General features: G+C 51.1%; 3 protein-coding genes and 1 non-coding gene across 13 annotated transcripts; 2 read left to right on the top strand and 2 right to left on the bottom strand.

The window, feature by feature from the left end:
* The first annotated feature begins 9,648 nt into the window (after positions 1–9,648).
* On the top strand, positions 9,649–29,887 carry PPP2CA (protein phosphatase 2 catalytic subunit alpha). 2 transcript variants are annotated; one of them, XM_004586408.4, is made up of 7 exons: positions 9,649–10,233; positions 22,424–22,633; positions 24,933–25,106; positions 26,248–26,337; positions 26,819–26,980; positions 27,783–27,901; positions 28,637–29,887. In XM_004586408.4, the coding sequence occupies exons 1-7, from the start codon at positions 10,132–10,134 to the stop codon at positions 28,707–28,709; spliced, it is 930 nt and encodes a 309-aa protein (XP_004586465.1). In that variant the 5' UTR covers positions 9,649–10,131; the 3' UTR covers positions 28,710–29,887. The 2 variants fall into 2 exon arrangements, with proteins under 2 accessions (XP_004586465.1, XP_058533297.1); XM_058677314.1 differs by lacking the exon at positions 9,649–10,233 and adding an exon at positions 10,468–10,488.
* A 727-nt stretch (positions 29,888–30,614) lies between these two features.
* On the bottom strand, positions 30,615–30,756 carry LOC118760157 (U4 spliceosomal RNA). The gene has a single exon (XR_009247242.1). It is a non-coding gene; the product is annotated as a U4 spliceosomal RNA (small nuclear RNA).
* Positions 30,757–42,336: 11,580 nt separating this feature from the next.
* SKP1 (S-phase kinase associated protein 1) lies at positions 42,337–59,432 on the top strand. The gene is made up of 6 exons (XM_004586407.3): positions 42,337–42,492; positions 44,855–44,951; positions 51,752–51,825; positions 55,802–55,945; positions 57,864–58,004; positions 58,562–59,432. Exons 2-6 carry the CDS (start codon positions 44,855–44,857, stop codon positions 58,595–58,597), a joined length of 492 nt encoding a protein of 163 aa, XP_004586464.1. The 5' UTR covers positions 42,337–42,492; the 3' UTR covers positions 58,598–59,432.
* Positions 59,433–64,940: 5,508 nt separating this feature from the next.
* On the bottom strand, positions 64,941–91,587 carry TCF7 (transcription factor 7). 9 transcript variants are annotated; one of them, XM_058677522.1, is made up of 12 exons: positions 91,145–91,585; positions 90,984–91,050; positions 90,451–90,584; positions 73,945–74,056; positions 73,039–73,129; positions 71,305–71,397; positions 69,760–69,879; positions 69,251–69,428; positions 69,055–69,162; positions 68,638–68,686; positions 67,570–67,642; positions 64,941–66,506 (listed from the first exon to the last, which is right to left on the bottom strand). In XM_058677522.1, the coding sequence occupies exons 1-12, from the start codon at positions 91,391–91,393 to the stop codon at positions 66,209–66,211; spliced, it is 1,572 nt and encodes a 523-aa protein (XP_058533505.1). In that variant the 5' UTR covers positions 91,394–91,585; the 3' UTR covers positions 64,941–66,208. The 9 variants fall into 9 exon arrangements, with proteins under 9 accessions (XP_058533505.1, XP_058533506.1, XP_058533507.1 ...); XM_058677523.1 differs by having other exon boundaries at positions 69,251–69,413; positions 91,145–91,582; XM_058677524.1 differs by lacking the exon at positions 71,305–71,397.
* Between the last annotated feature and the right edge of the window lie 48,443 nt (positions 91,588–140,030).

A 140,030-nucleotide genomic window follows, 5' to 3' on the forward strand; every position in this document is an offset into this window, starting at 1 on the left:
GCAGGTGCAGGGTCCCAAAGCTTTGGGCCATCCTCAACTGCTTTCCCAGGCCACAAGCAGGGAGTTGGATGGGAAGTGGGGCTGCGGGATTAGAACTGACACCCATATGGGATCCTGGCATGTGCAAGGTGAAAACTTTAGCCATTAGGCTACCATGTTGGGCCCAAATATTGTTTCCTAATAGTGTATAAATATATGGAGAAATTTTTTATATCACTTGAATATAACAAATTATATAATATGTAGCCATGTTTTGTATTTCTCCTAAGTATGTACACATACATACACACATACCCAGGAGTGTTGTATTTCAAAATGGTACTATTTCTTGATGTGATGATTGCTTCTTTTTTTACCTTGTATTAGTTCATATTTTTTCTATAGTAAACATTCTTTTATCATCAGAAATCATTTTATTATACAAAAGGTATCAATAATAATACCTAATGTTTATGGAATACTTTAGCACTGAGTATTCTATATGAGTTGATTGATTTAAAGCTTTAAAATGACCTTGTGAGGGCATCAGTCTAGCCTAGCAATTAAGAAATAAGTTAAGGTCATGGTCAAGAGCTCACATCCTATAGTGGAGTGCTTGAGTCTGATTCCCAGCTCTCCGTGCAGATTTCAGCTTTCTGCTAATACCTTACAAGGCAGTCTCCCTGACAGTCCCTGCCACAGACCTCAGAGGTCTAGATTGAGTTCCCAGCTCTCGGCTCTGGCCTGGCCCAAACTCAGCCAGTGGATGGGCGCTCTCTTCCTGCCTGTGTGACTCTTTACCTTTCAAATAAGTCTAGAAAAATTTTTAAATCAACCCTGTGAAAATAATACCACTGTAATACCTACCACCACCACCACCATGGTCCAAATGAAGAGCTTGAGGTTTAGGAGTTGATAACAGGTATGAGCACACAGAGAGATCAGAAATCAGCTTCAAATGAGACTTCCCACAGGATGGTCGTGTGTGTGTGTGTGTGTGTGTGTTTGTAGGGGGATGATGGATGGTTACAGCGGAGGAGAGGTCTCCCTGAGAGAGGTCAGGGGACTGAGCAGGCCTAATACAGAACCTGAAACCACTCAGAGAAAGTGGCCCCTCAGGATCTGAGCCAGAGCCCACCCAAGGTCGTCAAGCAGCGAACAGGCAAGACAGGCAGGGGAGCCAGCGTGCTGCAGCCCCCACCTCCACCCTCCCAGGGAAAAGGAGACTCTGGTGCCTTTAGCACCAGTTGGAGGGCAGGGGTATTTTTCACTCCTTGCTCCGGCCGGCTCTGCCTCACACCAGCCATTTCCAGATAGACTTTCCAAACCTTGGGTGGAGTTCTAGGGATGGTCGGAGCCAGGGATTTCTGGCGGTCTCTTGTCATCACTCACGCTTTAAATATAAGCTGTGGTGACACCCAGGCACCAGAGATAAAATGCCACTCTCAGGCCTGGCAGGCAGGATCCAGTAGCCAGTTTGGACAAGATTGTGGAAAACAGACTCAGGGGGAAAAAATCCCTTGGCCTCAGCCCCTGCACATGCGAGATGGAGACAGTGACACCTGAGCATTGGATGGTAAACAAACTCAGGCAGTGCAGCCTCTGCCACCTTCAGAACACCGAGTTGAAAGGCCATGGAAAAGGGAATGCTTTCAGCTTAGTTCTCACCTTACCCAAGGAAGTGCAAACATTTCCTTGGCTTTCCCAAGCAACCCAGGCCCTTCTGCACCTGCTGAAGGACATGTTCGTGGGACCACACATTGCCTACTGGGACTCTTCCCTCTCAGGGGTTCCAGTTTCCATTACCACTCCCCAATCCCTGTGTCTGCCACACAGTGGAAGCTATCCCTCTGCTTTAAAAAAATTTTTTTGAATATGCATCTTGACACACATGTAAACATGTGCCACATGAAACTGAAGAAATCTGAGTAATGTAGGTGAATTGAATTAATATTAACATTTAAATTGTGGTTATGTATTACAGTACAGTACTGTAGGATATTACCACTGGGAATTGAGATCTTTGGTTCACTCCCCAAATGGCCTCAATGGCCAGAACTGGGATGATCTGAAGTCAAGATCCAGGGCTTTTTCTGGGTCTCCCATGTGGGTGCAGGGTCCCAAGGACCTGGGCCATTTACCACTGCTTTCCTAGGTCATTAGCAGGGAACTGTATCAGAAGTGGAGCATCTGGGACTTGAACAATTGCCAAAATGGTAAGCTACATCACAGGCAGAGGCTTAGCCTGCTATGCCGTGGCACCAGTTCCTGTATGCGGGGGATAGCCATGCATTCTGAGTGTCCACAGTGAAGCTAAAAGGTGCCCAGGGTTTATAGCAGCAGGCTGGTCGGATGATGGAACAATAAGAAAGAAAGGGAAGAAAAAAAACACACACCCACTCAGGAGAAAACAAAGTACAATTCATGGCAGAGGCAGAGACAGTGAGGGGAAGGGGAAATGGTATGCTTAGGGAATGATGAATTGATGGAGTAGGCACGGTGACAAAATGAAGTCTACATCCTCTTTTCCTGACAACTGCTGGGCTCTGGAACTGTCAGCTGGCCAAATGGTTCAGGTCTTCCTTTGAAGAAATTGCTTGTATCTGATGTCCCAGGCCTTCCAGTAGTTAAGGGTTTGGGCACTGAAGCCATACCATATGTATGAATCCCAGACCCTCTCCTTGACTTCTCTGTGTCACCTCATGCAAGGCACTTGGTCCCTTAGTGCCTCGGCTGCATCCCCTGTAAAACAAGAATCGTAACAGTACCTACCTCATGAGCAGTGAGGAATACGTGAGTTAGCACATATAAGACTCTTGGACAAGTGCCTGGCTTATACCCAATGTGCTTAATAAATGCTGACCTTGGGCCCGGCGGCGTGGCCTAGCGGCTAAAGTCCTCGCCTTGAAAGCCCCGGGATCCCATATGGGCGCCGGTTCTAGTCCCGGCAGCCCCACTTCCCATCCAGCTCCCTGCTTGTGGCCTGGGAAAGCAGGAGAGGACGGCCCAATGCATTGGGACACTGCACCCGCGTGGGAGACCCGGAAGAGGTTCCAGGTTCTCGGCTTCGGATCGGCGCGCACCGGCCCGTTGTGGCTCACTTGGGGAGTGAATCATCGGACGGAAGATCTTCCTCTCTGTCTCTCCTCCTCTGTGTATATCTGGCTGTAATAAAATGAATAAATCTTTAAAAAAAATAAATAAATGCTAACCTTTATCCTGTTACCTGGCAGAGGCTTTCTGTTCCTCCACAGACAGTCACAACAGATTGCTCTCCTTCCTCTACAACCTGATCATTCATTTGTAAGCACTAAATAACCCGTTAGTTTTCTCTTCTCTGCATATATACACTGCTGTCTTCTGTTTGGGGACCCAACTCCTTGACCTTACCCTGGGATTGGGTTGTAAAAATTAGAGGCTCTGTTTGTGGTATACTAGGTTAAGCCACCTCCTGCGATGACAGCATCCCATATGGGCAATGGTTTGAATCTCTACTGCTCCACTTCCAATCTGGCTCCCTGCTAATACACCTGGGAAGGCATCAGAAGATGGCCCAAGTGCTTGAGCCCTTGTATGCATGTGGGAAACCTGGAAGAAGCTCCTGGCCTCTGGCTGTGGCCTGGCCCAACCCTAGCTGTTGAGGCCATTTAGGGAGTGAACCAACAGATGGAAATATACTCTCTCTCTTACTCTCTCTCTCTAACTCTGCCTTTCAAATAAATCTTCTTTTTTAAACTGAACACAGAAGTACCTGGCAATTGAGGAAAATTCCCGCGTGGTGTTTCCTGTCGGCTCAAAGCCCACAAATTTCCATAAGCATGGAGTTTCTTCCTCAGCATCAGACAGGAGAGCAATACAGGCCTAGATTGCTTTCTCTGCAACAGACTTTCACAGCCCTGTTTAGATGTCACTGTACTTGCAAATTCACCTGTGCTGTGGAATCAAGTTTCTAAATTTCATAGAGGGTTGAGCAGGAGCTCTGGGAACTGCTTGAGCTGCGAAATAAAGAACTAAATGTAAGCTGACTTTTCCCCAGGGCTCTGCAAAGAGATGGTGTTGGGGGAGTCTGTAGGGAACATTCTCTACAGGCTCCCAGGTAAGTCCCCTTCTATCTGCACTCTGCTCTGACAGGTACCGGCTTTTCTTGCTGCTTCCCCAGTCTCTGGGGTGGGTGGGAATTTGCTAATCTACTAAACACCCCTGGTAGAGAGAGACCTGGAGTCACCAGAGAAGGTTCTTCAGAGGGCATGGGGCCTGAATCCATCTTGAACCACAGGGAGGGCTCGTGGATATAAGGGAGCAATCCAGGGAGCAGCGCCATGGTGAGCCAAGGGTGAAGTGAGGCTGAAATGGGTGAAGGGCATGTGGTGTGGAACAGTGGGCTAGGTTTGGACCCTTCTATCATGTGGGAGACCTGGATTGAGTTCAGGCTCCTGGTATCAGCTTGGCCCCGTCCTGGCTGTTGGAGGGGCATTTGTGGAATGAACCAGCAGCTGAAAAATCTTCCTCTTCCTCTCTTTCCCTTTCCCCTCTGTTGCTCTGACTTTTAAGATGAAATGAGTAGAAGATTCAAAAAGTAGCACGGACTGTGTGGAGTGCAGCAGGAGTCTGGGGAGTAAGCGGCTGGCTGAGCTGAGACGAGCAGAGAAGCAAGAGAGAAGGCCACACAGAAACGTTTGCTGAGGAGGTGACAGGAAAGCTGAGGTTTTACAGCCAGGCAGGGGGTAGGCTGAATAATATTCCAGAGCACAGTGGAATATTTAGCAGAACTGTTGGCCACGTGTTCTCTGTGATTCTCCCTAGAGATGCCTTGTCATGTTGCCATATTCTGGACTTTTTTTTAAATTCTAAAAGCAGTATGTATTCATTACTGACAAATCAAATAAGCAAAAAGAAGAAAATACAAAACAACCCCTTTTTACCAAAAGAAACTACGATTAATATCACACCATGTGGTTTTTCTGAAGTTTCTCATAAGCATACATTTATAATACAAGTTTAGTGAATTTGTAGTTATCTACAATGTGTCTGGGTGAGTGGGTGGCATCAATTTTTAGAAACAGACAGAGAGACCTTCTATGTATTAGTTCACTCACAAAATGCCCACAACACCCAGGGCTTGGCCAGGCCAAAAGCAGCAGTCAGAAGGCCAGTGCAGGTCTCTCACAGGGGTCCGAGGGACTGGAGCCATCATTTGCAGCCTCCCATCTGGGTCATAGCAAGAAGCTAGAATTGGGAGCAGCGAAGGGACTTGAGCCCAGGTACTCACCTATGTGATGGGAACATTGCAAGTGATATCATAATCACTGAGCCAAAAGCCAGCCCCTATAATATATTCTGGTAAGATACTTTTTGTACTCAGTATATTCTGAATAATATCCTATGTCAATAAAAACATTTCTGTAATGGGATTTTTAATAGCTGGGGAATTGCTAAAGCTTACCCGGTCTCCCAGGGAGATGAACTTTGCCTTCCATTCCAGAGATTGTTTTTCCGCAACAGGAAAAAAAAAAAAGACCTTCCTTCTACAGTTGAGAATGCTAACTGGATATGGACAAACCCAAGGGACAGTTATCTGCCTTTTTTCTTTTTTCTTTAGCTAAACTGCAGTAGCTGGGCTAAAAGGCTATATTATGAGCCTTGTACAATGGCTCAATTGGCTAATCCTCCACCTGCAAGCACCAGGATCCCATATGGGTGCTGATTTATGGTCCAGCTGCTCTACTTCCCATCCAGCTCCCCGCTTGTGGCCTGGGGAAGCAGTGGAGGATGGCTCCAGTCTTTGGGACCCTGCACCTGCATGGGGGACCCGGAAGAGGCTCCTAGTTCCTGGCTTTGAATCAGTTCAGCTCTGCTCATTGTAGCTATTTGGGGAGTTAACCAGCAGATGAAAGGTCTTTTTGTGTCTCCTCTCTGTAAATCTGATCTGCCTTTCCAATGGAAATAAGTAAATCTTTAAAAAAGAGAAAAAAAAAAAAGGACTATTATGGGCCCGGCGCAATAGTGTAGTGGTTAAGGTCCTCGCCTTGCACTCCCAGGATCCCATATGGGCACCGGTTCTAATCCCGGCAGCCCCGCTTCCCATCCAGCTCCCTGCTTGTGACCTAGTGGCCAAAGTGCTCACTTTGCACACACAGGGGTCCCATATGGGTGCCAGTTTGTGTCCCGGTGGCCCCACTTCCCATCCAGCTCCCTGCTTTTGGCCTGGGAAAGCAGACGAGGACGGGCCAAAACTTTGGGACCCTGCACCTGCATGGGGAAGAGTTCCTGGCTTCGGATTGGCTCAGCGCCAGCCGCTGCAGCCGCTTGGGGAGTGAATCATAGGGCAGAAGATCTTCCTCTCTGTCTCTCCTGCTCTGTGTATCCGCCTAATAAAAAAATAAATAAATCTTTAAAAAATAATAAAAAATAAAAAAAGACTATTATATCTGTGGCAAAGTTCCTGGTTACTGAATGTTGGCCTCTTTAGAATTCCGGGTCCAGGTGAAAGGGCAACTTGAGCTGAGTCATTCTGAAAGCTGCAGTGTGGAGGAGCAGAGACAGGTCCCAGGCAATTGCCGCATGCCAGTTTATGCTAAGGGCGGAAATCTTCTGGTAGCTGGATAAAACAAGTTTTTTTGTTGTTGTTGTTAAAGGTTTATTTATATTTATTTACTTATTTGAAAGACAGAGTTACAGAAAGAGCAGGAACAGAGACAGACAGATCTTCCTTTCACTGGTTCACTCCCCAAATAGCTGCAATAGCCAAGGCTGGGCCAGACCAAAGCTAGGAGCCAGGAGCATCCTCGTAGTCTTCACATGGGTGTAAGTGCCCAAGCACTTGGGCCGTCTCTGCTGCTTTCCAGGTGCACTAACAGAGAGCTGGATCAGAAGTAGAGCAGTGCGGATTCAAACTGGTGCCCAAATAGGCTGCAGGTGTCACAAGGCAGCAGCTTTATCCACTACACTACAGCACCAGTCCTAACAGAAACAAGTTGGCTGGAACACAGCAGACTGTCCCTGAGAGAGCCACTAAGGTGCTGACTGCTTGGTCTGGGACACAGCACAACTAGGCACAGAGGGTCCAGGACTCTGTTGATATGCAGTGATTTCCACTTTATAGATGAGAAAACCGACTCACAAAATTTCAGAGAACCTGCCAAACTTCACATAGCTAGGACAGCTGCAGGTCCAGAATCAAACCCAGGTCCTGCTGAATCCAGACTTATTTCTTGATTACACTGCTCTACTTTCTCTGTCTCAGTAGGTGTAGCAATAACTAGAAGGAACAGCAATAACAAACCTAACTTGAGGCCAAGAGAACTGCTTGCAAACAGCAGCATTACATTCCTTCTTCGTGTTTAATCTCAGTTTTTATATCCTGGCTAAGAGTGCCTATTATAAAGCTATTGGCTCAAGGTTTTGCTTCTCCTACCCCGTCTCCCCCTGCCCCCCACCATCAGATGATTTTTATTTATAGCCATGTTTAAACATAACGGGCAACACTCAAGACGTGGTGTGTACTGAATCTGCCATCTGAACAAAGATTCTTTCCCCCAGCATGTTTGCGTTATTCACTCTGTGGGTTTTGCCAAGAAATTAAAAGGGCAATTTTTTTTCTTTTTTTAAAAAATCTGCTTTAACATTTTGTCTCAAATATCCCTCAGCTGTAGACTTGAGTCAGGTCAAATTAGTGAAGACCAGATTCATCAAACTGAATTCTTCCACCAGTTCTTTTCAGTTCTGCAGCTGAAGAACACTTTGTGGATTTCCTCTAAAGGAAAATGTGTTGTGATTAACTTAGCCCCTTACTGCTTATGATCATGGACGCTTTACTTGACTGAGTGCTAATAGGAGCTTCCTGGAATTCCTTCCTGAAGGAGTCATGGCATCTACTGCTTTGGCAGGAGGACATATAATTATAACTGACGGTGAGGAGCCAAGTAGTCTTGCGTCAAGAGAAAATAAGTCACACCTACATTCTTGCTGCCAGCAGGGAGCTCATGGCACTTCAGAAAAAAACCATCCATCATAAGCCCAGCACATGGTGGGTGTTCAGTGCTTGTTCATCTCCCCAGGTAACATCACCATCTCCTCTGCAGGTGAGGGGACCTGGGTAAAAAGAAATGACCATGACCCTGGTCCATAGCTTCTGAAGGGCGGCTGCATGAATGTAACTGACTTCTGCCCTCGGGAATAGAAGTTTTACATCCTGATCACTCTGAGCAAGTCCTTTTTCATTCTTGGAGTGCTTGCCTGCTTCTCACCTCTCTGTCAGACAGGGAGGGCACTATGGAGAAGAAAAAATAAGGTGGCACACTGGCATGGCTCTGCTGCTCCTGGACAGCCACTGATGCCGTTCCCCCTCCCCGTTTGTTCCACAAGGTCCTAGCTCTGTCTCCCCGTGTTCTTTGAGGACGCCATGTGCAAGTCTCAGTATTTGGGCTAGAGGACTTTGTGCAGTCTGGTATAGAGTGAGCCTGCGCAGAGCCTCAGGGAGAACTGCAAACAACGCACTTTTTCTTCTGGGCAGGTGTCTTCTAGTGGGTGGTACAGGAGAAGACACCATTACTATTTTCAGCCCCAAAGGGGCAAGCCAGTTGGTCTGACCAAGCAGGTTATCTTGGATGATGGATTTTCAGTTCTGCCACTGGCTGCTGGGGCCTGAGACAGTGATCCTCCCGGGTCTATCTAGCAAGGTTCCTATCTGGTATATTGGTGGTGGTGGGTCAGTCATCACCATGGCTATTCCAAACACTTTCAGGCTGCCCGTCTGGAAGAATACAGGAGCGGCATTCCTTACTTGTCTGGATGACCCCTCTCTGTGGCACCCAACTGGCCCTGCAAGGAGCCAGATCTTTCTGCAAATACAGGGACAATGGAAAGCAATAAGTTTGTTTTTTTTTTTTTTTTTTGCAAGCCCACAGGGATTTGGTCGGATGGCTGACGGGGTGGGAGGGGAGTTGTCTGAGCTTTTATTTAAGCGCTTGTGGGATCGGGGCTGCCTCTAGCAAGGCTCGCACCGGGTCAAGATGGGGGCGTGCCTGAGCCACTGGCTTCCCTCCACAAAGTAGGCCCGGGCGGGCTGGGTTCGGCCGGAAACCTACCTAAGCAGAAAGGTGCACGCACACCTGGCGCGGAAGGCGACGACAAACGGGGTCGAGGAGGTGGTCGCGCCTGACACAGATCCGGGGACAGGACAGATGCCTGTGCCGGAGGAGTCAGGTGCACAGCGCGACTCTCCCCGGCAAAAGCACCCTCCCCGCCTACCAGTGACCTAATTACTGGGTGCCAGCCGCGCCCAGAAGTGGGGGCGGTCACTCCAACCAGGCTGCCACTCCTGCCTCGAAAGATGCGAGAATTCCACTCAATCCCCGCACTGTTGTCCCGTGGAGAAGCCGTGGGGTCGTGACTCTTGTCTCTTTAACCGCGCTGCCAAGCGCCCTGTGAGGACCTGAGGGGTAGCGTCCCAAAGGCCTCCTCAAGGAAACACGTGTCAAGCAGCCTAGAGGACCCCTCCTCCCCCAGCACAAAAAGAAACCCGCCACCCCCAACACACACACACCCACCCGCGTCCCGGACTGCGCCTGCGCCGGCCCCGCGCCCGCGCCGGCCCCGCGCCCGCGCCTCTTGGGGCGGAGAACTCCGGGGTGAGCCCAGGCGCCGATGTGGGCACTGCGCATGCTCGGACCCGGGTCCTCTTCCCCACCCCCCTTCTCTCCTCAGCGGCCCCTTCTTTCGAAGAAACCACGCCCTAAAGGCGAAGGCCCCGCCGTTATCAGCCGGCTCCTTCGCGCCTGCGCTTTGTCCCCTCGTTTGCGCCCCGATTCCGGCCGTGCGCCCGACCAGGGTCCGCCGTGTGGCCGCGCCGCTCGCGTCCCGGTCTTCTTTTTCCCGGTCCGCGGCCCACCGCCTCCTGACGCCGCGTGACGTCACCACGCCGGGCAGCCGCCATTACAGAGCCGAGCTCCCGGAGCTAGGGCGAGCGGAGGAGGCGCAGCGGCCGGCGGCCGGAGCAGTGAGGGGGAGCGTCCGCGGCCGGTAGTGAGCGACCGCCAGCCGCCTAGGAAGTGCCGTCCCCGGGAGCCGGCGGGCGGCGTGTGCGTGTGGCCCGTGTGCGGGCGGCGGCGCGGGAGCAGCGCAGAGCGGCAGCCGGTCGGGGCGGGCGGCATCATGGACGAGAAGGTGTTCACCAAGGAGCTGGACCAGTGGATCGAGCAGCTGAACGAGTGCAAGCAGCTGTCCGAATCCCAGGTCAAGAGCCTCTGCGAGAAGGTGAGCGGGCTGCGGCCCGGCGGCGGCGGCGTCCGGGAGGAGGGTGCAACATGGCGGAGGCCGCCAGCCGGGGCCCCCGTCTCCCCGGCCGGCTCCCGGGCCTGGCCGGCCGCGGCTCCCGAGCGACCCTACGCCCCCTGCCTCCCGCGCACGGATTGGCCGATGTCGCCGCCTAAAATGGCGTCGTTCACCCGACGCCGGGCCTGGGGGAGCCCCTGTGATGAAGCTGGGGACGGCTGGGGTCCCGGGTGTGCGGTGCGTGATGGGGTGTTTCTCTGTCCCAGGCCTCATTCTGGGGGTGTGGGGAATTTGGGGGCCGCGCTTTCCGCTGCACCCCCAAAAGGCGCACTGTGGGGGATGTATCCCCCCCACCGAGCCTGCCTGAGGGGCCCAGCATGACCGGCACTTCGGGGGGCGTGGGGATTGTGTCGGACCCACCCAGGGTTTTTACTTCAGAAACCACTTGGGAGGGTGTCTGTAAGAATTTAAAAATAAGTCTCTAACCTAGTTTCTGCGAAGGTCATGGTGGTAGTTGGAGGGGGGACGAAGTAGAACTACTTTTTCGTAGTTGCAAGACATGGAGGATTCGGTGAGTCATACTACATAAGGAGCTTCTGGATTGGAAAGCCATTGTAACCTGTGATTTATGCGCTGACTCAAGTGGGGCAGTGTGGAAACCCTTCTCCAAGCTTAACATACTTGGCATTTGGCCATTTGTTTATAAAATGAGCAGCGTAAACGGGAAACAAGGCGAGTTTTGGTCCTCCTCCTTTGAAATAGTTACATGTTTGTCTGGGGCAGGGCTGGAAGGTGGTCGTGCCAACACTGTATTCCAGACATTGCACTTAATGTTTAAATCATTTCCCCTACACATGTTGAAAATGGAATGTTGTGGCCCACGGAATGAGATTAGACTTTGTGTTTTGTATTTCCACATTCTGTTTTGGTTTTCCCTGGGAGTTGGATAAACAGGTATCCATTAAGTGTGCCATCCCTTTTCATTCTTGTAAGTTGTCTGCGCTACACAAAACACTGATCTCCCGCTTTGAACGCTTTAATTGCGCTTTTTCCACAATTAGCACACAATCATCAGCTATTTACATTGTGTATTGGTGGAAGGAATTTTAAGAGAGCTGTTATGCTGGCTTGTTTGTGGGTAGGTGTGAAAATTGGGTTCCTGTGTTTAATCTCTTAAGACAAGAATTGTGTTGTGAAGCATTAGATTTTAGCTTAGATTTATTTATTCCCAATCCTGAAGAAAACTCTACTGGTGAGACAAGCAGATTATCTTAAAACCGAATGCTAATGTGTCCGGTGTGTTAAACTTCCTGTTTATTGTCATGGAGTCCCCTCAGATTGTGTGAGATTACCCTTTTGAAATGGGTATTTGACCAATTTGCCAAAGGTAGGATTGGGAGAAGAGAGTGTGTTTATTGGCATTCTCCAAAAGTAGAACAGAATCTAAGAGTTCTTTTCAGGAGATATTCCCCATTTATCCCAGTGTTCAGGTTGGCCCTATTCTGCTTGCTTCTACACTGTATATAACCCAGCCGACGTAGTCAGGAAATAGTGTTAGGCCCAACTGGGAGAAATGCTCTTGACAATGTTAGAGTTGAAGGCCTCATAAGAGTGAACATTTGGAACATAAAAGCGGCCAGCATGCTGGCTTGGCAAGGTAATCATCCACTTCCAAGCACCCATTTCTCATATGGGCACCAGTTCATGTCCTGGCTGTGCTTCACTTCCCATCCAGCTGTCCGATTTTGGCCAGGGAGAGCAGTGGAGGATGGCCCAAGGCTCCCATGTGGAAGACCTGTAAGAGCCCTCTGGCTTCAGATCACTCATCTCCAGCCATTGTGGCCATTTGGGTGAGTAAACCAGTGGGTAAAGACCCCTTTGTGTAAAACTGTTCCAGATGGCCTCCACAGCCAATGCTAGGACAGGTTAAAGTCAGGAGCTTCATCCAGGTCTCTGATGTGGGTGTCAGGACCCCCAAAACTGGCACCATGTTCTATTTTCCCAAGCCATTTGCAAGGCACAGGATCTGAAGTAGAGCAACTGGAACTCTTGAACTGGCATCCATTTTATTGGAAAGAGAGATCAGGTTTACAGAGAGAAGGAAAGACACAGAAAAGAGGTCTTCTATCTGCTGGTTCACTCCTCCAATGACTGCAATAGCTGGAGCTGAGCCAGCCTGAAGCCAGGAGCCCAGAGCCTCTTTCTGGTCTCTGATCCAGGTACCTGGTCCCAAAGCTTCAGGCCGTCTGCTACTGCTTTCCCAGGCCACAACTAGGGAGCTGAAGGGAAGCTGTGGTTTAAAGTGTGCATGATTTTTAGTTTGGTGTTTTCAAGTCTTACTAAATATGTGGAGAGTATTGTTTGGTAGATCTTTCTCCAAAGGAGTTGTGTACCCAGACATGTTTTTTGCAGTTGCTATGCAAGTGCTTGAAATGGGTAGTATTTGTGTGTATGTGTTTGGCTCATTTCCATGGAATTAATTTGGAATTGTGGGCCCGGTGCCGTGGCCTAGCAGCTAAAGTCCTCGGCTTGAATGCACCAGGATCCCATATGGGCACCGGTTCTAATCCCGGCAGCCCCACTTCCCATCCAGCTCCCTGCTTGTGGCCTGGGAAAGGAGTTGAGGACGGCCCAAAGCTTTGGGACCCTGCACCTGCGTGGGAGATCCGGAAGAAGTTCCTGGTTCCCGGCTTCAAATTGGCGCAGCACCAGCCGTTGCGTTGCGCTCACTTGGGGAGTGAATCATCGGACGGAAGATCTTCCTCTCTGTCTCTCCTCCTCTCTGTATATCTGACTTTGTAATAAAAATAAATAAATCTTTTTTAAAAATTTCGAATTGTGAGGACAGGTAGGGGATGCATGTTAAGAAAATTGTACTTTCATCATACTTTTTTCACAGCTGTTGTGCTTAATGGTTAGAAAGCAAAAGTTCTGCACGCACCAGAATTCCAGATGGGCACTGGTTCTAATCCCAACAGCCCCACTTCCCACTTCAGATCAGCACAGCTCCAACCATTGTGGCCACTTGAGTGAATCATCGGATGGAAGATTTGGGGCGGGGGCTGTGGGGGGGAGCAAAGGCTCAGAAAAGTAAAGGACTGCAGATGGTATAGGTTTGTGGATAGCAGTCCCAGTGTTCTGTCGCTTCTGAGAGCCTTTCATTTGGAGGTATAGTGTTGTGATAGGCAAAGCAGTGGGTGTTGTGATGCAGGGAGGGGTCAAGCCCCATTGCCTGTTCCTCTGTGCCGGCATTCCAGATGGTAATACTAGTGCAAGGCCGGGCTACTCTGCTTTCCATCCAGCTTCCTGCTGATAACCGGGCAAATCAGAAAGCAGTGGAGCACCCACGTCCTGGCCCAGTGCTGGCCATTGAGGCCACTCGTAAAGTAAACCAGTGAATGGAACATCTGTTTATTTCTCTCCCTTGTTGTTTCTTCTTTCAAATTAGTACATTTTTTTTTAAAGATTTATTTTTATTGCAAAGTCACATATACAGAAAGGAAGAAAGAGAGGAAAATTTTCTGTCCGCTGATTTATTCCCCAACACAGCGACCAGAGCTGAGCCGATCTGAAGCCAAGAACCAGGAGCTTCTTGCAGATCTCCCACACGGGTGCAGGGTCCCAAGACTTTGGGCCATCCTCGACTGCTTTCCCAGGCCACAAGCAGGGAGCTGGATGGGAAGTGGGGCAGCAGGGACATGAACTGACACCCATATGGGATTCTGGTGCCTGCAAGGCAAGGACTTAAGCCACTGAGCTACCACACCGGGCCCAGATAAATCTTTTTTTTTTTTTAGACAAGACGGATAAGATTGATCCAACTGAATTGTAGGATAAGTACTGTAAGACGAAGTGTCTTTCTTACTGTTTTTTTGAAAACTTCCTTTTCATGTCTTACACTGTTATTTCACTTTGTTCTGGAAATGGTCATTATTCTTCAGCTTTAGACCCAGCTAACTACATTTGTTCCTAAAATGAAATTGGTGAGTTGAAAAATCCTGGATAATTTTCTGTGTATTCTAAGATGGTATAAATCATGATCCAGAGACTGCGCTCTAAAAAATTTTATTAGGGTATAACTGACTTGTGTATTTTTAGCCGCATCATTTCCAGTCCTGTGTGTGTGTCAGTGTCAAGATCTGCCAGCCATGGGCAGTGCTGCAGTTTTAGGGTAACTTAATAAGAAAACAGAAAAAATGAACAGTCTGTTCATCTGGAAGTGAGGCAGCTGGGACTGGAACCAGTGGCCATAATGTGATGCTGGTGATGCAGGTGGCCCCTTCATCTGCCAGGCCATGGTGCGAGCCTCAGAAAGAAATATTTTTTTATAGAAAGTCTGTCAGGAGAAGGTGAATCTCATGCTGTACAAAGGGGAAGGTGTTTGTTTTAAATGGCTTTCTGCTTCTGGAGCAGAGGTAACAGGCTAGGCTCAAAAGGGAGAGCTCTCTAGCTGCTAATCAATGTCTGGAATTTAGAGTCTGAAAGATAGTTAAACCACAGTCAGCTAGTAGTTGTTTGCTTTCTTCACACTGCAGTTACTGCTTGGTAATGGTGTGTTGTTGTAGGTTGTGGTTGCAGTGAATACACAGAGTGGGGCAGAGCTGTCTTATCTGAATCCTGGTGTTTTCTAAACCACATGTGGTGGCTGGACATTGGCTTCTGGCCTCCCCATTTTCTGCACAGTGCACATCTTACACCTCAGGTGAGAGTGCTCAAAGGTTTCAAGCCTTTGTTCTAGGCTGCCTCTAGGAGTCAGACTGAGTAAGTTGTTGTTCTGAGGGCATGTAAAGTGGTTCACAAAGATTCTAAACTGTTAGTGATTCTGTTAGTGAGAATGATACTGTTTTTGAAAATCATTCAACCACTGTTAAGCCCTTATTGTATTTTTTCACTAGTTATGTAAATAGCAATATCTCATTGTGTGAAGATTTGTAAGTTTGGTTTTTGCTGTAATTGCTAGTTTTGGGTAAGTCAGGAGGTTGACCTCATAATTGTCCCAAGGTAGGGAGTATTGTGGAATATCTGCTGGGGAGACTGAGTAACTTCTCTGTTTGCCATCCTCTATAAACCAGCAGTAATGTCCTCTCTCTCTGTTGGCTGGCTTTGGCTTAAGTAGAGTTTTAGTGTAGGAAGGAGCTTTACAAACCATCTAGACTTAAGCCCGGTGGAACAGCCTAGTGGCTAAATCCTCACCTTGCATGCACTGGGATCCCATATGAGCACTGGTTTGTGTCCTGGCTGCTTTACTTCCCACCCAGCTCCCTACTTGTGGCCTGGGAAGGGAGTAGAGGATGACCCAGATCCTTGAAATCCTGCACCTATGGGGAGACGTGAAGGAAGCTCCTGGCTCCGGGCTTCAGATCAACTGAGCTCCTGCCATGGTGGCAACTTAGAATGAACCAGAGGATGAAAGCTCTTTCTCACCCTGACTGTGTAAATCTGATCTGCCTTTCCAATTAAAAAAAAATCTTTTTTAAAAATGAACTCAGGATCCCGGCACGGTAAAATTGTGGCCAAAGTCTTTGCCTTGATCGCGCCAGGATCCTATATGGGCGCCAGTTTTAATCCCGGCAGCTTCACTTCCCATCCAGCTCCCTGCTTGTGGCCTGGGAAAGCAGTCAAAGATGGCCCAAAAAGTCTTGGAACCCTGCACCTGCGTGGTAGACTGGAAGAGGTTCCTGGCTCCTGGCTTCGGATCGGCGCAGCACCGGTCATTGCGGTCACATGGGGAATGAATTTTTGGATGGAAGATCTTCATCTTCCTCTCTATATATCTGACTTTGTAATAAAAGTTATAAATTAATCTAAAAAAAATGTTCCCAGTGCAGTATCCTAGTGCCTAAAAAAAGTCCTCACCTTGCATACTCTGGGATCCCACATGAGTGCTGGTTCATGTCCCGACTGCCCCGCTTACCTTTTAGCTCCCTGCTCGTGGCCTGGGAAAGCAGTAGAAGAGGGGCCAAAAGCTTGGGACCCTGTATTTGCATGGGAGACCCGGAAGAAGCTCCTGGATTCTGGCTTCGGACCGGCTCAGCTGCAGCCATTGTGCCACTTGAGAAGTGAATCAGCAGACAGAAATCTTCATCTCTTTCTCTCCTCCTCTCTGTATATCTGACTTTCCAATAAAAATAAATAAATCTTTTTTTAAGAATTAACTTATTAGGGCCAGTGCTGTGGCAGAGCCAGATTAACCGTCTGCCTGCAGTGCCAACACCCCAAAGGAGCACTACTTTTTTGAGTTCTGGCTGCTTCACTTTTTTTTTTTTTTTTAAGATTTTATTCATTTTATTACAAAGTCAGATATACAGAGAGGAGAGACAGAAAGGAAGATCTTCCGTCCGGTGACCCACTCCCCAAGTGAGCTTCAGCGGACCGATGCTGCGCCGGTGCGAAGCCGGGAAACAGGAACCTCCTCCAGGTCTCCCACGCGGGTGCAGTGTCCCAATGCAGTGGGCCGTCCTCGACTGCCTTCCCAGGCCACAAGCAGGAAGCTGGATGGGAAGTGGAGCTGCCGGGATAAGAACCGGCACCCATATGGGATCCCGGGGCGTTCAAGCTGAGGACTTCAGCCGCTTGGCCACGCTGCCGGGCCCTGTTTCACTTTCCATCTAACCTCCCTGCTGATATCCTGGGAAAGACATGATGGACAGCCCAAGAGCTTAGACCTTTGTTCCCATATGGAGGACACTGAGGAAGCTCCTGGCTTTGGCCGGGCTCATCCCCAACTGTTGTGGACATTTAGGGGAAATCAGCAGATAAAAAGCTTTAGTCTCTCCTTCCCTCTGACTGCAGAGTTAGAGGTCAAGTCTGATACTTCACTCCCCAGATGACTTCAGTGGTGGCTTACCTTGCTGTGCCACACTGGAAATATTTAATGCATGTGCTTGTATAGGTTGTTTGATAGTTATAGATTAAGCTCAGTTTCTAGCAAGTGAGACAGAAAGCTTAAAAGAAAACCAATTATCCCTTTTGGTCTGAAGCAAAGGTGGAAAATAGCAAAGCAACAAAATATTTTAATACAACTTTAGAATATCCTTCATTCCTGATAGTTTCTTGCAGCTACGTCCCAGGTCTTAAATATGAATAGAAAAAATTTTAATTACAGTCATACAGGTGTTAATGAAAATTGAAATGCTTCATGAAGTACTAGAGGTATCTATTCAGTATAATTAATATGTAAGACAGTAGTGTGGAGAAGGTTTGGTAGTTGAATATAATTAACTCAAGAGTCATTTGCTTTCAGGGCTAGTAATAGATCCTGTCTTATTATATACCCTTCCCTCTTAGCTGTATACAGAAAATGACATGTTAAAGAAATCTTACCTTTTATCTTACATAGGAGAGGCAGAAAGATCTTCCATCCACTGGCTCACAGCCCAAATGGCTACAACAGTTGGAGCTGAACTGAGCTGATTCGAAGCCAGGAGCTTCTTCCAGATCTCCCACAGGGGTTTAGGGTCCCAAGATTTTGAGCTATCCACCACTGCTTTCCCAGGGCACAAGCAGGGAGCTGGATGGGAAGTGGGGCAGCCGGGATTAGGACTGGCACCCATATGGGATCCCGGCACGTTCAAGGCAAGGACTTTAGCCACTAGGTTACCGTGCTGGGCCCAACATTTTTGTTAATAAAATATAATTTGGTTGACTTGATTAATTGTTCTTTGGACCTGTGGAATTTGGTGAGAAAGCTTTGTGCAACAACTTCTGATTTTAGAAGTTAACATCGTTCCCTTAAAACAGGTATTTGGGTGCCTCATCCGTATTAGTGTGTCTGGTTGGAGTCCTCCAGCAGATGCTGGCCCTGTCAGCTGGGCTCCTGTGTTATGCTGTCTGTGTCCCTGCCTTTAAAGTAGTGACAAGGAGTCTTTTCATGGTTAGTTTCTATTCCATGTTTTTAGGGCAGTCTGGTCCTATCGGCCTTTCACTATACAAATCCTGAACATGTCAGTCAGTGCACTTGATACGGAATGTGCTGTCAGGTAATGTGCATGCCTTTGTGTACAGAGACTCTGTACCCCCATTCCCTGCCCGCTGCGCCCAGGATGAAGGATTGTTCAGGTCTGTTTGATGCGTTGTGAGTGCTCTGAGATACATTCCTGAAAAGCAGGCTGCCGGAGGCCCTGCTTGGGGCTTAGCACATTAGGGCACTGCTTGGGACTCTGGCATCTTGTATGTAGGCCAGCTTGAATCCTGCATGCTCTGTGTGCTCTCCAATCCCCTGCTACCCCTTCCAACCCCAGGAGACCAGTGAAGGTCCGGCTCCTGGCTGCAGCTGGGCCCAGCTCCAGCCGTAACAGCCATTTTGGGAAATGAACCAGTGGATGAAGATCTTTCCTTCTCTCTGTAATTTGCATTTAAAATAAACATACATGAAAGAAAAACAGACTGCAGGCTTCTGAACAGTATTAACTCTAGCTTAAATGCTCAGAAGAATATTTGTGGGTTTTTCTTTATGGTTATTTATTTGGAAGGCAGAATTACAGATAGAGAAGAAAAGATAGATTTTCCATCTGCTGATTCACCTCCCAAATGGCCAGAAGTAGGCCAGTTCAAAGCTGGGAATCAAGGCTTCTTCCAGGTCTCCCCTTTGAGAGTGAGGGTGCTCCAGCACCTGGGCCATCGCAGGGCAGTAGTAGGGAGCAGGATCAGAAGTAGAACAGCAGGACTTGAACCTAGCACCCATGTGGAATGCTGGCACCACAGGTAGAGGCTTAGCTTGCTGTGCCACAACACTGGTCCTAGAAAATGTCACACTGTATATATAAAATATATACACAGTTTTAGAACACTATTGGTGGTTATTTTGCCCGAGGGAAGTGGATTGTGGAGGAGGACAAAGGAGATGTTCAGGTTTATCTATGCCAGAATGTCTTAGAAAGATGAAGTGAGATTTTTATTGTTTGTTTTTGTTTGGGGGTGGGGGTAAGTTGAGTTTTAAGAATACAGTGTTTGGGGCCTGGCGCGATAGTGTAGTGGTTAAAGTCCTCACTTTGAAAGCGCCCGGGATCCCATATGGTAGCCGGTTCTAATCCCAGCAGCCCTGCTTCCCATCCAGCTCCCTGCTTGTGGCTGGGAAAGCAGTCAAGAATGGCCCAAGGCCTTGGGACCCTGCACCTGCGTGGGAGATCCAAAAGAGCTCCTGGCTCCTGGCTTCAGACTGGCTCAGCTCCAGCTGTTGCAGCTCCTTGGAGAGTGAACCATCGAAGGAAGATTGCCTTTCTGTCCCTCTTCCTCTCTAGATCCACCTTTCCAGTAAAGATAAATCTGTAACAAAAGAAATAGTGTTTGGGCTCCATCATGATGGCTGTTTGGCTAAATCCTTGCTTTGTACGCACCAGGATCACATATGGGTGCCGGTTCATGTCCCAGCTACTCCATTTCCCATCCAACTCCTGCTTGTGGCCTGGGAAAACAGTGGAAGATGGCCCAAAGCCTTGGGACCCTGCCACCGCATGGGGGACCCAGAAGTTCCTGGCTTCAGATCAGCTAAGCTATGACCACTTGAGTGAAGTAGTGCGTGAAAGAGCTTTCTCACTCTCCTCTCTGTAAAACTGCCTTTCCAATAAAAAGAATATATATATATAGAGAGAGAGAGAGAAAGAGAGACACAGACAGGACAGACAGTCATTGGGATTTGCATAAATTGAAGTAAAAGCGTTAGCAATGTAAGCTTAATTTTTCTTTTATGATATAAATAATTTTTTGTAGGTATCAGTAAGAAACTTCAGGTAGTTCTGAATGGCAACTCTATTGTTCAAACACGTAGGTCCCCAGAGATGTGCTCAGAATATAAACTTAAGCAAGGATTAAATGTGAATGCTGCATTGGGACAGGATTTACCTGATGTGTGACTTTTTTTTTTTTAACATCATTGTCTTTTTAAAACTGGACACATTTCTTTGAAGTAGCATCTGTCATTCACAGCTGTTCCCATTAGTGTGTATCGCTAAGCTATTGTGTCAGGCCCATAAATAATTTTTTTTCTTAAAAGATTTATAAAGGGCCTGGTATAATAGCCTAGTGGCTTAAAGTCCCTGTCTTGCATGTGCTGGTATTCCATATGGGTACTGGTTTGTATCCCTGCTTGTGGCATGGCAGAATAGTAGAAGATGGCCCAAAGCCTTGGGACCCTGCACTCACGTGGGAAGAAACCCAGAAGCAGCTCCTGGCTTTCGATTGGCTCAGTTCCTGCCTTTGCGGCCATTTTGGGAGGGAACCAGCAGATGGAAAATCTTTCTCTGTCTCTCCTCTCTGTAAATCTTCCTTTCCTATAAGTAATAAATCTTTTTTCAAATATTTATTTTTGTTTGAAAACTTATCAAAGCCATAAGCAGGGAACTAGATGGGAAGTGGAGCAATTGAGACATGAACTAGCCATGCTGGAATGCCGATTCTGACAGGTGGATTATTCACCTGTTGAGCCACTGCGTTGGCTTGAAGTTCTTAAACTTGGTTGCAGCTAGGAAAACTTTTTTTAATAAAGATTTATTTTTATTGTAAAGTCAGGTATAGAGAGGAGGAGAGACAGAGAGGAAGCTCTTCATCCAATGGTTCACTCCCCAAATGACCACAAAGGCTGGAGCTGCGCCAGTGGGAAGCCAGGAGCCAGGAACTTCCTCTAGGTCTCCCACGTGGGTACAGGGTCCCAAGGCTTTGGCACTTTTTCTACTTTTTTCCCAAGCCTCAAACAGGGAGCTGGATGGGAATTGAGGCCACTGGTATTAGAACCAGCACCCATATGACATCCCAGCGTGTTCAAGGTGAGGACTTTAGCCACTAGACCATTGTGCCAGGCCAGGAAAACTTTTTAAAAGGATTTATTTATTTTTATGGAAAGGCAGATAGATTTACTTACAGAAGGAGAGACACAGAAAGCTCTTCTATCTGCTGGTTCACTCCCCAAATGGTACAACAGCCCAGAGTTGAGCCAATCTGAAGCCAGGAACTTCTGAGTCTCCCATGTGGGTGCAGGGTCCCGTGGCTTTAGGCCATCCTCGACTGCTTTCCCAGTCCATAAGCAGGGAGCTGGATGGGAAATGGAGCAGCCAGCTAGGACATGAACTGGCACCCATATGTGATCCCAGCATTTGCAGGGTGATGATTTAGCCAGTTAAGCCGTTATGCCAGGCTTGCAGCTAGGAGAATTTTTTAAAATATTTGGATCCCCTGCTGAGATTATAACTTACTTGTTTCCAGTGTTCCATGGTTGCATAAATCCAGTCCTTGTCATCCTTGCTTGTCTATTGAAATAGAGTGAGGAACTAGCCCTGCAGTGGTCTCTATTACAATTCATTTTGGCAATTTATTTAAGGTTTTTCCTTCCCTAATTAACTTCTCACATTCCTTTTTAACCTTTGCCAACTGCACTTCTTGCTGGTCTTTCTCCCGTTGCAGGGGATAGGATGCCTCCTGTTCGCTGTTATCTCCAGGGGCTAGCACAGGTCCTAACAGTACATTGGAGTTTTTGGACTAAGTGTTTAGTAAAAGAAGCACAAGTGTTTATTTTGATCACTGAATTAATATAACAAAAGAGTTTGTGTGTCTTGGTATAGAGATACAAAAATAGGAGCAGAAAAAAATTGCTCAAAAATGTTAAAAATCAAACTGCTAAGTGAATTTTTTTTTTAAGATGTATTTGTTGATTCATTTGAAAAACAGAAGAATGCGGTATGGGAGTGGTGAGATCTTAAACTGACTCCTCCCCAAATGGCTGACCTCAAGAACCTGAAACTTCACTTGGGTCTCCCATGTGGGTGATAGTGTCCCAAGCACTTGGGCTAGGGCCATCTGCTGCTGTCCTTCCAAGCATTTTAGCAGAGACCTGGGTTGCAAGAGCAGATGGAACTTGAACTGGCTCTTCACCTTGGAGTGTTCGTGCGTCAGCAGTGGTTCCTAGTGAACTTGGCTAGATGGCAAGTTGATAGGTTTGAGCACTGCTGTCACATAGAAGTGCGCTGTGCATCCTGGTAGCGTGTGTTTTGCTGGTTATCAGATATGAGGCAGCCAGTAGAATGAAGTCTGGTCCTATCTAGTTTTATTTTTATGAGGTCATAAATTCTCGCAATTTTATCTTAAATTGAGCTTGCCTCTTGAGCTGCAGTAAGTATAATTCATTGTATCTTTGTTAATCCCATTATATACTAAGTGTATTACTTTATTGTTCTCTCTGTAGGCTAAAGAAATTCTCACAAAGGAATCCAACGTGCAAGAGGTTCGATGTCCAGTCACTGTCTGTGGAGATGTGCACGGACAATTTCACGACCTAATGGAACTGTTTAGAATTGGTGGCAAATCACCAGATACAAATTATTTGTTTATGGGAGATTATGTTGACAGAGGATATTATTCTGTTGAAACAGTTACACTGCTTGTAGCTCTTAAGGTAATAACTTTAGGTTATGTTTGTTTATTTCCAACTGGGTGAGAGTTCTCTTGAATGTTCTTTGTTTCCAGTAATTTATGTATTTTTTCTATTGTCTGCTAAATTTTAGAGCAGATTTCTAGCAAAAATTTTTATATTGAGGAATGCAGATAATTCAGGTTTTAGGTTTATAGTGGTCTACATTCCAAGCAAGGGGAAGGGACACAACGGACAAAGGAGATTGTTTGGACAATGTTAGAACACTGGCAAAATAGAAATTTAGTTCAGATATAGAGAGGATAGTGTAATTGCATCCCTAGTTACTTTTGAAATGTTATAAAGGTGCAAATGAACCAATGTCAGAATACTATTTTCTAACAAATGTTGGGATTACAGGAATAAATTGAAGAGTAAAACATGTTTATGAAGGTAAATGACAGCATTATCTTTAATATAAAACTATCCAAAAATTATGGTTTATTGAAGTGGAATAGTATTAGAAAAGCAGTGTGACAGGTTGCAGCATAAACTACTGTTAGGTAATTAATACTGGACTTATGAAAGTGTTGGGCACAATTCTGAAGACTTTTGTGTTACAGTGCATCTGTAAAATGAAGGTGTTGGACTGGGCAGTAGAAGTGTGCATTTTAGTGCTCAGAGGAGGGAATTTGCTACCTTTGAGAATTTGCACGCAGCAATATAATGGACTCAGTTGTGTCCCCTCAGAATTCCTGTGTAGAATTTCAGCCTGTGTTACTTAGCTCAGTCAGTAGGTGACTATTTGGAGTTCCACAGAGGTGCTAAAGGTAGAATGAAGTCATGTGCAGGGACTTTAATCCACAGTAAATATCGGTGGCCTGGTAAGAGACAGGACACCAAAGGAAGAGGATGAGAAAACAGATGGAGAAGTATGTGTAAATCAGAGACCAGGGTCTTCAGAGGAAACCAACTCTGCTAACACCCGGATTTGGGGCTTCTGCTTCCAGAACTGTGAGGAACTAGGTTTCTACTGGTGAAGCTGTCTGCTCTGTGGTGTTTTGTTGCTGCAGCCCTAGCATACAATAGTGGGGAAAGTGCTCCTTTGCACTAGTGATGCTGGGACACATGGATCAAAGTGAATTGCAGACCTGAAAGCAAACACTATGGTTATGTTGATTCTGGAATTAAACAACAAAATCTTGCTGGCCTTGGGTTAGACAGACTTCTTAGATAGTTAGCTGAAGCATAAGCCATAAAACATTGAAAAGTTGGGTTTCATAAAAATTAAGGGATTTTGTCATTGGAAAAATATAACTGTTCTAAATTTTTAAAAAGAATTTCTTAATATAGTTGATAATTTACAAATGAGAAATACTTGAATAGATTTCACCCCATCAGATACATGAGTGGTCAGTAAACACATGAAAATGTATGCAGCATTGTTAGTCATCAGGAAGATGCAGATTAAAGTCACAATGAGATGGCATTTCACATGGCTGGCACCATCAAGTGTTGATGAGGATGCAGAGAGTTGAGTATCCAGTTCATTGCTAGTGAAATGGTGAAATGGTCTAGCCACTTGGAATGACAGTTTGTCAGAAAGTTAAGCCTGTACCTGCTAAGCAAATTACTTCCCTAAAAGTTTAAGAGAAATGAAAGCATGTTTACTAAAAGAAAAATTCCTACCAACCAAAAAGCAAAATAAAATGAAAACGGAAAATATCAGAGAAGAATTGGTCACCAGTTCATCCTACTGGTAAATACAGAATCTGGGTAGCCATACTGTGGAAGGGAAAGAAACTACTGAGCCATGTGCTGCAACACAGATGAACCACAAGCATATTCTAAGTTGTATTGAGTGCAGAAGACTGTATTTAAAAACAAATTATTCCAGTTTTGTGAGATTTCTAGAGAAGAGTTTTCTGAGAGACTGAATTCTCTGGATGCTAGGAACATGGGCGTGGGGAGTGAGAGAGCACACAGACAGGAGGAAATCCTGGGGTGATAGAAAGGTTCCAAAACTGTTTGTGATGAATGCTTTATAACTGTATATACTAGAGACATCTGAGCTGGGAAGAAAATGAATTCTGAGTGTAAAGTTGGTAGTGTTGGTGATAGAGGGAATTTGATTTTGCTTGGTATTTGGCAAATACCTCTTAAGCTTAAACGTTTAAACTTGTTTCTGGAACTGTGATTTCCGTTTGCAGTAATGGGTGTATGTGTGTAATTTTTTTTTTTCTCCAACAAAATCAGTATTCTGGGATTCCCTGCAGAAGGTTTTCTGAGTTGTCCCTTGGTTTTTGAAAACTGTCTGATGCCCCATCTGTCCCCTTCGGTTCAGGTTCGTTACCGTGAACGCATCACCATTCTTCGAGGGAATCATGAGAGCAGACAGATCACACAAGTCTATGGTTTCTATGATGAATGTTTACGAAAATATGGAAATGCAAATGTTTGGAAATACTTCACAGATCTTTTTGACTATCTTCCTCTCACTGCCTTGGTGGATGGGCAGGTATGTGCTTTTTAAAAAAATTTTTTGTTTGTTTTTTTGAAATGTATTTATTTGAAAGACGGAGTTAGAGAAAGCTTCCATCCTCTGGTTCACTCCCCAGGTGGCTGTAACAGCCAAGACAGGGGCTTCACCCACTTCTCCCACTTAGGCACAGGTGCTTGGGGCATCTCCCTCTGGTTCTCCACTTCCGTTAATAGGGAGCTGGATTGAAAATGGAACAGCATGAACACAAACCAGTGCCCATATGGAATGACAGCATTTGAAGTGGTGGGTTAACTTTTTGTGCCACAATGCTGACTTCAAAATCATGTTACTGTTGGTTTTGACCATCTATTTTTGGGGCTGGCGCTGTGGCATAGTGGGTTAAGCTGCCACCTGTAGGGCCAGCATCCCGTGCAGGTGCTGGTTCAAATCCAACTGCTCTCCACTTGACAGTACAGCACCTTGCTAATTCGCCTGAGAAAACAGCAGACCCTAGCTGTTTACTTTGGGAAATGAAGCAGCAGATGGAAGATATTTTTCTCAGTCTGTGACTCTACCTTTCAGATGGATAAAATCTTTTAAGAAAAAAAGAATCTGCTTTTGTAATATTTAGATGCCAATGACTTTTGTCTCTTCCCCTTTGGGATTTTTATGGCAGAGCTAGTTATTTATTTTCACTTTATTTGAAAGGTAGAGAGAAATCTATCTACTTGTTCACTCCCCAAATACCTGCAACACACAAGGCTGGGTCAAGCCAAAAACAGGAACCTGAAATACCGTTCAGAAATCCACATTGGGTGGAAGACACTCGAGTACTAGAGCCATCATCTGCTTCCTTCCCAGGATGTACGTTAACAGAGGAGCTAGGCCTTGGAGCAGGTGCTCTCTGGCCTGCAGCTTCCCACCTGGCGAGTTGAGGGCTGCATCACCTCCCTGCCTGCAGAAGCTCCTTTGGAGGATAGCCTGGGTGCAGCAGAGGTGGTTTATCTGGAAGGAGGAGTATGTTCTCACTGGTTTAGAGTGGGCTGGGGCAAAGAGGAGCTCTGCAGACCGAAACCTCACTCAAGGCTGTGGGATGGGGACTGCTGCCTGCAGCTTAGTCGAGCAAAGTCAAAGTTCCTTTTAGGTGAGACCAACATTTTAATCCATTCTTTTCCAGATCTTCTGTCTGCATGGGGGCCTCTCACCATCTATAGATACACTGGATCACATCAGAGCACTTGATCGCTTACAGGAAGTTCCCCATGAGGTATGACTAGCATCTGGTCATCTTTTCTTAAGAGGATTCTGGCTGAGCTCATTGTGTGTCCTCTGTCACCTGGTTCTCGAGAACAGCAACCTGAGTTATGTGCACACTTGTCAGCCCTGTGTTCAAGAAGCTGATGCAATCACGACAGTCATGGAATTGGACTCATTAGGAACTTGTCTCTGCACAGCCTTTGCCTTAGCCACTTGTCTGTACTGCCTGACACTGACATTTGCATAAGGTAGACGATTCAATAGTTAGGGCATGTTGATCGCTTTTGGGATACATTGGTCAGCTGTGTCTCAAAGACTTCTGGAAAGTGTCTTATTCAGCATATACAGTAACTGCAAGATCTTTTGCCACACTTTTGGTAAAGCTGCTCAGAGAAGAGTAATCTAGTATAGGATCCAAGCTCTGATGAATCACTCGGGTCATTTGTTAAGCATTTTTGTAAAGGTGTTTCTAACTGGAGCTTGCTTCTTAGGGTCCAATGTGTGACTTGCTGTGGTCAGATCCAGACGACCGTGGTGGCTGGGGTATATCTCCTCGAGGAGCTGGTTATACCTTTGGGCAAGATATTTCTGAGACATTTAACCATGCCAATGGCCTCACATTGGTGTCTAGAGCTCATCAGCTGGTGATGGAGGTGAGTTCTGTTCTTTGAAGCATGATTTGCTTTTTATTGAACTTAAGGGTAGGTAATGGTACTAGGGCATTTTATAGATGAATCCTGTGAGTGGGAAATGGCATGTGCTCTTTCTGACAAGTTTTGTTGTTGTAACCTGACTTTTCAGTAGATTCACACTAGAATTCAAAATCTCAGGCCTTTAACAGAATGAGTCGCAGAGTTAGCATGTCTCTTTTACAGACTGGGAACTGCTTAGAATTTAAGGAAACTGAGGGGTATATAATTTTAGGATCTGTCCATTTTAACTTTATAGAAGGGAAGAAATAAAAGGTGTTTCTAGTGGTCCTTTGCTTGGTACAGTGACAAATGGTGTGAAAGGAATCAGGACAAACAGGCCAAGGTTCTTGGCATAGAACATAAACAGGCTTTTTTTTTTTTTTTTTTAAAGATCGATTTACTTGAGATTTTTCATCTGCTGGTTCACTCCCCAAATGACTGCAGTAGCCAGACCTGAGCTGACCTAAAGTCAGGAGCCTCTTTCAAATCTTCCACGTGGGTGCAGGGGCCCAAGCACTTGGCCATTCTCTGCTACTTTCCCAGTTCCTTAGCAGGGAGCTGGATCAGAAATGTAGCAGCCAGGACTTGAACCAACACTCACTTAGAATGCTCACATCACAATGAGCAACTTGACATGCTACGCCACAACACTGACTGCTTCTTAGGACTTGAGGACATCGATTTCCTTTTTTCTCTTCTGAGTGGAGTCCCATTTGGTTCTATAAATGAAAGAATAATGTATGTATTTTCTTTTTCCTTTTAGGGCTATAACTGGTGCCATGACCGGAACGTAGTAACAATTTTCAGTGCTCCAAACTATTGTTACCGCTGTGGTAACCAAGCTGCCATCATGGAACTTGATGACACTCTCAAATACTCTTTGTAAGTCTTTTCTCCTGATGTCCCAGCACCCTCACTGAATGTTGGGCTTCACTGGGAAACTGAAGGGTTTGAGCACTCCAATTAAACCAGATTCCCGCTTGAGACTTTTTTTGGGACCTGTGCTATGTTGAAACATAACTAGAAACTGATCTGTCATTTGCCCACCATTATATGGATTGCTGGGATTTTAACTTTTGAGCGTATGTGTTTCTTACTGTGTTAGTGAAGTATAACCTATGAACAAGACAAGATTGCACTGTAAGTGCTTTAAAAATGTGTTTAGTAGGAAACGATCTTAGAAGGAACCTTAACCTCTGGCTGAAGATACCTCGGTTCTTTTGAAGGGAATGCAGCTAGAAGACCCTCTGACTTTGATCCAGTACAGCAAAGTTCCTTTTTTTTTTTTTAAAGATTTAAAGACCCTCTTCCGGGTCTCCCCCTTGGGTGCGAAGTCTGAAGGCTTTAGACCCCTCCACTGCTTTTCCAGGCCATAGGCAGGTAACTGGATGGGAAGTTGAGCAGCCAGGAAATTAACCAGCACCCATAGGGATGCCAGCAGGTGCAAGGGGAGAATTTAGCCACTAAACCATTGTGCCGGGCTGGAGAGTTTCTTAAATTAGAACAAAGTGAAATGGAATAGGAAAATAAGTATAACATTGAAAGAGACACTGTTGATTTTGGTTGCCAGTACCTGCATGTCTTGAAATGTAAACAAGGAAATTTCTTGTTTTTCAGCTTGCAGTTTGACCCAGCACCTCGTAGAGGCGAGCCACATGTTACTCGTCGCACCCCAGACTACTTCCTGTAATGAAATTTTAAACTTGTACAGTATTGCCATGAACCATATATGACCTAATGGAAACGGGAAGAGCAACAGTAACTCCAGAGTGTCAGAGAAATAGTTAACATTCAAAAAAAACTTGTTTTCACACGGACCAAAAGATGTGCCATATAAAAATGCAAAGCCTCTGTCATCAACTGCCGTACCCACTTAGAGTGAACCCGCTCATTGCATGCTGAAGCGACATTGTTGGTCAAGAAACCAGTTCCTGGCATAGCGCTATTTGTAGTTACTTTTGCTTTCTCTGAGAGACTGCAGATAATCAGATGTAAACATTAACACCTCGTGAATACAATAACTTCATTTAGCTATAGCTTTACTCAGCATGACTGTAGATAAGGATAGCAGCAAACAATCATTGGAGCTTAATGAACATTTTTTAAAAAAAATAAGTACCAAGGCCTCCCTCTACTTGTGAGTTTTGAAATTGTTTTGTTTCTTTTCAGGGATACCATTTAATTTAATTGTCTGGTTTGTCTGCTCTCAGTTTATTCTGTCTCAGCTCTCAGCCCTGTGTTCTTTGTTGTTGTCAGAATCTGGTGAGTTGTTTTGGATGGAACTGTCCCCTCCCCCACCCCTCCTGTAAGATGATGTTACTGCACAAGAGCACTGCAGTGTTTTTTCATAATAAACTTGTGAACTAAGAACTGAGAAAGCCAGATTTTAATTGTATCAATGGGCAAGACTGGTGCTGTTTATTTGAAGAGATAATTGATAAGTTTGTAAAATTCTAGGTACAGAAAAGTGAAAGGCCACTGCATTATGTCTCTGGTAACTCCTTCATATTCTTAAGATTAACTTGAGGCTTTTATTTCTATTCCATATAACACAACTTGTCTGATGTGTTCTTTGTGGGTTGTTGCTGTATGTTAACTAGTCTGTAAGAGAGGAAATGTGCGCTGCCTTAGTAAGACACATTCATGAAACCATATAACTTGTTTCTGTTCTGAAATAGAGCTTAACGAACGAAGGGTTTGTCTGCGCAGTGCAGTTTCTGGTTATGAATATATTGCTGTATGTATTACATGAACTCAAATGGTTGGCGGACTGGTACATTTTAAAAATATTTGTACATTATTTGTTGACTCATGTGATCTTAGAGTTAAATTTGTCTCAGAAAAGAAAGAAAGCTGTTAAAGTACTAACTTGTGTTAAGTTCTTTGAAGTGGTGTTAGTGCAACTGCATAGAAGATTATTGTTGGGTTGTGGCTTAGTGTTAATGCACGTTCCCTGTAAGAGTGGCATTCCCAGCAACAGTGCTCAGCATTTCAATGAGTTTGTCCTCTTTCATCCTTTGGATAGGATTAGAGGTTAAATTAAGATTGGATATTTTAAACTCCCAGGTTAAACTTCTGAATACTTAAGCATTACTCGAATGAGTGTAGTAAATAAAAATTTCCTTGATTTGTATTCTGTGTGGAATTTGGCCCAACAGAGAGATGTCAGCACTTCTGTTTTCTGAGGTGCTGGTGGGACACACACACACACAAATTCAAGGTGGGGGAGGTATGTGTAATGGAGATCCATTCCTTTACTTATTTACTTTGTCATTTTGTTCTTTTTCTGAGCAAATAGCTTACCTTTGTGCAGTAGTGATCTTGACACCGTTTGGCTGCTTCTTAGGTGCTGTGATTCAAATATTGATTAAAGGATTTCTGTCTTAGCAGTGAGATGCATATATACCGTCAAGCACAAATGTGCTGACATTAACCTTGCAGTTAGCAGATCAGAGGTTTGTATAAGAGCTGCCTAGGTTTCAGAATGATGACTGAAGTCTGACATAGTTATCCACTGGTAGAGAATGGGCCTTGACTGTCTCCACTGGAAAGTGTTAGGCTCCTGCCCACTTAGGAAATGGGTAGGAAAAGTCTGGTTCCTAAGTGATTTCCCCTGCATATCTGTTATCCTTGTTGGATGAAAATCACTAAATTGACTGGGTGATACTGTTTTCAATTAACAATAGTCGTGCCTCAGATAAACCTCATTGGCTAAGATACTGCCACTGTGCAAAGCTGGATGATACTGTTGATTTCTCTGCTAGTAACACTTTAGGATTTTCCTGAAAAACCTTGAGAAATCTTGTTACTCTATAAATAAACATTGGTCAAGACTTGGAGCAGACTACTTCAGACCTCAAAATGAAAATATTTGCAAGGCATAGTTACAGTCAGAGAGAGGGAAAGCTAGATCATGCATCTTGTGGTTCAGTCCACAGACTTCTGTGACAGCCAGGCAGAAGCCAGGAGCTTCTTCCACGTCTGCGAAATGAGTATGGCAGCCCAAGTACTTGAGCCATCCCTTGCTGCCTTTCAGGTGCTTTAGCAGGGAGCTGCATGGGCAGTGCAGTAGTAGGGATGGGAGCCAGTGTGCACGTGGGATGCTAGTGTTGCAGGGGGCAGTTTAATTCATGGTTGCCACAATGTTCACTCCAGTGGTGGCAGTTGTTTTTTTAAGGTTTGTTTATTTTTATTACAAAGTCAGATACACAGAGAGGGGGAAAGACAGAGGGGAAGATCTTCCGTCCAATGATTCACTCCCCAAGTGACTGCAAAGGCAGGAACTGCGCCAATTTGAAGCCAGGAGCCTCCTACAGGTCTCCCACATGGGTGCCGAGTCCTGGGCCATCCTTGACTGCTTTCCCAGGTCACAAGCAGGGAGCTGGATGGGAACTTGGGATGCTGGGATTAGAACCAACACCTGTATGGGATCCCGGCACATTCAAGGCAAGGGTCCTAGCCACTGGGCCACCGCACCAGGCCCGGTAGTTATTTTTTAAATAGACGATATTGGGTTATTTTCAGAGATGTAACTTAATAAGGAAACAATTTTTCCTTATGTGATTCTCAACTTCAGTGCCTATGAAGATAAGTATGGTCAACATTCTTTGGAGGAGGGCTCAGGCATAGATAGGTTGGTGTGTTTTTGTTTGTTTCCCAAGTGATTCTAACATCTTAGGGACTTAACCTCACTGCTGTTGTGCAACCATGATAATGGGTAATGGTGTAAGATTTGCTAGAACATTTAGATGTACACATGGCTCTGTTACAGTAGTGAATGCTACCTGTGCTATTCCTGGCTTTGTGTTCTAGAAATGGATTTAGTATCAGACTTGTTTGCTTTAAGATAGAGTCTCTTCCCATGTGCCAAAGCTATCTTAATCTTGTCTCAGGTTATTTAATATGTTTCAGCCTTTGCAAGCTTTTTTGGGCATGAATGTTCATCATGATAGTTACAGTTTATGTGTTAAGACTAAGTACATTTTATTTATTTTTATTTGAAAATTTTTCAAAAAGTTTATGTGGAAATGGATTTTAAGAAATGAGGTTTTTGGGTGCAAAATGGCTTGAAATCCATGCTTAATTATTTCATGGTATAAGATTTCCACAAACTGAAAATCCATATGGGAGTAGTGGTGCTCACAAAAAATTGAGATCTTGCTAAAATAGCAATTTGGGTTTGCAGGCATTGATGACTTGTAAAAAGGTTAGCTTTTGTCAGCTGGTGTATAAATTTGAGATAAGGAAAGTGTAGATGTTTGGATTTGAAAGTCAAATATGTAAAGATTGAATAGCTATGAGTGGAACAGAAAGTAATAGTTGGCTTGTTGTCACTGTGAAGTATGGGCCAGAACTCTCTCCCAAGATATGAGAATTAATTAATGAGTGAATCCAGGGAAAGACTGCACCCTGTTATAACAACTAGCCCTTGTGGTTAAAGATGAAGTGTAAGTGTTTATTTTCAACAGGCCTGGGAGAAGTAGCTGGACTCATTGATAGTTTTGCCTGCCTGTAATGATGCTAACGCAGCCATCGATTGCCTGTCCGTTATTTTTCCCCTAATATTTGTACAGCTCCCAAGAGGTGAGCTCAACCACCCATACTTCACTGGAATCCAATTTTTGTAAGAACATCAGGAAGCCTATAAGTCAAAAGTCTAATTCAAGCTGGTGGGAGTGCCCGGGACTGTTGAAGGCTCCACATTCAGCCTGACAAGTGAGAAGTGGGCTGTTTTGATGATGCTTTAGTAATAGAACTTCTTGGGCAGGGGAGCGAGCAGGGCCGGGGCTGATGATCAGATATTTGTAGGCCTCATGAAGAGTGGGCCTTACTGAGGTCAGGGCTGAATGTATAGAAAAAGGATAGGAAGTGTATATAACAAATAGGAGCCAAGATTTGGGGAGTGGCAGTGAGGCATCCCAGAAAGGGCAGGTGCTGCAAGACCTGCTAATGGTGTAACCCTTGAATTACCCTCTGCTTTGGATTTCTTTAAAATCTTACTGATGATTTTGGGTCTTGGATTTATCAAGTTTTGCTGGATCCTGGGGAGAGTACTCCTGTTGCAGACATCAGAAGTCGGGGTCTGTAAAGTCGGGCCAAGAATGTGAATAGAAGATTTTTTGGGGGTTTGTTTTATTGTCTCAACACAGTGTAGAATGGCAGGGAATGTTCTGCTCCAGTATCCTGACCCCAAAATTCCCTACTTCCCAGAAGCTGTCTGATTTTCTTGCTTTTGCTGGCAGTCTTAGCCACAGCCACTGATATTTGAAGAGGTTGGGCAAGAGGTTCTGGGGCTTAGGGCTAGAGGCTGTGACCTGTGAGTGTGACTGACCTGTATGTCAGAGCCACATGTGTGGCAGGCCTTTGGGGAAGTGAAGTGAGGGAGGCCTCCACAGAGGGCCTTTGGCTTACTGGCTCAACTCTGGTATTGTGGTTCCTGTGTTTTCTGAGTTCATGGACTGCCCCCCCCACCCCCAACCCCCGCGTCTCAATGGCATCTGTTTCAGCCAGATGGACTGCCTTGGCCACTACAGTTCTCCAGTTGGAAGAGTTTTCCCAGAGGACCTGAGTTGATGGATAACCTTAAGGAAAATCCATGGATTCTTTAAGGAGCTAATATATGGAGCTGCACACCCTGATCCCCTCCTGACAATTCATGCAGTGGAATCATTCCTCTATTTCATCACGGGCTTCTGCACAAAACTGCTGGGATCCAGGTGGCTATTGAGGCTGACAGGCATAGTCAGGAATGAAATTGCATGCCAGCTCTTTGTCACCTGGCATTTTCCCACCCATGTCCCAGTTGCGTGAGCTAGAAATTGAAAGTGCAGAGTAGCTGGGAGTCTTCCCTCTGATAGGGGTGCCTGCATCCTGAGATGCGGCTTCATTTGCTCCTCCACAGTACCCTCTCTGGTCCTTTTAAATACAAGCAACACCAGTGAGTAGAAAAGTATGCTGGGTCTTGAAGCAATTAGAAGTTAAACAGGGAGGCAGTATGTGTGGACCCAGCCCAGAGCAGCCTGGTTTGCCTAGGACTTGAGTGTTTCCTGGGAGTCCGAGATTTCAGTTCCCAAACTAGAATGATTGGTCACCATCAGTGGGCAGTGCCCATCAGGTGCAGGCCTAGGAAGAGCCTTTCCACCCTCATGAGCTGTACAGAAGCCAGGTCCTTGCTTGATGGTCAGCTGGGATCCTGGAGTGGTGGCTGGTAACAGGATGCATATGAATCTCATGGCTGGAGACTAGCTTGCTGGGTCAGCAGGAAGCAGCCTTTGCACTGAGTCTGACATGCCATGCCTTGTGCTGCATGCTCCTGTCTCAAGACCCCAGGCATTTAAAGTTGACAAAGGACAGTGTGGGTCTGAGATCAGAGGTAGTAAAAACTGGCGAAGAAGAAAAAAGGCAAGGATGTAGGAGTTGTGAGGCTCCAACAGCAGGGCTTAGAGAAATGTCCATGGGGTCAGGAAGCCACACCCAGACACCTGCTGAGCCCAGTGGTTGGATAGCACTGGAATGGCTGTTGGGGAGATGGGGAGAGGTGCGCGGGCATCACAGGTGCACATGATTGGGTGATGATGGAGAGTTTGGGACCATTATTTCCTGCAGGACCACCCACTGTCCTGTGGTGCCTGGCAAGGCAGCAGAGCAGTGCAGGGAAATTTTTGGGTCATATCAGCTCTTCTGGGATCTTCCTTCACTATTTTTCTGTGTTAGCCGAGATTCTTAAAAGGAATGGCAGCCTCTGAAAGGGCCAACAAGGAAACGGGTTGAAACACTCAGCAACTGCTCAGCATTCTCTCTGTGCCAGCTGTTAGGCACAAAGAATAAATACACCGTGCATAAGACCCAATTCCCTTACGGAACTTTCTCATGACATACGAAAGTCAGATTAGGAGTAACGTTCTCTGAAGAAGCCAAATGCAAGAGGATCGAAGCAGTCCTTGGTTGCCATAGTGTGCGTGTACTGTTGTGTGTATTACCACACAGCTCAAATTTGTGAATGATTTTTCTGGCTGATGTGGTAGCTTTAGATTTTTCTGTTTGCTTGTTTGTTTTTAACGATTCGAAAGACAGGAATGAATTTCCCATTTGCTGGTTCACTTTGCAGGTTCCTTAACAGCCACAGCAGGGCCAGTCAGTATAGATTTACATGCTAACATGGGTGGTGGGGCCCCAGCCACCCAAACCATCACTTCCTGCCTGCCAGGGGTGCATCCCATCTGGAAGCTGGAACCAGGAATGACCAGCATTTGAACCTGCTCAGTCCAGTACCACATGTGGACATGCCAGCCACTACTTTGAACACTGTCACAAGCCTACACTGTTAGGGTGGCTTTTAAATTTAACTAGAATTCACTGTCCTGTTGGGTCTAGCCACATGGTTGGTGGCCCCTGGTGAAGAATCCTGGAGCTGATGAGCAACCATCTCTCACCACTCAGCTATTTATCACATGATGACAGCCGCTTGTTCTGAAAGAGCAAACGGAAGTGTGGTTTGCAGAACGACTCTGACCAAAGCCCAGTAACATCCCTGCAGATCTGCCTTCAGCCGCTGGTCCAGAAGAGGGACCTTTGTTAAGGGAAGTTGCAGAATGGGAGCCTGTGGCTGTCCAGCCTGAGCTCAGTCCTCTGGCCAGCACTCGTGGCTTGCACCTGAGCTGAAAAATGGACACAGCGGTGCTGGTGTGGACTTGTACAGCTGCCAAGGAGGCTGTGGTGGCTGCCAGAGTCCCCTTTCTGAAGATTTCTTTCTCAGGCTTCAATAGTACTGATTCACACAGCCTCTTCTCAGATTGCTGACACCTACCCTGTACCTCGCCTTTGAGTCCTGCAAAGCACAATTAGTGTTTGTTCTGTCATCACATCCACTTACCTTTCTGCAGCTGCCCCTGTCATCTTGACTGCCTTCATTGGATTCTCCCCAGCAGCAAAGACACAGGGCTCTATGTTTTCAATCATTTGACCTCCAGGTCACTGTAAGTGCTTGCCCAACCTCTGCCCCCCCATGTTTTCTGATCTGTTTGAACTGCCAAGTATCAAGGGGGGAAAGACAGACCTGTCTCCATCTGCTGGGCCAGGCCCAAACCATGAGCCTGGAATTCCATTATGGTGTCTCACCTGGGTGACAGGCTTAAGCACTTGATCCATCCCATCTTCTGTTTCCTCATATTAGCAGGGAGCTAGATCGGAACTGGGGCAGCTGGGACTTGAACCAGCCAAAGAGACTCTTGGGGACTACTCCATGATGCCCTAGGTGTACACTGTGAGGATTCCCTTCTGTCTGTCTGCTGGGCCTGCATTCCAGAGTTGTGGAGAAGCCTGGCCACATGGCCCCATGACACACAGGAATTCCTGGCTCGTGGCCACACAAGCTGGTGCCTGGCCTTGCAGGATGAGCTTGGGGCATGCCTGGCCTCACTGCAGCAGTGTCACCCCCGGCCTGGTCACAAAGATGTTCTGACACTGGAGTCCTGCCTGGAGTTGCAGATACATCACTTTACTGGCTGGCTCCAGATGACAAGTTGGTGTCAGGGTCTCCTGTGAGTCCAAAGGAACAGAGAGGTTGGGGGTGGGGACTGAGCCAGAGGCTAAGTGTCATGTCTTCCATTGTTTTCTCCTCTGAAAGGAGCCCTCTGCTGCACTCTGCTGCCCTGTGACTGCCTGCTTAACTCTTCTGCCAGGGCTTAACTGAACCCTCAGTTTCAGAAGGACAAGGTGGCCCAGCAGGCTGGACACTCCTTCCAGGGCCACCCTGTCAGTGGGGGCTCAAGCTGTGCTGGTGACTGGCTTCTGACGGCCAGACCAAGATTCTAATGAGAAAAAAGGCAACCTGTCAAAAGTGCCCAGCAAGAGGGCCAGCTCAGCAGGGCAAGCTTGGAAAACGCATCCTTAGGATGGCCATGGCCTCTGGCGCCATCTGCTGGCCAGAGCCAACCTGGTGATTATTCTTGGTCAGTCCTGTCCTCCCCATTGCCTGGGCCAAAAATGGTGCCTCTCTGGGTGCTCAAGGTTACTCCTGTATTCCTGCTATCTTTTCCACTTGTCTAGGGTGAGAGTTCTGGGGGTTCAGACTTGTCTATGGTGAGTTTAGATCCCACCTCCTTTTCTGCTGTTTGGCCTTGGAATCTTAGAAATAACAGTAACATCCTTGTGTGGTTGGGAAATGACGAGGCTATAGGGAAGAGCTTACCTCTGCTGTCTCATTGCTATGCACTCCTTGTCCCCATTGTGGCATCGCAAGACAGTCTGACACAGCTGGAGTTGTGGATCTCATGCTGTGGGGTGCACATGTGGGACAAGATGCTCTCTCTTCTGCGACTTAGGTGCAGACTGTGTGTTCTGCCTCAAGCTTCCAATAGCGTCTTCCTGAGAGTGGTGCTTGGTCCCCACAGCCCCCGGTGGAAACTTTACATTGATCAGCGGCAAATAGTAAGTGCCCTTACTATGGCTTTGCTCCAAGACTGGACTCCTGGGTGGGCAGGGGCCTTGCAGGAATCCTCTAGCTTCCCACTTCCCCCAATATCTTGCAAAGTCCACGAGCTTGGCTGGGCAGCCACATGAGGAGAGACTATACCCTATAATGCCAGCTCCTTGGCTTCTCTGGATACATTCACCCGTGAACCCACCAATGACTCAAGATATAAAAGTCTATCATCCCAGAAAGTTGTTCATCTGTCAGGTACCTTATTTTGTCTTTTCTCACTCTATACTAATTTTTTGTCTGAAGCTATCATTGTGGCATAGCAAGTAAAGCCACCGCCTGTGACACTGGCATCCTATATGGGTGCCAGTCCAGATCCCAGCTGCTACACTTCCAGTCCAGCTCCCCGCTGAAGTACCTGGGAAGGCAAGAGATAAATGGGCCCCTGTTCCCATGTGGGAGGTCTGGATGAAGTTTTGGCTGCTGACTGCAGTTAAGCCCAGCTCCAGCTATTGCAGCCATTTGGAGAGTGAACCAGTGGCTGAAAAAAAATCTGTTCTGTAGCTGAGCCTTTCAAATAAATGTTGAATGAATAGCTTTTGCCTGTTTTATTGGTCTTCATTTAAATTGGCTTATATAGCAAATACTCTTGTTTGATCCTGTTATATGAATATACAACAGTTTATTTCATTTTATAGGTGATGGATTTGTTACTTCTAAAATTTGCCTGTTAGGAATAAAGCTGCTATAAACATTCTTTTTGGGGATTGGTGCTGTGGCGTATCGCATTAAGCTGCTGTCTGCAGCGCCAGCATTCCATGTGGATGCTGTTTCAAGTCCCAGCTGTTCAATTTCCAGTCCAGCATCCTGAAATGCATCTGTGAAAACAGCAGAAGGTAGCCCCACTGCTAGAGCCCCTACACTCACATGGGAGACCCAGCCGGAGCTCCTGGCTGTTAGCTATGAGCCAGAGCAGCTCTGGCCTGTTGTGGCCATTTGAGGACTGAACCAATGGATTGGAAATTCTGTGTGTGAGTGTGTGTGTGTGTGTGTGTGTGTGTGTGTGATTCTGCCTTTCAAAAAAATAAATTTTAGGGAAGAAAACGGTCTGGCGTTGTGACACACCAGGCTAAATTACCTCCTGCAGTGCTAGCATCCTATATGGGTGCTGGCTAGTGTCCTGGCTGCTCCACTTCTGATCCAGCTCCCTGTCTAAGGCCTGGGAGGGTAGCAGAGGATGGCCCGGGTGCTTGGGCCCCTGCATCCATGTGGAAGAACCTAGAGGAAGCTCCTAGCTTCAGCCTAGTCCAGCCCTGGCTGTTGGGGCCATTTGGGGAGTGAACTGGTACATGGAAGATCTGAATTTCTGTCTCCTCTTGCTCTAAAACTCTGCCTTTCAAATAAATAAATCTTTCAAAGAGAAACAAAAGCCTTACCCATTGACCAAGGCAGAGATTGTCTCCATGCCCAGCGGTCCCAGACCTGTCTAGGGGTCCGAATTTCTTTGCCAGCATTTGAGGATTTGGGAGAGGATCCCTCTCAGAGACCTAAAGTGGTAGCTCCTACAGCACCCTCTGGCACAGCTCTCCCCCACCCCCAAATCTCTTGAGCACAAAGGGTTTTCATGATACAATGTCTAGGGAGATGGAAATAAAAATGATACTTCAGCTTGCTGTGGTCACCCTGCCACAGCCCCTACCCTTGCACCCACATGTACATTCACACATTCTGAGGGGACTCAGGTAGGCAGGTGGGTGAGGAACCAGTGGGCACATGTGTCATTCACTGTGCTCCGCAGTCCCAGATCTGGGACCTGTTTGAAGGGAGGACATGAGGCAAGGTGGGGGTGTGCTAGGAAATGTGGCGCTGAACACATGTCTGAGCAGTCCTACCCGCTCCCTGCTGGCAACACCATAGTGCATCATGTTAATCCTATGCCTATGGTGCTAACGTCCCATATGGGCACCAATTCTAGTCCCCCCACTTTTTTTTTTAATATTTATTTTTATTACAAAGTCAGATATACAGAGAGGAGGAGAGACAGACAGGAAGATCTTCCGTCTGATGATTCACTCCCCAAGTGAGTGCAACGGCCAGTGCTGCGCCGATCCGAAGCTGGGAACCAGGAACCTCTTCCAGGTCTCCCACGCGGGGGCAGGGTCCCAAAGCTTTGGGCCGTCCTCGACTGCTTTCCCAGGCCACAAGCAGGGAGCTGGATGGGAAGTGGAGCTTCCAGGATTAGAACCGGCACCCATATGGGATCCTGGCGTGTTCAAGGTGAGGACTTCAGCTGGTAGGCCATGGTGCCGGGCCCATCCCCCCACTTCTGATCCAGCTCTCATCTGTGTCCTGGGAAAGCAAAAGAGGATGGCCCAAGCCCTTGGGCCCTGTACACACAAAGGAGACCTGGACAAAGGTCCTAGCTCATGGTTTGGAGTCAGCTCAGCTCTGGTTTTTGCAGCCATCTGAGGAGTGAGCCTATAGATGGAAGATGCCTTGTTCCCATTCCCTCTGTGATTTTGCCTTTCAAATAAAACTAATAAAATTCTGAAAATATCTAACACATTCCCCTGAGTCAACATCCAAAGGCAGAGGGGAGTATGAACTGAAAAATCATGACCTATCTCCTGAGGCCTCCAACTTCCTGTTTATCTTTCCTGAGGGAATAAATGCATACAAGCAAATGGAATCTCCCTTTTTAAAGCAAGCACTCCTCTGCAATTCTAATGTGAGGGTTCTCAGGTGATTGGAAAAACATCCACCTTCTTTATGCTGGGCCCTGTGCCAGGTGCTGGGCTAGCCGTCACCCAGCACTGCCCAGTCCTGCTCATCCAGCACTGTCCCTTATCCATCCCCCAGCCTGCTAAGATCTATTGATTTCTTTATTTAAAGAGAGAGAAATATCTTCCATTGCTAGTTTATTCCCGGAGGCGATAACAGTGAGGCTGGGGCCAATGTGAACCTTTCTTGGGCGGCAGAGGCCCAACCATCTGGGCCATCTTTCTCTGCCTTCCCAGGTGCATTGGGAAAGTTAGTGGGATGGGAAGCAAACAGCCAGGACTTGAATCAGATATAGGCCCCACAAGCTACAGCTTAAAACTGCACCACAATGCCCAGCAGGTGTTTTTTAAGGTGCCACCCTGAACACCCCCTGGGGTGGTGGGGAAGGGACCAGGCCCAGGAGACCTGTGGAGGACAAGGCTGGGCTGTGGAGCCAACACAGGAGGTGCAGGAGGCCTTTCATCTGCCATCATCGGCAGAGGCACCTGGCAGACATCGGACACTGCGGCTGGTAGATAAAGACCTGGTAACCCAAGGAGCTGCCTGGCCTCCTTGCCCAGACCTATCTCCGGGGAGCTTGGGCTCCGGTTTCCTTCGGGGGGCCTGGGGTGGAAACGGCTTTTGTCTTCCTGGTGTCAGGGATCCCATCACGTGCCTGTGGCTGGCTGAGCCTGGCGCCTCAGCCTCCTGGCAGGGGGCGGGTCATGTTTCTCAGGCAGGGCAGGTAGGGCCAGGCAGTTGCACAATCCCGCAGCAGGGTGGGGGCAGGCATGGGACTCTCAGATGACTGCTGCCTTCGCTTGAGCTGGGTCATGGGTCCAAGGCCTTCTGAGAGCACTTCACACATGGCTTTGTCCTGCCTGGGCCCTGGCTGTCTGGTTCAGGCCCAATTTCCAGTCACATTCACACACAGGAGCTCCATGCATGTTTTTACAAGAACCAGGGGCTCACTGCTAGACGGTGGCTATTTTTGGCTAGGGGACTTTTTCATCAGGTAATATATTTTTTAAGATTTTTTTAAAAAGGTTTTATTATTATTGGAAAGTCGGATATACAGAGAGGAGGAGAGACAGAGAGGAAGATCTTCCATCCGATGTTTCACTCCCCAAGTGAGCCGCAACGGGCCGGTACGCGCCGATCCGATGCCGGGAACCAGGAACCTCTTCCGCCTCTCCCACGCGGGGGCAGGGTCCCAAAGCTTTGGGCCGTCCTCGACTGCTCTCCCAGGCCACAAGCAGGGAGCTGGATGGGAAGTGGAGCTGCCGGGATTAGAACCGACACCCATATGTGATCCCGGCACGTTCAAGGCGAGGACTTTGGCCGCTAGGCCATCGTGCCAGGTCCAGGTAATACGGTTTTAAGAGCACCCAATTGTGGAAGAATCTCCAAAGCCTGGGTTACTATTTTTTAACTAAGCCATTGGGATGTTCCACAGTGGGAACAAAACAAAACAAAACAGCATGATTCTTCCTCAAGGGGGTGGTGAACATGAACTATGGATGGCGGGCAGAGTGAAGCCTCCGCCTTTGACACGGTGCATCGAGCACCAGGTTCAGCTGAGGCCCTTCTGCGCCATCTTCCTGCTACCTTTAACCTCTGGGGGCAGTAGGTGCTGGTCACCCCTACAAGGGGAGACCCGGAGGCTTCAGCCTGGCCCAGCCCTGGCTGTTGGGGCCGTTTAGGGAGTGAGGCAGGGGTGGACGCTCGCTCTCTCCTTTTCCCTCAGTTCTCTTTGAAATACTTGGAAACAAAGGTTTCAAAGGGACGGGCAGTCCAGGCTGGATCAGTTGACTCTGCTTCGGTGGCGCGCTCTCGCGCCTCATCGGGCCCGCGCAAGCTGAGAGAAAACCTCCCTGTCGCAGGGCCGACACACCCACACCCCGTTTTGTTGTCGCCAGGCGTCTCAGGATTGGGTCCTTCACGCAGCTTCGGACAGCCTCTGCCTGAAAGACCCTGCCAGGTGGCCAGGGAGCCCCCGCCGGTGTCCGGGGCCGGCTTTCCAGAGAGGGTCCGAGCCGAACTTCCGAGGCGGGGTAGGGCGGCCGCCCCTCCCTCGGCTTCCTCGCCTCTTTGCGGCCTGCACTCAGGCGGTCTCGGCGGCCAGCCCTGCCGGCTGTGTGACGCCCGGGCCCAGGGTCCTCAGCGCCCGCGCACGCGCCTATAAAGGCCACCACCGCGCGCCGCCGCTCGAGCGGTCTTGTCCTCCGCCTTCCTTTCCGTGTGGTGCCGCCGCCTGTCCCTCAGGCCGCCGTGTCCACAAGCTCGAAACACCGTGAGTAGGCGGCTGCGCGGAGGGCGGGAAGGGGGCCGTGGAGGCGGCGGCGTCGCGGGCCGCTCCCTCGGGCCCGCTGGACTCCGGTGTCGGGCTCTCCGGGCCACCTCCACAAGGCCTCTCCCCGGCCTGGTGTGCCTGCGCGGGGCCGGGCTGCCAGGCCTCTCCGTCGGCCTGGCTCCGGGCTGCCGGGGCCGCTGGGCTGTGAGGTCCCGGAGTGCCGACCCTGCGCTCGGCGTCTCTAGCTGCCCGGGGTGCGCCAACCGGGGCTGTTCGTGGGAAGACTTTTTCTGCATTGTTTTGCCACTGCGTGCAGTCGCTGAAAGAACTATTTTCATAGCAGATGGCGTCGTCATAAGTGGTTTGACTTCTAGGGGCCCTAACTCTTGTAAATAAAAGAAAAAACAGCTCGCGGTGCCTGGGTTTTAAAGGGAAAGGAAGTCCACCTGCTTCGGTTCACCGTTGATGGAGACTTCACGGGTATTGGGGGACATGGCTTTTTTTCATTAGAGCTTCCCAGGAGATTGTTGTGTTTGTGTTATAGAACAATGCAGTCTCCTCCACCCCTGTGGTCTAAAAAAATATGGCAGAGTTTCGGGTCACTTAAAAACCCAGCGGTTTTTTTTTTTTTTTTTTTTTGGCCTGGTTATAATTTGATAGACTCGATTTAGTTAACCAGCCACGATATACATGTACAGAAATCTAAAGAATTGAAAAAAAAATGGTTTTGAAGCTTGTCGAGTCAAAGTGCTGTGCATTATTTAAAAATTTTCACTGAATGCTGATCTAACGCTGAAAGTTCTCTTTGAACGGGGAGGTTGGATTACAGATTGGCTCCTTGCTGCTTAATGAGATCTCGGCTGCCTTCAGGGTCACCTAATATGGACTGGACTGTGACTAAGCACATCATGTCATTGGTCAGGGATTCTGAGGGAAATATGAAATGGTTGTTCTGCTTTAATCTGATCACTTGGCCTTGTTAAGACTCCGGGTTCTGTAACATCAGCTCTCTGGACCCTCAGCACAACAGAAACGTCAGGGGTTACGTGGCACTGTGTTTCTGGGGGGATACCTCTGTTGTTTTGTTCTTGGGAGGGCTGCTGTATTGTTGGGGAGCCTCGAGCTGCTCCCCCGGCAGGGAGCTGGAAAGTGTAATCCAATGCTCTCCCGCCATGGGTGCTTGCAGCAAGCCGGATATTCCAGTGTGTGATTGGGAAACAGGGCCCTGCCTTCTGCTTGCTGCTTCTAATCGCTGGTCTGCTTGGGAGATGGGAATAGTTGTCTTAGAAAAAGCTGAATGACTATTTTAAGTTGTGTAATGAGGTCTTGAGTCTTTAAGTCCAAAATGAGTGTGATGATGTCTTAAATGCCAACCTTGATGTTCGTTAAAATTGATGCTATTTTTTAATATAACACACCCAGAAAGTCTTGGAGATATTTTATTTTGGCAAGTAGTGACATCATTGGATTATAAATGCTTTCAGAGCTTTGAAAGGGTATCAGTGAAATTGAAGAGAACTGAGTTTTTAGTACGTGTGCTGCCGAAGCGAGCACACAGCTTTTTTTTTTTACAGTGAAGTGTTTACCTTAATCCTAACCAATCTTTGAAGGAATCTGAAGATGATAAGACTTACAGAGAGCAATTCTTACATTTTTGCCAGAGTGTTTGCCAGGTCCTTTGAGTTAATTGCTTATTTTTATGTAAGAGATTTCCTTCTCCATGACTCAGTTTAATTAATACATTTTTGGACCAAGCAATCCCCTGTTTTGGGAATTTTATCAGATCTCGGCCTTGAACACCTAGTCAATCAGTAATGAAGGATATGAAGGCGTCTGAAATTTAAACCCTTAATTTTATGATGAAGAAGCTGTATTGACATCTGTTTATCTAAGTCTCTCTCTGTTGCACAGACGTAAGTGAACAAATGTAGTTTTAGTCTTTGTTTCTGAGTACATATTTCTGGTTGATCTTACTGTAGGAGAAACAGTTACCTTCCGTAATTTTTGGGCTGACCTTCCACCACGTTTGCAGGTGGTTAAATGTGGTAAGTTAACTAGTCATATGGAATAGTTGCGATTCAGTGGGAGCAGAAAGGCAGGAAGCATACAAATGCATTTTACTTTAGACATATTTTGCATCCAAAGGATAGCACTTAATAAAGGTTACATATGTAAGCTCAGTAGGACAGGATTTGTTTCTTAGCAGTTAAACTTTGGAGATAATTTGTAGAATTACTTGTAAGGCAGTCAAATTACATGAAAGTCCTGGATTTTTTGGTCAGTAACTTAGAGGCTTCTGACTGTAGCTGATGACATGTCAGGTATGTGCCATATTTCTCAAATTTTTTAATGCGCTTTTTAGATGCCTTCAATTAAGTTGCAGAGTTCTGATGGAGAGATTTTTGAAGTTGATGTGGAAATTGCCAAGCAGTCTGTAACTATCAAGACCATGTTGGAAGGTAAGTTGGTAGGTTTGTTGGAGGAGCTTGGTGGGAGTGAGCAGGAAAAAGTATGTAAATAGTGATGCTTTGAATATTAAGAGTATGAAGGGTAAAGTTTACAGTTACAAAGTATGAATTGCATTGTTCTGAATCAGATCATCTTTTCTGCGTTATTTGGATTAGCAAGATTGTTTCTTTATTAAATTAAATGGATAAAAACAATAGGTGAGGGCCCGGTGTGGTAGCCTAATAGCTGAAGTTCTTGCCTTGCATGTGACAGGATCCCATAGGGGTGCTGGTTAGTATCCTGATGACCCTGTTTCCTTTACAGCTCCCTGCCCTGCTTGTGGCCTGAGAAGGCAGTAAGGATGGCCCAAGCCTTGGAACCCTGTGCCCGCATGGTGGACCTGGAAGAGGCTCCTGGCTCCTGGATTCAGATTGGTTCGGCTCAATTCAGCTCAGCTCTGGCCTTTGCAGCCACTTAGGGAGTGAATTAGCAGACGGAAGATCTTTCTTTCTCTCTCTGTATATCTGACTTTCCAATAAAAAAAATAAGTAAATCTTTTTTATTAATTGGCCAACACATACTGAAATGACTTCCAAGCCTCATACTTGAAAGAGCTATTTGAAACATTTTTTAAATCAATTTTTATTTGAAATGCAGATTTTACAGAAAAAGAGACAGGGAGGTCTTTTATCTGCTGATTCACTCCCCAAATGGCCACAATGGCTGGAGCTGAGCTGATGCAAAGCCAGGAGCTAGAGGCTTCTTCTGAGTCTTTCATGTGGGTCCTGGTTCCCAGGGCTTGGGCCATCCTCAACTGCTTTCCCAGGCCACAAGCAGGGAGCTGGATGGGAAGTGGAGCAGGTGGACAGAACTGGCATCCATATGGGATGCCGATGCTCCAAGGGAGAGAATTAGCTTGTATGCCATTCTGCTAGCTCCTGTTTGGAATTCTTGACAGCAATGCAAGCCTCTGGAAAAGGCACTGCCTTGCTGTGTGATCACCAGTCAGGGACACGGAGCGAAGAGCATCCTGCACAGCTTTCCCAGCTTACTCTTTGCCGGAAAAGGAGTAAGCTCTGAAGGGTAAGCTGTATAGATAAATACACATGTATTTTATTTTAGTAACCTTTCTCATTTGTTTTATTTCTCTAAAATTGCTGCAAAGTGTATGGGCAGCCCAACAAAGTAAAGGAAAAAAAAAGTCCTAAAAATTTGGAAAATCACTAGCTAACATGCATCACTCTTGTTGGAGTGGTCATTAATGGTGTATGCAGACCTGCAGTTCAATGTCTAGAATCAAAAAAAAAAAAACAAAAAAAAAAACTGAGTAGTAAGAATGCTCTTGGGTACTTAAATATCAGAGATGTTTAAGTAGGGAATGGCTGTGACTTAGAAATGCTTAAATGAGGGGAAGGGTATGGGCCAAGCAGTAACCGTGTTGGTTAAAACGATGGTGGAGTGTGATCTTTGGAATAGTGTATGAACAAAAGGGGGACCAGATGCAGAGCAAGGTGGACGGCTGCAGAGTCCAGTCCGCACATGCAGTCATGTGCTGAGTGACACCGTGGGAGCATCCTGCCTGGTGTTACTCCCGAGATGACAGTGTGTGGCATCAGTGAAGTGATACGTCACATACAGTGTGATCAGGATGTTTGAGATAAAGTATGCTGGATGTGCTTTGATAAAGTGAAAATCAAGTTTGTAGTGGGGATTCTGATAATATATTTGTATAGTAAAAAATGAGTTTTCTTGCAAAGATCTGTACCACGCTGTTGATTTGTGTGGCTCTTGGTCCTAAAAAGACTGCTGAAGGTAGATTTGCCTTCCCTGATGAATTATGGGAATACAGCTGTGGAAGAACGTAAGGGTTAGGGCCAGGTTGTTAAGAATAGAAAAGTTGGATCTGGTGCAGTAGCCTAGCGGCTGAAGTGCGTGTCTTACACATGCCGGGATCCCATATGGACGGCGGTTCTAATCCTGGCAGCTCTGCTTCCCATCCAGTTCCCTTCTTGTATTGCTTCCAAGAAGCATTTGCCAGTCTTAACAGAGGGCTCGCTGAAGGTTCTTCATTCCATAGTTGATCAGGCAGTGAGTGCACTGGTAGGAAACAGGAGATGAATTTTTTTTCCCAGTATAGCTTTTGCAGGTAGGGGTGAATGACTTTATCTTCCCCACCAGTAGCTTATATGAGAGTCTAGCCCTTTGAATATTAGTCTTTCTTGACTCTGCAACGTAGTGCTTTCCCTGTTTTGCATTTTGCAGTATCTTTGGCTCTTAGTTTTACGTTACAGTGAGAAGTGAAAATCTTGACATGCATACTTGTGGATGGCTAATTTGTTCAGGTTCAGAATGTGCTATCAGGATCCAGATGTCTTCCAGAAGTCCTTAAAACTACATAGTTTTTTGTTTGTTTGTTTTTTAATTGGAAAGTCAGATATACAGAGAAGAGGAGAGACAGATCTTCTGTCCGATGATTTCACTCTCCAAAAGACTACAACAGCCGGTGCTGAGCCAATCTGGAGCCAGGAGCCTCTTCCAGGTCTCCCACACGGGTGCAGGGTCCTGGTCCTATGGCTTTGGGCCGTTCTTGGCTGCTTTCCCAGACCCCAAGCAGGGAGCTGGATGGGAAGTGGGGCTGCTGGGATTAGAACCGGCGCCCGTATGGGATCCTGGCCTGTGCAAGGCAAGGACTTTAGCCGCTCGGCTACGGTGCCAGGACTGAAATTACATAGTTTAAAAGACTTGCTACTTGTGCGTTTAGTCCAAAGGCAAAACATTTTGCATAGTTAGTCTTAAATGCTGGAGAGAGGTAGTCTTTTACATCCATAATGATCTTAGTAAATTGTTTATAGACTCACTTTTATTTGGAAGGTCAGTTTTATGGAGAGACAGATCTTACTTCAGCTAGTTCACTCCCCAAAAGAGCAATGACCAGAGCTGAGCCAGTGGGCTAGTTTACTACACCACAGTGCTGGTCCCTTGTGGTTTACTGTAAGCTGAAATGGGAATAGGGGACATGCGTGGAAGGGGGAGGGGAGGATGACTCGGTGAATCCAGCCATGTAGAAAAAGATGTGCTCTGGTCTGTACCCATCCATTAGAGGTGCTTGTTGAGCTCGGTGAGCTCTGTCATTAGTTACCTTGTCTGTTTTCAGTTCTTTCCTCGCTTGTTGAGAGCATTTGATGCTCGATCATTCTCTTCTTCACCTGGTTTCCATTGTATTTTTTCTTTTTTGTATTTCAAGATTTATGTGTTTTATTTGAAAGACAGTTACAGAAGGAGAGAGGGTAAGGAGAAGAGAGCTCAGTCTTTGATCTGCTGGTCAACTCCCCCAAGTGGTCAGAAGGGCCAGGCTGGGCCAGGTATCAGAAATTCCATCCAGCTCTCACATGTGAGTGCAGGGGGCTAAGGCCTTGGGCCATCTTCTGCTGTTCCAGGCACATCAGCAGAAGGTTGGATCAGAGGTGGAGCAGCAGGTCTCAGACCAGTGTAGAAATGCTGCTTTTTGACGTTGGTATCGCAGGTGGTGGCTTAACTCACTGCCCCAGAAGTGCCATCTGTTGTTGGATTTCACTCAGTAAGCCTTGTTTTTCATCTTTCAAACCTGCCATTCCTTAGGGCTTATTCTTTGGGTCTCTGTACTGTATCTGTATTCAGCTCACTGGTCACATTTTCACATTTTATCAACTTTGTACAGCAGTTCCCAGACTAAGTTTTGATGTCTCTTCATTTTTTAACTTCCTATGTAGAACCACCGTTGGATGTGTGATGAATATACCACATTAGAGCTCTTGCTCCCCTCTGCTAAAAACAGCACTTCTGGAAGACTTTGCGTTATCAGTGACAGTTCCAGTGCTAGCTCCATCCCTTTCACATCATAAACTTATATTCCCTGACTCCTTTCATGTTACATAATGCTTCTGTTTGGTTTGTAAGTTGTTGACTATTAAAACACATGCAGAATTTTACCATTTTTTATTTCCTTGTTGGCTACCAACCTTGTGCAATCACTTTTGTGTTAGGAGTGTTGGCTGCATACTTGGTGATCTAGCGCCTGTTACTTGCTCTTCCCCTTTACTCTGCCTTACATTGTTAGTGCTGCTGGACTGGACGAGATATGCCTGCACATTCCATCTTCTCAACAGGGTACCAAGTGCAGTTTTAAAAATCGTTTCCTTTTTTTTTTTTTTTTAACATGTATTTTTATTTGCAGGGCAGTTTTACAGACAGAGAAGGTTTTCCACCCACTGATTGTACTTCCCAAATGGCTGCAATGGCCAGAAGTAAGCTGTTCTGAAGCCAGGAGCTTCCTCCAGGCCTCCCATGTGGGTGCAGAGGCTCAAGGGCACTCACCATCCTCTGTGGCTTCCCAGGTTCCATGCAAGAAGCTAGATGGGAAGTGGAACAGCTGGGACACAAACTGGTGCCGATATGGGATGCCAGCACAGCAGGTGAAGGATCAACATGTTGTGCTGTTGTGCTAGTCCCTCGGCAATTCAAAATTATTTAATTTAAAATTGTGTACACAGTGTAGCATAGCGTGTACAACTGGTGCCTGCAGTGCTGCCATCCCATATGGGTACTGGTTCAAGTCTCTGCTGCTGCACTTCCTATTCTGCTCCCTGCTAATGCACCTGAGAAACTAGTGGAGTTAGCCCGAGTGCTTGGGCCCTTCCAGCTACATTGGAGGCAAGAAGAAGCTCCTCCCTTTGGACTGGCCCACCTCCAACTGTTGCAGCCATCTGGAGAGAGAACCAGTGGATGAAGATATTCCTCTCTGTCTCTTTACCTTTCAGATAAGTAAGTCTTTAAAACTGGCAGCGATTGCTCCATCCTGTGTCTGTTGTTGACTGCAGTGTGTGGAAGAGTACCTGATGTATATAGAGACTGGACTCAGCAGTGGCCATGTCTGCATCATGGATAACAGCCAATTGAGAATCTAAAAATTAGACCTTTGTAACAGAGAAGCTTGGCAAGTCAGTGTTAGGGATAATATGTATGTGATAAATGGCCTGAAAGTTGAAATGTTGAATGTAAGTCCCTCAACCCATGTTCTCTTCAATTTTAGTAGGTAGAGAGCTTCTGATGTATCTGTCTGAAGATGTTTGAAATAAACACATAAACACAGTCCTACTCTTATTTACAGAACATCTGTCTTTGTATACATGCCTTTAAAAAATTTTTTTTAATTTTGGAGGCTGTGGTGACATACCAGGCCAACATACCATATGGGTGCTATTTCAAGCACCAGCTGCTCCAATTCGGATCAGCACCCTGCTAACAGTGGCCTGGGAAACCAGCAGAAGACAGCTTGAGTGCTTGGACACTGAATTTTTTTTTGTGTGTGTGAAGATTTATTTATTTTTATTGCAAAATCAGATATACAAGGAGGAGAAGATACAGAAAGATCTTCGTCATATGATTCACTCCCCTAGCAACCACAACAGCCGGAGCGGCGCAGATCTGGAGCCAGGAGCCAGGAGCTTCATCCAGGTGTCTCACACTGCTTTCCCAGGCCACAAGCAGGGAGCAGAAGAGGCTCCTGGCTTCAGATCAACCCTGCTGTGGCCATTGTGACCATTTGGGGAGTGAAACAGCGGATGGAAAACCTCTCTCTGTAACTCAAGTAAAGCAACGGGGTTTTTTGTTGTTGTTGTTGTTTTTTAATAGCACTCTTATTAAACTGTTTTTGAGATCATACCAGTGTTAACAAAATAGCCTATCTTGTTTTTGTTTGGGATAACTTTTGTTGCTTTCCTTTTCTAAATGTATTCTTTCAAAAGAAAATCGTGTGAAAAACGATTGTGTGAACAGTGCAGAGTCAGCTTCAGAATTTTTTTCCTGGGTGGATGCCCCACTGTTTAAACTCAAATATAATTACGGTTGGTTTTTTGTTTTTTGTTTTTTCCCTCACCGTATGGGGTGAGGTTGGGCATGTTCAGGCTGGTATAGCCATAGACCGGAACTGTATGTTTATATATTTGCACAGCTTTCGTAGTTGAGGGTGTTTCATGGATCTGTTGTTGGGAACCAGAAACCAAATGCATATAAGACAACTGTTTTTAGTAAAGTATATTTTCTTTTTTTTTTTTTAAGATTTATTTATTTTCATTAGGCAGATGTACAGATAGGAGGGAAGACAGAAAGATCTTTCATCCGATGGTTCACTCCCCAAGGGCTGCATTGGCTGGAGCTGAGCCAGTTCAAAGCCAGGAACCCAGAGCTTCCTCCAGGTCTCCCAAGTGGGTGCAGTGTCCCAAGGCTTTAGGTCGTCCTCGACTGTTTTCCCAGGTCACAGGCAGGGAACTAGATGGGAAGGAATTAGGATCAGCGCCCATTTGGGATCCTGGCACTTTCAAGGTGAGAACTTTAGTTGCTAGGCCATCGCGCCAGACGCACCTCCCTTTTTTTTTTTTTAAGAATTATTTTTATTGGTAAGTCAGAATTAAACCTCTTGCATCCGCTCCTTTTGTTTCTCAAGTGGCCACAGTGGCCAGAGCTGAGCCAATCCGAAGCCAGGAGCTGCTTTTGGGTCTCCCATGTGGGTGCAGGGTCCCAAGGCTTTGGGCCGTCCTGAACTGCTTTTCCAGGCCATAAGCAGGGAGCTAGAATGAAAGTGAAGCAGCTGAGACACGAACTGGCACACCCATATGGGATCTTGTAGCATGTAAGGCAGGGACTTTGGCCACTAGGCTACTGTGCCAAACCCAGTAAGATACTTTTGTACAACATGTTGCAAGTTGTTTGAGGCATACTCTGGTTACAGTATTAAAGGAGTTAGAAAGTAATGGCACCTCTCTTGTTTTCTCAGATTTGGGAATGGATGATGAAGGAGATGATGACCCAGTTCCTCTACCAAATGTTAATGCAGCAATATTAAAAAAGGTAAGGTCTTTCAAGAGTTTAATATTTATAGTTGAGGTCATTTAAACATTTGAATGAACTTAGCTTTTGGTTAAATCCTTTTACATGCTTGCATTCTTTCTGTTCTATATATAGCATATAATCCTGATCAGGTGGGAAAAGTAGGTAATATATTTTAGACCAGAAATTCCTGAATAAATTGAAGACACATTTGACTTCATTCTGGTATGCATTTTATTGGGATATCTATGTTTACCTTTCTGTTTGTATATGTACACACTTGAGCTCATGTCACTGAACTATTTGGCTTGAAAATGTATTAATTGAATATGAATAATTCAGGAATGTTAGAATTTACTGGTTAAAATGTTTTTAAAGATTTGTTTTATATTGGAAGAGAGATATATAGAGAGAAAGATCTTCCATCCACTGGTTCACTCCCCAAGGACTGCAATGGCTGGAGCTGAGCCAACCCAAAGCCAGGAGGCAGGAGCTTCTTCCATGTCTCCTGTTCGGATGCAGTGTCCCAAGGCTTTGGGCCGTCCTTGACTACATTCCCAGGCCACAGGCCAGGAGCTGGGTGGGAAGTAAGGCTGCCGGGATTAAAACTGGCACCCATATGGGATCCTGGCACATGCAAGGCTACCACGTTGGGCACCACAAGTGATGTTTTAATTGTGAAGTCAAACAGCAGTCCCTTAACTTTTGTTTAAAGATTGATTTTTTATTTGAAATGCAGAGTTACAAAGCTTTTCTATCTGCTAGTTCACTCCCCAAATGGCCACAACAGCAGGAGTTGGGCCAGTCTGAAGCCAGGACCCAGGAACTTGTTCCTGATCTTCCATGTGGTACAGGGTCCCATGGACTTAGGAAACCTTTTCCAGGTGCAGTAGCAGGCAACTGAATTAGAATTGAAAGTGGAAGAGCCAGGGTATGAACCAGCACTCATGTGGGGTGCCAGTGCCACAGGCAGAGGCTAGAATATTATACCATGGCACTGGACTCCTAAGTGGTGTCCTGTGAAGTCAAACAATGGCTTTTTTTTTAAGGATTTATTACTCTTGCTTGTATGGAAGAGTTACAGAGAGAGGTCTTCTGTTTGTCAAGCTGTGACAGCTGAAACCAGGCCAGTCCGAAGCTAGGAGTCGGAGCTTCTGGTGCCAGGGTCCCCAGGACTCGAGTCATCTTCTGTCGCTTTCCTAGGCCATCAGTGGGGAGCTAGATAGGAAGTGGAGCAACTGGAACTAGAACTGGTGGCCAAATGGGATGTTAGTGCTACAGGCGGATTAAACCAACATTGTTGCACTGGCCCTGACTTTTCTTATTGCAAAACATTTTTAAAGTTTTGTTTTGTTTTCATTCTATGTGAAAGGGCATGGCAGGTGAGAGTATCCAATAGAGAAGATGATTTTTTCTAAAGGTTTTTTTTATTTGAAAGGCATAGTTTCAGGCCTGGTGCAATGGCTGAATGGCTAAATCCTCACCTTGCAAACCTGGGGATCCCCGTATGGCCACTGATTCATGACTGCCCCACTTCTATTCAGCTCCCTGCTTATCACCTAGGAAAGCATTAGAGGATGTTTTCTAAGCTTTGGAATCCTGTGTGGGAATGGATGGGAGACTAGCAAGAAACTCCTGGTGCCTGGCTTTGGATTAGCTTTGCTCTGGCTGATGCAGCCATTAAGGGAGTGAACCAGCACATGGAAGCTCTTTTTGTATCTCCTTCTCTCCATTAATTGATCTGCTTTTCCAATAATAACAAATATATATTTGGGGAGAAAAAAAAAGGCAAGAGCCTCAGGCAGAGGGAGCCTCAGGCAGAGGGAGGCTGGAAAAAAGATGAATATATAGCTTCTATCTGCTGGCTTGGTCCCCATATGTGTGTATCTTCCAGGTCTGGGTCAGATTGAACCAGAACCTCCCAAACTCAATGCAGGTCTCCCACATGGATGGTTGGGGACCCAAGTATCTAAGCTGTCACCTGCTGTCTAGTAGGATGCAATGTAGCAGGAAGCTAGGTCAGAAGTGAAGGAGCCAGGAATCAAACCAAGCACTCCATTGTGGGGGGCTTGACTCGTATGCCACAGTGCCTTTCTTGGAAGGAAGTTACTGCTTTGGGAGCTGATCGTAGGAGCTGATGATAAGCACACTGCACATCCTGACTTGCTGTGGGATTGTTTCTCCTCACGTGCTCTGCTGTTGCCATCCTCTGACCTCATCAGTTGGTTGAACCAGTTGAGATCATCTCATCTTCAATTTTGAAATTCCAAAGCTTGAGCCAGAATTAGCCACAATTTTTATAAGTAAGTAGCTGATAGACAGACACCTAAATGACATCCTGATTAGAGAATTTGCGTCTCTGCCACTCATGTAGGAGACCAGAATGGAGTTCCTGGCCCTGCCTTCACCCCGGCTCAGTCCTGGCTGTTGAAGCCATTTGCAGAGTGAACCAGGAGATGCAAGGTCTTTGTCTCTCCCTCTCTCTCGGATGCTTTCTTTGTCTTTCAGATCAGTTGATCGACTAATTTAAAACAAAAACCCCAGTGTGGCTGTGGCAGCCGCTGTCCCTTTTTTTTTTTTTTTTTTTTTTATTGGAAAGTCAGATATGCAGAGAGGAAGATCATCCGTCTGTTGATTTACTCCCCAAGCGCTGCAAAGGTCAGAGCTGCGCCCATCCAGAGCCTGGAGCCGCCTCTGGGTCTCCCATGTGGCTGCAGGGTCCCAAGGCTTTGGGCCATCCTTAACTGCTTTCCCAGGCCACAATCAGGGAGCTGGATGGGATTGGGTCCACCAGGACATGAATTGGCGCCTATATGGAATGCCAGCAGTTGCAAGGCGAGAACTTAACTGTTAGGCTTACCGCACCAGACTCAGCTTTTTTCTTAAACACATGCACATATTTGCACATTCTAGATAACTGTCAGAATTTTCAGAGAGGTTAGTACCAGTTTATACTGTGAGTATGAGTACTGTATACTGTTGCAAACAATTAATACCATTGAGTTCTGAATTTGGATTATTTTGGTCTTTGGGAGTCGATAGTAGTGTGACTGGTGTTTTTATGTCTAATGAAGTTGAACATTCCCTAGTGTTTGGGTATTCAGATTTCTTTTGCTTATTAGCTATACTTGTCTTTAAAAACTTGATTTCTATGTAGGAGACGGTCAGTCATTTTGCTATGAGTTCATTCTTGTGTCCCAGGGCCCTAATGGAGGTACAATGAGGACTAGATCTTTGTTATTCATGGATAGTACCAATAACATTGATAAAAGGGACATTGACCATCTCAGATAATTATAAACAATCAGTTTCTTATGGATGATCAATTAATGAATTACATCACAAAGTCATTGTACAGAAGGTACGGGTAAGTATGAAGTGACAGAGTGAGCGGCAGCATGATGGACTTGGGAAAAATCATGAAAGACAGCTATTGTGAGACTGGAGGGGAGGGAACTTGGTTGAGGAGGAAGGGAGACCCCAGCAACCAACTAAACTGTCATAAAACTTGATTTCCATTTTATTTACAAGTCATATGTATATATGGAGATATGCCTTCTGGTTCACTTCCAAAGAGTTTGAGACAGCTGGGGCTCGGCCAGATGGGCCTGGGACTCTGTCTGTGGCTCCCTCATGTGTAGCAGGGGCCCGAGCACTTGGGCTGTGTTCTGCCGTATCCCTAGGTGCGTTAGCAGGGCATTGGCTGGGAAGCGGAGCTGTCGGCACTGGAGTTGGCAGTCTGATCCAGGAGGCTGGAGTCTCATGAGTTGGTTTCATCCCCTACCCCTCAGTGCATGGCGTGCATGGTTTCCTTTTGACTAATAAGACCTTGTACCATGTAGGATTATAAAGAGTTTTTGAGATCATTTTTGCTTTCATGCTTACCTATTAATTTTTGTCCTGGTTCTTATCCTGGTGTAGATGTAATGTTGCCCCAGTAGGGGAAAGAGTACTTTGTAATAAAATACTGCACAGGAATGAACTTTTGTTGTTGTAGGTCATTCAGTGGTGCACCCACCACAAGGATGACCCCCCTCCTCCTGAAGATGATGAGAACAAAGAAAAACGAACAGATGATATCCCTGTTTGGGACCAAGAATTTCTGAAAGTTGACCAAGGAACACTTTTTGAGCTTATTCTGGTATGTTTTTAATATGTAATATAGCTGTATTCCAGTCTTTATCATTTCTTCTAACTAAATTTGCTATATTCATTAATACTGACGTTTAAGGTTTTGAATTTCAATCTAATGTGTTATTTATTCATTTCAGTTCATTTTTAATAAAGGTTTATTTTGATTGGAAATTGAAAGACACAGGAGGTGTGACAGAGGAAGATCTTCTGTCTGTTAATTTATTTAAATCCATATGTTCGTATTTAACTTTAAATGTTACTGAGGTATCAGTTATTTCATAATGCTAACATCCTTGTAGATAACATTTATCTACCTATAAGCAAAACTTCCAAAAATGGAAGCAAAAATTAGTAAGCTTCAAAGGAGAAATAGGAAAATCTTCTATCACAGATTTCAGTACCTGTTTTTTTTTTTTTTTTTTTAATTTGTAGCCAGCACGGTAGAATAGCATGTAAAGCCACCACTTTTTTTTTCTATATTTATTTTTATCGGAAAGTCAGATATACAGAAAGGAGGAGAGTCAGAAAGGAAGATCCTTCCGTCCACTGATTCATTCCCCAAGTGACTGCAACTGCTGGAGCTGACGCAATCCAAAGCCAGGATCCTGGAGCCTCTTTCGAATCTCCCATGTGGGTACAGGGTCCCAAGGCTTTGGACTGTTCTCGACTGCTTTCCCAGGCCACATGCAGGGAGCTGGATGGGAAGTGGAGCTGCCAGGATTAGAACTGGCACTCATATGGGATCCTGGCAGATGCAAGGTGAAGACTTTAGCCCCTAGGCTAGCACGCCATACTCAGTACCTGTTTCTTAAGAATTAGAATACATAGGAAATCAGTAAGGCTATAGCGCACTTGAGTAACAGTATTGATGAACTTGTTTTAATGAACATATTGGCACATGTCTAATGACAGCCGAACATATCCAAGAGTGTATTCACATTATAGACCATGTTCTGGGCCATAAAACATACCATTTAAATGATACAAAATGTGTTCTCTCTCCTCAGTGGCATTAGAAGTCAATAGTAGAATGTCAGGATCATTGTACAAATTTTTGAAATTGGAAATTTTCACAGAAAAAAATTAAAAACTTAGTATTTTGTACCAGATGGAAGTAAACACATTAATGAATTGTGGAGTACAGCTAAAGGAATATTTAGAGCTGTTGATAGCATTTAACATCTGTTAGAAAGTTTGAAATGAGTTAAGCTTACACCTTAAGCCTCAGTTAAACTTCACCGGAAGAATTCAAGTATTGAAGACAAAACTTGCTAAAATAGACAACATAAACACATAAGAAGTTAATAGAGCAAAACATTCGCTTTTTACAGAGCCTTGGATAATTGTTTTTGCTGGGGCCTGGCATGTGGTGCTTGCATGCATGTACATATACATATACATATAGATATACATATACATATACATATCTCTGCATGCACACACGAAGTAGGTGAGGCTGTGGTCCAAGGATGGGCTAGTGTACCATGTAGTTAGCTTAAGGCGGCACAAAGATTCCACATTACAGCAAACAGCAGAAACAGTACATACAAAAATATCTAATTTTTCACAGAAAAGTTAGTGTGATTTATAATTGTCCCTTTCTGTCTGTGTGGGATTTGGTTCCAAATAACAAAGTGCTCTTGTTATATTGTCTTAATAAATGTATTGTAAACAGTTGTTTCTCTGTCAGGTTTGTGGAATAAGAAAGTAGGTGTTAGTGAAGATGCAGTTGTTTTTTCTCTAAATATATTTCTGTCCTCGGTTGGTTGAATCTGTGGATGTAGAGTTCACAGATAAGTAGGGCTAACTGTAGTCTTTGGATTTTTTAGAATCAATCAGCATTTTAAGCTGGTAAATTGTTAATAACTTCGGATATATTTCAAAACATTACATAAGGTTTAATGAAAACAACTCTCATCCTATAGGCTGCAAACTACTTAGACATCAAAGGTTTGCTTGATGTTACATGCAAGACTGTTGCCAACATGATCAAGGGAAAGACCCCTGAGGAGATCCGCAAGACCTTCAATATAAAGAACGACTTCACTGAAGAAGAAGAAGCCCAGGTAGGTAGCACACCGTCAACCCACACTGTGTCAGAGGCTGAGACCGCTGACCTGCAAGGCCGGCAGTGTGTGCAGCATGGAATCTGAGGCACTTGAGCAGCTATGCTTAGAAGACACTGCTCTTCTGAAAGCAACTTTAATCTTCAACAAAAGGTGCTCTTTTGCTTTCATCAGGTCATTAGTTTTAATACTTAGCACTTTAATGCATTCCATATGTATTTGATTTCAGGAAAGCAGGCCCTCTCTGTAAATGTATGCCAGGATACATCCAAGTAACTTAGTGAATGAGAAGTTTTGTGAGTGCATAGATCAGAATGATTTTGCTGACATGGCTACACACAGAAATTATGTGAATGATCTAAATGGACTTGCTGCCAGTAGGACAAAGTGACAAACTGGACATGCAGTCAGGGCATCAGAAAGTAAAGTATTAGCCTGGTGTTTCTTATTTTCCAGTTTGCTGTCCCAACTCACAGGCTGCTCAGCAGTCGGCAGTGTTCACACATCTTAGGAAAGAGTAATCAAGTAAGGTGCTTCCTTATATCTTTGTCTTCTAGGTACGCAAAGAGAACCAGTGGTGTGAAGAGAAGTGAAATGTTGTGCCTGACACTGTAACATTGTAAGGATTGTTCCAAATACTAGTTGCACTGCTCTGTTTATAATTGTTAATATTAGGCAAACAGTAGACAAATGCAGCAGCAAATCATTTGTTCTAGCAGAATATTGTCCTCACTGCATGTGTAGTTTGAGTACAGATTCCAAACCTGAGTTTCCTCTAGTATGATCGAAAGTTCCTGTTTTCTTTTCTCTGAACAACCGTGGGTTCTTGATAGAAAGTGACATTTTGGGCTTTCCCTCTTCTAAAGCCATTTCTGCCTAGTTTATTGTCAGTTAACTTGAGTGAACTTTTAAAAGTTAGCATTGTAAATAAAACAACTTTCAAGAAGTTTTCTGAAAAAGAATGAAGAAAATATCTTTATTCATGAGTTGGATACTGAAAAGAGGCTGTTTGCAGTCAGTGTTCTGAGTGGGGCTGTCAGGATGTCTCCCAGTTGTGTGGTCTGTCGGTGCCCCTGAGGCTGACTCAGCTGTATGGAGCTGGGCTCCCTCAGTTGCATCTGAGGACCTGCTCTTACTTTAATCCGCTCAGCTTTGAACATGTTGTCTCAGTCACTACCTGGTTTATGGGTTTTTTTTTGGGGGGGGGGGGATAGGGGTGTAACTAGTTTGTTAGCTTTTCAATTAAAAAAGACATTTAATTCAAGTGGTATGTCATCTTTTTATAATCTCTTCCCACGTGGGGAACACTCTTCACTCTACTTGCATGTCAAAAATAACATTTAACGTTAAAATATGTGGCAGAATCCAGAAAATGTCATTTATGAATGTGAGATAACTTTCAATAAAAGTAAGTTATGATAGACAGTATTTAGTTTGCTTTTGTGGACTTAAAATGTGTTTGGTCACTTAACATTAAATGGTTTAATGTTTGTGTATGTGTAACATGGAAAGACTGTTAGGCAGGGCATGTTGTAGCTCACTGAAGGCTGCTGAGGGACCCACCTGTAAGCTACTGATGGATTCCCTCTCCTAATTCCTGTGACTAAGGTTAACCAGAGATGGTGCCTCAGTTCTTAATACAGACTCTACTTCTGTTTTCATCTTCCTCCCTGCAGTAGAATAAATTGAAAACTTTTATGATATAAGATACTCTCAGACATTTTTATGGAATTTTTTTTTTTGCATTTCCTTCTTGTGTCCATCCCCCCTATTTTTCTTTTCATTTAATATTGTATTACATACAGCTTTATTGTATTCTGTTTATTTGCTATGAGCTGTTCACAGTAGTTGCCTTCACCTTTCGGTTGTCCCAAATTTACTTTAACAGAAAAGTTCATATATCAGAGTTCCCGTTCTGTTGTACCAAAGACAGCAAATTACATGTGTGGGTGAAAGCTGATCCTAAGCATGGTTTTTATCTTGGAGCTAAAAATGACCTTAAAGGTTGCTAAGTAAACTCATAGACTGTCTTTAGCTAAAGAGCCTAGCTTGTTTACTCTGTTGCATTTCTTTTTTAAGTAAAGTCAGCTAATTTTTTTAAAATAAATCTTTTATTGAAAAGTCAGTTACACAGAAAGGAGGAGAGAGAGGAAGATCTTCTGTCCGTTGATTCACTCCCCAAACATCCGCAACTGCTGGAGCTGTACTGATCCGAAGCCAGGAGCCTGGAGCCTCCAGGTACCCATGCAGGTGTAGGGTCCCAAGGCTTTGGGCCATCCTTGGCTGCTTTCCCAGGCCACAAGCAGGGAGCTGGATGGGAAGTGGGGCCACTGGGACACAAACTGGCACCCATATGGGATCCCTGTGTGTGCAAAGTGAGGACTTTGGCCGCTAGGGTACAGCCGGCCCTCTCTTGCATTTTATGAAAGTTTGCTGACTCTCGTGATCAGTTTTGTGGCTGATTGCCTCACTCTCCAAAAATAAGCTTGTTTTCCATTGGTCCTGTTTTGGTGTAGAACTGCCAGTTGCCATTACAAAAGTTCAATCTTAAATACTTTGGGCAGTATCATATTGCCCATGCACCAGTCTTCATGGAAAGCCCAGGATGTCTAATGTGTGCTCTGTTCAGTTTGTGAAGGAAGTATCTGCTTGTCACTGCCAACTCAGATTTGTGTGACCATCAAGAATTGTTAGAAATACTGGGATCTTGGGCCCAGCGTGGGAGCCTAGTGGCTAAAGTCCTTGCTTTGCACAGTGTGCTTTTGCACACTGGGATCCCATATAGATGCCAGTTCAAATCCCAGCGACGCTGCTTCCCATCCAGCTCCCTGCTTGTGGCCTGGGAAAAGCAGTTGAGGGTGACCCAAAGTCTTGGGACCCTGCATCCATGTGGTCCCCAACGGAGAGGAAGAAGGCTCCTGACTTCAGATTGGCACAGCTATGGCCATTGCGGCCACTTGGGGAGTAAATCAACGGATGAAAGGTCTTCCTCTCTGTATATCTGCCTTTCAAATAAAAATAAATAAATCTTTAAAAAAAAATACTAGGATCTTCAGAGAAGTTGAATGGACAGCATAGCTAATGCTTTTGTTGTATTCTTGGCTTTATGTACACTGTGGCTGTAGTCTTTAAATAAACCATAACATCTTTAATGTAAAAGTTAAGATCACTCATCAAAGAGAAAATAGGTCATTCATGGCCATTGTGTACCCACTAAGTCATGAGCGTGGATTAAGCCCTTTTCAAGTTGGCTGAAACATGTTTTTCCTAGTTTGCAGTGTTCTTGTATATATCTATCTACACTATTTTAACAGGTTTTGTAGGTTGTCACTTGGAGTGCACGGTCCTTTCCCATTATCCACAGCAGACAGACCTTAGTCTTTAGTGATGTCCCCACTCCTGCCCTCTGCTTTAAACCACTGTGGCATGAAGTCATTGTACCTGCCTTTGCCGTGGGCAAGTGTGAAACAGTAACTACCGTTTCACAGCACACCTGCAGTGTGCTTTCTGTTAGTAGTTGTGGAATACAGAGGCCACTTGAAGCACTGTGCTGTGCATTTCTGACAGGGAACTTAGTTGTCTTTGTGAAATACAGGTATGGTGTGTAAGGAAAATAAGTTTGGTTTTGTTTGAGAAACAAATTTTGCCCATCCACTGGTTGATACTCAGGAACTTGGTATGGATTCCCAGTGTGCCCATTACCTGTTGTCTCCCAGGATGCGCATTAGCACAATGCTGGAATGGGGAACAGAGCTCCAAGTTGACCCCTCGGGCATCTTAGCCTCTAAGCTAGATGCCTGTCCCCAAGAGTGGTTTTAGTGCATGAGAGGGGAGAAGTGATGATAGGTCCGGGCTTGGAAAGTGGTTACTGGTGATGAATTATTAATATATTCGGTAATTATTGGTATACATATGAGAGGAAAGGAAAACCTCTTGATAACCACAGGGCATAACTAAGAAGTGGTCTTTACTTTGCCAGCAGAGCAAGGGAGAGGAAGAAGGTGCCTGGCCAATGTGGGTGATTACTAGCTATGCCTGGAGATGTCTCTGCCTGCAGTAAGGTGCTTTTAGTGAGGAAGACTCCTTTGTGATAGTTTTTTGGCTTCTTACCTGTTGATTGTTGCACTTGTGATTTTTTTTTAAGACTTTTTTTTTTTTAATGGAAAATCAGATATACAGAAAGGAGAAGAGACAGGAATATCTCCCAAAGTGGCTGTAACAGACTGAGCTGAGCTGATACGAAGCTAGGAGCCAGAATCTAATGATTCTTCCACGTGGGTGCAGGGTCCCAAGGCTTTGGGCCATCCTTGGCTGCTTTCCCAGACCACAAGCTGGGAGCTGGATGGGAAGGGGAGCAGTCAGGACTCGAACCAGCGCCCGTATGGGATCCTAGTGTGTGCAAGGTGAAGACTTTAGCCATTAGGCTACTGCGCCCGGGCCTGTGCACTTGTGCTTTAAAAGTAAAACCAAGCTATGGTGTATGTTAGCCTGTTGATTGGCCCTATCACTGTCATGGGAGAAAGATGTGCCCCTTCACTTTGCAAGTGCTGGTGCAACTCATTAGCCCACCTCCGCACATCTAGCCTTGAAACAGAGTAGGTAAAAACAGCAGTTTTGTATGTGTCCAAGACATTCTTTTAAGAATTCAAGGAGCAAAAAAAAAAAAAAAAAAAAAAAAAATTCAAGGAGCTGAGTTAAAAAGATAACCCTGGGAGGATCTGAGATCTGGAACAAAGAAGCTAGTTTTGACAGTTTGTGTTGTGGGGTATTACCACAACCTAAAAATGGGGGTTTGCCTGAGTGGACAGCACTGTTTCAGAAACTTGAACTCATTGGGCCCTGAGGAACCCTTAGAAAGCTTTGAAGTTGGTGCTGGTGTGGTGGCATAGCTTACTAATCTTCCACCTGCATGTGCCAGAATCCAGTGTGAGTGCTGGATTGAGTCCCAATCTGACTCTGCCTGCTTGTGCCTGGGGATGGCACTAGGGGATGGTACAAGGCCATGGGCCCCTGTGTTACGGGGAAGACCTTGAGGAAGCTCCTGGTTCCAGGCTTTAGATCAGAGCATGGAAGCTCTTTCTCTCCTCGGAGTTTCAGACTAAAATAAATCTTAAAAACTTTGCAAAGACCTCTGAATCAAGTTGAAGAAGCCTAACTTTTGAAAAGTCAATTCAAATTTTTCATTTTGATGTATAGGCCAAACAAAACAAGTTTAAATAAATGTGGCCTTCTGCTCTTTGTCCTATTTTCCTGCCTTCTCTGGAACAGAATGTAGAAAAACAGTCCACTTGGCTTTGCTTTTGGGTTTCTTACCCAGGTTTTTGATATGCTAAACAGAACTGAGCTAGGCTGGGGCTCCACAACCAGAAGGAACTGAGACTTTGGGGGGGGTGGCCAGAGGGCGTGTTGTAAATTAGAAGGGAAAGGGCCAGCTGTAGCCTAGTGGCTAAAGTCCTCACCTTGCACATGCTGGGATCCCATATGGGTACCAGCTTGTGTTCTGGAGGCCCCACGTCCCATCCAGCTCTCTGCTTGTGGTCTGGGAAAGCAGTCAAGGACAACCCAAAGCCTTGGGACCCTACACCCTCGTGGGAGACCTAGAAGAAGCTCCTGGCTTCAGATCGGTTCAGCTCCGTCTGTTGCAGCTACTTGAGGAATGAATCAGCGGACAAAAGATATTCTTCTCTGTATATCTGAATTTCCAATTAAAGATGAAAAGGGAAGGCCCTGCTAAGGTGCTCCTGCACTGAGAGCCCTAGGCACACAGCAGGGAGCAGCACAAGGTGGAGGCTCAGGAGCTGGATTTTAGCAAGTCTGCCACTTGTGCAGGAGCATGGAAGGGGGACCAGGTGGTCCCATCCTGACTCTCAGGTCAATTCGGAGCTGTCCATGAAAGGAACCACTCTGATATTTGAAGTTGAGTTTGGGGTTGCAATCTCAACCCCATGTAGCCCCACAGGAATGCACCACTGTGATTTGAGATTTGAATCTCCTTTGTGAGAAAGGAAGGGGTTGGGTTATTTTTCCTTAGGCCCGGTTTCATTATTACAAAGTTGCCCAAGGCCTTTGGAACTCCCTCTATCCCCAAGACACACAGAGGGTACATTGTTCAGGTACCCTGTGTACTGTAAATGAGATGTCATATCAGATGCAGCCGCCCAGTCTTGCATGAGCCCTGGGGAGAATGTAGTTTTTAGAAGCAAACAGGCCAGTAGCCAGAGGAAAATTCTTTAAAATGGGACAGATGTCCAGACAATGGTGTGAGTACTCTCCCAGGAAGCAGCCAGCCTGGGATTAAGACTCAAGTGACCTACTTTAAATAGATACTACTCTGGAAGACAACTTTGTTTATAAATGCTTGTAAACAAAATCCAAGATACTGACTCTAAATGAAATGAAAATTGCAGTGATGGTGGCCCACTGGCCATCTCCTGTCAAACTGACCTGAGGTGACCTTATGGTGCCACTTACATTCCTAATAGATCTCAAGATCAGCAGTTTACTTAACAGGTTGGAAGCTTACGCTTGGACTACACAGGTCTTAGAATGTTAGGGGAGGAATGGGAGCTATTAAACTATCCTTGAGTAAATGATGGTTATAGCAGCTTATGGAAGACTCCTGTTTGCTTGCTTTCCTGGGGACACATGTACTTGTAGAGTCTTTTCTCTGAGAATGCAGCCCCATGGTTGTGTATACCTGTTTCAGGTTGGGAGTTTCCAGTTCATTGAAACCCACATGAGAGTGGAGAGATGGGTCTGCGTTGTGGAGTCAGAAGGCTGGGGCCTTGAGAGCCTGGCTCTGATCTAGGGTGCAGGGCCCGGACCCCTTTAGAGGAGGTGAGGAGGGGATGAAGATTTTTGGCTGTGGAAAAGGGAGAGCATTATATTCTTGATATTAAACAGCTTATTTGTCAGGGTCAGGCTTTAAAAAACAAACCCAGTAAAAAGTTATCTTTATTCTCACATTAAAAAAGTCTTTCTGATGATGCATTAACAGTACAAAAATATTTTGGACATTACAGTGGTCCTTTTCCTCAAGACTTCGCAGCACTATACTAGGGAGTATGTTCTCTCTGGATTCTGAGAAACCAGTAGCTGAAGAACTCAAGGCTTTTCCTGAGGGATGTATGTGAATACAGACAGCCCCCTTTCTTTGGATTCAGGCTATGTACAGTGAGGAGGTGGCAACAAACAAGTTAAATTTAAAAAAAAAACGTGTTTTTTAAGGCTCAGGGTTGAAGCTTGGCTCAAAAGTGGGTTAAAGAAAGCCATAGTGAAAACCCATTTTTTATCACTAGGGGTTTTCTGGGCTCTTGCTTTGGTTGCAGTGGTCCTCCTCCTGTAACCCCACAGGGAAAGTGAGGCTGGCTGCATGCCAGAAGACAGGCTCTGGCTAGCAGGAGCTTTTGATTTGCCCCTCACAGCTGCCCAAGAGCTGGCTCATCTGATTGCAATGAGCTAAAAATGTTACTGTGACAAAGATGATTTTAAATGAGCTTTACACACCAGATTTGAGCCATGTCTTCGAGCTGCTAGTGACAGGCTTGGGGCCTTGGGCATCAGAGCTGCTCAGAATGGCAAGTTTCTTAGGAGACATTTCCAAGTAATTTGAACTCCTGCCAGATGCCCACACCAGCTACATTAGCTTGTTGGGGCAGTGTCAGGCTTTTCTGTTGGGAGGTTACAGGCCTAATTGTAACCATTTCATCCCTTCTTATAAGTTCCTGAGGACACAATAAGGAGGTTTCCTCTGGCCCAGCTCACCAGTTGCAGCTGGTTCTTCTGTAAACAGCTTTTCCATTTCCTTACGAGAGAAGTGTTGTCATGAGCTTTACAGTTGTGGCACTGCTCACATGCCATTTGATGAACCAGCTCCTTCTTGGTCCATGAAGTGTCTGGGATTGGAGAGGGTGTGGCGGGGGTCGAGGACATAGCTGTGCTCAGCCCAGCCCATCTACGACCTACAGCAGAAAAGCAGGGGGAGGCAGTAGGCATGTGGCTGGCACAGGCACAAGGCATGCCCTTCATGAGATGGCATTAATACAGAATAGGAATGCCACCATTTGGTGCAGTTAAGATTGGGCCTGGGTTCAGGTGAAAGTTGACCAGCTTCTGAAATCTTCAGGTATGGGACCCTATGACTCTGGTTGTGCTCCATGTGACTGAGCCATGTCGCTTCCTCTTGGGTGGGTCCCTGTGCAAGGTTAGGCTGCCTGTCTCTGAGATTCCTGTTGCTGTGCCTGTGTATTCTGCAGGGTGCTGCGGGAGGCCTGTGGGGGGCTGGGAGCTGGGAGGCTGCAAGCAGTAGAGATGCCTGGGGATGTAGGTGATGGCTCTGCAGGTCTAACAAGCAGTTCTGTGGGGAAGCGTGACAGCAGAAGGTATGATGGTGAGTCCTGGGGAGCTGGGGACACAGGGCAGCCTAGAGCACTGTCATCGGAAGGAACGGGGCTGGGGCAGCGGCCTTCTCCGGGTAAGTACCGAATGCATTTCTTTTTCCTCCTAGGAATAGTGAAGAGAGTTATCTGTAAACAGAGGGTGAATTCATAGTCATACACCACAACCAAAAAATGCTGTCCTTAAGCAGGCCCTGCTGCTTCCTTTCCCCGTGACTTGGGTCTTCAGTCTGGAACTGTTGGACTTGGCCCAGACTTAGGATGATAGGTGCAGTTCCCACAACAGCCACAAGGTTGCACAAGGACCCTTTGCAGCCAGGCCTGAGCCTTCTAGGGAGCCTCTCCTAGTCTGGGCCTTTGGGCTTTCGCTGCCTCTGTGTGTGTGGCTCAGATGCACACAAAGGGAAGGGGCTGCAGTGCCTATGGCTGCTTCAACAAATAATTCCAGTCTTCAGAGCTGGGCTAGCAGAAGAAATTTGTTTCTTGCTACTGCTGTTGCAGAGTTCTGTGGCCACAGGTTCTCCCCCCTCCCCCCCAAGTAGCATGGAATGGATGGGGAAGGGTGCCGTCTAAGGACAGGGCTGTCCCAAAGTTGGCATCTGCCTGTGCACACACCTTGAATCCCATTTGGCCCCTGGACAGGGAATGTGATGAGGCATACTAAAAGCCTAGGTAGGTAAGTGTTCTTGGGGCCAGTGTAACTTTAGCCACAGTACTGCCTGGCCCTGAATGAGCCAATTTGAATGTGGAAAGTAAACCTTTTAAACTCCCACAACTGTTACTATTAAGTGGTGGGATGTATAGGCTTGGTGGCACAGGTCCTGCTGGCTGAGACAGCTTGGGATGCTACTACTCTCCCGGACTCTCCGCAGCCTTCTGGTCTCAGTAGGTACATGGTATCAAGACAGATTTATGAAGTGCCAAGGGTCAGAGACTCAAGCCCTCAGTGTGGTGGGAGAGACAGGTAAGGACTTGGCTGGCACCATAGCCCCTTTGTTGTACCTGCCTTTCCTTCCCTTCCTTCCACCAGTTGTGTGCATGCTCACTCTGATGGGAGGTGCCAGGTGCCCTGATGTGGGCATGGCAGGGCTGGAGGAGAGAAGGCTCAGCAGACACACATAGGGAGGCAGCTTGAAGCAAAGGGAGAATGACGGTGGGGAGAAACCCACCTGCAAGGACCACACCAATCCGTCTGCTGGTGGAGGCCAAAGCGAGCACGGCATTTCTTAGGCGAGCCAGGGTCTGCTCACAGCCATGCCAGAGGGGCAGAGCAGGGCAGAGGGCGTGCAGGCAGCAGGGCAGAGCAGGGCCCAGAAAGAAGAGGTAACATCAGTGTTAGCCAATCACAGATATCCCACAGCCCCCATAGGCAGACTGGCACTCTGGGAGTGCCAGCCCTCGTGGGAGCCCTAGGGCTCAGAGCAAGGCATTAGGAAAGATGGGTGCCCAGCTGGACAGCAGAGGCAGGGAGAGGAATAGGGGATGGAGTGTTGGGGAAGGGGGTTTCCTCACAGGCTGGTTCCTCTCTGGCTTCTGGAGCCTCTTTAGCTGTGTTATCCACCCCTGCTGCACAATTTCTTGCTCATTTTACCCAGTTTTGGTTCATTCTTGCCAAAGTTCAACTGGCTGGTCCCACATTTCCTCAAAGGAAAAAGCGAAAGCTTAAGTTTATTCTGTGCACTTCTGAAGGGGGGGGAAAGGGCCTAGGCCTCGCCTTGCCCTGTGGTAGTACAAGCCTCCAGCTTCCCTGAGTGGGGTGACACAGCTGACAGAGTCCTGTGTGTACTCCAAATTAGCAGAGACTTTACCCTGGGAGGCAGGTGAAGTACAGGCTCCCTGGGTCCTCTACACAGAGCACTTTACACAGCCATGAAAACTGGCAGGCACTAGCCAGCAGGCTGCACAGAGTAATGGCCCTGGGCCTGAGGTCTGGTCCAGTCTCTTGTCTGGGCAGCGTGTCCCCAATTGCAGCCAGGTTTTGGCTAAGCAGTTATTTCCTCTGTAGCTTCTCCGGCAGGGAACACACCACCTGCTACATGAATCAGCTCCTTCAAATCTTCTCTAGCACTTAATATGGCTGTTCCTGCCATGGGAATTTGAACTGAGATGTTTGAGGCTTGCTTCTAGAGGGTCTTGGTCTCCAACTACTCTGCCTCTTCCCATGGGGTCAGAGCAGAACTGCTCTTAAAATGGGGATATGAAGAGGCGCCTCTGCTGCTGCTGGGGCCAGGCCTCACCTGTGGTGGATTCTTGGTGCTTTTCCCTCGACCGCCTCTTCTTCTTCCCCTGCCAAGAACAAAGGGAAGGTGCTCAGATGTGAGTGGCTGTGGCTGCTCGATCTCCAGCCAGCTGTCCAGCCTGACTGCTGCTAGGTTCTAGGCATGTAGAGCCCTGGTGCTTCTTAATGTAGCTATTATGCTTTTGGATGTACTCTCAGGGGCTCCCCCATCTGCTCTCCAGTAGCTCTTTGGCCCTGTCAGCATGGCCCAGATTACCACTGGGTGACAGTCCCAGTGTGAGTGCAGAACAGGATGTAAGCTTGCCTCTAGGAGCAGTTCCCCAGCCTGGCCTCTCCTGAGTTAGCAACAGGAGGCCTGTGGCCGAGTGCCTTGCAAGTTCCCCTGCCCACCCTTGCTGTGTTGTTGGCCACTCACATAGTTGTCCCTCGCCGACCAGCCGGGGTATAACTGCATGTGTAGCTGCCTTTCTTTGCGGGCCAGCTCATAGTACTTGGCCTGCTCTTCCCGCGACAGCGCGTGCCACTGCAACAGGAAGGCAACAGATGGCACGAGTCAGGGAGTCAGCACACTGCCCCGCCATCCCTGCCAACCCACCTGCCCGCAGCCTCACCCTGCGGCCCAGGATCTGGTTGATGGCAGCACTCTCCTTCAGTGTGCACTCTGCGATGACCTTCGCTCTCATCTCCTTCATGTACAACATAAACGCATTCAGGGGCTTCTTGATGGTTGGCTTCTTGGTTTCCTTCTCTACCTTGGATTCACCCTGGGTCTTCCTGGGGGACACACGCCTGACGTCATCATCCTCTTCTAATGTGGATCCAGTAAACAGTATCGTTTTACCAGCCCCCACATGGCTAAGCCAACAACTGTTCCTTACAGGCATACTACAGCCAAGGGGCAAAAGTGCATATAAGAATTTCCCATCTTACCGACCCCACCCCACCCTGCTGCTGAGCCCTCAATAACCATCATTAGCCAGAGCCACAGGTGGGCTTGCAAAGAGTCCCTCCACAAAGCCTTGGGCCTAGGGGGAAGCAGGTGTACCCCAGCTGACAGAAGGAACTGCTCACTTTCAGCCCACTTCCCTGCCCCTCCCCCATGGCCTGTATTTGCACTCACAGGCTGCGGTCATAGGGCTGCAGCTCCTGCTTGCCTGAGGGAGGCATGATGGCAGGGTGGGGGATGGCTGCTGGATGGCCAGGTACACCAGAGCCCAGCATCAGGGACGGATGGGAGAACCTGCAAGCAGGAGGAGAATTAGCCTTGAGCCAGGAGATTCAGGCCCAACCCTGGATACACACAGTGGCCACTGTACAGTACACAGACACAGGAGAGCAGAGACACCCCCCCACACACACACGCAGTGGCATTCTCCCAACCAACACATTGCAGACACTGCAAAAATGTACATTATTATGTCTTTCCATGTAGTTAAAGATTTTTTTTTTGAAAGGCAGGTTTACAGAGAAGACAGATCTTCCATCTGCTGGTTTACTTCCCACGTGGCTAGAGCCAGGCCAGTCCAACGCCAGAAGCCTAGAGCTGCTTCTATGTTGTTCACGTGAGTGTGTGGTCCCAGGGATTTGGACCATCCTGTTACTTCCTCAGGCATATTAGCAAGCAGTTGAGCTGAAAGTGGAACAGCTGGGACGAAAACCAGTGCCCATATGGAATGCTGGCACTGTGGGCAGAGGCTTAATCTGTGTCATGGTGCTGCCTTCTCCAGGGTGACTTTAAAATGGCTTAAGAAGGGACTAGTGTTGTGGCTTAGTGCATAAAACTGTCTGCAACACCAGCATCTTCTGTGGGCCCTGATTCATGTCCTAGTTGGTGTACTTCCTGTCCAGCTCCTATCAATGGCCTGGGAAAGCAGTGGTAAAGAGCTCAAGTGCTTAGGCTCCTGCCAGCCACAGGGAAGGCCTGGAAGAAGCTTCTGGCTTTGGCCTGGCCCAGCCGTGGTTATGGTGGCCATTTGTAAAGTGAACCAGCAGATAAAGGAGATCTCTCTCATTTCCTGTGGTTTTCAAATATATTTATATATATATATAAAAAAATCCTGAAATTCCCTTCCCACAAAAGCATACCCTACTGTCATTTCTAGCCCCATCTCCTCCCACTCCGAGCTAGCCCTACAGCAGCTGTCTCCTCTCTCTCCTCCCTCCGGCAGTGGTGCTCCCCAATCCTTCAGACTGCACTGGAGTCTTTGTGGGTTCCCCTATATCTGCTGGGACTGTGGTCATACTCTGTGGGAGTTCCAGCAGGGATCGAAATGGCTACCAGGTTCCCTGGGGCTGTATGCCTGGCACCAGGTCTATCATTGAGGGCTAAGTGTAAAGCCTGCACTCACACATCTCTCTTCACCTTCTGGGTATTTGGGGGAGGAACGCTCTGCCCCAGTGATACCACTTGCACACATACACATGGGAGATCCTGAGCAGGGAGCAGCTCTTAAGGCCAGAGGGTGGCGGGTGTCCGCAGCCAGGACAGACTGGGTGAAAGCCTCTGATACGCCTGTTAGCTTTGCTCTCAGATGCAGGGCTGCAGGACAGACGGACAGGTGGACAAACAGCTAACACAGGGCAAGCACTGACGTCGAATCAGCCTTGTGTGGGCAATGAAGCCTGGGCAACAGAAGCAGGAGCCTGGCTGCAAGAGGGGACTCACCTGGGGTAGGGGGCGCCAGGGGCTGCAGTGGGGGCAGGGAAGTGCTGCCTATATCCGCAGGAAGGGGACAGGGGGTAGAGAGGAGGGCTGGGCCTGTGGTTGGGAGAGACAGCTGTTAGCAGCCTGGCTCCTGGCAAGACCTGGGGAAGGACTTCCCACCTTGCTCTACCTGACCCACAGTCCTAGGTACATGCACCTCTGTCGGGCCTTCTCCAGTATTCTAAGCAACCGCCACCAGGGGGCACCTTGTGCTGGTGCTTAGGGATGGAAAGGGCAGCTGTCTCCTGGGATCCAGCTTAGCAGACCCTTTTTCTCTCCAGTCTGTGTCATTTCCTGGATGGTACAGTGCTGATGCTCTAGGTGTACGCATGCATACTTCAACTCTTGGTCCTTCAGCTGTCAATTAACTAGAGTATTTCTTTAAGCCAGGTGAACTTGAGCTGCAATTCCCGTATCAAAGCCACAGCTAACCAAACTAACTCCATTATGGAGCTGCTTGCCTGGGTTGCCCACTGGACAGACTATGCTCTAAGGCCAGGGTGAGAAACTGTTGGTTTTGGCAGTGCTCCAGTACCCAGAACCCCTGGCTTCCCTCCCTGAGCCAGAAGCCCCTCTGTGGAACCTTGAGTCATCAGCTGTAGCTTCAAGTCCGTTGGTGTCTGGGGCTTTGGTCTAAGGGATGCTTTGAAGAGACTGACCTGGCCACCTCTCTGTCTGGGCCCTGAGCCCTTGTTGCCCACTTGGACCCACTTGGGAGTTCAAAAGAGAATCCAGAAGTATGGATTGAACAGGGGTGAGGGTCCCAGTGCTCCAGGTCAGGCTCTTGGTGGGCCTCCCCTTCCCGGGAAACCAAGCTTTCCTGCTCTTAGGTGACTGACTGCCTTAGTCCAGGTCAGTGTCATTGATGACCTAAGGGCCAAGTTCCTGGTCAAAGCCTAACTCCTACTGAGGACAGGCTTCCGCACAGTTTGGGCTGCTGACCAAGCAACCTTCCCAGGTCCAGCCTTAGGAGACCCTCTCGGCAGGCTTACCAATACCACACAACCAAGAAGGGACACTGCCCCAGAGCCTGTGTTGAGGTACCAGCAACCCATATCAGTGTTGATTCCCATTTCTGTTAACTCTGCTTCTGACGCAGTTCCCTGCTAACAAACCTGGGAAGACTGGTGATGGCCTGAGTGTTTGGGACCCTGGCTCCCATATGGGAGACCCAGATGGAGAGTTTTAAACTCTTTGCTTCGGCAGGGCATTATAGCCATTTGGGGTAAAAGCAATGGATGGAAGATCTCTCCTTTCCCCTCCCTCCAAAATATATCTTTGAAAAGAAAAAATATAAAGTACACTGACCCCAAAGCAGTTCAGCCAAGGAAGGCACTGAGGCCATGTAAGCAGTGGCCTGTGCAGGCCCCTCCCTCTCATACCCACCCTTTCTCACATGCACATGGCTCTGGAAGTCCCATGGCAGCCCAGAGTTCTGACCAGGGGTTACAAGCAGGCCAAGGCTTTCAGACACTGAGGAAGAGTTCAGATGCAATAGCACTGGGATGGGACTGGTTAGCTACCCGTGGAGCACCTACAAGGGCTGCAGAGATCCCGGTGCACAGGCAGGCTGGTGACCTAACTGTTGGCCAGCCTCAGCATCTGCACTGGACACAAAGGGGAAGGGCAAAATGGAAGACTAAATACAGGTCCCCCCCAGCTGTGGTGTCCCTTCCCCGCCACACCCACACTTACCAGCTCACAGTATGTGGGAGCTGTCCCATGCTACCCGAGGTCAGCGAGTAGAAGCCAGAGAGGTCAGGGGTCTGCAGAGGCCTGGGAACTCCTGTGGTTGTGAGAGCAGGTGAGCAGTTAGTTTGTTCTATGGGGGCCTGTCGGCAGTGACTGTACCCGCTGGCTGCCACAGAGATGCTAGCCCCTTAAGCCAGAGGTTTATCCAGGACTTGGCTGGTGTCACAGCGGCCCTCTGATAGAAAACTGAGAACAGAGGAGTTGGGGGATTAGGACGCTGCTTGTCCAGGAGGCAGAGTTGGAGTCACTCAGGAGGGAGAGGCCTGGCCTTGATACTCCCTGGTCTACTGCTAGTATATAATTGGGATCTTGTTTTTTTTTTTGGGGGGGGTGTGGGAGTTGTGGGGGTTGCAGCCTGGATTTCTGAGTAGAGGCAGACCCCTCTCAGGTGCCTGGCCTGGACAATAAGGCACCACCCAACCCCCCAAGTTGAGTCAGCATGCTTCCCACAGCTGGCAATGGTGGATTTCAGAATGACGGCCTGAGGCTGCGATGAATCAGCCATGACAACCACGGTCCACTTTCTCCCTGTGGAGGGAGGGACTCTGGTTTACTGCCATCAGCAGCGTAGATGCCTGCTTCCACCCTGCTACTATGACTGTCCAGTGATCCAATTAGGCTTCTAGCTCAACCTGAAGCCTTCGTATTTTGGCCTGGTATCACCTTCCCCCACCATCTGGTGTCCTCCAGCCCTGGAGTCTTGTCTTAACAGCATTCTCTTGGGACCCTAGGTTTGCACAGCCCAGGTTCTCCTGTTATAGGATGGTCGCAACTGCCTGGTTGTAAGCCAGCTCTACATGCCAGCTCTACTCTAGTTTCACTGGGCCCCTCCCCATCCCAGACCCATACCTTGCTTCTGGCTGATGTCTGCAGGTGCAGACGTGGGGTGCGGGCTGCTGAAATGTTCGTAGAGAGGAGACAGCTGGGGGACACCATGAGGGGGCTGATTGGCTTTGTTGTGCTGAAAAGTGAGAAGGGGAGGGTGAACGTGGGAGTCTGGAGGGAAGGAGTCTCGGGGTGGTAGCTGTGCATACAGGCAGAACCCTAGGGAGCTGCCAAGGACCATGGGCCCCAAGCTGCCCAGGCACTCACATATCTGTTAGACAGTCTCCCTGTGTCTCTGGGCCCTCAGTTCTGCAATGTGCACCTGCTTGTACAGGGATCCTTCTGGGCCACCCAGACCCAGCTCCAGCAGCTTCTCTAAGCTCCAGGGGCTTGTCTCAGGGCCACCCTAGTTGCTTTAGGCCCGTGTTGGGTTGTTGACACACAGGGAAGGGTCCCCCACCCCCATACTTCCTGTCTCTTGAGCACTGCAGCACCCTTACTTTTCACACTAGCTGTGTGGCTGTCCTGAGATGACTCAGTCAGCACGCTGGGAAGGGGGTAGCCAACATGACCTGGACACAGGGAGTCATTGCCAGGGCCAGCACCCAGCTCTACACAGGCCAGATACCATCTATAACTCAGGACTTGGCTTCCCCTGGCCTCCTCCACACCTTGTTGATCATCGTAGCCAGACAGCCTCACAGCTCCTGTTTCCCATCCTGGTAATGAAGGAGTTCCTGAACCCTTCATTTCCAGGTCTGTGGAAGGCCTGAGTGACCCAGGTAAGGGAGCCTGCCACAGGTTCCTGGGCAGTGCAGGGTAAGGATAAGCTCCACCGTAGCCAGGGCAGAGGGCCCACAGGTGGGCACAGGCTCCCACCCCTTGTAGGACCAACAGCAGCCCAGGCTGGCCATCTTATCCCACATGCCTGTTGTGGCCTCTAAGCTGCACTCTTTCTCTCAGGTCTTGGGGATGGTGCTGCCACTGCCACCGGTCAGGCCCAGGCCCAGACCCAACTATCTGCACCAGGAATATCCTTGCATAACAGAACGAGGTGAGATTCACCCATGCTCAGACAGGAGTTAGTGTTCTGACAGACGCTTGGAAGGGGAGAGGCTATATGGACACATGTGGCACCTACCACATGCCAGGCACTGGACCGAGATCTCTGCAAGCCTGCCCATCAGTAACACGTCATGTCATTCCCTTTACAGAAACCCAACAGACCTGGCCTCTTGCTGCCTCCAGTTCTTCGCTCATTTTCTCTCCAGCCCAGCTGGTGTGCTGCCCCATGCCAGCTGGTCCCCAGTGGCTGCCACAATCTAGACCCCAAGGTCAGCACACAGCCTTCATTTTACCCAGCTACTGGGTGTCAAATGTCTCCTGCTTGGAACGGGTTCTGGGCTGGGATTCCAGAATCCTACACACACCTGTCTGTCCTCAGTGGCCCTGTTTCTGGTTTCCAGTCTCTCTCTCCCGTCCAGACTAGTTTTGAACATTTTTACCTGACAATTCCATGTTTCCACTTCCAGTCTCCACTTCTAGGAGCTCCACTTTCCAGATGCCTATTTACAAGATGTTCCCTACACGTAGCAGGTCCAAATCAGGACATCACTCTAGGTGTCCTGACCAGATGCTCCTCCCTGTCCCGCTCTTACTGGCAGTGCTGGCATTACAGTTACTCAGACTGGAAATCATGGACTCCTCCTAGACTCTGGTTTCTCTCATCCTACATCCTACTTGCCAGCAATTCCTTCAAAACAGACCTACAACCCAACCAGAGCTTCCTCCCTCCCCATTGTGCGCCTAATCAAGCGCCATGTCTTTTCCTCTGGATGACTGTGGCAGCCTCCTTCCTTGTGTCCTCAGCCACCTTCCACCCAGCAGCCATGTGAGTCGGGTCCTTTCTGTTCAGCTTTGAAGGTGTGAAGGTGCCGGAGACCTCACTGTGTCTGGCCCTGGGACTTGTAGCACTCTGGAAACAGGCCTGGCTCCATCCTTAGCTCTGTCCCTTCTACTTGTCCTTGCCATCTTGGCCTCCAGCAGCCTTCTGCACTCACTCCAAGGACTGCATCCTCAGCATGCCGTGACATGAAGCTGGAGGCCCATTGACCTGTGCACATGGGGTGCCGAGCCGTCCCAATCCCTTTCCCGGGCCTGAAGTTTCTCCCCTTGCAAAGTGGGGATGAAACTTTCAATCCTGCCAGCTTCAAAACCCCTAGGGGCCTACTTACCAGACAGGTTCCCAGGACATTGTTAGCCAGATGGCATCAGCCCTGACCAGGCCTCATGCCAGCCGAGAGCAGGCAGACAGCCTCAGGGTCCACTCGTCGCAAACACTGGACCCTAGCAGACATTCCCCCTAAGGGCACAGATGCCTCGAGCTGCAGACCAGCAGGTGGAACAAGCAGCCATCATAAGAACCAGGGCTTTTGGAGTCCAGCCTGAGCTCCTGCCATTCACTCTTGGTTCTGGCTTTCCCTCTCTGAGAACAAATTAGGTGTAGCTGGCCAAGGGGGGCAACTCCAAGCCCCTGGAAGCCTGGTCCAACGTGCCAGCTGTAGGAAGACACTACCCAGAATCTGCTGCAGGGCACAGGGGGGCTCCACAGCGGGTTTCTCAGTGAACCAGCCCTTCCTAGGGAGGGCCAATATCGACCAGAAGTCCTAGAGAGTCCTCCCACCTGAACAACGGCCAGCACTGACCCCCCTTGGCTGCCCCAAGCCTCGCCAGGTCACAGCACAGTGCAGGCGGGTCCAGGAACCCTCAGGGACAGCCGTCAGCTGTTGATCTGCTGTCTTCACCGAGGGGTGGGAGTTGCCTGGTAGGCATGGGCCCCTCCTGTCTACTACCAGCCTTCCCTGGGAAACTAGTGCAAAGCTTCATTAAACAGGAGGCTACAGCCAAACCACAGGAGAGTGCTGGTGGGCAGGGTGGGGCAGAAACCCCACAGGCAGCTGGAGGGCCTAGGCTCGGGAGGGCACTGAGGGCCTGGCCAATCCTTCCCACATTCATGTAAGCTGCCTCTTAGTGTCACTTGTCAGCCCAATCTTCTGTTTTTGATGGTGGGGTAGAACCATCTGGCAGAGGGCCCCTCCCTCCTGAGCCAGAAGAATGCCCCACTCCAGGGCCTTGGCACAAGGCTGTTCCAGGTCCAGGCTGCCCAGGCTGCTGGGTGAGGTTCCCTGGGGCCTGGCATGTTCCCACCCTCTTTCACCTGATGGTGCCTGTGCCCAGCCCCCAATGGAAGGAAGCACCAATGGCACCATCTCATGGCTTTCAGGTCTGAGAGCAGAGTTCCAGGGTTGGGCAGGCAGTAAGTGCACAAAGCATGGCAGAGGGCAGCAGCACGTGGCGAGTCAGCTGTCCAGACTCCTGCGCTAGGATGCCCTGGACCTCACTGCCTTACCCTACTTGGGGCTTGTGGCACCCAAGGCCAAGACTTGGTGCTCCTGCACTGCTTGTGTGCCACATTTTTGTTTGTGACTAGAAGGCCCCACCCTGGGTCAGCAGCTGGGGCCAGGTGGGAGGAGAGAAGGGGGTCTCCTGAGGTAGGTCTCCTTGGCTCTGACGTCTCCTGTCTCCTGTCCCCGCCCTGCCAAGTCCACCCCCACTTCCTGCAGTCGCAGGTGAAAAATAAACACAGGCGGCATTTTCCCTGCAGATCGCAGCGGTCTACGTGGAGGCTGTGAGAGCACCCAGGGCCCTTTCCCTGCCAGGGGAGAAAGCCCTCGCTTGTGACGGTTGACTCTAAAAACCTCCAACTGCTCAAGCCCCACAGCACTCTGCTGTTTCCTGTGGCCAGAAGCCTGAAGGACCGAAAAAGCCTCCCTGTGGCTGGAGATGATCCCCAGCGTGGGATCTGCAGGGCCTGGCTGCCGCCCCTCAGGGTGAGCTCCCATCATTCGTTGGGCAAGGAGAGCAGCTAAAGCATTGGCTAGACAGGTCAGCTCAGACACTGTCCCCACTAACAGAGAGGGAACCTGAGGCCCAGGGCCAGCCTGCTGGGAGTCTCTGAAAACTCTGCCAAGGCCCTGAGGTTACTGTGGACAGAATGGTAGGGAGCAGGTGTCGGGGGGATGCCCCTCTCTTAGGCTCAAGACTCTGCCTTCTCCAGCCTGGCCAGTGCTCCCCTCACCCTAGAAATGTCCGAGGGTTCAGCCACAGCCGCCTACTTGATGGTGACAGTTGGACATGCCCCCACAGTCCCAGGCAGGTCTCCCCTGCTCATGGCCACATCCAGGCCAACGCCAGTCTCTTCCGCTGCTGAGGTGCCAACTCTCAGCGCAAACACCTTTCCCCACTCATTCCCTGCCACGGGGCTATAACTTGGGGTCCCTCACACCCCATCTGGAGCAGAGACTGACTATAGACAGCAAGTCAGCTACTGCTGTGGCTAGTGTGCTGTTTGCCAAGTGCCCAGAGATCCCGATGCCTCACAGGACCATCTGCTTGAGCCAGACACGATCGTTATTTCCATGCCACATATGAAGAGCCAGGGCCACCTCCACTCACACAGGTCAGCACCGGACCCTTTATGGGCAATGCCAGCCAGCCCATGTCCTTGGCTTCCCCTCTTCCTTATTCCATGCCACCTGCTGTTCCTACTACCCAAAAACAATTCCCACATGCCAATCCCTGTCCCTCTGTGAGACCTCTTCCTGGAACCTTTCTTTGTCCTGCCCAGGCTGTGGCGCTGACCCCGTGGCACCAAAGTTGCCCATTGCCTTGTCTGAGTCCTCAGAGTTGGGTCTCAGCAACAAGGGGCTGGAAGCAGAGGGTCCCAGTGTGAGCTAAGGTCTCAGTAGCATGGCTGTGCCAGGGACAAGCTTCCTGACTGGAGCTGAGCATACAGTGAGGTGGGTCAAGGGATCGCCTGCATGGTGCCTGAGAACCCTGGTCTCCACCTCCTCTTCCTGCATGCTGTACTCTGTACACAGCCCCTTTAGGCTCCCTAGAGAGAGGTTCCAGTGTGGGAAGCATGGGGTAGGCCGAGCTCCCCTGTACAACACTGACGGTGGCCCTGCTCACAAGGAAGGACCCTTCCAGTTCTCCTTTATTTTTCTGCACTGCCAGAAGCCAGGCTTGTCCAACTCAGGTTTGTTTCAGGCCTAGGTCCTGAGCAGCCACTCTGGCCTTCGTCAGCTCCTAGAGTCCTCTCATGACTCCAGGCCTCTGCACACAGCACCATGGATGCAGACTTGCCAAGGCCAACTGGTGTGTGGTATGTTCCCCAAGGCTCAGGTCCCCGACAGTGAGCTGCTCACAAAGAAGGCTCATGTGCAGACACCATCTCTGCCGAGAGCTCCGGGAGGGCCAACACTGGAGGAGACCCCACTCTGGGGCCTGCTGCCCAGGACACAGTGCTCTCCAGAGGATGGTCCTTAAATTCCCCACTCACAGCATGCTGGGTGCCCCGTGCCAGACAAAACTGCAGGGCACAGAGCCTTGGCACCATGGCCACTGAACCGATGGGCTGGGGGCTGCCTGGGCCCACACCTTCTCCGACCAGGAGACTTCAGCCCTGCCTGCGGACACAGGCTGTTACCACGATTGCCAGAGCCCTGCCAGGTATGCATGGCCAGTGCAGCAGCGCCTGGCTTTGACATCAGATAACATGCTATCTGTCACAGCAGAGCTGAGGGCTGGAGCCCCTATATACAGCCTTGGCAAACCACAGGCCTGCTTGGGGCCCAGCCTGACCCCGAAGCACCCTCAGAGCTAGAAGGGCCCCACAGAGCTGAGTGGCCTGGGCCATGGCCTCCAGTGGTTTCTGTGAGGCATTCGTTTACTTGTATTTTCCTTCCTCCTCTTTGAAGTGAACGCCCCTCAGGACAGGATGTTTTCAGAGGAAAATACATGCTTCCGGGAACAACTGCAGCTGAGCTGCGAGTTGACACTGCTGACACACTTGGGACTGTGCAGCCTGCAGCTGGGCATCTCTCCACTCAGCCCCTTTGTGACGCTGCCCAACCGTGGCCTCGGGACCTGGCCTGGTTCTGGCAGTAGGAACTGGGAGGTGAGGCTGGGTGTGGGTGGGGTGGTGGTGGAAGACATGCAGAAAGCAGCTCTCCTGCTCTGCAGAGCCCGCCCAATGATATACCACACTGCCCAGCCGCCGTGTGCTGTGCATGAGATTTTGTGGCCAAGGAAAGTGATAGGCGAGGGTTCAGTGGCTACCTGAGGTCCCTGAGCAAGCAGTGCAGATCCAGGCATGCGTCTGGCCTGTCACCCTGCAGCCACAGGCCTCCTGGCCACACATCTGCTGCCAACACCTGCCCAGTAGCCTTGCTGGAAACCAGTGTGGCCGTGCCCAGTCCCAGGAGGAGACTTCAGAAAGCTCTTGTGAAAACAATCAAAGGTGAGCTGAGGTGCATTCAAAGTTAACAGGTTTTTCATAACGAGATTTTCAGGAAGTTTTCGAAGAGGTCCTGTACTTGCCTTGGTGATTTTGGCTCTCGATTGCAAATGACTAAAAGAAATCCAGGCTTCCTCCCTCGGACCTGGCCTGTGCTCTGCCCACACTCCTGTGTGAGAGGGAGGGGGCAACTGCAGGGTGGCTTTCCCCAGGCTGGTCTAGAAGGACAAGCGTCTGAGGCCAGGGGTGGAGCTGAGCGGGCTGCTAGCCAGCACTGGCCTGAGGGTGGCATAACAGCGAAGACAGCCAAGGGTCTCCTGAGTGCCTGTATCAGCAGCAGGGGACAGTTCTGTCCTGAGGCCATGGTCGGAGAGTCACTGGGGTCTGATGCCAGCTACCACCAGTGCAGGCCCTTGGGGTGCTGGCTTCAGTCTATTCAACGGGGAGACAGACAAGCAGCAGAGGAGCTGATGGGGGCTCCTGGCCCCACCTGGACAGCGCTCCTCCCTAGCCGCTGTGGTGACACTGGGACCCTGGGGCCCCTCAGGAGGGTAAGCCAGGAGCCTCACACAAAACCACACTAGACAGCTCTCACAGACACAGAGGGGAAGGGCAGGACAAAGACTTAACACGTGTTGCCTCGGGCTAGGTGGCATCGTGGGAAGGGCTGGGAACACAGTGAGACCTGGGTTCAAATTTGCAGGCAGTGCTTTGGAAGCACAAGTGTTCCTACACCTTGTGAGGAAGAACAAGAGACTGGTAATACTCTTTTTCTCTTTTTTTAAAAGATTTATTTTTATTGGAAAGTCAGATATACAGAAAGAGGAGAGACAGAAAGATCTCCTGTCCATTGATTTACTCTCCAAGTGGCCATAACGGCTGGAGCTGAGCTGATCTGAAGCCAGGAACAAGTCTCCCACCTGGATGCAGGGTCTCAAAGCTTTGGGCTGTCCTTGACAGCTTTCCCAGGCCACAAGCAGGGAGCTGGAGGGGAAGTGGGGCCACCAGGACAAAAACCAGCGCCCATATGGGATCCCGGTGCGCTGCAAGGCAAGGACTTTAGCCACTAGGCTACCATGCTGGACCCCTGGTATTGTAATATTCTCTTATACTTCAGGGCAAAATAAGAGGGGGAAAGAGGAAAAAAGCAAGCAAGTCCTCAAACAAAGACTTGTCAGGAAAGCCAGCTCTATGCCAGGTCACGGATACTGACTCTTGGCTTCCTCTGGCCTGCTGCCTGACTGCTCTCGAGCCAAATCCCGGGGCTCCCAGTTATCTTGCAGCCACCAGTGAGGGGGACAGGAGGCAGAGGTTAGAAGAAACCACCCTGAAAATGGCCATTGAGGAGCCAGTGCTGTGGCGAAGCTGTTTAGTCACCACTGCCTTGAGTCCCGAGTGCTCCGTTTCCCATCCAGTTTCCTGCTCATGTGCCTGGGAAGGCAGTGGGGAATGGCTCAGATATTTGCATCTCTGCCACTCATGTAGGAGACCAGAATGGAGTTCCTGGCCCTGCCTTTACCCCGGCTCAGTCCTGGCTGTTGAAGCCATTTGCAGAGTGAACCAGGAGATGCAAGGTCTTTGTCTCTCCCCCTCTCTGATGCTTTCTTTGCCTTTCAGATCAATTGATCGACGAATTTAAAACCAAAACCCCCAGTGTGGCTGTGGCAGCCGCTGTCCCATGGGCAGCAGCTGTGCCTTGGGACGCCCTTTGTGTAGGTCATTCCCTGTGACCCAGGGGAAACCATGCCAGTGAACCCTGGAACTCCAAAGAGGGCTCTTGGCTCCGAAAAGTCCAATAGGGCTGAACAAGGAGGGAGGTTGCCACGTGTGGACCATTCCTGACTCTCCTCCTGTCCCGCACAGAAGCTGGTTCCGCCCTGGGTGCCTCCTGCTCACACAATACCAACTCTCCTTCCTTCTGCCAGCCTGCCTGCTGCCTGCCTCCCAGCAGCGCAGCCCTGGCCCTGGGGCTCAGACCCTTCTAGAGTGAGGAGGTCACCTGCAGGAGAAGCAGCAAGAATGTCCCTCCTTGGGGCCAGGGGGATGCAGACCATCCAGCTCCCAGCCTGCAGACGAGGGGACTAGCCTCAGTCTTCTAGCTTGCACACCCCATCCCTGTGCATGCCAGACCCAATGGGGCCCAGGAGACCTGACTATGCAGCAACAGGCATTCTTTTTTTTTTCCCCCTTAAGATTTATTTTTATTGGAAAGTCAGAGGGAGGAGAGACAAAGGTCTTCCATTCACTGATTCACTTCCCAAGTGCCCATAACAGCCAGAATAGAGCTGAGCTGAGCTGATAAGAAGCCAGGAGCATCTTCTGGGAATGTCCCAAGGATTTGGGCTGTCCTTGACTGCTCTCCCAGGCCACAAGCAGGGAGTTAGATGAGAAGTGGAGCAGCTCAGATACAAACTGGCACCCATATGGGATCCCGACACATTCAAGGCAAGGATTTTAGCCACTAGGCTACTGCGCCGGGCCCAGGTACTGGCATTCTTAACCTCAGCCTCCACTGCCCCATCTGCAAATTTGGGGTAGCAAAATACCCATGGAAAGACCTGAATTCTGCAAGTAAAAGCCCCTGGCACACTGAGGCAGTTGTTGTGGCATGGGGGAATCAAGCTGCCACCAGAGACGCCTGTGTGCCATACCCTGGAGTCCTACCTCGGTCTAGCTCCCAGCTGCAGCCTGGGCAGCAGCAGAAGACACCACTACCCACGTGGGAGACCTAAGCTTCCAGCTCTGGCTTCAACCTGGTCCAGCTCCAGCTGTGGCAGGCCTTTGGTGAGTGAACCCATTAATGGGAAATCTCTTTTAAATAAATATTAATAAAATAAAGATACTGATAATCAGCGCTATGGCATAACAACCTAAGCTTTTGAGTGAAGTGCCAGCATCCCATAATGGGCATCAGTTCCTATTCCAGTTGCTTCTGATCCAGTTCCCTGCTTATGGCCTGGGAAAGTAGTGGAGGATGGCCAGTCCTTGGACCCCTGCACCCATACAGGAGACCCAGAGGAAGATCCTGGCTTCAGATTGGCTCAGCTCCAACCATTGTAGCCACTCGAGAAGTGAACCAGCAGATGGAAGATCTTTGTCTCTCTGTAACTTTGCCTTTCTCTTGGCACAGACCTGGCACGTGGGGAGCCCCCACTCAAGAGCTATTATCTCCGTTACTCTTCCACTAGTCATTTACTGAGTGCCTACTGTGTGCTGGGTCAGTTGCTGGGCTCTTACAGTCCAGGTGGGACAGGTATGGCCCAGCGTCCCCACAGGTCCTTTGCAGTCCTTGCAGGTCCAACCTGCCATCCCTGAGGTTCCTGCACCAATATGGCTGCCAGCCTTTGTGGCCTTGGTTCTCCCTCCCCGTATCATCTGTCCTAACACTCCATCAACTGGGACCGCCTTCCAGGCCGCACACTGCTTCAGAGCCAGCCAGCCAGCCCGAGGTGACTGCTGCAGCAGGCACACACTCCGCGGCCAGCCCCACCCAGGCCCTGGCTCCCACCGCCCTGGGCTGTCCTGAGGCTCTCGGCAGGCCGCCTGCACAGTCCCAGAGGGCCCACCCAGCCTCCGCCTGCCTGGCCACCAAGCCAGCCACAGAGCCATCTGATTTGAATGAAACTTCAAACTTAATGACTTTCATGCTGGTTATTTAAAACGCAATGTAATTTTCTTAAACACCCTATTATTTCCTTTGATAGCTACAAAGCTTCCCCCAATCCCATAAGTGTGTTTATTTTTAGGGAAAAGAGCGGTTTGCAGTTGGTCAGAGACGATACGGAGAGGGAACCCACAGAGAGTAGGGCAGAGAGTCAACCCTGGCAGCTCACAGGCCGAGGGCTGCCCTGCCCCTCGGCTCTCCCATCTACTACCCAAGGGTGGCCAGCCCCACCTCAGTGTCCTCATCTGTGAAAGGGTCCCTGGCTTCCTACAGCCAGGCCAGGCCCTAAGGAGCCTCCTCCCCAAAGCCCCGCCAGCCCCATTCACTCTGCCCTGGGCAGGCCGCAAGATCTGAAGCCCTCATCAGCACCAGCTGGAGAAGATATGTGCCCAGATAAAGTGGCCCCAGGCAGTGGCTGCCCACTCGAGCAGGGTGGGTAGTAGTGGCCCTGCCAGTTGGGGCTCCCTGCAGAGGGAGGTGGCTTGACGGTGGGTGTGCGTGCTGAGGTCAGCTGAGCCCTGCCACTGCAGCGTCCCCTGGGAGCGGCTATTTTTAGGAGCTAGGCTTTCATGTGGCAAATGCTGTGGAGCTGACAAAGCGTGGTAACGCAACGCAGACGGCGACGCAGCAGCCTGGGGGACTGGCCGTCTGCCACCAGGGCCAGGTCAGAGGTCGTCAGCAGCCCCCTTCCACTCCCATTTGTCCCCACTGTCTCCACACCCCTTCTTGGCTGCAGAGGAGGCAGGCTCCCTTGGCCACCCCAGGCAGGGGAACTGAGTCTCAGAGAAGCTAGCAGGTTTGTTGGAGTCACACAGGCAGGCAAGGAGAGATGGGGAAGAGGGCTTCCACATCACAGCCCCCTGAGCAAATTGTCTCCTAAGAGGGAGTGACTTTGTCACCAGTGGCACCCAGTGGTGCCAGAGCAGCCCTCACCGCGTGCCAGCCCCCAAAGCCCACAAGCACTGCTCCCTGGGGCCACTTCCTGCCCATTTGTCCCCGCGGCCTCTGCTGCACACACGGCACTGAGAAGCACACAGCGTGGGAGGCGGGCAACTCCCAGCCCTTGGAGAGACAGCTGGGAGCTGGCTGTTCCATGGGGTGGGGGTTGGGGGCGTTTAGGAGGAAGCTGACTTGGCAGCGCCTGTCCCTCTGATCTCCAGGGAGTTCTGGCTGGGAAGCCAGAGCCACTGACTGCAGAGCATGCCACTAAGCTGGCACAGCCCCGGCAGTCTCTGTGGGTGGGACGGGTGGGTTGCAAGGGCAGCCTCCCAGCCGGAGGAGTGGGCCAGTCACACCACCCCCAGTGCTGCCCCCTGGCCAGGGTCCCCAGCCAGTAAGGGCCACGCCCTCTACACGGTGTGGCCTGGCCACAGACTGCCTGCATGCTGAGGTGGATGCGGACCACACCTTTTTATGAGAGGGAGGCTGTTTCCCAGGTCCCAACCCCAAGCGTTGATGGGTCTCTGAGATGAGGCGGCAAATGCTTAGAGCTAACCTGGGCTCTGAGAGACCCTCCCTGGGGCCGCCGAACCTGCAGAACCACCAAGTCATCGACCCCTTAGCTAGCAGACTGCCAAGGCCCTGGAACGGGCAGAGGGCCACAGGTCCTGCAGAGGGACACTTGCCTGAGTGTCCCCTGCCTCCCCAGGCCAGCACACTTGTTCTCCCTGGTCTGCCCTTCCCTTGCTGCCCCTCCCAGTGTCTACCTCAAACCATCTGTAGGGTTGCATCACTTTGCCTGTCTACAAGGCCAACACACTATATCCAGGACCAGCAAAGCCGGGGCACCAATGTCATACACGGGGCCCTTGGCCCCTCCCCAGCCTCCCAACACTGCTCACAGACCCTGGTTTCAGGCTGCTCTTTCAGTGGCTGGGAATAAACTTCAGCCTTCTGTAAGTACTCTGTGTCCACTTACAGCCCTTTCCCACCCCCTGTGCATAGGTCCCTGTCCTAGGAAGCCTCTCCAGTGGCCCTCACTGGCCGGTCCTGCACCCCCACCCACCCTGCACCCAAGAACCAGGGGCCAATAGGAGCCCCAGCAGGAGTCCCTGGCCCTCCCCAGCACTGTGCGGACTACAGCATCCTCTCCTCCCGTCCCCTGTTGGACCAAGGGTTGGAGGTGCCTAGTGGTACTACCCGGGGGAGCTGGCCCAGGGCTGGAACAGCAGGGAGTGGCTAGGGCATTGTACTTGGACTAAGTGCTTTGCCTCCCAGCACTCCCTCCACCCCTCTTCCCCGCCAGAAGTTCCTGAGAATCCCACACAGGCTGTTATGCAGGAGAGGGGTCAGGGCCATGAGCTGCTACAGCACCTGTTTCCTCCAGCGGTGTGGGGCTTATACACAGCGGCAGGAAGCATCCACCACAAGGTGTGAGGGGGTGTGGCTGCATGGCCTGAGGACCGACCCCACCCGAGCTCTGCATGAATATAAACCAGCCACTCGCAGCCCCCCCCTTACAAGGAGAGGGGGACCATCCTCACCTACCCACCTTCAGCCCCTCATGTCCCATCCCTGAACAACTGAAGTGGGCAGAGCCGCCATGCACATCCCCGCCTGCTGGCTGGGAGCCTGGAGAAGCTGGGGTGGAATGCCAGGTTCCAGTCACCAACTGGGGTACCTTATGGTGTCCCCTTTCCCTGGCCCTCCCAGAGGAGTGGGTGGACTGCCCTGACCTGCAGGTGGAGCAGGAAGCCCAGCTCTAACAAGGGTCTACAGGATGGGCCTCAAAGGCGGGTGCTGGTGTGGGAGCCACCCTCAAAGCAGAGGGTCTTGTGGGGAGTGGAAAGGAGGGGCTGACGTCATGGGTGTCCAAGGTGGGAAAGAAACACGGCAAACTCCACATAAGCCAAGCAAAGACCAGGGCTTGGAACCCATGGTGAGGGGGCCACCAGGAAGCAAAATGCCACAACTCTTGGGGTCTGGGGACTGTCACTCTGGCTGGTGAGTGGTGAGTGACATGCACCAGGTCCGCATGCCCACTGATTAGGAGGAGCAGCTGCCCTGTGAGGGGCTCGGAGCTGCACCCCCACCTCAGGGACGCGTTTGCCAACACGGTGAGGGACGAGGTGGGAGCATGTGTGAGCGCAAGTACAGGAGTACAAGAGTGCAAGACCGTCTCCCCCTTTGTTCTTACACAAGTGCATCAACTCCCAAAACTCACACCAGGGACTTCTGGAATGGACTCTCCAGTTAATCGGGGTCTGGGAGTCTTTGCAGGGTAAGGCAGGGCAGCCTAAGGGCACAGACACGTAAGTTCTAGGCCCTAGGTTCCCTGCCACAAAGCAGACACAAGGTCCCCAAGGGGGGTGTGCGTGGGGAGACAAGACAGTGAGGAGCAGGGAAGAGCTGCTCCCACCTGCAGCACACCACACTGGCCTCTCCCTGGCACTTTCCTGGCATTGCTCACTGTTCACTCCTCTCTCCACATCTGGTGTATGTGGGGGGAGGGGTGCCATGCTACGCCAGCGAGCAGATGAAGCCTCCAGGGTTCACACTGATTTACACAGGCTGTCCTTGGTTTAAACATGGCCAGTGGGTCACAGAGCAGGGCAACCATTCCCCCAAGCACCCCAGCTGCACTGAGGGGTCTGGACTTTGCTTTAAGAGCAATGGGGAGTCACTGCAGACTGAGTCAGGTGACCAATGGGACTTCATGGATGTGGGCTAAGGTAGAGCTGAGGGTGGAGCAGAGGGACCCTGGAGAAGCCATGGCGGCCCCATGGGTGGGCATGGAGGCAGACATGCAGGATGGACATGGAGGGCAGCCCAGAGCCAGCCAGTGAGGCTCCAGGGTGCTGCTGCTGTGGCCACCAACTCTTCCCCCTCCAGGCCAGCAGCACCTTCAGCAATAGTCCTCCCCTAGCTGAAATAGGCTTTGGCTGATCTGTCCGTCTCCCGCACCCAGCTGGATGCCACTGGTTCTTGCTTGTTGGGGTGCCACACTCCCTCCTAATGGGTGTCCCCACCTTCAGGCTGGTGATCAACCAGGTGCCCTCGTCTGCCCTACGCAGTGGCCCCCACAGGTTGGTGTGTGTCACCTCCTCTTTCCAAGGCTCCCGGTTCCGGGCCCGAGAGTGGGGTTTACAGTGATTTCTTCATGAGATCCAAGCCTGCCCGGCACCACAAAGACCGTAGGGAGCGGGGGGTGAAAAACCTGGCCCCATGACCCTGCAGGAGCCCCTGTGGCCTCTTCACTGAGCAGTGTGCCCCTGGGGCTGCCCCGCTGAAGACCTCCACATAGGCAGGCTAGAACCATGCCGGGAGCAGGGGGCTGAGTACCCACTGCACTGTCAAGGGCTCCCTCACAACCTGAGCCACATGGGCTGCTATGTCTCGATGCTCAATCTGGAGGTTTGAGGCATGTTAGAAAGGGTGCGCAGCTGCCGCCAGCACCACCTCATTCCAGAATGCACCTGTTGCCCCTACAAGCAGTCCTGTACCTATCAAGGCCTGCTCCTTGAGCCCTCTTTGCACAGCCCTGGCCAGCACATGTCCACTTTGGGGATCCTTACATTTGTCATGAGACCAGCCAAGTGGTTGAGTGGTCTTGGGCCACAGCCTGCATGCAGCACCAGAGAAGGTGCTGGCGGGGACCACTGCCTAACAAGCAGACCAATGGGCTCAGGCTTCCAACAGCCTGTGCGTGCCTAGGGAGTGAGACCCTACTTACTCTGCTGCCCACGCAACACCCTGTCCGCAGGTCACAGGGCAGAGCCAACATGACACATGATGGCACCTGCTGGCCTTCCACACGCAGCTGACCAATACCAGTTGTGAATGAGCTCTGACCCACTTTCCCCTTAGAACACTTGTTTCAGAAGCAAATGCCAAAAAGCAGTCAGCTTTTCAGAAACCCATCTCCCTGCCCCGCGACAATTGGCCGAACACTGGGCACTCAGCCCGCTGCTTCTGGCAAGGTCTGAGCTTGCCTGTAGAGAGGTCTCCATGGTGTGGCCCATCCACTGAGGAGCAGGAGAGCCTCATGTGGGAGGTCCACCCCAGGCAGTTCTGTGGCCCATGTGGATACCCCCAGAAGGGTAAGGGGCCAGGTAGTGTGTTGGCCTCCCCTCCAAGACAGGACCTGATCTGCCGAGAGGAACCTGCCTACTCCCGACCCACAGGCTGGGCAGAGGGTGAGGAGCCCATTCCCTGGGCACAGGCTCCACATGCTCTGCTTGGCCAAACGTATCATTCCTGCAATGCATGCCCCCCTGCTTGCTGTTAGCAACCACCAGGGTTACTTCAGGGTCTCCAGCCTCCGAGGTTCACACCCATCTTCCTCGGCTGGTGTCACCCCTGCATCAGCTGGTCCCCAACCCCCAGGGCAGCTGCTGAGCACAGGTCTCAGAAGGTTAGGGCCAGAGCCTGTTCTTCTCTGGTCACAGGGCAACAGGGGGTGGGTGTGGGTACGGATCCTAACTGGCTGCACGGCAAAATGTCTGCCATGGCTTGAGAGAAAAAGACCCTGAGGTTAAACTAACCAAGCCTGGCCAGGCAAGCAGCGCTGTGGCCCCTAACTCCACCTCCTCCGTCCGTTCATGTCAACCACGGGACACCAAATGGCTCCCACCTGCCCAGCTGGCTGGATGGCCCCAGGCCAGGAACACCAGTGCCTGATGTCCAGCCAGGAGCTACCATGGCGATCCCAGGCCCTGGGACAGCCCTGCTGGCAGTGGGAGATGATGTCCACCACACCTCATGAGGACTGCACCCAGGTTGACTGAAATGCCCTCCCTCAGCCCAGAGCACACAGCACCCAGCCAGGACACTCAGGGCCAGCTGGCCCCAGCTCCTCACCCTGGAATCCGAGGGAGAAACCTGCACCTGCTGCCTCACCTTCCACTGTCGAGGGCAGCAAACGCTCTCAGAGCCACACTGCTCACCCTCCCACCACACAGGAGCCACTCCCAGCACACAGCTCCTGGAACCGTCACCTCCAAACATGCACCAGCTGAGGACAGCCTGCACTCCACCTGGGACGTATGTTAGGGCCAAGGACCTCAGTGAAAGTTTCTCATACCCCTCACTCCCCACACACACCTCCAGGGACACAAGGGCAAGGCCGGTGACCGTCACCACACTCTTCCACAGCAGCCTTCATTCACAAACTCCTTCGGCCAGTCCCATCCCAACAGCCCCAGCAAGCCTTCTCTGACTCGGCTCAGAGGCCCACTTCCCACACTGTGCCGTCTGTCTGTCGGGATCACTGGACCGGTAAGGACATGGCCCAGGGCAGCACGTTCCTCCTGCGTGGTGACTGGGGCGTTGTTCCCAGCCTCAGGGAGAAAGCCAACAGCAAAGGCCAGAACTCAGGAGCTTCTGCTCACAGGTGCTCTGCAAAGGTGGCCCCCTCCACCTCAGGGACAGGATCTGTGCCTGCTCCTGCAGCACCCCGAGGGTATGGTCAAGGGACCAAGTCCAGCACTCATGCCAGGCACAGGTCGTTCTCCTACCGAAGTGGGCAAGGCAGGAGCAGGCACGCACACTGGCTGCTGCGGTCACTTACCAGCGCAGGTTGCGGCTGCGGCTGCGGGTGCTGCCCGGCCCCCGGGGTGGCCGGGTAGTGCATGAGCAGGTTGAAGGCAGAGTAGACGCTCTCCTTGTACATGGTGCCGCCAGAGCACTCCGGGGCCTTCAGGCCTGGAAAAGTCACAGCTGCTCAGAACCCCCAACCCCACCCACGGTCCAGGACACCACAATCACCAGGGGGGCTTGAAGGAAGCAACAGGCCTTGCGGGAAAGGGGGTCCACTGCGTGCCCAGCTTGCTGCGTGGCTCCCCCACCCCACGCTCGCCCCTCGAGACGGGGCTGCAGCAGGTCACCTGGGCAGGAGGGGAGAGGCTGCGGCTGGGGTCTGTTTACTCCTATAAAGGTCAGGGCACCGGAAGTGACTCGAGCCCGCGGCGCCCGGGAAGCCCGCCCCCGCCCCACCGCCCCCTCCAACGGGGCGCTCCCCGCCCCCACCCCAGCCCCCTCCAGCCGCGGGCTCCGCTTCCACCGGCCCGGCCTGGGAGTGCGCAGCCAGCCCGAGACACTCACCGTCTTCCAGGGACTCGGTAAGTTTGTCCGCGAACAGGCTCTGTGGAGCGTGCTCGCGCCCGAGCGCCTGTAAAGAGAGCACAGAGGGGGAACGTGAGGGGCCGGACGCCCGAAGGACGGGGAGACGACACCCCGAGGGCGGCAACGCGGACGGTGCTCACCTCGGCTGCCGCGTCGGCCTCGCCGCGCGCCCCGGCGCCGGGCCCCGGACCCCCCGCGCCCTCGGACTCATTCACGAGCGACGACTTCAGCTCGGCCAGGTCGCGCTCGGGGCCCGCGGCGCTGTCGCGGCTCTTGTCCTGCTCCTCGCCCTCGTCCTGGAAGGCCAACAGCTCGTCGGGAGCGCCGAGGTCGTCGCCGCCGCCCGCGCCGCTGCCCGTGCCGCCGCTGCCCGCGTCCAGCTGCGGCATGGTGCGCTCCGAGGGGCGCGGGGTGCGGAGCCGGCCGGGGTGCGGTGGTGGTGGTGTGAGAGACGGCGAGCCCCCGCTCTGGACCTGCGAGCCCGGGACGCGGCGGGCTGAGCGCGCGGGCTTCTGCCTCCGCCTGGGCGGGCTGCGGGCGGCGGGCCGAGGGCGCGGGGCTGCGCGGTCGGCCCGGGAGCTGGCGGGTCCGCACATCAAAGGCGCCGCCGGGCCAGCGCCGGGGGCGGGGCGGGCGCCGGGGCGGGGCCTGCCGGGGAGGGGCCTTGCCGTCCTGCCGGCCCCGCTCCCGGGAGCCGCGGGGCGCGCCCACTGGGCATCGTCTTAAAGGGCTCGCCTCGCGGGGCAGCGTCCTGGGGCCACGGGGGCCGAGCCTCGAGTGCAGAGGGAACGCTCGCCCCGCACCCGTGCACTTCTGCCGCTGGGGCGCGGCTTTCCTCGGACCCTTGGAGAATTTGGAGGAGGGGCTTGGAACCGTGCCTGGATCTTGGGTCTTTGGGGTTAGGGGTCTAGCAGGGTTAGGACGCCCCTCATCCCACCACTTCTCGGCCGCATCCTTCATCTCTGTGTTCCAGTCTGGGACCTGCTTCCGGGTCTCCTGTCCAAGCGGCGCGAACGCCTGTTGCACACATCACACGTTTGTGTGATGTTCTTTAGCCATGTGGGGGCTGCAAGCCAAGCAGACAAGGAGGAAGGACCCTCGCCCCTTGCCGAGCCTCCAGCCAACTCTCGCAACCACGCTCAGCGCCCTGAACCTCTCAGGGCTTTGCGTGGTAGGGTTCCATGCAGGGCTCGAGGCCTGCAGGGATCCTCACCCCTCGACGCCTGCTCCAGGCTGCATCCTCCAGGCTGGCGCGGAGTGGGGGCACCTGCACGGCTTCCCCCGCGTCCGCGCCGGGCCTGCTCCGCGAGTTTGACCTCAGTCAACCGCACTTACACGCAGCATCCTCCAGCGGGTTTCTGGGCTGAATCCCTAATGGACGCTCCCAATTCTTTCTTTTCCAGAGCCATGGGGAATGGGGGAGGGGGGGCGTGGAGAGAAATATAGGGGAGGGGATGGTGCAGGGAAGGAGGCGGGGATTTGGGACGCCTTTGCTGCTGGGGCCCCACAGGACCCCTGGCAGCGGTGCAAAGCCAGGCCGGAAGACAGCCGCGCCGCCCCTCCGGGTCCAGGCCCAGCCCGGCTGGCTGCGGATCAAAGAGCAGGGGCCGGAGCTCCTCCGCGTTCAGATCCTATCTGCGCCCGCCCAGCGGGGTGCCTGGCCCCGCACCTCCGGCCCCGGATGCCCACTTTCCCTCCCTTCCCGGGTAGGGGAGGGGTTGAATTCTGGCGCTCAGCTTGGCCGAGCCCTGAAGGAAAGACCCTGTCCCGTAGCTGGGCCGCTCTTGGCCCTCCCCCAGGTGTGAGCCCGATGCGCCCAGGCCACCCCAGCTGCCAGGATGTGAGAGACCCCGGGTGGCCCCCAACGCCTAAAGCGCTTGGCTGAGCCTCCTGTGGGAGGGCTGAATGGGATCGCCGTTCTGCCTAAACCAGGGACTTTTGTGGGGTGGATTCCTCCGCTGGGTCGTGAGTGACTCCAGCTCAGCGCAGCCCCACCTCTCCCCCACTGTTCAGTAGCGCGCCAGCCTTGTGAGGTCCCGGGGACACAGGCCAACAGGGGTTGAAGTTGATGAGTGCTACTAAGTTTTTGTTTTCTTGATGAGGCTGAAGTTTGTCACTTGGGGGTGGCCTGACCCAGCTCCCTTATCAGGCAGCTATCGGCCAGGTTGAGGTGTGCCTGACTCTAAGAAGGGTCTTGACCCCCCTCACCCAGCAGAGGCCGAGGACCACCCTAATCGCCCCTCAGAGATGACAGCCTTTTTTTCCCCTAAACAATGTTGAGCATAGATTTTCTTTTTAAAAAGGTTCTTATTTGGAGTGAGGGGAAGCAATATTTTCCCACTGAAGCCATATCTTCCTTCTTCACTCTGGTACCCTCAAGTTTCTCCAGATATTTTGTAGTTCGGTGAAATCTCAAAGGCTGGGGACCGTTTCCTTGACTGGTCAGGCTCCCACTCCTTGGCCTATTTGTTGGAACCAGGGACAGGAGTGGGAAAGCAGAGAGAAGAGGGGTGTGGGGAGAAGTGCTGAGGGGAGGGACACAGGACAAGGGGAGGCGTCCTGCTCCCCAGGAGTCATGGCTGTTCTAAGAAGCAGCAGGTGCTCAGGCAAGGAGAACTCAGTGTGGCTTCTTAGAGGAGGTGGATCTCACCCAGAGGAGAAGGGGCCCCCTGCCTGGTCATCCTCACACTGGTCTCCTGTCCTATGTGATGCCTACGGTCCCAGGCCTCCTGACAAGGAGCCTCAGACACACTGCTACCCCACTCAGTTGTCACTCACCCCATGACAGGGGGACCATCCGCCCCAATCTGAAGCCCAGAAAGGTTGAGTAAGCCACGCGAGAACTCAGAGTGACAGTGAGGGTGTCATATGTGGAGACTCAGGCCAGTTTCTAGCTTTCTTTCTGGCCCAGTTCCACCTGCTGTGGGCATTTGGGAGGTGAGATTTGGGAATATCACAGCTACATAAAATGTCCAGAGAAATTTGAGGATGAGACAAGCAAAAAAAGTTTGTTTTGCCAAATAATGTCTCTATTATTTTGCCTTTTGAGTAAATCTTGCAAAAAGAAAGAAAATGGGATGTCAGACTTCCAAACCTAGTTGGTCAACATCTTGATTATACACGGAGACTGACATGCTCTAGCACCCCATGGTGACCCCCAGATTTCAGAGTCCAATCTCCTTGATGTTTCTGACAAATGCCCAAAGAATGAGCTGTCACTGCCAGAATCCTCGCCTTATGAGTGGCTCATGTTAACCTCACCTGGGGCCACAACGAGGATGGCTGGGATGGGGTGGGAAGGGGCGATTAGGGTGGTCCTCGGCCTCTGCTCGGTGAGGGGGCCAAGACCCTTCTTAGAGCCAGGCATACCTCAACCTGGCCGATGGCTGCCTGATGAGGGAGCTGGGTCAGACCCCACACAGGTGCACAGATGGCGAATGGGATTTGCCCCGCTACCCCTCCACCCCCAACGGAGAGATGAGTAGGCATTTCAGGACTACCTGCAGGGAGCCCAAAGGATCAGGTGACAGCAGGTGGTGTTTCTTGGGACTGCTTCTTCCTGCAGATGAACCAGGTGGGTGTGTACTTGTGTTCAGGTGGGGCGGGCCCAGGAGGCCTAAGGGTCTATGCAAGGGTGCTGTGGCTTTAGAGCTGGGCAATTCGAGCGCTCACACCCTGCCCCAGCGTTCGTCAGCCATGGGCCTCTGCGGGCATCAGCTTCCACCTGGGGTGGAGTGGGGCCACAGCCAGGCCACCCCTGACCTGTGGAGCAGAGCTGAGGGGGGACTTGCTGTGTGTTGGTCCAGAGCTGAGCGCCCTGCCTGCTGCATTCCAAGGTGCCATGTAATATACAGGTGCTCCAAGCTGGGTATTTTTCGGAAGTTGTTAGGCTAATTGTCTCTTCGTGTAACGTCATGTAAACCTTCCTGGTGCTCTCCTGGCCTGAGCTCACCTAATCAGGGCTGAGGCACACTTCCTGCATGTTCTCTCCAGTTCCTTTGACATGAAAGGCCCGCGTGAACTCTGACCTGTTCCAACAGGGAGACCCCTTGAAATGTAATGTTGCCAGAAAAACAGCTCAAACCCCCTCCCTTCCAGGGTGGGGAGGACAGGGAGAGGGGGCGCTGAGTACATTCCAGTAGGCAGAGCCTTGGCGCAGTGTGTCTTCCTGCTGCCTGGCATCCTGTTGGGGCTTGCCAGGAGTTGGCTGCTGGCGGGATGAGCACCTCCCAGGGCAAGGCCCGGTCACCAGGCCTCCAGGTCGACTGTGGTTTTGCTGTTAGGAACATGGGAGATGTGCGATCCTGTACATTGGCATGCAGGTGGGTGGGGGCGGGCAGCAGCAGGGTCGTGAGCAGCATGACTGTTGGCTCCATCCCCCTAGCAGCTGCCTTGAAAATGAGTCAAGAAGGGAGACCCCGGTGGAGCTCCCAGCTCCTGGCTTCTGTCTGGCTCAGCCCAGGCTGGGGAGTGAAGCAGAGAGTGGGTACTCTTCTCTTCTTGAGTCTTTTTCTTGCAGATAAAATAAAGTAGAACAGAGGGACTGGCATTGTGGCACGTCAGGTTAAGCTGGCACCTGGGATGGCGGCATCCTGCAATGCTGCTTGGCTTTCTCTTCTGCCCCACTTCTGATTGAGCTCCCGCTGAAAGCAGCAGGAGGTAGCCCAGGTGCTGGGTCCCTGCTTACTCATGTAGAAGTTCCAAATGGAATTCCTGGCTTCTGGAGTTGGCCTGGCCCAGCCCTGGCTGTTGCAATTGTTTGGGGGAGTAAAGCAGCAGATGGAAGATCTCTGTCTATCTCCCAGTAACCGTGCCTTTCCCAAAGGCCTCCTAAGGCCGGGGACTGTCCCTCAATGCCTTCCCATTGTGCTAGCCATTCTCCTGTGACTCACTCACCGGGAGGGGGGATGTAGCTCTGAGTTCCTAAGGAAGGGGTCTTTAGGCAGAGACCCCGAGATGAGCCTGGAGTGGCTGCCACCTGCCAGGGACTGCACTGCCAGGCCTGCTGGTCCCGTGAGGGCTCATGTCCTCAATCCCCCTCCCCTCTACCACTCAACTGCTGAGCAGACTCGGGTTGGTGTATGCCTTGTCTGGGCCCAGGGTCATCCGAGGACGTCCCTTACCTAGTTGTAGGGGTGCAGTGAGGAGCCCAAGGCCATGAGACAGAGGTGGGAGACAAATGCATCACAACTACAACAGGGAGCGGGCCCACCAAGGCCTGGGCTGGTGTTTGCCCGGCAGAGTCGGGGAGGACTCTGTCCCTACCACGGTCACAGCTCTCAGGGTCTTGGCTGCTCGCCCCTAGGGACCTGGTACAGAGCTGGCAAGCCGCCACACTTGGAACTATTTGGTTGACTGGCTAACCTGCAGCAGTCCTCACTCAGACTCCAAGCAGAATTCAGCAGATCTGGCACCCACAGTCAAGGAACAGTCCATCTTGCGGAAGACATCAAGCCAAACAAAGGTGCTGCAGGCCAGTGTTCGGAAGTGTGGCTGTTGAGTGCGTGTCATGACTACAATGTGATAGTCTGGGAGGGCTTCCTGGAGGAAGCAGGTCAGTCTCAAGAGGCAAATGGGATGTGAGAGGACAGAGCTTCCTTCAGAGTGGGGGATGAGAAATGTTGACCCTGTGGCATCCCCAGGCTTCTGTGAATAGGATCGTGAACTGTCAGCCTCTCTCCCTTGAGTCCTCTTCCACTCTGGCCGGGCCTCCTCCTGGGGTGGGAAACTCCTAGCCCCAGAGTGGGTGTTGGCTCTTTCAGTGGGCGGGACCTCAGCCACTCACCTCCCTCTGACCACCTATTTCTCACCTAGGAAGCTGGGGTCTCAGGGTGCTGGGGAGGTGGGTTCCTGCCTGTGACCACAGCCTGCTGCTGCCCTGCGCCCCCACAGTCCACTGGCTGCTCGTCTCATTGAGGGGTACAGTTGGGCAAGGGAGGCTGTCTGGGGCCCTGCCTTCCTTCCAAGTGAGTGTACCATGAGTGTACCCCAAGTGAGCTGGCCCCCAAGCTTGTCTGCAGGTCCCAGTGAGCCAGCCAGCAGGCGGGCAGGCGGGTGGCCTGAGGGCAGAGCCGGTTCTAATGGGAGGAAATTACACCAAGAGATTTCATCTGGGCTTGAGCAAATGCATCTACTGGGCAGCGCTGACGGACCGTAGCCCGCCGCAGGGGCCTGGAGCTCCCTGTGGCCTGAGTGTGTGGGTAGAGGTGGCTAGAGACTGCTGGAGGTAGGGAGGGGGCGAGGCACATGAAGGGTGGGGCCTTGGTCCCATCATGTCCGGGCAGCTTGGAGAGGTTGGAATCGTTGCTGGCAGGGGACGGGAATCACCCAAGCTCATGATTGCCGGTGGGAAGCAGCAGCGTCTGTCCCCAGGAGCCCAGCTCCTGACCACTCAGGCCAGCCACCTCAGCTCCTCCAAGGAGGCACTGCGCCCTATCCCCACTTGATCTGGGATTGACCATGGCAACAAGAGGGCCCCTCTGTCTGTCCCCACGCCTGGGCGGTACTGGGCTGGGCAGCTCCTGGCTATGCTTTGTTGGCCTTGACCATGAACCTGCCAAGAAGCTGGGGCCCCCTCGCCGCCTCCAGAAACAGGACACAGGTGCTGGGAGACCCAGTGTGTAGGTTGGGGGGTGGCTGCTTGCTCCCTGTGGACCTCCCTTATGGTGCTGTGCTGCAGCATGACGGGGTGCCCTCCCTCTGTGACCTCATCTCGTCCTTGCAACCACCAAGGGAGCTGGGTCTCCTGACCCTCTATTTTAGATGAGGAAACCGCGGGTCAGGGAGGGGAAGTGACTGGCCCAGGCCCACACGACTTGCACCTCTATCTTGGTGCAGCTCTCTTGTTTTGTGGAAGAGAGTGGGTGGGGGGGTCAGGAGGAGTCTGTCCCACTCTCCCCTATTGGCTTCGCCATGGCATGCTCGGCCAAGTGGTGGCAGTTGGTGGCATGGCTGACACGGGGTTGGGGGGACACAGACCGCATCCAGGGCTTCTGAAGGGTGGAGCGGGTATGAGGAGGTGTTCACTCACATGGCAGGCCCGTGTCCAGCCTGTCCTGGGTGCCAGGACCCCAAGGAGCTTCCTGCAGGGAGGTGGACCTTGAGGGCCAGTGTTAGTGTCCTGAAGGCAGGGGTGCCAGGGCTCTGTCTTGTGGGGGGCAGGCTGTGTCCTATGTCCTGGAGATGGTGCCGGTGGACAGCGTGGGGCCCCCTCCCCCTGCAGCCTGGGCCTGAGGCTGGCCGGCTGGGCCCTCACCCCTCAGCACCCGCCTGCTGCGTGTGAAAGTGCAGGCCTCCCCGCTGGGGTCACGGGTGGCCGCTGCTGCTGACTGCGGTTTTCCTCGTCAGCTCTGCTGTCTTTGGTTTTTGATCATGGCTCCGTTCTTACTGACATCTTCAAGGGTTTCCCCCTCCCGGTCAAGCTCTGTCTTCTGTTTTTGAGAACTTCTCTTGCTTCTTGTCCCCTCTTCCCCTTCCTGATTCTGGAAGAAGCTGAAGTGGGAGGGGGGAGTTTGAGGGGGCTGGTTGAAATCAGCTTGCCTCGGTGGTCGCAGCACCGTTTGGGATGACCCACACTGGAGAGCCAGGGTTTCAGTTCTGAACTTCCTGCTGGTACACACTCTGGGAAGCAGCAGGTGACCGAGGACTTGGGTTCCTCCCACCCGTGGGAGAGTCAGCTCTAGTTCCTGGTTCCTGGCTTTGGCCTGGCCTAACCCCGGCCATTGAAAACATTTGGGGAGTGAACCTGTGGATATGAACTTCTTCTCTCCTCTCTCTCATTCTCTCTTGCTCTGTCTGCCATTCAGACAAAATTTTAAAAGTTGAAGGAAACAAGGGCCAGGCAGCATGATGCAACAGGTTAAGCTGTCACCTACAGTGCTGGCGTCCCATATGGGAGCACAGGTTCAAGTTTCTGTTGCTCCACTTCCCATCCAGCTCCCTGCTAAGCACCAGGGAAGGCAGTGGAAGATAGCCCAAGTGCTTGGAACCCACATGGAGTTTACTGGCTCCAATCTGGCCCAGCTCCAGTTGTTACAGCCACTGGGCAGTGAATGAGCAGGTGTCAGATTTTTCTCTCTCGTTCTCTTTCTCTGTAACTGCCTTTCAAGTGAATATATCAATCTTAAAACAAAAACAAAAAATGTAAACAACCAAAGCCACCTCCTCCTACAGCTCTGCCTTCATGTCTGTCTCCAGTGGGCTCAGGGACCTGAGGGGACCCAGGTGGAAGTGACCCTCTCTGTGTGCTAATTTCCAGATCCCTCTTGGAGCTGGGAGGCTCTGTTGCCCATATGTACAAGTCACCTTACTTTTCATGGCCTGAGTGAGGGTACACAGCAGACAGATGGGGGGGTAGGAAACGGTTCTCCTGGGGCTGGCTCTGGGGCCATGGCCCCTGTGGTCCCTGGGATTGCCTTGAGGGGTAAGAGGCTGGACCTCGCCCTCTAGGATGGGCTGCAGTCCCAGGCTTGGCTTTGCTGTCAGAGAAGTTAGAACTGAAAAGTCAGAGTGCTTTTTCTGCCTTGGAACTCAGCCCTGTTCCTCCACACCTCAAAATGTCAGGGATGGGAGCTCTTGCCCTTGTCAAATGCTGTACCAAACCCAGCAGCCACTCCCTGCGTTGGCTGCCAGGGCTGACACGTGACCCAGTCATGAAGACACCCTCCTCTCCCACCCACCCCAGGAGCCCTGCAGGAGGGCTAGGCCAGGCTTGACCTCTGCTGGTGCGAGAGAAGATGAAGATGGTGGTTGATGGACAGGGCGTGGGGCCATGCTGGCAATCCTGGCAGGGAGGTCGGTAGTCAGGAGGAGTCCTGGGGAGAGGGGCCGAGCTGCAAGTTGAGAAGGGAGGTGAGGGAGGAAGAAGTGGGAGGCTGTGGTGCTGGGGGTGAGGGGAGGGCACTGTTCCTGTGTCACCTCCCTTGGGACCAGTCCTGACCACAGAGCACTGGCTGGAAGGCCAGGACCTTGGGATGTGCCCCCACCAACTCCCAGAGTCCTCTGAAGCACAGCACCTGGACACTGGTGAGAAAGCAGAGCAGATCTTAGCTGTCTACTTCATGAGTTGAGATTAACATGTTCTGTGACAGGAAAAACCCCTTTTATTGCTACAAATGCAGGTGGTGCAGGGGTGAAACCTTGTGTTGAGATGCCCCGTCGGATGCTCATACTCGACACCGCGGTACCTGCTTTTGGTGTCCAGTTCTAGTCCCTGACTTTGGAGGCAGTGGTGATGGCTCAAGTGCCAGGCTCCCTGCCACCCACGTGGGAGACCCAGATGGCACTCTTGACTCCCAGCTTTGATTCTAACCTAGTACTGACCTTTGCAGGCATCTGGGAGATGGGAACTCTCTGTCTCTGCCTCTAAAAGAAAGAAAATTAAGTTGAAAAAGAAAGTTCAGGTGAAAAGAACAGTCTTTAGATGGATGTGGGGTCAGGTGCACCTGCTCTCCCCACTCCTTGCCCTGGTCCTGGGTGACCAGTGGCCTCTGCTCTGGGGTCAGGAATGGCTGAATTCCACCTGGGAGCCGTGGGAGCTGCGCACTGGCCCCCCCTAGTGGCTAGGTCTGGAACAGGCGGTCTAAGTCAAGGCTGGGGTGTGGTTCCCTCCTCCTCACCTCTGCTTATAGCTGCCTTCTGCAGTGGGGAGGGTCCCATCACTGGAGGGATCAGGGAACTGACATTCTCCCCACCTGGGGTCACCAGGAGGGCCTGGTGATCAGACATACTGGTTCCGCTGACCCCCAGATGGGGTCTTTGGGGGCACCCTGCGGGAGCCACAAACTGGGTCATAGCCCTGGCACTTTGTGTTGATGACAGAGCTGGTGCACGTGCGCACGCCCTGCAGTCCTGGCTGTTCCCTGACCCTGAGGCTCAGGCTGATCGAGTGCAGGCAAGGGAGCCCTTAGGGACCTCGTGACAGCTTGCAACTTCAGCAGAAAAGTTGCAAGGGTGGAGAGAGTGGTCCAAGGAAGCTTCCCTGAGTGGTGACCAGCATTCAGCTGCTCATGTTTCCATCACCTTTCAGCCAGGTGTTTTACAGGAAAATCCTAGACGTGGTGTTGTCTCACTCACGCAGTCTTCAGGACCTCCGAAGCACGCAGCCGTGCTCACAGCCCTTGCCCGCTGCCTTGCTTTGGCATCTTGGGATGCCACCCGCACCTGACAGATGGGGAGAGACACTCATGCTATTTGACACGGCCCGAGGTTACCCCCGTCACAGGAGACAGAGATGAGGTGTGAACCCAGGGAGTCAACCCACTTGGGAGCACACCCTCCTAGCCCACTCTTGTCTGGGCCTGTGGTCACCTTTCTGTTAAATGCCGGATGGCAATGAACGCTCTGTGACTTCACCGGACAGTGCAGGAGTTGGTCTTGTGTCAAGAATAGTCGTTAGCATCCTAAGGAGGCAGCTTAATCAGTAGGCACAGAAAGCAGTTGAACCTGAAATGGGCAGGGAGAGGGAATGAAGGTTTGTGGAGCCCCTCCAGGTCCCTCAGGCTTTGCTTTATCTTGTTTAATCTTTACTCCCATCCCGCATTCCTTAATTAACAGCTTCCCGGAGCAGGTGGAGGAACTAGGGGCTCTGGCAGGAAGCACCCATGGCCAGGGCCCCAGGAGCTGCTGGGAGCGGGGTGTGCAGCCAGGCTGGGGGTTCAGGGGTGGCAGAAGGTGTGCTTTGCCAAGGGCATCTGTGCCGAGGGCCACCCTGCTGTTGTAAGTAACGGACGTGGCCCTGGCGGTGCTGGGCCTGGAGGAGGTTATGGAGAGCATGCAGGATTAGAATCAGGAAGCCGGGAGCAGCTGGGGGTGCCTGGCAGGCAGCAGCTGCCCCGGGGTCTTGCCTGGCCCCAGGCCTGGGTGCTGAGCCTGCCTGCCACTGCTCTCATGCTTTGCTGGGCTCTGTTTAGCCAGTCGAGGGTCCTGGAGGTGCGCACTTTCTTGGGGGGGAGAGAGGGTGGTCTGTGGAGTGCTGGGCTACCGGGGCTACCAGGGCTTTTTAAAGGAGTGAAATGAGAGAGGGCAGGTGGGTGGGGAGTCCCCCAGCCAGCAGCCGGCTCTGGTTTTCACACTGTCTTTTTTTTGTTGTTGTTTCTGGTCCCTGATGTGAGTCACATGTGAAAGTATCTTGCTTGGCGAGGTCTGTATAGGGTTCCTGCCTCCTCCACCTTCATAGCAACAGCTGCCCCCACCCTGTCCCCATAGGTGAGGTGGGTTGGGGTGGGGAGCAGGAGGCCTTAGGCCTCAACAGGGAGACCAGATCCACAGCTCAGGGGAGACCCCCTCTGCCCAGCCATGGGCCGTTGCACCTTTGGGAGCCAAGCATTAGAGACCTGGGGCTAGGGGGATTTTCCAGCCTTTGCATCACATGCAAATTGAATGCAGAGTCTTTGCAAGCTGAGTGGTGCCTGGCTGCCTAGTTGCTAGGTAAGAAGGAAGCCGTGCTCTGGGCTGGTTTGCCTTCTGTTCCCTCAAAAACAAAACAAAAACAAAAACGCTCAACCTAGTTTGCTCCCAGGACCGGCTCTGGCCACGCCCTCTGCCTTCTGGAGTCCTGCTCCATGGGCCACTGTGCGGGCCTGTGTCCCTGGCCACTTGGACTCCCTGAAGGTCTCAGTTGCTTCTGCTTCTTCCCCTTGTGCCTGTCTCTCCCTGCACAGGCCCAGCCTCACGCACAGCCTGGGCACTCAGCACATGCTGGTTGCACCAGCTGTCTGGACTGGACTAGCAGCAGGGCCTGGCCCCCTTCCACCTGGTCTTGAGCTCTGGGCCTGGATGCTGGATTCTGGCGTGGCACGAAGGGCAGCCAAGTGAGGCTGCCCCTAGGAATGGGGCTTGAGATCTGCTGGGCAGTGGTGAGAGGCCCTGGAGACTCCCCAGATGGGGTGCTGGCCAGGCCCGGGCTGGGCAAGGCTGTTACAACGTGGAACAGGAAGCGCAGGGGAAGTACAGAGCCGGCAGCGGGGACCTGCGGGCCGTGTCCTCCAAGCTGCTTTCCTGAAAGGAACCTTGAGGCCTTCAGTAGGCAGGGGGCTTGCTAGGAAGTCACAGACTTGTTCCCGTTGAGGGACCAGTCTATGTTGACCACAGGGCAAGCCAGAACCATCCCCTATGTCAGATGCTGGTGTTTCTTATTTATTAAAATTTTCTAGGGCCCGGCGGCCGTGGCCTAGCTGCTAAAGTCCTCGCCTTGAAAGCCCCGGGATCCCATATGGGCGCCGGTTCTAATCCTGGCAGCTCCACTTCCCATCCAGCTCCCCGCTTGTGGCCTGGGAAAGCAGGAGAGGACGGCCCAATGCATTGGGACCCTGCACCCGCGTGGGAGACCTGGAAGAGGTTCCTGGTTCCCGGCATCGGATCGGCGCGCACCGGCCCGTTGTGGCTCACTTGGGGAGTGAATCATCGGACGGAAGATCTTCCTCTCTGTCTCTCCTCCTCTGTGTATATCTGGCTGTAATAAAACGAATAAATCTTTAAAAAAAAAAAAAAAAAAAAAAAAATTTTCTAAAAAGGTGTATTTATTTATTTGAAAGGCAGAACTAGAGAGAGAGAAGAAGAGACAAAGAAAGAGATTTTCCATCTGTTGGTTTACTCCCAGATGGCCACAGTGGTCAGAACTGGACCAGTTGGAGACAAGGAGCTTCACTGAGGTCTCCCATGTAGGGTGACAGGGCCCCCCAAAAAATTGGGCCAACTTCTGCTTTCCTAGGCGCATTAGCAGGGAGCTAGATCAGAAGTGCACAGCCAGGACTCGGACCAGTGTTCATATGGGATACCACTGTTGCAGGTAGCAGCTTAATGTGCTGAGCCACAACATAAAAACCAGAAGCCCCACATCACAGTTCCCCCACAAGCCCTACTACTACAAGGCCAGGGTCAGCCTGCAGCACCCCAAAGTGTGAGTCTACAAGTACCAGGGTCCAGAGAGTTTTGTTTTCCTGACTGGTCTGCCCCTTCTCTGCCTTCCCTTCTACCCTAGTACCTCTGCAGAGCTCCATTTCTGCCATGCCTCAGTTTCCCCACCATTTGTGCAGCCCGTGCCGTGCCCATCTCTACCTTGGGGCTGGAGCTGGAAGCCCAGCTGGGCTGCTCCACTGCTTCCCAGGGATGCAGCCTGCGGAGTCTAGAGCCCACGCAGCTCTGGCTCTGGTGCGGCTGGGCTGGGCTCCCCCCTTAGGAACTGCAGCCTGGCCCCTTTGGGCTTTGCACAGTCCTTGTGGGAGAGCCCTCCAGAGCTCAAGGGTAGGGACTGGGCTGACCCTGTGCGTGCAGACGGTAGGGAGGCTTCAGGGTCTAAGGGTGTCTGTGCTAGGAAGATGGGGCTAGTGGTTGGGACCACACGGCGCCTTCCCCAAGCGTGCAAGGTAGAGGGCAACAACGGGAGGGGTGTCAGAGGTCAGCAGAGAACCTCCCCGTGCTGGCTGGGTCAGGTAATGCCGCCTCCATGTCTGTCTGCAGGCGTTCTGCACCATGGCTGGTCTGGGCGACACTCTTGGTGGGTCTCCCATTGAAGGCCCAGCGAGTTGTCATAGAGGGCCGTAACAGCTGGTCTGGATCTTGTGGCCTCCATGCCGAGTTTGCCCTTTGTCAGCAGGGACTGTAACTGGACCTGGTCTTTTTAAGACCAAGCTCTGAGGTGCAACACTGATTGTTCATCCAGAGGTCACTGCCCTAAAGCCGGCACTGGGACATTGGCGAGCTTGGGGGTCTCGCTGATAGCAGCAGTGATGTTAAAGGTCCTGACAGTTCTCACCAGTAGCTGCTGAGTCTCCTCATTCACCTGGGCTGTGCTTGTGGAAGGGAAGAAGGTGAAGACTGCAGGAGGTCCCAGGGGACCCACAGCTCTTAGGCCCCAGCCTGGCTGCTGGAGGGACCCCAAAGGTCTCCCCACATGGGGCTGCGGTCAGGCCAGGCAACAGTCTGCCTACATCTATGGTGCCGTGTGCCTTGCTCCCTGGTCTCTCCGCTGGACAGGCTCTGCTGTGTTTCTCAGTCCTGGCTCTAATGACGTTTGGAGCCATGCAGTTTTTAGTCACAGGGCCTTGCAGTGTGTCATAGGAGGATAGCTATGACAGTCAGAAATGTCTCCTTAGGGTTACAATCACCCCTCGTTAAGAAGCACCAAGGTAAGGGGCTAGTGTGATGACTCAATTTGCTAATCCTCCATCGCCAAGTGTTGGTATTCCATGTGGGTGCCGGTTCATTTTCTGGCTGCTCCACTCCCAACCAGCTCCCTATTTATGGAATGGAAAAGCAGTGGAGGATGGCCCAAAGCCTTGGGACTCTATACTTGAGTGGGCGATCAGAAGAAGATCCTGGCTTTGGGTCGGCTCAGCTTTGGCTGTTGTGGCCATTTGGGAATAAACCAGTGGATGGAAGAGCTTTCCTTCTCTGTGTCTCTCTGTAAATCTGCCTTTCCAATGAAAATAAATAAACCTTTAAAAAAAAAAAAGCAACGAGTTAAAATCTAAGACATATTCTTTGTGGAAAAAAATAGCTAAACTTAGAGAGTAAGATTTAAAATTGTAATCCCAGGAACCAGACTTAGCCCTTGGTAAGTAAGCCTTTGGTGTGCTACTTTCCAGGCTGTCTTTCGCATTTTTTCCTTCTTCTTTTCAATGTATGTTTGAGAGGCATAGAGCTATCACCTGCTGGTTCACTCCCCAAATGCCTGCGTGGTTGGGAGCCTGAAGCCAAGAACTGGGAACTCAGTCCCAGTCTCCCACATGAGAGACAGGGGCTCCACCGACCTCTGGAGCCATCACAGCTGGAATCAGCATCTGCAGCAGCAGGAAGTTGCAGTGAGAAGCAGTCCAGAGTCCAGGAGATGCTGGCACCGCAGCTGGCCTCTTCATAGCCTCTTCCCCCTTGCCCTTTTACTCTTGTATGAAACAAACCGCACCTGGCATGCTGCTTGGTGAACTGCCTGGGCCATCAAATGTGCGAATGTGAGAGTTACCTGTCTCCACATGCATTCCACTGTGCCTCTGGGCAAGCCCCATGGCAGACAACATGCTGGAGGGCCCGCCAGTGTGAGGGGAAAACACTAGGTTAAGAGCTTGAGGCATCAACCTGGCTTTCATCCCCAGGGTGACCTCCTGCGGGGTCTGACTCACATTCAAGCCAGTGACCACTTACAGCCAGTCAGCCCCAAGCAGCCACATATTCAGGTTCAGCTGGCCCAGGGCTGGGCTGTGACCCACATGGCCATTGTTTCTTGATGGTCAGGCCTGGCAGGGGACCCAGAGGGAAGGCAGGCTGGGCTGAGGCCATCCAAAGTTCTTGGGTTCCAGAAAGGGGGCAGGGCAGAACTCAAATGCCTGAGAGGTCCTCCGAGGGTCAGCTGAGAGTGGGGACCTTTGCCAAGACCATCCTGTGGACCCCAGGGTAGGAACCTCTAGGGATAGGGACTTTCTTTGGGACCTGTGATAACACAGACACTTATCCTGCTGGAGTTTGTCAAGGCCCTGGGAACGTGCTGCCCACAGTCCTTCCCCATTCTGTTGCGAGGGGAAGTGTGTAGATATGTGGACGGAGTGGTGGTGGGTGCAAGAACTGGGGTCACCGGCCTGAGCTTCCGCAGTGGACACGGACCTCCCTCTAGCGTTTGTGGGGGTCCTTGCTGTCAGGCCCACATGTCTTGAGTGTTTGCTCTCTAGGATCCCACAGTAGGGATCCCTGCTGGGAGTACTTATCTCTTTACCCTGCTGGAAAGCAGTGGCCTGGAGTTATGCTGCCTTGGGTGCCCCTCCTGGGCTGCCCGTGCCTCTAACCACAGTGTCTTACTGCCTCTGCAGAGAAAATGAGGGGAGTTTCTGTACCTTGGAGGACAGTGGTACACTCAGCCCTGGGCCTATAACCTCATCAGAATACAAGGCTCCTGGCTTCTGGCCCTGCCTTCCATGGAGGATGGCAGCACCCTTGGCTGTCCTGCTAGCCAGCCTCCTGCACACAGCCCCGTGGCAGGCTGGAGGCTCTGAGCTCAGCTGTGCCCAGGTCATCTGCAGGCATCTCATGGGACCAAAGCCGCAGGGGGACACGGATGAAAGCGAGACGTGTACACCCATGGGTGCACTCCAGTGAGGCCTTCGTGGTCACTTAGTTCTCTTATCTTCTAAACAAATGACACATGTAGGTTTCTATGGGGGTGAGATTCAAAAAGCCTGAACAGATTTGCAGAGACCACCAGGCCTGATCCTGTTCTTTCCCGTCCCCCTGCCCCTCCCGGGGGCAGCTGTGGCTCTGCCGCCTGTGTATGTCTACTGGCCAGGGGCAGTCTTGTTGTTTTTTTTTTTTTTCCCTGACACAGACAGTGTGTCAAACACACTGCTGTGCACAGTTCCCCAGCTCTAAGTCTTAGTCTGCTTCCTATCTGAGTGCATTTTCAAAGTGACGGAGAAGGCTGTGTCACGTGCATGCACCATGCTCGCATTAGCCAGTCCTCCTCTGACCTCCATACAGGCGGGCGGTGATGTGTGTGGCTTAAACACAAACATGGTGACATTGATGGCTGCAGTGCCTGCAGAGGGGAGCCCCATTAGCAGTGTGCATGGTTCACCCTGGCATCAGCAACACGAGTGTGTGAAATCTCCCCACTGGAGACAGCCCTTACCTACGCCATGCTGCATGTGGCTGGTGGATACTGTATCACACAGTACAGCTTCTGGTTCCCATGCTGCCAGAGTCTCTCCCAGCTTCCCGGGACTGGTGGGTAGCAGCAGGGATGCAGCATCAAGTACAGAAGGTGTCCCAAGAGACGTGGTCTGTTTTCCTGGGGACATGTGATCTAAACAGGCAAGGCCACCCTATCCTGCAGCTCTGGGGCTCCATAGAGTCCCTGCTGGGACACACGTACACCCCTTTCATATGTGTATCAGTCTTGCCACTGGGCATACCTTCTCTGCCACAGCTTATATTTCTGCCACAAGAATGTCTAGCTACATTGGTGAAACACAGTGAGGACATGGCCCGCCTAGCAGGCTGCAGGCTTCCCCCAGAACAAGTGAAGCAGGGCCCCCTTTCCAGGCAGCCCCTGATGGCCAGGTCCAGCTCTGCTTTGGTAAGGTGCACCTGGACCTGGATGACTCATGGGAGCATACAGGCTGGCGTAGGGCTGGGAAGCTTCTGTTCCCAACTGCGGCACAGGGTGACCCAGCACTGACTCAGGGTGACAAAACCATGGTTACCATTACCCCCCTGGAAGGGAACTTGTTCATGAGCTTGGAAAAGGCCTTGGCTGCAGGTGACTTCTGCAATTCTCGGTCCAGGCTGCAAAGTGTCAAGACTCAGACAAGGAAACTCCCACAGCCATGCTGGTCCTTGAGCCACAGCACAGCCTGTGACCGGCAAGTACAGCCCTGGCAGTGAATTGACTGAGCCGTGGTGTGGAGGCAGTTAAGTCTGGCAGCTTTGCTAAAGCTGTGGCAGTGGTGGGGTCAGGGTGGGAGGAGAGGTTCTAGGAGGCCCCTGTCATGAGTGAGTGCAGAAGCAGTGTGAGAAGTCACCCAAGGAATCCTACACATCTTCTAGGTGAGGACATGGGTCCACCAAGGTCAGGATGCTGCCCCGGGGTGGACTAAGGCAGGAAGGGCAAAGCCAAGATGCCCGCTCCCCAGTCACGGTTGTGGTCTCCTAGGCCTGGCGGTGCCCTGGAGCCTTCCCACACATGTCCGCCTACCAAGCAGGGAGAAGCCCTAGACGGTGACTCAGAGCTCCCTTGGCAATTTTGCTGATAATTTTTTTTGTTTGTTTTGAAGTGAGATGTTCTGCCTCCATTAAAGTCTTTAGGAAATTATAGTGATTTGGACTTTTTCAGACAAGTTTGAATTACTCACAGTCTGCAGTTCCCCAAGGCAGGGAACCCCAAGAGATTGCAGAGTGCAGAAGTCAGGGCCCTGGGGCTCAGCCTCAGACAAATCCATGTTCAAGTCCCGATTCCCAGCTTCTAGCCGGGGAGCTATCTTGGGGCCTTGCTCACGGGTTGTGGGGATGGGGTTGGGCTGACCATGTGAGGTCTGCATAGGGAGCACCTTGGGCCGGAGGAGGCCTGAGCTGGTCACAGGGGTTCCTCCCCGCACACCCGGCTCACATAGGTAGGCTCGTTCTTGCTCACAACACAGAAGCAGCCTATGTAGAACCTGCTGAGCTGTCTGAGGCTGAACAGAGACCAAAGAGCTCACCCTCATGGGGCCCCACTTTCCTCCAGGAAAGCTACAGCTGCTGAGACCCTGGGTGCATAGCAAGGGCCCACATGTGCGTGTAGCATGTAGGAGGGCTCAGAGACAATTTGTGGCCTGTGCTTGCGACAGGGTGGCCAGAGCAGGTGCATGTGCAGAGCTGGGGCGTGGGTGTGGAAATGAGGGACACCTACCACAGGATTTCTGCCGAGGGCAGTGGGCATCAGAGCTGTCCCATTCAGTCTGTAGCCCAGTCGTGGCCTGAGCTATTCCTTTGTGTCCCCAGCCGAGGCCCAGCTCATGAGATTGTATGAACAACTTTCCTGCTCCCTGCCCAGGCTGTGTAGTGACTGATGAAGGACCTGCCCTGAGCCAGGATGAGGCTGGAGGCAGCTCCTCCAGCCCTCCCAGCTCATTTCCATCTGAAACACATGCTTATTCCAGGACAGGGCCTCTCATAAGCTCACTGAAGCTTCCAGGGCGCTGTGTGTCTTGAGGCCCCGAGGTCCTGTGAGCCCACGGTAGGGGGCGCTGAGCCTGCTCAGCAAGACCCAGGGTTCCACCAGGCAGCTGGGGCGTCAGAGCCCTTAGGGACATGCACCCCTTCTTGTAAATGTGCCACCCCCCTCGGCACTGTAGAAGATGAGGGGCTGAAGGCAGCAGAAGGTGTGTCTGACAAAACACCTTATTTTTAGAAGCGCTTGGTGGTTCAGGATGTTTGCCCCATTCTGCCTGTCGGGGCAGGGGTGGGGCCTGGGCTGCAGGCTCGGGGTCGGGGGCTGCTGGGGGTGGGCACTGGCCCTGTGCCCAGCGGGGAGGGTGGGGACCAGGTTGTGGGAAGAGCTCACCACACTTTGTGCTTCTGAAGGTCAGTGCTTCAGGTGTGGGGTTACGCAGCCTTCTATTTCTTTCTTCTGTTTTTCAATATTTATTTCTTTTCTTTGAAAAAGAGTTGTATCCAAACAGCAATAGACAGAAAAGTGTCTTCCATCCCCTAATTTACTCTCCAAATAGCTGACCTGAGCTGGGTCAGGGTGAAGCCAGGAACCTGTAACTCCATCCAGGGCTCCCACATGGGTCACAGGGGCCCAGGCACTTGGGTCATCTTCACTTGTTTCCCTAGGTGTAGGTTTTTTTTTTTTTTTAGTCTTTTTTTTTTGAAAGATTTATTTTATTTTTATTGGAAAGGTAGATCTACAGAGAGGGGGAGAGAAAGAGAGGAAGATCTTCCGTCCGATGATTTACTCCCCAAGCGGCCACAATGGCCGGAGCTGAGCCAATCTGAAGCCAGAAGCCCAGAACCTCTTCTGGGTCTTCCACACGGTTGCAGGGTCCCAAGGCTTTGGGCCATCCTCAACTGCTTTCCCAGGCCATAAGCAGGGAGCTGGATGGGAAGCGGGGCTGCTGGGATTAGATCCAGCGGCCATTTGGGATGCCGGAGTGTGCAAGGGGAGGACTTTAGCTGCTAGACTGCTGTGCCGGGCCCCCTAGGTATAGTTGTAGGGAGCTGGATTCGAAGTGAAGCAACTGGGACTTGAGCCAATGCTTTTACAAGGGATGCCATGGGCCAGCACAGTAGCCTAGTGGCTAAAATCCTCACCTTACAACTTCCAGGATCCCATATGGGCACCAGTTCCAATTCCGGCGGCCCCGCTTCCCATCCAGCTCCCTGACTGTGGCCTGGGAAAGCAGTCAAGGACAGCCCAAGGCCTTTGGGACCCTGCACCCACGTGGGAGACTTGGAAGAAGCTTTGCTTCAGATTGGCACAGCTCCAGCCATTGCGGCCTCTTGGGAAGTGAATCATTGGATGGAAGATTTTTCTCTCTGTCTCTCCTCCTCTTTCTGTTTATCTGCCTTTCCAATAAAAATAGATAAATCTTAAAAAAAAATAAAAAGGGGGACACTAGTGTTGCAGGCTACAGATTAATGTGCTGTGCCAGCATTCTCGCCCTACTACCTTCTGGTAGAGATGGGAAACCAGAGGCCCAGGGAGCAGCAGCGACGGGGCCCCTCTCCAGCCTCCACCCCCGCCTCTAACACACGTGTGGCTCCTGTGCCTGGGGGCTCAGGGCCCGCGCATGAGAGATGGTTAGGGAACAATGTGTGCATTCTGTAATCAGAGCTAATTGTGGTTCTGAAGAGAACGAATGCCTGGGGTTGGGGGCAGGACGTGCCCGGGTCTCTGAACCAGTCCCACCCAGGGACTTCAGAAAGTTTGTGGAAAATGTGGATGCATGGGTTTCAAAAGGTTCCTGGCCCCAGAATCAACATCTCTGGATTCCGTCTTGCATTAACTTCTGAGAGTGCCTCTGCGCTCCTGTGCTAGAGCAGCTCCTGGGTCTGGGAAGAGTACAGTGGGGATTAGAAGACAGTGAGGCAGCAGGGCCCCAGGCTGGGAGGTGGCGAGGGGCAAGGCACCAGGCCCAGGGCCAGCCCTTGTGGATGCAGCCGAACTGTGTTCCCCAAGGTGCCTGTGAGAGGGGCCCTGGCGACTTCCCACGCCTGGGATGGAGCTGGGAGAGGAATGTACAGGCTGCCTAGCCCTCTCTGCTTCTCTTAACACTTCTCCCTTGTAATCAGGGTGGCCCCCATGTTATGCCCAATCCCAAGCAGCCAGACTGGGACAGCCAACTGTAACTGGTCACTTTTCCTAGGGGTTTTAGGCTCCCAAGTTCTTCAAATGGGAACCACAGGGGAAGGGAAAACCATGAGGACAGACTGTTGGGAATGGGGTCTCATTTGGGACCCCACTCGTATTGGGAGGTAGCAGAACGGCTATGTATGACTCTTCTGGACAGGTGCTGAGACTGCTTCGAGCTGTTCACAGTGCTCAATGTGCCATCCTGCGAGCAAGCTTTATGAAGGTGGCCAGGAAGGGAGGACCCAGCTCTTTATGCTCACCTGTCCCCACAGAGCAAAGTGCCCCATGAAAAGCCCAGAGTTGAGAGAAGCCTGATGTACCCGCTGGGTGCAGGGGAATCTGGGCTCTCGCGGTCTTCTTACTCTGCTTCTTACAGCCTGAGAGTGATCCCAGCAAACCTGCAAAGGAGCCAGCTGCGTGGGAAATGGAGCAGCCACACAGATGGGTGTGTGAGCAGCTTGCTCACAGCCAGGGCAGAGCTGTCCCACCTGTGGTGTTAGGGGCTGGGCCTAGCGGGTGAGAGATGGACCAGTCTTTCTGGGGTGCCATCTTCTACCTCTTCTCCAACCCTGGGGCCTGACCCTCCTATCCACACCTTCCCCTACCGCTGCTACCCGTCACCACTCTGCCCTAGGCTAGATCTCCAAGCCAAGTGCTAATGGTATTTGGAAATCAGGCCTTTGGGAAGGAAGTAAGATCAGATGAGATGGTAAGAACGAAGGCTCCACAGTAGCACTGGTGCAGGGACCTAAGCTAGCAGCTGGCTCTGTCTCTTGCTGGGGTACCCCCTGTCTGTTGCAGCCCAGCAGGGAGCCCTGGCGACCCCCACACCTCCCAGCAGATGCTCTTGGATTTGTAACTCCAGGTCCCTGGAGCAAAGAAACTGTAAATTGCCTGGTGCAGGTGTCCCGTTGCTGCCCAGGGCAGCCAGGCAGGGGACCAGGGGGAGTCGCAGGTGAAGTGGCTTCTTGTGAGGACCATGGGGTCCTGCTCTTCTCAGCAGCCCCAGGGCTGGGACCTACAGCAGCTGTCCCTGGGGTCCCTTGCTCATAGAGACTCTATTGCTTCTCCTGTGCACCAAGCCCCAAGTCAGCCTTCTTGGCATGAGCTACTGTTGGAGCTAAGGGCACCCCACAGCTGAGCAGGAGGGCGGAGGCCATCTGGGTTGGGGGTCCCTGGCCGCGTCATCTCACCACAGGGACACCTGCGAGTAGAGGGCTTACCCTTACAACATGGGTGGTTTTGTTTCTTTTTTTTTTTTTTTGGAAACAAAAGATCTCTAATCTTCAAAGTTCTGTTTGGTCTTTTTATTTTCTTTGAGGACAGCTATTGACAGAAGAAGGTGGGTGTTGCCTTTTAATGGTGGTGCGTGCACTAGGCATCCCTCTCAGCTTGGGGTTGGACTCAGGGCAGGGGTTCCTGGGTGGGAGGACCTGGTGCCTTCAAAGGTGGGTACCTCTTATTTTTCTGGGGCACATGCGTGTCCCCAGCACCCATTCTGTTCCCGAGACCTTTCAGGTGAGAAACTTTCCATTGTTGCTTATCTCGCGGCTGCAGTCTCGCTGGCGGCCTCCAACCGCAGGTGCACGTAGATCTGAGGCCCGGATCTCTTCCACGCTCGGGATGCCAGGCAGGCCGGGGACACAAACCCCAACTTGAAACGGCGCCCACAACCGCAAGGCCCGGTGTGCGCCCTCTGAAACGGTAGCTGAAGGCGATTACCGGCACTTTCCATCGCTGCTGCCTGGGTTTCTGTTCCGCAGAGTGGCCTGGAGACTGCATTCCCACCGCACACCGCCCTCAGAAACGTGCACCTTGGGCTGCGGTTGCTTTGTCCCCCCCACTCTGCCTTTCAACAGGCGGGCCTTGAAGTTTGATGTTGAAACTGCTTTCTTCCTCAAGTGTGCTTTGATGAGCCCGTTATCTCAGCTCAGATAACGCTCCCTGATAAGGGGCCAGCCTGCAAAACCACTCACTGTACCTAGTTCACCTTTAGGATGCGCGTCACGAGGGAAAATCAGGCCTCCCGTTTATGAGAAGTGAGAGAGGAATGTGCTGAGTCTGTGAAATTCTCTCTTCTAGTGGCTGCTGCTGCAGGCTTGGCTCGCGTGCAGCCTGCACACACACACTACCCCCCCCCACACACACACATATGGGAAGCCCCAGGCATGGCCACAATGGGGTTTTGGGGGCAGGAAAGCAGTGGGCAATGTCCCACAGATCAGCTGCTGGGCCCTGGGTGGGTGCTGCCAGGAACCTGCTTTCCCACGCCCATCAGTTGTTCTTACTACCCAATGGGGGCTGACGGCGCATGGTCCCCTGGCTCCAGGGGCTTGGGAAGGTTGGCAGCAGCCAGGTTCTGGAGTCAGCACCTGCTTCCTCTCTTGGGGTGGGTTTAAGCTCTTGGTTTCTCTGTTAGTATCCGCAGTCTGGCAAGGGTCATCCAGACATGGGATCCTTAGGCCCCAGGAAGGGCACCCTGTGTGTCTTGGTGTCGGCAGTGACCAAGCTGTCCATTGTCTTACCTCCCACCCTGCAGAAGTCTGGCAGTGAAATAGCAGCCAAGCATTGTATCCCTGTGACAGATGAGAAACTAGGAGAAACACTTGCAGGCAGAGGACTGGCTGTGGAGGGCCCAGGCATGGACACAGATCTCTACGCTTTGCCCTGCAATTTGAGTATCTGAAGGAAGACCTTTGGGCTCTGTTTCATGTCTTCCCATCCTAGACTTGGTCTTGAGCGGCCCAGAGGTCCCAGGCCTGGGAGGTGGAAGGGCAAGGCTTGAATCCCAGTTTTGAGCTGTGTGACCTGGGTTGTCACTGTTCATCAGGAAAATGCAGGTCACTGTGGAAGCTCTTGAGGGTCCCTGCCATGCATGACGGTCCCCAACTCTGTGATTCTATGAATTGCCCTGGATTTGCATATGTGCGACATCTGACGGGTTTCGAAGCACTTTCACAAACCTCTCAGGCGTCATTTGATCTCCACCACAGCTCTGGGGGGTGGACAGGGGGCAGGCGTGCCAGGCTTTCACATCTCCATTTGACGGATGAGAAAAGGAGGTGCAGAGAAATGATTAGTAAGTGGGCGGTTGGAGGAACCACGGCAGGCTGGTGGCTGTGCAGGATCAGAACAGACATGAGGACACCCCTGGACTACTGTCTTCAGACAGTCCCAGGGGTGAGGACTCCATCTTGGCCTGCGTGGCCACACACTGTTACAGCTGTGACGCTGTCGCCAAGCTCCGGACCACTTTCAGGGACTCTCGGTGCTGCAGGCCTTCTGGACCTCTGTGCTGTGTGCAGCTGCAGGCGCTGTGCCCGTGACCAGCACACGACACGATGCTTGGATTCAGGGGCTGCAGTAGGGACTCAGCCACAGTGGTCTTTCCAGGCTCAGAGTTAAGCCACAGGCCTGAGATGGCACAGAACCAGCGTTTGCATCTTGGGAACTGAAAAGCCTGGGACCTCACAGCCTTTTTATCTCATTCGCAAAGCCCTGGGCCGCTGAGACTAGCGGCCTCTCCTTGCCCCAACCTCATCCCCAACCTCACCTCCATCACTGGCTTAGTGCTGGTCCAGAGCAGGCCTCTGGTCTCTGGGCTCTGAGTCCTGTGGCTCAGGGGTTACATGTGTCTGGTTCTGTCTGCTCCCCAATCCGGCTCAGCACAAAGCTGTTCTGTGTGAGCCCTTGCTAGGCCCAGCACGCCTGAAGTGCAGAGGGCTGCCAGCTGAGGCCAGCGGGGGCCTAGCAGTCCAGGGCTAAGTGTTCCAGAGCTCTCTGCCCTGGCGCTCGGAGCCCAGAAGTGCAGTCTTCTTCCTACTGACCTTCTTCCTACTTGGTCCATGCAGAGCAACATGATGTGACGAAGTATGGGCTCTGAGCTGGACGCTGTTTTCTGCCACTGGCTGTGAGACCCAAGGCAAGTGGCTTTGCATATTGGCGACTCTGAAGACCCGGTCCTTGCAAGGTACACTGATTTGATGTCCCTCCAAGAAAGGAAAGTTAGGCATTTCCAGGTGGCTGCAGGAAGCCATGAGCTGCAAGTGCGTCTTGGCAGAGGGGTGAAGGTTCATATAGACCTTTCACAGAAGGCACGCCAATTGCCAACAGGTGCGTATGAGGCTGCTCGCTCTCATCAGGTGTCAGGAGAATGCAAATATAACCCACAGTCGACATCACTGCCATGGCCATTAGGATGGCTGAGACAAGGCCTCCACGGGATGAGAAGCCACGTGTTGCCTGAGGGGCTGCCATCTACCTCAAATGATCGTTGGGCAGCTTCTTGAAAAGTTAAGCCTATGACTATTTTTAAAAAGATTTATTTACTTGAAAGGCAATGATGAAGAGGAAAAATAAAATAAAAATCTTTGATCCGTCTGGTTCACTCCCCCAAATAGCTGCAACAGCTAGGGTTGGGCCAGGCTGTAGCCAGGAACCTGGACCTAAATTCATCCAGGTCGCCCATGTGGGTGGCAGGGGTCTAAGCACCTGGACCATCTTCTACTGCTTCCCAGATGCATCAGCAGGAAGCTGGATCGGAAGTGGAGCAGCTGGAACTCCAACTAGAACCCAGATGGAATGCTGGAGTTGGAGGTATTGGCTTAGCCTGTTGTATCACACCACCAGTCCTGAACATTCTTAAGTGAGCCAACATCCAAGAGGAGTGAAAACAAAGTCACAGATACTCGCAAATAGTTGCAGCAACTAAACTAGAAACAGCAGTGGATGGAAGAGCAATTGGCTGTAACATCTCAGCCATGGTGCTGAGCAATGGAATAGGTGCTAAGCAGTGACGCAGCCACGGGGACAGATTTCTTGGCAATTGTAGAAACAGTTATCAATTGTGTGCTTTTATGGATAGAAAATTCTAGATCATGTAAAGGCATCTATGTGGGACTGGGGTGACAGGAAGAAGGGAAGGAATACCAGCAGGTGTGAGGACACTTTGCAGGGACTGGTAGAGATGCTTGCTATGTTGGCTGTGGCCACGGTTATAGGGACGTCACCAGTCAGAACCGGTCAGTTGCACACTTTGTACAACTTCATCCTGTCTTAACTAAGCTTCAGATTCAACCAGAAAAAATGGATCAATGGGTGTTTTGGAATAGAACTGCTCTTTAGCTGTTACACGTGAAATGGACTCCTTCAAAAAGAGTTTAATGGAAAATTATAAGTTTTAGAGGGACAAAAATTTTGAAATCCATGCATAGTGGTTTTTTTTTTTTTTGTAATATGAATTGTCCATGAATTTTGTGACAATTTCTCTTATACGCCGATTTTTTTCTTTTGTGCCAAAGCAAGCATGTCTTTGATTGATTGCTGAATGTCGGCTGAGTTGTTATCAGTGCTAGTGCTTCACTCCAGCTTGGCTCATGTGTGGCCTTTGCCTCTTTTTTTTTTAAAGATTTTATTATTCATTTTATTACAGCCAGATATACAGAGAGGAGGAGAGACAGAGAGGAAGATCTTCCATCCGATGTTTCACTCCCCAAGTGAGCCGCAACGGGCCGGTACGTGCCAATCCGATGCCGGGACCAGGAACCTCTTCCAGGTCTCCCACGCGGGTGCAGGGTCCCAAAGCTTTGGGCCGTCCTCAACTGCTTTCCCAGGCCACAAGCAGGGAGCTGGATGGGAAGTGGAGCATCCAGGATTAGAACTGGCGCCCATATGGGATCCCGGGGCTTTCAAGGCGAGGACTTTAGCTGCTAGACCACCGTGCCGGGCCCGGCCTTTGCCTCTTAAGGATGCTCCACTTTGTGCCTCACAGAGGGTTCCCTTTGCAGACAGGGCCTGGGGCTAGGAGAGACCCCCAGGGAGTGGCAGCTGCAGTCTGCACTCTGCACCCAGAGTGCGGCCTGGAGCCCAGGCTGGGCAAAGAGGATTGGCCCTGCCTCTAAGGGCCCAGACAAGATCTGTTTTACTGGGGTGTGGGCTACCAGGGCGGTACCCATGAGATGCCCTGGGCTTCTGAGGTTGGCCTTTTTTTGAGGACAGCAGGAAAGAACTACGGCTTTGCTGTCGCCCACCCCTCTGCTGCCCATGAGGTTGCAGAGGGCAGACTTCAGTCCCTGCAGGCGAGTGACTCAAAGGCCCCCTTCGCTGTGGGGAGAGAAGCCCGCACCACAGTCTGCCTCGGGGCTGGCCGGCATTACTCACAACTTCCAGTACCTGGCAGAGTTCAAACAGGAAGCTGAGTTTTTCCTCTCTTGTCAACAACAGCCTGTCTTCTCTCTCTTTATATATATATCTGCCTTAGATCTCTGGAGGAGAAAGGCTGGGGTAGTGCTGGCCTTTGGGGCCTTGCTGGACCTCTGCTGGAACCTGCTTCTCTGGGAAGGCGGGAACCCAGGGTCGGGGTTGGGTTGGTGGTTTTGTGGTGCCAGGTCTTGGAAAACATCCAGCTCTTCACACTACAGCTTTGCAGGCAAAGAGGGAGAACGGCCCTATGTGGCAGACCTTCCCACTGAGTCAGAGGAAAAGATGACATGGCCCCAAGCAAATGTAATTCATCTGAGGTTGCCCTTAGTATGTTCCTGTCACCTCCACTGCCACCCTCCCACGCCTCCACCTCCCCCCCCCGGGATCAGACCCTCTTCATGGTGGTGCCAACGCCTGCTGCCCTCAAGCCCATAGTGGCCAGGGTACCTTCCGCACGTGCTTCCCCAGGGACCACATCGTAGATGGGGCTTCTCTGCCTCCTAGCCCTGTTTGTCTGTTACCCGTGTAGCAAGGCTATAGCTCCTCCCATGGCTCCACAGGCGACCATCTCTTGTCCCTCAGAGCTTGTCCCTGCTCCTGGGACTGACTGAGGGGTGGGTATGGTGCACACTTGCGATGCATTGCTCCCTTGTTGCAGTGGGGTAGGCTCTGAGGTGACAAACAGGGAGCCCTGGCCTCACAGAGCCTGGCCTGGGAGAGTCAGGGCAGCCTCTCTAGGCAGTTGGGGTTCAGCTGTGCTCTGAAGGGTGCAGTAGAGTTCCAGGGGGAAGGGGGGTTGGAGTGAGGGTACAGGCTGAGTGTTGTGAATATGGGTGTATAGCACTGGAGAAGGAAGGTGTATGTGGAGGCCTGCTGGAGGCACGGCGGGCTGGAGGTGTTGTTCTCTAGAGCAATGTCTTTGGTGGACTGGCGAGGAGGGTGTGGGAGTCACTGTGACACTCACACTGTGTGTCCACTCTGTCTGTGTCTAGGTTTGCATGGAGAACGGCATGCGTGAGATTGTCCAGTCCCTGTGGCTCCTGCTCAGGTACCCTCTGTTGGTGCTCACTGTCTGGAGCAGGGTAAATTGGCCTCTTACAGTTTTCTTTGGGTGCCACTGTTGCTCAGTGCCTGGGGTGGGCTGGGGTGGGACCAGGCAGAGAGAGGCCACGAGGAGGGAGGTGGCTTCAGGCACATACGCAGTTAGGCTGAGCGGACCTGGCTAGCAGCCTCCTGGGCTGGGGGGGTAGCAGACCACTGTCCTCCCTGCTGTGTACCCCAGCGGTCCTGCTGGCCTTTTTTTGGTGATGTGGTGCTTGGGGACGGGCACAGGCACCTGGCACTTGCTTCCCCATGAACTCTGTGTGCCAGCGAGCTGCTTCTGGGCAGCCGCCTCTTTCAGATTAGAGTTGACATCCAGGTTGTTATTCCTTCTTACCAATTGGCTTTGAATGGTATGAATAAGAGAGGTCACAGAAAGGGTTAACAGTTGCCGAAGCCGCATTCTTCAGGCCTTCCTTGGATGGCCCCTCCTTGGATGGGCGGTCTTAAGCTGCCCAGGCCTTGTGGGCAGTGCCTTGTGGGCAGTGCATTTAACTCACTTGGAGGTGGGGGTGTACTAATGGATTCTGTTGGGCCTTGGTCTTTGTTAGATGTATGAATCAGTATTGTCCTACTTCGCAGAATGTGCCCCTTGGAGATGTTTGCACCTTGCAGTCTGCAAGCCCACCTGGCTCTCCTGCGCTAGCCACTCAGGGTCCCAGCGTGGATTCTGTAACATAGTTTCCCACACTCTCAGTGATGTGCATGTGTACTGCTTGCAGCTCAGCCTGGCTGAGCTTGGTTCTGGTGGCTGCCATGTTGTGCAAGGAAGGGGTGGTCAGGGAAAGGGTGAAGCAGCCGCCTTCCTCATTCCCAGAGCTCTTGTGCTACCATGGTGATGTGCATGGGAACCCCCAGGAGAGCATGTTCAGTGTCTCATGGCTTTGGCTGTGTCAGAACCCCTCACCTCTGATTCCGGAGGTCTGCAGGGGGTGTCTGAGAACCTGTATTTCTAGCAAGCTCCCAGGTGGTGCAGCTGGTTCAGGGATCGAGGGGATTGCTGAGCCTCCCCTTGGTCTGCCCTGGCAGAAGGAGTTCAGTTGGCATTTGTCCTGGGCCCTCTCTCTGCTGGAAGGTGGATATCCCTCTGGGAACAGGACTGCCCAGGCCAGCGTTTGGTGGGGATGAATATCCAGGTTCTCTCGGGCCTTCCCTGGGCAACAGCTTTCCCCGTGCCCTGCAGTGGCTGCCCCCACCCTTCCCTCTGGAGCCTGATGTGGGTCTGGGAGGCTGGTGGCGTGCTGTTTACTCAGCCTGATTGGGAAGTGCTCTGGGGTTTTCTTGAAAGCAACAAGGACAGCCCACAGCCCCAGAAAGGGGCTCCTGGAGGTCTTGAGGTTTCAGAACCCTGCCACATGCTCTGTTCCCAGCTGGACGGCCAGGGATCACCTGGGGCCAGGGAGGGACGGTGTCACCCTAGGGAGGCTGGGGAGGGGACACCAGGGCAGCCTGGATTTTTGGAAGGACTTGCTGTTGATGCAGGGGCTTTCTGGCTGGCTCCAGGTGGGACACTGTGTCCTGCGGATGTGTTACCCGCTGCCTGGAGCACTGGGCCCCATGTGCTGTGGTGACCACCAGTAGCTCCGAGCATCACAGTGCTCTCCAGGAGTGGCCTGCTGGCTTTTCTGTTTAGTTTGAAGGGTGGCAGTGGGGAAGGTGACTTGTCACAAATCAGGTGGGAGGACTGGGAGGTTTGCTTCCTGGAGAGCCACCCGAGGGGGCTCCCCTGGTGGGGTAGAGCAAGTGGAGGCAGTGGCCTTGGGGGTGGGCCCTGTGTGGGCTCCACGGCTCCTTCTGCTCGCTGCCTGCAGCCAGCACGCAAAGGGCACAGCAGGAGTGGAAACAGTGTCTCAGAAGGTGGTTGCCATGTTGGGTGGCTATGGGGGCACTCAGTCCCCGGGGCTCTGGGCAGCTGGAGTGGGGTGGGGGCTTGCTTCCCACTGCTGGTGATCACTTGCACTGACCCAGCCAGGGAGGGGCGGTGAGTGGTGATCCATTCTCCTCCCAGAGAGGAAGGGATGGTGAGGTGAATCTCTGAGCCTTTTGGAGTCTCCATCACCTATCAGCCCCTTCGGCTCTGCAGTAATACTGGAAGGAACGGGGTGGAGTGGGGGAAGAAGGGGGCAGGGGATTTCAGTCCTTTCAGACTCAAAACTTAACTTTCATTTCTTTCAAGATGCTCGCCTCTAACCCCAAAAAAGCAAAAGTGGAGCTTTGGGGGAATTCTGCCATGGTGGAAGAAGCGAGGGGTGGGGAGGCCAGGCCTCCTTTCTGGTCAGACAGCTCCCGCACCTCCCCCTCCCCTTGGTGTCATCTCCAGGTTGGGGGGGTGCTCTGAGGAAGGGTGGGGGAAGGAGGAGGGGGAAACATGCCTGCATACCCCCTGGGGTGCCTTCCTTGCTTTTGGACCTCTCAGCCCAGCCCCCTTCCTCAGCAGGGGGGCCCCAAATGGAGCCTTTTGAAGTTGGGCATTTGTTGCCCGCTGCCAGAGAGCACTTTGCATGGGAAAGGCCAGGGAGCAGTTTGCAAATCCATGCCCAGGGAGACCAGGCTGAGAGGCACCTCTGGGGATATCTGCTTCCAGGGTCGCAGTGGGAGGTTCCCGGTCACCAACTAACTCTCCCCTTCCCCCACCCCACCCACACACCAGTCCTCCAGGAGAGGAAGGGGTGGGCTGACTGGGACTTTTTTTAGTGGAAATTCTTGGGACCCCTGGGGTGATGTGCCTGCTGGGTGTGCTGGCCACTTTGCAGGTCTCAGAGAACCTGGAATTTCCTGTGGTGGAAATCTGGCATGCGTTGGCTGTGCCGGTCACCACTAAAGGAAGTCCATGCGTCCACAGCGTGTGCCGTGCTAACAGGAGCCATCCACTGCCCTGCCCATGGTGTTCACCAGCACATGCTACAGGCTTGCAGACAAGCCCGTGTGGGAGCAGCACTCACAGGGTTAGCAGGGGCTGCCTTGGGTGGCTCTGCTGCCTGAGGCTCTTTTGGAAGTGTTCTTCAGTAGAACTTTGGTTGCAGAAGCAGAAAGGGAGGCACAGGCTGGCTTTCTGTGTTGGTCTGAGCAGCGACCTGCCAGGCTCACGGTGCTGAGCCAGTACTTGTCTCCTGTTTCTTCAGGGAACGTTGAGGTTGGAGGGCAGCTGTCACTGTATGTGCTTCACAAGAGGGAAGGCTGGCCTGGGTCCGTGCATTGCTCACTGTGCCTGTGCTTGGCAGAGCACCGAGCAGAGCTGGTGGAGATGGGGAAGGGATGTGTGCACAGCGCAGGCCCCTGCCCTGGCTTTGTTGGGCACTGCCAGCTGTGAACTCAGAGTTCCCTGCTGGGTATGGCTAGGCCTGGGGGCATCTTTGGCTTCCCTTCTACCCATCAGCACCCTCAAATCACCCCATGCCAACCCCAACTCTCAGAGTAGCAAGCAGAGTGGGTGTGTGTGAGGGGGGTGCTAAGGCCGTCGTGTGGTCCCGTCTCCTCCCCTTCACTCTCTTCTCCTATGTTCCTTTAGAGGCCTGTACCGCACAGGAAGTGTCTGCACTAAGGACCATGGCACCAGGACTTGCCCAGCAGTCAGCTTCCTTCCCAAAAGGTGCTGATGGTGGAGCTCTGGCACTCCCTCCAGCTGTGTCAGGTCATTGTCCTTCCCCAGCCCACCCCCTCTGCTCCTCCCAGTCCCCTGGCCAAAGACAGACCCCAGCTAAGCACAGCCCAGTGGGGGCGAGGTGGAGAGGGGCAGCCTGGTCTCCCATGACAGGGTCAGGGGCGGTGGAAAGGGGCCTCAGCCAGTGTCCAGGCAGCTACAGGAGCACTAAGGCTGGCCCCTGAGTAGGCCACTATTACCGAAAGTCTGCACTTCTTGAACCTGCATCTTTGCTCCTGAAACAGGCTGTGGCTGTGTAAGCTGTGGGTGGGAGCTTGCTGGGGCTCCCACAGGGGCTGCTGCCAAGGGAAGTTTGATTTCACTTCCACATTCACACACTCGCCTGTACATTGGGTACACAGCCACACACATACATATTCACACAGCCACATACGGTCATACACATACATAAATATATGCATACATGTAGACACAATAGATACACATACAGACGTACTCACACAGGTACATATTCACACAGACACAGACATACACTCTTACACACTCACACAAGACTCAGACCCACACCTTCACACATACACATGCAGCACACAGGTACTCACACACACACTAACGGATACAATACAAACTCACTCACATGGTCACATCACATGACCATCTATCCATACACACCTATTCACACTCAGAGGACTTTTTTTTTTTTTAAGATTGACTCATTTTTTTTTTTTAAAGATTTATTTTATTCTTATTACAAAGTCAGATACACTGAGAGGAGGAGAGACAGAGAGAAAGTGGAGCTGCCGGGATTAGAACCAGTGGCCATATGGGAGCAAGGCGAGGACCTTAGCCACTAGGCCACGCCGCCGAGCCCAAGATTGACTCATTTTTAATTTGAAAGGTAGAGTAACACAGAGAGAGACAGAGAGGTCCTCCATCTGCTGCTTCACTCCCCAAATGGCTAGAATAGCCTGAGCTGGGCTGACACACACAGACACACACAGACACACACAGACACACACACACACACAGACTGAAGCTGGGAGCCAGGAACTTCTTTTTTTTTTCTTTTTCTTTTTCCTCCTTTATTTTATTTTTACTTTTATGGTACAATTCTATAGGCTCTGGGATTTCTCCTACCCCCTCTCCATATTCCCACCCCCCAAATTATTTCCCCCATATTATTGCAATAATATAGTCCTTCATAAGCAGTCATAAGTCCATCATTGTTGTTTAAGTGTGTTTTTTTTAAGATTTATTAATTTCTATTGCAAAGTCAGATGTACAGACAGGAAGAGAGACAGAGAGGATTAGAACCGATGCCCATATGGGATCCTGGTGTGTGCAAGGCGAGGACTTTAGCTACTGGGCTACCACGCTGGGCCCAACTTTCCCTTTTACATAAGCAAGTAAATCTCAAGGAAAAGAAAGCCATGTCTTGTTAGATCTGGGTGCTGGGTATTCATGAGCTTTGTAGCTTTACAAATCTTTCCATGTCTCCCCTGTCATATATGCAGAATCTCATGTGTGACATAGATTTGACTTTTCCTAATGAGCCCTCTGACACATCCAACTGACTTCAAAACTAGCATTTTCCCACCTGTGTCTTCCTTTCCCTCCCGCCTCTTCCAGCTCCCTGAAAGTCCTATCATATGTATCCATTAAAAATTTTTTAAGATGCCATTTGATTTATCATGTTTTGTTTTCTGTCATTTCCTATATGTTTGAAGCAGCTCAAAATGCAGCAAGCTGAAGCAAAATGTATCTGCTTCTGCATGTATCTCTCTAAGGGAAAGAATCATGGCTGCATAGACAGTCCAGAGGTGTTCCTGAGCTGGGGAGTGTTTGGTTGGCATGTGTGTACCAACCTTCCTGTTCCTTCCTGCCGCTGGCACTGAGCTAGGACAAGACGTCCATGGGTCTTGGCATCACGCAGCAGCATGGTTGCCCTTCGGCAGCGGCCATCGTTATCACGGTCATGGTGACTTTGACTCTTAAGAACTATTTTCAGCATGGTTTTCAGCTGCCGAGTTCAAGAGTGCATCGCTCGTTCCTCTTGCCCTTGGCTGTGCTGTGCCCAACACATGCTCGCTGGAGTGTATATCTGGTTTGTTCCATGCAACTGCTGAGGTTGGTAGCCCCGGGGACCACCCAAGGCAGCGTCTCTAGCAGAAACAGTGCCAGTGCAGCTGCTTCTGGGTGGGGAACTTATGAAGTGGAGCCCTGAGCCTCTGGTCATGTGGAGACTTCCCCAGGCTGGGTGTGGGAGGTCTGGGAGGGTGGAGTAGCACCCATAGCTTCCCTCGGAAGATGGCGTCTTTGTAACTCCTCTCCGCTGTGACGTCAGCCAGTTTTCTGCCCTCTGGAGCCAGGGAGACCTGAGTCAGAGCGTGTGTAAGCCATTCTCCTGAGACCACACAGCTGAGAGAAGCCTTGGCTCTGGGAGCCCCATGCTGGTCGCGGGGAGGGAGGTTGGGAGAGGGCCCCGTGTGCTTTTCCCAGCAGCCGAGCCTGGCCTTGCCCATCGCTCCTAGCCTGGAGCTCCTCCCTCCGTGCCAGCCATGCCACCTCCTGAGCTGGCAGAGCCTGCTAGGATTGAAGACCTATAATTTGTGACTCATGCCCTTTGCTGACCGTGTGTTGGCAAGTGTGTGGAGTTACCAGGCATGTCTGTTGTGTGTAGCCCCCTTAGAGGCCTGGGAGGTGGTGATGGGGAGCAGAGATCAGCAAGCCCACTTGACTTCCTGGGAAGAAGTCCAGCCGGGGGCAGTGGAGCCATCTGCCCCAGGCTCGTAGGGCACTTTGCCTTAAGTTGGTGGCTTTAAGTTCCAGCAACAGTCTGGTGGCAATCTAGCTCGTCTGGCCACCCATACAGCCTGGTTTCATATTTGCTTCCAAAACCAGGACACCTTTTTTTGTCCTGTGCATCAACAGTTAAAATACTGTGAAGGATGAATAACGTCCTGTGGTGGAGAGGATGCAGGGACACGATGCTCCCAGCCACCCCATTAAAGGCCCCTTGATGATCTCTGTTAACATTGATGTGATGGAGGTCCTGGGCTTCTGACCCGGGAGTGCAGGTCTGAGAACAGTTCAGAGAAGAAACTCACAGGATGGAGCAGATCTGTTCGCCTAGTCCCTGTAGGTGAACACAGGATTTAAAGGGACGAGGCAACGGAGTTACTGCGCACCAGTCAGGGTCATGGGAGCAGAAGCTGGGCTGTGCCACTTCTCACAGTGGCAGATCTGTGTGCGCCAACTACTGGTGGAGTGCACTGTGGGCAAGGGAGAGTAGAGGACAGAGCCGTGTGTCCAGTGGCGTGCTGCGCGCTTGCAGAGCCCTGTGTGCGTGCATGCCCTTGGACAAGAATCGAGAAGGCATTGGTGTGTGTTTTCTCAGAGAAGTCCTGATGGCCGAGAGAATAGAGATGTTCCCCTTAGAATCAACATATTCCTGTGTGGTGTGGCCATTATGTACCAACATTTTATTTTTGCTTTAATAAATATTTATTTATTTATTTATATTGAAAAGTCATATGTACAGTGAGGAGGAGAAAAGGAAGATCTTCCATCTGCTGATTCACCACCCCCTCAAAGCGGCCACAACAGCCAGAACCAAAGCCAGGAGTCAGGAGCTTCCTCTGGGCCTCCCACACAGGTGCAGGGTCCCAAAGCTTTGGGCCGTCCTCGACTGCTTTCCCAGGCCACAAGCCGGGAGCTGGATGGGAAGTGGAGCTGCCGGGATTAGAACCGGCGCCCATATGGGATCCCGGCGTGTTCAAGGCGAGGACTTTAGCCGCTAGGCCACCACGCCAGGCCCGCCATTCCATTTTCAAAGGCAGAGGGACAGAGATTTCCCATGGATTGGCTTACTCCACAATGCCTATAGTAACCGGAATTGGGCCAGGCCAAAGTCAGAAGCCCAGAACTCAATCTGGGTCTCCCATGTGGATGGCAGGATCCCAAGTACTTGAGCCACCCCCTGCTGCCTCCTCAGGGTGTGCATTCCCAGGAAGCTCGATGGGAAACTTTGGAACCCAGACTCTGCCAGGCATGGGCATTCCAAGTCCACCCCCACACCCCTCCTTATCTTAAATTAAAAAAGCAAGATGAAAGCATGTGAAATAAGTGCCCTCACACAGTTGGAGGCCCCAGACGCACACCTGGGAGATGGGCCCAGGGTTCAGGTTCAGGTTTCTCCTGCTTCCCCCAGGACCGAAAGCCCTCCCTTACTCCTTCACATCAGGTCACTCTGCTTCCCATCGAGACCACCTTCCCATGCCTACCCTCCAGGCTTCCTGGTGCTGCCTGACAGGGAGTAACCCACTGTCCCAGACCCTGCTGCCTGTCTGCTTCATGGCCACATTCTACTTGTTAGCCTTTTCTCAACCCCATGCACCCGCATCTCCATGCACCCGCTCCGGCCGAACCTCTTGGCTCTGCACTGACAAATGCTGATCAAGGTTTAGGCATGCATGCGTTTGATGTGTGACATAGAGCAGATCCTGAAGGAATCGCCGCAGGCCAGTGAGCTCCATGGAAGGGGCTGCCTAGGTCACCCAGTTGCCCTCTTGTGGTGGGGCAGCTTGCTCCTCACTGCGTGGGGGCAGTGGTTATCTGCTCAGGGTGTCGGGACAGCAGGTCCTACTACCTTGGGGAGCTGGAGAGAGTGGCACGAGATCCAGACATCCCTGCCTTCCAAGGGAGGGCCCAGTGCCTGTTCACTCACTCACTCGTCATACCTGCCTGCTGCCACAGCCGTGGCCAGCTCCAACAGGTCAGCCCCACCCTAACCATCTTGTTGGCAGAGTAAATTAAGCATTGAAAACAGACTAATTAGTACTCCAGGGAGCTTCATTGAGAAAATCGCGCCGCACTGAGGCGTGTCAGATTGGGACCCGACTTAATTAAAAGCCACCTGGTGAATTCCCGTGAGTTTGCAGAAACGCTGCCACTGGGATGTTTTACTGCCTGCATAAGGATGGTTATTAAATCCTTAATATTCTAATTCCTCGAGAATGCCATTGTCCGGGGCAAGCAGCAGCTGCACCACAAAGGAGCTAATTGTTCTCTCTGCCAGGCTGCTAACCCACAGGAAGTCCCAGCGCAAGGCTGCTCTGTGGCCTGGCTCCGTCAAGGAGCATAAGGACATGCCAGCTCCGGGTGGAGTCCCACGTGGAGATGCAGACAGGAAGGCAGCCATCTCGCGGCTGGGCCTGGCTAGGGCTTGGCTGTAACAGTACCTCTGCCAGGTAGAAGGCCAGCGCCGGTGGCCTGGCTGCCACGTGGGCCTGGCTGGATGTCTGTCCAGCAGCAGTGGGGGAGGCTGAGGACGCTGGCCCAGCAGAATGGGGGCTGGATGGCCCTGCCAGGCAGTGTGGGCTGGCCCTGGCATGTGCTCCAGACAGGCAGGGTAGCAAGGGGTGTGCACACCGTCCCTCTTTCCTCCTGGCCTCCTCTGCTTCCTCCCAGCCCAGGTCCAGCTCCTTTGGAACATTCCTAAGCTAGATTCCAAGTGGCTGACCCAAGCACTTCTGCCTACAGGATCCTCTCCTGATAGCATTACTTGGTGATAGTGGAGGTTGGGCGCTGGATCCACCAGCCTACAGCTCATGAATAGTGTGGGTGTATTCCTGCTGGTAAGCAGGGTCACTCCTCAGTGACTCAGTTTCCATATTAGTCAAAGAGATGCAGATGGTATTTGGGCCTGGCACTGGAGCCAGAGTGGCATGGGTAGGAATCCCAGTCTGTGATGGGTGGTACATTTGGGGTCTGTGTTTCTCGCTGAGTGGGGCCCATGACATAAGCTCCACGTGGTGTGAGGTCAGCGTTGTATGAATCAGCACTTTGAGGACCAGAGTCGGGGATGGGAAAGAGGGCAGTTATCTTCCTTCTTCCTCTTCTTTTTTTTAAAGATTTATTTATTTTTATTGCAAAGTCAGATATATAGAGAGGAGGAGAGACAGAGAGGAAGATTTTCCATCCATTGATTCACTCCCCAAGTGACCGTAATGGCTGGAGCTAACCAATCCAAAGGTACGGGGTCCTAAGGTGTTCGGCTGTTGTCTACTGCTTTCTCAGGCCACAAGCAGGGAGCTGGATGGGAAGCAGAGCAGCTGGGACATGAACCAGTGCCCATATGGGATTCCAGCATTTGAAGATAGAGATTAACCAATTGAGCCATAGTGCTGGCCCCCCATTTTAAGCATTTTTAAAAAATTATTTAAAAGGCAGAAGGAGGGCCCGGCGGCGTGGCCTAGTGGCTAAAGTCCTCACCTTGAATGCCCCGGGATCCCATATGGGCGCCGGTTCTAATCCCGGCAGCTCCACTTCCCATCCAGCTCCCGGCTTGTGGCCTGGGAAAGCAGTCGAGGACGGCCCAAAGCTTTGGGACCCTGCACCTGCGTGGGAGACCCGGAAGAGGTGCCTGGGAAAGCAGTCGAGGACGGCCCAAAGCCTTGGGACCCTGCACCCGCGTGGGAGACCCGGAAGAGGTTCCTGGTTCCCGGCTTCGGATCGGCGCAGCACTGGCCGTTGCGATCACTTGGGGAGTGAATCATCGGATGGAAGATCTTCCTCTCTGCCTCTCCTCCTCTCTGTATATCTGACTTTGTAATAAAAATAAATAAAATCTTAAAAAAAAAAAAAAGGCAGAAGGAGACATAGGGGAGATCTTCCATCCACTGGTTCATTCTCCAAACAATAGCTGGGCTGGCCCAGGCCAAAGCCAGGAACCCAAAACTTCATCTGGGTTTTCCTTGTAGGTGTTAATGTTCCCAGGCCATCAGCCTGGAGCTGCATCAGGAGTAAAGGTGCCTGGGTGTGAACTGGTGCCCATATGGGATATTGGCATTGCAGGCAGTGAATTTACCGCTCGTCCTACTGGTTTAGTTTTTGTAGTTGTTGTTATTGTTTTTTTTTTTTTGGTGGGTGGTTAGTTTTAATACAGTAGTATAAAATCATTTTAGGGGCTGGTTTCATGACATAGCATGTTAAACATGTACCTACAGTGCCAATATCCCCTTTGGGCACCGGTTTAAGTTTCGGCTGCTCCACTTCTGATCCAGCTCCCTGCTCATGGCCTGAGAAAGCAGTGGAGGTTGGCTCTAGTGCTTGAGTCCTTACCTCCATGAGAGAGATCTACCAGTTCCTGGTTCCTGGCTTTGGACCAGTCCAGCCCTGGTGTTGTGGCCATTTGCAAAGTGAACCAATGGATAAAAGATCGATTTCTATTTCTTTTTCTCTCTGACTCTCTCTCTCCTTTTAACTGTGGCTTTCAAATAAAAATAAATCCTTAAAAAAAAAAAAAAAAAGAAAAAGGAGTCTAGGAGGTGGTACTGTGACGTAGCGGACTCTGCCTCTGCCTGTGTGGTGGTGGTTTGAGTCCCAGCTATTCCACCTCCCATCCAGCTCCCTGCTTGTGGCCTGGGAAAGCAGTCGAGGATGGTCCATAGCCTTGGGACCCTGAACCTGTGTGGGAAACCCGGAAGAAGCTTCTGTCTCCCAGCTACAGATCGGCACATCCTTGGCCTTTGTGGCCATTTGGAGAGTCAACTAGCGGGTGGAAGATCTTTCTGTCTTTCCTTCTCTGTGTAAATCTGCCTTTCCAATAAAAGTAATTGAATCCAAGGAAAAAAAGGAAGAATGAAAGACAAAAACAAAGAAAAATTAGAAATGAATTTTCATCTGGAGTAGAGGCGTTGCTCAAGTCCAAGGAAATTAATGAGGTTTGGTTAGCCCTGAGGGTCTTGTGTGACCTGTGCTGTGTGGGTGCCTTGGAAAGCAGGGTGTGTGGCTGGTGTATTTCTTGTGTCTTTTGTTGCCCCAAAGGACTGTGTAGCCTCCAGAAAAGCAGCAAAGGAGATGCCCTCAGGGCTACTGGTGTGACATTTCGTAGTGTCCCCCAGGAGGTCCTGCAGCCCCTGTGAGAGCTGTACCTGTATCATCACTCCTTCTCAATGGAGGCCAAGGTCTTCCTCACGCTGTGCCCACCTCCTGCCTGGGGCGCCTTGGAAGTACATCCCCTCTGTTGCCTCGCTGAGGGTACGGCAACTTCTGGCACATGGAACAGGCAAGGAAATGCCCTCCTCCCAGCTCCCAGAAAGCCCAACCGTGGATTTGGTGGTCACACTGGTCTCCCACTGTCCTCTGCCAACAAGTGGACACTCTGGCCAAACACTTAGCCTTCTTTCTCTCTTTATTGAAATTGACTCCCCAAATGGCCACAATATTTGGGGCTGGCCCAGGCCTAAGCCAGGTGCCTATAACTCCATTCAGATTTCCCATGTGGTGGCGGGGGCCCAAGCACTTGGGCTGTCTACTGCTGCCTTCCCAGGTTCATGAGCAGGGAGCTGGATCAGCAGCTGAGTAGCCAGGACTTGAACTGGCGTCATGACATGGGATGTAGCACCCCACTGTACCACAATGCTGGTCAAACCTTTTTTCATTACAGTTGGCAGGCCTTGGCCAGTAGGGCCTGGATTTACTCTGACCAATTGTGTGGGCACTAGGACTCTGGGTTCCTGGTTGTTCTTATGGGGCCAACTGCCCTTGGACTCCCTATCTGGGACTTCCTTCCCCAGAAAGACTGGGATAGAGGGATCTCGCCTGGCTGTGGGGGCTGGGGAGGGTTCCAAGCTCTGGCAAGTACTAACATGGAGCAAATGCATATCTGTGCCCCTGAACCCTGTTCTGCCCAGGGATTGGAGACACCAGCTAGCTTAACAGGGCCGTGGAAGTCACCATGAAGTCATGGCCACCTGGGCTTCCCTGTGGAGGCCCCAGGCAGGAAGGACAGATGCCATGCTGCTGGGGGAAGGTGCCCAGATGTCAGCTGCCGTTGGTGGGGTGGTTGTGTATGCACCTGCTTTAAAAAGGCATCAGTGTGTGGGGGAGATGCCAGGGCAAGAGGGGGGGTGGGGTGCTGCACAGGTGTCTGAGTTGGCCCCAAGCGGCGGAAAGCTCAGGCCATGAATCAGAACCCACTGTGAATCTTGTAGGGGGCCCAACTAGGGGCCAGTTATAGGCTTGGGGCCTAATGTTGCCCTGGTGGAGAGAGGGGTGGAAAGGCTGTCTTTGAACCCTAGCCTAGCTCTGGCCAGTCTTGTAACCTTGAGCTAGCAGATAAGTCTCTGTGACAGCATTGTCACTTCTCAAGTGGTTCCATAAAGGCACCTGCCAATCAGGGTTGGAGTGAGGATTTGCTGGGAGAATGGGAGGGGTGCAGAGAATTCCAAAGAGCTCCAGAGGATGGAGAAGTCTGCCCAGCCCCTTCTAGGCCATCCCAAGCATGGAGTACGGGGCGCGTCCTTTCTGCCACCTCCCACCGGGCAGGCCCACTCCAGGAGGGCCGTTTCCCTGGTGGACCGTGACCCGGTGCTTGCTCGTGGCTTTAGCTCTGCCCCTGGGCTAGGCAAGAGGATGCCGTGCTCACGGAGGGTATTGCTTGCCATTGGTCAGTGTGCGGCAGCGTCGCTCTCCCAGGCCTCCGGCCTCTTGGTTCTGACCGCTGCTCTCCTGCTTTTCCTGCCTGGCTTCCAGGGCTCATGGAGGCTGCTGAAGAATCTGATGGTTCCCTGGGTTGGCCCTCCTGGCTCTGCCTCTGTTTGCTCCCATGCCCTTCTCCATGTTTAGGAGAACAATTAAGGATCTTCCCCAGTGCTGGGTGTAGGCACGGGGGAGGCCAGGTGTGTGGAGCACTTTGCCATGTGCCCTACCATGTGCTTTCCCCCCAGGAGGTTGGGCACTGGAGAGGAGGACCCAAGTCCACATCACCCCAGGTGAGCCTTGAGCCCAGTGTGACAGCCAGCAGCTCGGACTAGTGGGCGGTGGCCTTGTTTCTGTGCCCCCCTCTCCAAACCCCAGCTCCCTACCCGCCCTGGCCGCATTCTGAGACAGCAGAGCCACAAGGGCCTCGGGCCTCTGCCTTTCCCCGGTTTGGTTTCTGCTTGGGTGCTCAGAGCACTTTTGTTTTAAGTGCAAACCCACAGGGCTGCTTTCCCCTCTCTCTGATCCCCAAAACAAACAAAGGATGTTGGTCTGCGTTTTGGTTTGTTTTCAAGCTGCAGAGCGGAGTGAGGGAAATGGGTCACCTCGCACGCTGAGGGTGGCCTGCTAGGGCGGGTGTGTGTGTGTGTGTGTATGTGTGTGTGAGGGAGGGAGTCTGGGAGTGGTGGGGGTTGGCTAGGGTGGTGCCTGGCTCTAGAGGGCGGGTTCCCAGCCCACCCTGGCTGGGCCCTGCTGCCACTGAAGGGGCTCCTCACTGGCACAATGCTGGAGCTGGTTGCTCCTGTGGTCTTTGTGTGGGCAGCAGGGAGACTGGGTCCCCAGTGGGTGTGGCTGTGAGGCCCTTGCTGTGGGCACCGGACAAGGCCTGCCCTTGTCCGTTTCCATTGCTGCCCCAGTGAAATGAGACACATTGGACTGTGTTTAATACTATTTTTCTCATCCCTGATGGGGGATGACAGGACATGCCTGAGCCCCATGCCATCTGCCACACTGACCTCCCGGCCTGCAAAGAACAGCCATCCTGGGACCTGTGGAAGAGCATTCGCGTCCAGCTCAGACCCTGGCTTCAGGGCTGGTCCAAGACCTCTCTGGTCCCCCTCCACTTCTGGGAACATGTGACCCAGGAGTGTGCCCCCTGCTGGACCTATGACTCCCTTCCGTAGGGTGTGCAGGCGGATACCCCCTGCAGCAGAAGTTAGCTGGGGGGATTTTCAATAAGAACTACTTTTGGCAAGGGGTGAGCAGAGTGAGTCCATCTTTTCTAGCACAATCTAGAACCCACTTGCCTGCAGTTTCTTTGTGAACAGCCACCTGTTTTGCAAGTTCTTCATCTTTGGTGTCTTCGATAGTGATGACAGCAGGTCCTCTCCTTGGGACAGACCTTTCCTGCCAGTGTGCAGGGGCCTTGGATTTCAGTGGGACAGTGGCCAAGCTGGGGCCTTCAGGGGAGGATTTCCTGGAGAGGTTGCTTGTCCTCACGGGTTACAGGAATGTTCGTGGCTAACCCCAGGCTCACTTGCAGAGCTGTGTTGGAGACATGTGGAATCCATCACCTTGTCGATTGTGTATGGCTCACAGGTGCAGAGTTGTCCTGCGTCTCTGTGGGTGATGCTGCTTCTGGGACATTCTGCAGTCTAAGCCCTGACTAGGAGTGGTCTGACCATTCGGAAACTCCATTGGGCTGATACTCTACATTCCTAGGGTGGAAAAAACCTCAGGTAGCCAGAGACAGATGTAGGGCCCTGAGCTGTGGGTGCTTCCTGCTCCCATGACACCTGGGTTGGGGAGCCAGGTCACAGCCCTGAGCGTGTTTGGTCAGCTTGTAGCGCCATCTGGGGACCAATCCCATAATAGCAACAGTGTCTCCTGGCCCAGAACATTGTTGGTTGAAGTCACCAGCAGTCTTTAAAACAAGGTTGGGCCCAGCATGGTGGCTCAGTAGGCTAGTGCTTCCCTGCAGGTTCCATGATCCTATGTGAGTGCTGGCTCATGTCCCATCTGTTCCCCTTCCCATCCAGCTCCGTGCCTGTGGCCTGGGAGAGCAGCAGAGGACAACCCAAAGCCTTGGGACCCTGCACCCATGTGGAAGACCTGGAAGAGGTTCCTGGCTCCTGGCTTCAGATCAGCTTAGCTTCAGCCATTGTGGTCATTTGGGGAGTGAATCATCAGAGGGAATATCTTCCTCTTTGTCTCTCCTCCTCTCTGTATATCTCACTTTCCAATAAAAATAAACAAATCTTTTTTTAAAAAAAATGTCTGCCCTTCCCAGACACCCCTGGGGTGAGGGTGGCCTCAGCGAGAGCTCTGTGGACGGTGCCGCGTGAGGTTGGGCTGTCCTTGTAGCACAAATAGTTTGGCTCTGTGGGCCTCTGCTGGCCAGCAAGGGTTCCGGACAGGGCGAGGGGGCATCTTCTGAAGCACGGTTTCTATCCAGCTGCTGGTGTCCGGGTTTCCTGGGAATTCATGACACTGTTGATGTCAAGCAGAGTTTGCCACGAGCTCGTTAGCTGTGGAGAAAGAATCTCATTGGTGAAGGATGATGTGTTTAGGCTGGGCAGAGCAGAGGCTCCGACAACATTCTAGAACATTCTACAAACGAAGGCATTATAGCCGTCTGAACCAAGATGAGACTTGGGAAAACTGAGTGGTCTTTTCAGATATCTTGTCATGTTTCTGGAACAATACCAACACTGCTTGGTACTCAGAGACCCCTGCCCGGTGTAGTCCTCACATTCACGCATCGCAGGTGGTGCCTGCAGTGATGGCCTGGGTGGGAGGAGTCTTAATGGCATCAGGATAGGAAATAAAATCTCTGCCCCTGAGGGCTCTTCTCACCCTCCCCTTGTTGGACTGTCTGCACTTGGCAGACACACAGGCCTGCTGTGGGTCCTAGAGTTGCTACGTGCTCCTGTGCTGTCTACCTGCTGGCAGGCCTGGGGTCCTGGTCATCCCGATCACCCTGGTCGCCCTCTCCTCACTGACCTTTTTTCCCAACGTGTGTTCCTGTGCAGCTCTGCTCTGTTGCAGTTGTCTCCTGTGTTTGCTGCTTTGCTTATTGCATGCCATCTCCAGGCATTTTAACTCCTCGAAGGCAGATAGCATGGCTTAGTGTTTAGTTCCAAATTGCCCAATCTCTGGCAGTCCCATCCCATCTATGTAAATATAGAAAACTTGTGGCCAGTGCCATGGCGTCGTAGACTAAGCCTACCCCTCCGGTGCCAACATCTCTCATGGAAAAATGGAATTTGAAAAAAGCTGGTTTTGATAGACTTGAAATTCATGTGCCATTTTTTCATAATATGTGTTCTCTGGAGTTTCTGAGGAATCGGTATGTATCTTTAGTACAGTGATCTCAGCAAGGACTTGACATTGAGTGATACAGGTCAGTAAACAACACATATCTTCTACCTACTGGTCCATTCCCCACATGGCCACCATGGCTGGGGCTGAGCCAGGTAGAAAGTCAGGAGCTAGGAGCTTCATCCTGATCTCCCATCAGTAGGCAGCTGGATGGGAAGTGAAGCATGTGGGCCCATACAGGTGCTCACGTGGGATGCCGGCACTGCACTGCCTGGCTTTACTGCTAGTGTCCATGCCTCTTTCTTTCTTTCATGAATTTTTGTGCTTCTACTTCCTCTGTGACCCTAGCATTTTTACATCTCCTCCCTGCCTGGCCCCATTCACATTTGCTATTTTGCAGGAAGGGGTGAAGGTTCGTTCTGTGTTTGGCGGACACTGTGTGGGGAGGAGCCAGGGGCAGGTTCCTGTCCCTTGCTGCTGCTTCTTGCTGGTTGTGATCAGCTCCCATCACCTGCTGCCTGCACAGCAAAGCTGCTGCTTTCCTCTGGCCAGTGAATTAACACCTTGGAGGAAATACACTGAGAATATGCAAGTACCCTACTGCTTCTCACGTGTTGGCCCCCGAATGTCAGCATTCGATGGTGATTCCTGCCTGTGAACAACTGCCTCGGAGTTTGACACAGGCTGATTTTTTTTTCATATCCCATCATTCTGGCTACATTAAAAAATATGTATTTATTTTAAAGACAGAATGTTAGGGACGGAGGGAGTGTTAGAGACAGAGGAGGCTGCTTTCATCTGCTGGTCATTCCCTCGATGACCGCAGTGACCAGGGCTGGGCCCAAGTCAGAGCCAGAAGTTTCTTCCAGGATTTCCATGTGGGTGGCAGAGGTCCAAACAAAGACAGAGTTCATCTTTGGCTGTTTTGCTGAGGTCATTAACAGGGAGCCGGATGGGAAATGGAGCAGCTGGGAGTGGAGTCCGCATCTCCCCACCCCACAAGGCCAGCCTTCAAATTGTTATTATAATTTTTTAATTGGAAACCCCTATGTGTAGTTTTTCCTACTCTGGGTGTCCTTCCTGAAGAGTCCGTCAAAGCTCCCCTCATCTTTGTATCTGAAAATGGACTAGTTGACGCTGCTGCTTGGATTACAGTTGGACAGTGCAGCGCCCGTGGGCTGTTCCTGTTTTCCCAGCTGCCACTCTTCCAAGCAGAGTTGCCTGGCTGTCTTGCTTTATGCATTTATCCTGTTGCTGGGCAGGTTAAAACACAGTGCCCGCGGCCAGTTGCCCCCATGCAGAGGGTCTGGGCATGTGTGTTAGGTTCTGCCGGGGTCTCTGAAAAAGGGTCCGTTCCTTTGCCCCTTCCCTGCTTGGCAGCTGCTGGCTGCCCCTGCTTGGCGGCTGCTGGCTGCCCCTGGCTGCATGTCTGTGGTCTTGGCCTTTGTTTTCATCTGCCTGCTTTCCTGGGGCTCACTGCTCTCTGTGGTCAGCACTCCAGGCTTTGAGCCTGGAGCCCTCCCTTGTCTGACAATCCTCAGTTAGATCTGCAAGGATCCTCTGTTCCAGTCAGGTGATGCTCACAGGCGCAGAGCCTCGCACCTGCTCACTCTCATCCGGGGATGCGAGCCAGTTGGCTCCGATGTGGAGTCTGACTCCTGTTTCTCCTGGTTGTTAAGCTGACCTCTTTCTTCAACACCTGCTGATGCAGTGGGTTTGGCTTGTTTCTGGAAACCAGGGAGGGTTTGGTTCATTTCTTAACAGTCTGCCCACATCCTGGCTGCTTTTTTTTTTTTTTTTAAGATTTATTTATTTATTTATTTGTTTGTTTGTTTGTTTGAAAGTCAGATATACAGAGAGGAGGAGAGACAGAGAGGAAGATCTTCCATCTGATGATTCACTCCCCAAGTAACTGCAACGGCTCGAGCTGAGCCGATCTGAAGCCAGGAGCTTCCTCCAGGTCTCCCATGTGGATGCAGGGTCCCAAGGTTTTGGGCCGTCCCTGACTGCTTTCCCAGGCCACAAGCCGGGAGCTGGATCGGAAGAGGAGCTGCTGGGACTAGAACTGGCACTCATATGAGATCCCAGTGTGTTCAAGGCAAGGACTGCTAGGGTACTGTGCAGGGCCCTGGCTGCGTTTAAGTAATTGATTTTTTGGTATGTGAAGTATTTTTTCTTTTTTTCTTTTTTAAAGATTTACTTATTTTTACTTGAAAGTCAGATTTACAGAGAGAAGTGGCCGAAACAGCCAGAACTGAGCTGATCTAAAGCCAGGTGCTCAGAGCCTCTTCCAGGTCTCTCACACGGGGGGCAGGGTCCCAAGGCTTTGGGCCATCTTCTATTGCTTTCCCAGGCCACAAGCAGGGAGCTGGATGGGAAAGTGGAGCAACCGGGACTCAAATTGGCACCCATATGGGATGCCGGCACATGCAAGACTGGGATTTTAGTCACTAGGTCTCCGCACCAGGCCCTGGTATGTGAAGTATTACTGCATATTGGAGACTCAACTGGACTTAAAGGCTCTGGGCAAGAGGTGGTACTCCTGGCTCTTGCTTTCACTCACTCCCCACTGCCAGTCTTATCACCTTCTTTTCATCCTGTTCCTGCTTGGCTCCATAGATAACCTATGTCAGTAATTTCTAGCTTTTCCTTCTTACATTTCTCTCTTATGCTTAATTTCATTGAAAAAATATTTGTTGATTTATGGGAAGGCGGGAGAGAAGGCAGGAGAGAGACAGCAGTTGTGTGGAGAGAGATCTGCTATCCTCTGGTTCACTCCCCAGGTGACTGCAATGGGTAAATCTGGTCCAGCCAGGAGTCTGTAACCCCACCCAGCCTCCCACCTTTGTAGCAGGGGTCCAAGGCCATGGGCCATCTCCCATCCCCTTCCCAGGGGTGTCAGCAAGCAGCTGGATCAAAAGGAGAGTGATCAGGGCACAAACTGGCACCCATGTGAGATGCCAGCACCCCGGGCTGCGGGCTGACTTGCTGTGCCACAATGCCGGCTCACGTATTCTCACTCTTATCTGCATCTTCTTGCTACTCTTTGTGTGGGCAGCCCACGATTTCCTCCTCCATTCTCTCATGCATTGACATCTAGTGATTTGCAGTATTTTGCGATTATAAGCTCTTAGATGATGAACAACCTTGTCTGTGCATACATACTTTATATCGAAGGAGTTGTGTCTTCATAGTCAATTTCAGAAGTGGGTTGCTGGGCCCAAAGACACTCATGGCTTTGCTAGGTCACACATTGGTGTGCTAAGGCAGCCATGGCTGTGAGCATGTGTCTGTTGACCCTGAGAACACACCATTTGCTCGGCTCAGGTTCTGGAGGCTCCGGGCTGGGGTCTCTGGCTGCAGATCAAGGCCTGGGCAGGGCTGTGCTCCTCCTGAGGTGCTTGGCAGGTCTCGGTTTCCTGTTGCTGGAGCTGTGTTCCCTGTGTTTCTCAGCTCACACCACCTCCAGCTGCAGAGCCAGCAAGGAAGGGTCTCACTGTGACAGTCGCATCGCTTCCTTCCTTCTTGTTTTTCTTCTTCTTTTTTTTGGTTTTTGTCTTTTTCTTCTTCTTTTTTAAAAGATTTATTTAATTGGAAAGTCAAATTTACAGAGAGGAGATACAGAGACAAAGATCTTCCATCCGCTGATTCATTCCCCAAGTGGCTGCAATGGTTGGAGCTGAGCTGATCCGAAGCCAGGAGCCAGGAGCCTCTTCCGGGTCTCCCAGGCTGGTGCAGGGTCTCAAGACTTTGGGCCACCCTTGACTGCTTTCCCAGGCCACAAGCAGGGAGCTGGATGGGAAGTGGGACTGCGGGGTTAGAACCGGCGCCCATATGGGATCCCACTAGGACTTTATCCACTAGGCTACCGTGCCAGGTCCAAGTATCAGTTTTTAGGAGTCTTTTCCTCACCATCATTGCTCCAGTTCATCCCTTCGTATCATCCTGCGTTTTAGTCCCTTTCTGGTCTCTCCCGGTACTCCTGTCGCATTGGCAAACGTGTTTTCTCTCCCTGCAGTCTGAGCTCCAGGGCGGAAGGTGGGGACTGTGTCTCATTCATGCCAGGTCTCCTGAGGGCCCAGCACACTGCTGCTGGCACCTGTGGGCAGGTGTATCTGCTGGAAGAGGATGCTGTAGGTGACAGGGAAGGACTGTTGTGACTGGTGATGGGGTGGGGACCTACTGAGTCCTGGGGCCACTGGTTGGGATTGTCTAAGCATTTCATGGGCTGCTGACATTGAGAAATCTGACTATTTTGGCATTTCCTGGCCTGGCTACTGTTAGCGTTTGAGCTGGGTGACCTTGTGTGGCAGTGACATCCTGTGCATAGGCAGATGTTGGTGGCACTACCCCCTCCTGCCAAATTGGGACAATCAGTTACTCACTGTCCCCTTGGGGTGCCCTGTCATGTCTCCCTTGGCTTGGGTCCAAAGCTGAGCTGGCATCTTACAGGTCTGAGACCTTTGCATGAAGGTGAGCCTGGCTCGGGAACATTTCCTCG

This window comes from Ochotona princeps, chromosome 19 (assembly GCF_030435755.1).
Source record: "Ochotona princeps isolate mOchPri1 chromosome 19, mOchPri1.hap1, whole genome shotgun sequence".
NCBI lineage: Eukaryota > Metazoa > Chordata > Mammalia > Lagomorpha > Ochotonidae > Ochotona > Ochotona princeps.

Bases quoted from the DNA above. Each gene is read 5' to 3' on its own strand.
- PPP2CA (XM_004586408.4), top strand. From the start codon at position 10,132: ATGGACGAGAAGGTGTTCACCAAGGAGCTGGACCAGTGGATCGAGCAG. The intron at 22,634-24,932 runs GTAATAACTTTA...CCTTCGGTTCAG, and splicing joins CACTGCTTGTAGCTCTTAAG to GTTCGTTACCGTGAACGCAT. The intron at 25,107-26,247 runs GTATGTGCTTTT...ATTCTTTTCCAG, and splicing joins CTGCCTTGGTGGATGGGCAG to ATCTTCTGTCTGCATGGGGG.
- SKP1 (XM_004586407.3), top strand. From the start codon at position 44,855: ATGCCTTCAATTAAGTTGCAGAGTTCTGATGGAGAGATTTTTGAAGTT. The intron at 44,952-51,751 runs GTAAGTTGGTAG...TTGTTTTCTCAG, and splicing joins TATCAAGACCATGTTGGAAG to ATTTGGGAATGGATGATGAA. The intron at 58,005-58,561 runs GTAGGTAGCACA...TTTGTCTTCTAG, and splicing joins CTGAAGAAGAAGAAGCCCAG to GTACGCAAAGAGAACCAGTG.
- TCF7 (XM_058677522.1), bottom strand. From the start codon at position 91,393: ATGCCGCAGCTGGACGCGGGCAGCGGCGGCACGGGCAGCGGCGCGGGC. The intron at 69,429-69,759 runs GTGAGTGCAAAT...TGATGACGTCAG, and splicing joins CAGCCCTATGACCGCAGCCT to GCGTGTGTCCCCCAGGAAGA. The intron at 68,687-69,054 runs GTGAGTGGCCAA...TGTTCTTGGCAG, and splicing joins GGTCGGCGAGGGACAACTAT to GGGAAGAAGAAGAGGCGGTC.